Source organism: Manis javanica, chromosome 1 (assembly GCF_040802235.1).
Source record: "Manis javanica isolate MJ-LG chromosome 1, MJ_LKY, whole genome shotgun sequence".
Taxonomy (NCBI): Eukaryota; Metazoa; Chordata; class Mammalia; order Pholidota; family Manidae; genus Manis; species Manis javanica.
The window spans coordinates 18,648,253-18,792,431 of NC_133156.1; the positions used below are offsets into that span (position 1 = coordinate 18,648,253).

At 41.0% G+C, this 144,179-nt stretch overlaps 1 long non-coding RNA gene across 1 annotated transcript; it reads right to left on the reverse strand.

Moving 5' to 3' along the window:
- Window positions 1-3,759: 3,759 nt before the first annotated feature.
- On the reverse strand, window positions 3,760-112,830 carry LOC140844441 (uncharacterized). Its single transcript, XR_012122828.1, has 4 exons — window positions 112,701-112,830; window positions 107,969-108,161; window positions 104,612-104,695; window positions 3,760-4,083 (listed from the first exon to the last, which is right to left on the reverse strand). It is a non-coding gene; the product is annotated as an uncharacterized lncRNA (long non-coding RNA).
- Window positions 112,831-144,179: the final 31,349 nt, after the last annotated feature.

Here is a 144,179-nt window from a genome sequence, read left to right on the forward strand (position 1 = left end):
AACTGACATTAATCTAAATAGGTACTTAGAAGGAAAGAGTTTAAGCGTGATCCCCTCTTGCCCTCGGGCATCGTAATTGCATGCACAGACTTCTGCAGGAGCTGGCTTCCTGGGCTCCCCTCCACCCAGATCTGTTCCATCCTCAGCAGCAAGAGGGAGCCTTTAAAAACGCAGCTCTGCCCATGGGCCCTCGTAAAACCTTTCCATGACTTCCCTAGGATGCTTAGGTAAACTCCAGGGTCTTCGATGCTCCTGCAAGCTTCTACATGACCATTCCCTGCCTGCCTCTGTGCTCCAGCCACCCAGGTGCTGGCAGTTGCCTGCAAGTGCCAGGCACCCACCCGCCACGGAGCCTGTGCACACACTGCTCCTCTGCCCGGAAATCTCACCACACCCCTGCACCACACCCCAGATCTCAGCTTCCCCCTCCTGTCCTAATGCCATGAGATGATACAGGTCTCTGATACACACTCTGCTCTCCCAAAGGCCTGTGCGTTACCTTTACAGCATTATCACATTTTTGTCATTGCACATTGACCTACGTGTTTACGACCTGCCTTTCCCTCTGGCCTCTGAGACAGGAACTGTAACTGTCTTTGCTCCCCATTTTATCACCAGTCCCCACAGGGTATGGCAGACAGGTAGCATCTAGTAAAAATGTGTTGAGTCAATAACTGGGCTTTTCTAGGTAAATAGGTTAAATCCAATAGGCAAAAGGGCATGAGATACCCAAGCAAATACATCACACCAAACCAGATACAGCTGATTCCTACAGCTGCTACGCTCTCAAAACTTGCCGTAAACACCGTGTTAGTGATACTGAACCATCAGTCCTAAGGGAAATACAAAGTTAGGTTCCCAAGAGTCTCTGGTCGCACATTTTTCATCAACCCTTCAATTCATATCCGTGTTTTATGTATATTTAAGATGCTTTATTAAAAAGTTATAGTGGATTCATTAATGTTGACTCATGGACACTAACTCATGCCTGAATGAGGCTTATTAACTCATGTCTTCTCATCCCAGCATTCTTGAACTTAGCCACATTAGGCAACACTTCAGTATTATATTTGGGGGCTTTTTAAACATCAAAATCACCAATAGAAATCACAGAAATGCAGAAAACAGTGCACTGCCCAGACAATGAAGACCGCACTTGTCCACAGTCTGAGAGCCAGAGAACAACCTTGTTTGACCTCCACTGGGAATGTGCCCCTTTGACGACTCAACCCTCTGCAGGGGCATGATGGGTGTTGATTTCGGGGCTGCAAATAGGTTTTAGTGAGTAGGTGAATTTCAAGCAAATACAGGATATGTGAATGATGAGGACCCACTGCATTTGTTAAAAGGCTTCTTGCCTGCGTGGAGCATGTGTGTCTGAGTGGGCACACACATGCACAGAGCACAGAGGACAGAAAACAGTGCCTCCGTTACCCTCCGCAGTTCACAGCCCCCTACAGGAGTGTAACAAATGCTACATTACTGTGTCCAGCTGGAGGGGACTAAACCAGGAATGTTTTGTTCAGTTGAGTCAACCTCTTAATATGATTCTAGTTCATCCAGTTAGGGGACAACGCTATAATATTTGATTCCTACAAAGGATATGTAAGATGTGGAAGTATGCCAACAGATCCTGAGTTAACAGACGTCATCTTTGCAAGAATGTCAATGCTGTCTGATCATCACAAAATGTCTTAGAAATAAATGAATATATGATTCCTGGGCAGTTTCAAAGTAACAACCCCAACTCTGAATTCATCTGGTAAGTAGATAATCATGCTAATGGGTCACATGTAAATAACGCTTAAACTCAAAAGGCATTTTAATACCCAGACTCCTTAAGGAAATCCACGTGAGAATTTTCGTACCTACAGTGAAAATGGCGAGTTCTAGGCTTCTCGCCAATTTCATCTTGAGTGTGAAATTTCTGACTTGCAAAGCTGAAGTTCTTACAAGCACAATTTTTTTTCCAGTGGAGAACATTCTTTTTTTTCTCATGCACAAAACTACTACTTCGCTTTGCTTAAGAGTTATGGGAGAGCAGGATTTTCAGGCGTGAGGACGATCATCTCCAGCTCCACACCCCCTCCCCCTTGGCGGCTGCCCCCCATGGTCTACAAACTTCCCATCCCCTCAGAAATGTCAAGGCACATAATAAGGCAGGAAGCCAGGGCCACCCGCCATCGCCAGCCCAGGCTCTCTGAGCTGGAGAAATGGCCACCAGAGGAAGTGACGGCCCCGCTGCCAGCCCCCTTCCCCGGCCTCTCTCAGGCTCCCTCCCGTGGGTGGATCAGATGGTCTCCCCTCCAGAAGCCCTAGGGCTGCCCGCAAACCTGCTGCCTCAGCAACCTCTTAATGTCACGTTTATTTCTCAAAAACTTCAGGGAAGTTTTACCCATGCACCTGAGGAGGAACAGAGAAGAAACAGGTAGTGCAAGGGAGGTGATTTCCCATCATTCTTCCATCAAGGAATTGTTCTCCTCAACAGGAGGACAGGGGGAGTGTTCCTCGGGGGCACACAGCCTCTCCCGCACCTCGGAGAGCTTGGCCTGCACCCCGTGAAGTTTCAAAGTGCAGGAACTGCCCCCCACTCCCGCCGTTCTCCTCTGAGGAAGCCGCAAAGGCCTGTGAATGGGGCCTGATTCCCACACAGGAACCCAGCAAGCAGGGGTGGGTGGCGGACACCCTGACTGAGGCGGCCCCACAGCTCCTTCCTCTGCCACCCCAGGTTCGAGCCCGCAGGACAGAGGCAGGCTGCCTGTGAGTACCTGGGTCTGTCCTGGCCGATAGTGCTGCCTGGAGGGGCGAGGAGCTGTCTGCAGAAAAACTGTGGTCCTGGCCAGTGCCCCCGGGCTGAGGAGGGAACCACTGAGGTCACCCAGAATAGAGACTGAGCCAGTTTTAAGGGAATGCCAGGTGAGAGGCCCGACCTGGAACCTAAAAAGGAGCCCCAGATGTGCTCCATAGACAGAACTAGATATGTTCCTCTGGAGACCCAGAGGCTGAAGCCAGCCAGCAAAGTAAGACGTGCCTTACCCCATTAGGTCTGCCCCTTCCTCCCCCCAGCTCAGGAAACGGGTGCCCCTGAGACGGACTGGCCTGCCGGTGTGCCCTCTGCTCCCAGGCCGACTCAGGTCTCTGCCGGGAAAAGGCGCATGCCTGCGCATTTGTCAGGCATCTCGAGTTATACCTTGGACTGGACAGCCTTTGAAACTGAGACCAGGACTGCGACCCCAAGTCACCCTAAAGATGTGCATTTTAGTAAACAGACACCAGAATCCCCTAGTGTCTTCATCCAGCACCTGAGGAAGAAAACCTCCACTGGATAAAGTATAAAGCGATAGTGGGAGGCCAGGAAAGTTATGCTTGTCTCCAATATGGTTTGGAGACAGCTACCCTGTTACGTCCACACATGCAGAGTCAGACACAGCAGGAAGGATAAGGCGAGGCAGGAGACCAGCTCACCGAGTACCAGTCGGACGTCCAGGAAACTAATTTTAGAAGAGAACGTTCAGAAACTTTCAAATCTCTGTGTGCACCCAGACTCGTCTTAACTTACATGGCTGTCTTTCATCCTAAATGGCCCACAGGCAACTCTGTAGGCAGATGTTTAAGGGGAGCGTCCCTCACCTCGAACCTCTTTCTCTCCAGGGCTTCATACTCAGGTTCTTGCACTAGCTTTTGTTTAATATTTTCAGTAATACACAAACGGGAAAATACATGAAGAGCATTTTCCTGGGCACAAAATGTAGTTGTTATCATTGTTACAAGCTGGCCAAGGGAAGGAAGCCACATCACGCATCCATGCTCGCGGTCAGAGAGCTGCAGGGGGACCTCGGTGAGGGCGCGGCGTTCAGTCACAGCAGCCCACCCTGAGCGGCACTTCAGCACTGGACGTGGACTCTGTCTTCCACTGAGTTAGTGGACACCTGGGGCAAGCAGGTGGCAGGTGGGTCATGGGGTTGAAGAAAGGGTGTTGGCAGGACATGGCACCGGAAGACCTGTCTGAGACTTAGATGCATCCGTTGCAACCTTGAGGATGTGAGTAAACTGTTTACTCTCTTGAAGCTTCTGTTTTCTTTTCTGTAAAATGGGAACTCCAATCAGCTCTGTGTACCTCACCGAAGGGTGCAGAAGTAAATGTGGGTCCAGCGTCCACAGGCTGCGAGAGGACACCCCCCTCATTCCCTCAGCTCCCAGGCGTGTTTCTGGCTGGTGTCTCTCCCTGGGAGTCGCCCTCAGCCGTTCCCAGGTCTTTCTCCCCCAGGCCTGCCTGCAGCTCACTGATCCACACTGAAAATGTCTCCAGGGTCCGACTCTCATCTCTCCATCGTCCCCGCTTCCACCGTGAGCTGAGCCTCCGTTCTCTCCCGTCTACATTCTTGCAATGAAACTTTTTGATTGACCTCCCCCATTCTGCCCTTGACCCCCTACAGCCTGAATGATTTCTTGAAAACATGACTTAAGCCATGTCTTATATTGCTTCCCGCCTCCTTACATAAAAGCCGGAGCCCCTCACAATGGCTGCCAAGCCGCACACAATGTTCCACCGCTGCTCACCCGACCCAGGGGACCTTCTGAACTCGCCTCGAGATCTCCCACTCTCCCTCACATCACCCCCGCCACGCAGCCTGATTCCTCTTGCTCAGACATGCCAGGCACGCTCCCAGCCTGTGACCTTGGTCCCTGCGATTCCGTCTGTGTGGAATGCTCTTCGCCAACATGACGTACCCCCTCACTTCCCTCGAATCTTTCCGCATGTGACTCCAGATCAGTGGGTATCCTCTGGCTACCCTATCTAAAATGGCTAAATCCTGTTCTTTTTTCTCGCTTTATTTTCCTCCTTAACACTTATTTCCATCAACACACTGTAGATTCACTTTTATGTTTATCTCCTCCCAATAGAATATAAGCCCCATCACGGTACGAATTCTGCTTTGTTTTGTTCACTGCTATATCCTCGGCATCTAATACAGTGCTGGACACATAGGAAGTGCTCAATACATATTTACCGGTCAAATGAATAAATTAATAAAGGGTGAGGAGTTTCCCTAACAAACCATAATTAACAATTTTTTCTGTGAGTGAATGTTCAACAGAATTCAGATACTCTTGATCTAGATGTAGGTGAACACATACACAAAGTTAAGAATTTGGACACAGTATAGTGATAGGAAAGGAATATGAGAAAAATCTATAGGGTTAGGCAATGACAGCAATGCATCCTGAGAACAGACATCAACACAGAACTGCTTCATCTCATTTCTGTGAAACAGAAGCAAAGAATGACACATTTAAAGTATGTGAGATCTTTTTCTTCTTCAAAGAAAGTGGTGAGGAAAGTCTGTGAAAATGTCTAAGGGCAGATAGTACCATACAGTCTGTTATTTTTATTTTTCTCTACCCTTTTCCAAAGTACTAGGGTTTCTGAGCACCTAATCGTATCATTTTCCATAATGGACACTAAGCTTGCATGTCCTCGCCAAAAGACAATGTTGGAAACAAATCCTCTGTGTCCTGCAGTTCCCCTGGACTCTCTCTCCCTGCCCCATGTCCGGCTTCTCAGGATCTAGATCAGACTCCTCACCCCACTGACAAAAGGCTTTGCTGGGTCTGTTAACAGAATCATCTCCAGCTTTCGCTATTAGCCAACAATTTTTTGCCCCTCATTCCCTTGTCCTACCAAATGGCTGGAGTTCACATCGTTGGCAGTGGCTGGGAGGGGATGGATCTCCCGGCAACACCGGACAGGAAAACAAATGTAAACCAGAATCTCTTTGGTCTCGGTGGCACTCAGTCTCTCCTGCTTTGCCAAATCTCTCTGTTTGCTCGCCAGTCACTCTTTGAAAAGGGTGAGAGAGGACAATACAGAGAAAGAGTCACACTCACAACTTTCCAGGCATTCTAAGAAATGTGGCCGGCCCTTCAGGAGCCCTATTGAAGCTTTTGCATAAACTCCTGAGATCAATCTCCCTCTTGGCATGAGAGAAAGCAGCAATTCAGACGCTGTGAATAGGAGCACCACTGATTGTCCCCACAGATCATCTCTCAGAACCCACTGAGAGATGAGACTGCAGAGAGAGACTCAATGATTTGAATAATGAGAAACTTCAGGCCTGGGCATTGGAGGGTGTAGTGTGCTAGGGAAAAAGCAAAACATTCTGGTGCTAAAATGGAAGAAGGCAAGACAACGGGAAAGCATATTCAGTTGCCACCAAACAGGTACAGCCATGCAGTGTGGTCATTTTGCAGTCCTGGGAAGCCTTTTAGAGACTGTTTACTAGGAGAGCAAAGGGTGTGTATAAAACACTCACAGCAGGAGCAGAAGTTTTCAGGTTGGGGTCCTTCTCTACATTTTCTGAGAGCTTACAAAGGGTCTAGTCATTCTAAAGTTGGCAGATCTTCAATGGGAAAGCAACCCTGTCCCTCCTCCAGTCTCTGGGCATACAGATTACTTGGGTGCTATTTATGTTTTGATTGGCAAGTGTACACTGTCTAGACAAATAGAGAAACATATCTTGCAATGATGCTTCAAAGGAGCAGCTGTCTGGAAAGATGAATCAATGCCAGGATAGTTTAAGAACTAACCCAAACCCCAGGGACCACGGTAAACATTGACACGGAGGCAGGCACTTGGAAGGAGAGAGTTAATCTAGGAGTGCACAGATCACTAGAGATAGACAAGGTGGTACGTATTTCTTCGTATGTATTTTTCATTAAGAGATTATTCAACCCAGAATTATCTTTAAGGAATTATCTTGATTTCTATTATTTGTGTCTGTCATATTGTTTACAAAAATTAAGAAGAGCAAAAAAATAGGAGGAGAAACAATCACTTTACTTTCCCACCTTCTTAAATTCTTTAGCTTGGCAGTCAATGCCCCTAATGATTTTGCACTGTGCGCTTTCCTCCTCCACCCACTGCCACCCACCATCGTACAGACATTCTACCCGCTGAAATCTGGGTGCCCAGCATTCCTTAAACTTGCATAAAGCTTTGCTTATTCCCTTCCTCTGCTTTCTCACAACCCCACTGATCATTATTCAAATCCCAGTGCGACTGACATCTTCTTTCGAAAAGTCCTCTCAAATGTCTTCCTAAGCAGAATTTATTTCTGAACGTGTGGTCCTCTCGTATATTATCATAGCCCTCCTCCAGCATTCGCCGCGCTATGTAAGTGTACATTGTTTACGGGCTTTCTCTTCTATGCTGCTATGAAGTTTACCTGTGAGATGGTCCGCAAGCTCACTCATATACCCTTGGTCTCTCATTAAACGTTCGATGAAAGATCATGTCAAACAAAAAAGTCAGAATCTCTCTCTTTGCTCTCTCCTTTTTTCACTCTTTGTTTTACAGAAGAGAAAACTACAGCCCAGAGAGATTCAGAGTCCTGCCTTAGATAACATTCTCAGAGCTGAAAACAAAGAATTAAATGTAAAGACCCTTGTTGTGTCCATGAATATGTCTAATGTGAGGGCAACTATAGTGTATTTTTAATCACAGACAAGAATCAGGTATGGAGTGAGGAGGGACAACAGGTGGTATCAAGAATAAAGAAGCGGTGTCATCTGTTAAAATTCTGAAACTGTAGGTTAAACTCCAGGGAAAGCACCTCTATGCTTTGCAAAATGTATGGGACTCTAGCAAGGAGGATAGTCCTTCTAGATTTTCTTGCTCCAAGCTCTTCACACACACCCAAAGCTACAGACACTACAGACTCAAGAGTTGGCTGTGTTTGAATGGTACTGACGGCATCAGACGGAAGTCATGGAGTCAGTTTTCAGGAGCTGGGAGCGTCAAACTCAATGGTGGTTCCTGGGAGTGGGAGGTGGAGGTGGGGATTTTGACTTTCCTGTATTTCTGCATTCTAACCCATCAAGTCCATGGAATAACGGACATGCCATCATTAGCAAAGGGAAATCTTCATGTGAGAGAAAAGGAATTTTCTGATGTTAATGATTTGTGTAATTTCAGTGAGTGGGCGCCTCTTGGAGGAGTCTAATAACACTACGCTTATGTCTCTAATTGAATTAGCAAAATCAAAGACCAAGGCAGATGATCCCCCCTTGGGCACCATTCCCTCCACCTCCCAGGGCCTCAGACATTGCAGGGACGGGTGGGCAAGGAATTTTACTTTGGACTGGAAAGCATCCCTTGGTGAGTGACTTTCCAGAAGAGAAAGAATAATTTGATCATGATAACATCCACACCCGCATCAGTGTGTTGATAATGGACACAAGCCCTCCTGAAGCATGTGGCCGTGACCGCTGGGTCAATTCACAGAGCGGTCAAGATTCTCCAAGAGTGCTGTGGGGCAGGACGCTAATAGCATGCACAGGATAGAGGGTCAAAACGATGGTGGTTTAAGCAAGGGCGATGGCAGGAGGGGACGTGGAGCCTTGCTCTGCACAAGACAGGAAGGCTCAGTTTAGCTAAAGTGGCATATTTATTCCCTAATCATTATCGTCATCATCACCCTACACTAAGTGGTCATTATCAGGAGTCACAGCGTCAGGGCCACTTCACCACACGCACTCACACACACACTCACACACACACACACACACACACACACACACACACTCACACACAAATGGATTTAAACAATCTCCGACTCTGCTGTGCCTCAGCTCCTATTTATTTTTGAGGAGGTGAATTTGGAAGCAGTGGAAATACACATATTTAGTCCTGGCCAAGGAAAAAGGGATCACAACCGGAGTGAAAGGGTACACACAAGGAAAATGATCTACGCACACCAGAAAAGGGGGCTCTCAAAAGGAGGGGTCTCCTTTACCACATATAAAGTCCTAGGACCATCCACTCACTTTCACTTGAGCTTTTACAGATTCTGGATTCTGTTCCCTTTTCATTTTGCATCATTTACTGGAATGTCTCAGCCATTTCTACGACATCTTTACACTGACGATATCCTAATTACGGAGGCTTACGCTCATAATTCTAACGGCCTACCAGTATTGGATATTGGTATTCTCCAGACCCCTCAAATTCAGTACATGAAAAAGCAGATGGTCAAAATTGATAGTTCTGATCGAGAGAAAATTCCTTTTCTCTCAGATGAAGATTCCCCTTTGCCAATGATTGGGTGTCAATCATTCCATGGACTTAATGGGTTATGTAATTGTGTCCAATGACAAAAAATGTAGGGCGGTGTTTCTCAAACTTGCCGTGCCCACAAGCTACTACACTGGCACATATGGACCAATAATTTTTTCAGTTTGCAGTGATCCATCCCAAATTTAAGCAAAAATAAAACAATTCAAATAAATATTAAAAATATTCTTATATCAGGAAGAAGGATGATCTTGTTTCAAATTGTAACAGATTATTAAAAAGGAGTTTGCTGTTTCAGCTGAGGCCTCAAGACAATAGTTACCAGGATTCTTGCACTCCAAATGGAGGTGCTAAACTATTTATATGTTTATGAAGGCCAAGAAGGAGATCTGAGATTGAAAAGAAAATTTCTTTGGAAAATGATGTTGGAATGGCACTTCCTTTCTCTACCCTTAGAGGAAATGGAGAGATGTTCCACCTATCTCACCTCAAAGATAAACAAAAAAAGTCCAAGGAGATAATTTCTGGAGCTTGATGTGTGACTTAGAATTTGTGGGACAAGTTAACCTTGTGTCTGACTCACAGAAAAATACAAAGGAAGAAAGATAAGTGAAGTCAAGTGACAATTATGATGGATGAAATGAATACATGTCCAGTGAACAAGAATTTCAATGTTTTTAAAAATATTCCCAGGAGGACAAGAAATAAAATAACTGAAAAACAACAGGAAAAGTAAAACATTAAAGCATTCAAATAGGCAAGAAGATCAAATGACCAACAATCCATAGGAGTTAAAAACAAAACAAAACAAAACAAAACACTGTTAGGTGACCAGAAATTAGACCAAGTTACCCAACATGGATTTTAGAATATCAGTGATTCTTATTAAAGTAAAAAGCTGATAAGATGGTGAGTTTCACCGGATAACATAACCTATAAAAAGAATAAAATGGGCATTATGGAAATGAAAAATATAATTACTTAAATTTAAAATTGAGGATGCGTTAATAGATTAAACATGGTACAAGGAAGAATTAGTGAACTAAAATGGATCAGTAGAAAATATCGCGACTGACATCACAAAGATAAATAAAGAAGGGCAGAAGAAAAAAGATCAGAAGGAAAAGATGAGACACTGTGAGAAAAATATCTGACAAGTATGAGTTTCAGGAGGAGAGGGGAGAGGTGATGGGTCAGAAGCAATAGGTAAAGACAGAACTCACTGTGAATTTTGTATAACTGACAAATGACATAAAATGGTTGAGGCATAAAGATTCTAGAGGCTCAACCAATGTCAGGCAATATAAATACAAAGAAACCCACACCTACGTACATCGCAGTACAGCTGCTGAGAACTCAAGTTCATGAGACGAGGCTCATCACCTTCAGAGAGCAGAGCACTACTTTCAATTCAAACTACGCATTGTCCAGAAGACAGTGAAATGACATTTTTAAAGTGCTGAAAAAGAATCTTTCAACCTAGAATCCTACAGCTAGAGAAAATGGACTTCAAAAATGAGAGTGTAAAAAAATTCGCATTGCTCCTACGTCATGCCATCCATAAAAATCAGTCAAGTGGATGGCAAATTTCATGGAAATTTAAAAAAGAAGGGAAGAAGGGAAGGAAGAAAAGAGGAAAGAAAGCTAACTTCTAGAAATGAATTTATGAGAATATTTTCATAGGATTAAGGGTGGGCATATTTTCTTACACAGGACACAAAAGTCACTAGCTGTAACGAAAAGACTGAAAAATTAGATTTAATAAAATTGGGAACTTTTGTTCATCAAAAAACACCATTAAGAGAATAAGACAAGACCCAGACAAGGAGAAGATATTTGCAATCCGTGTGTGTGGCAAAGGGTTCATATCTATAAAGAACTCTTACGAAACAGTGAGAAAAAGCCCAAGAGCCCAACTTTTAAATAAGGCTCAGGAGACTAGTTCAAGTATTTCACAAAAGATGATATCCAAGTGGTCAGTAAGCACTTGAAAATGTAGTCAACATCACTTGTGATCAGGGAAATTGTAATTGGAACAATAAGATATGAGCACCAGAATGGCAAAAATGACAAAGAGAGAAAATATCAAGTGTCGCAATAAGGAACAACTAGAATCTTCACTGGTATATTTAAACAGTACATTTTATAATGAAGTTGGAAAACTGGGGGGATCTCTAATGCTCAACAAACACGTACTCTATTTCCCAGAAATTCTACTTTTAGGAGTGAAATCAACAGAAATGCACACCAAAAGCCAGGTAAGGAATGCTTATAGCAGCATTACTTTATAACAACCAAAACACAGAAAAGTCTGAATGTCCAAACTTCATTCACGCTGCTATTACAGACGGTTGTTGATGTGTTTGTTCCTGTCGCATCCCATTCCCATCCCCGTTGATCTCCAGTAAGTTAGGGACTTAATTCAAAACAAAGAGCTCTAGGACAAATTTATCAAAAGAGGTCTAAGTTGTCTAAATGAACTTATTACTTTGAATCTCAAGTTCAAATTTAAAAGTCCCTCAAAACACACATGTTCTCACTGACCAGCTGTTGAGTTTATGGTAATCTAATAGTGGGAATATTCTGGTGACACTGAAAGAGAAGCAGGGTTCTACATCACAAAAGAATTGATATGTATCCATGAACAGTTTACCCAGGAAATTTGGCCTTCCAGTGATAATTGCACAGTAGATAGCAGATATATTTACCAAGCATTTCTGCAATGAGCTTATAAATTATAGGAGATATGTTGTCAATCACCCAGTTCATCATAACAGACACAAGTCAATGAATATAGAAAAAAATGAACAATTAAATCACAGTATGTAAAGAAGTGGGGTTTTTTCCTTTATTTAGAAATATAATGCACCTGATAGTCTTTTGAAATAAGGTTTAATGCATTGATACATTATTAAGTACTGACAGGATGTTTAAAAATACTACTGAATAGCATTTCTCAAATAAAAGCTTCTCTTCCCACTTTACCTTTGCTCAACACCTGGCGGATGCAGAGCCTACAAAAAGGGTGGTTTTCACACCTCCTCTCTGCCTGCACAGTGCACTCAGAAGCATAGAAAGGGTCCCAAGTCACAAGGAATGCTAAAGCCCACAGTGGCTGACTGTGGAACTCAGACAAGTGCCTCCTATGTCCCCTGAAATTCTCAAAAGCATTTTTCAGCAATCACTCAAAAGGTAGTTCCTAATTCTCGCCAACCAGGAGGTGGGGTAAGTTGAGCATGTCTTTCATCAGTCCTCAAGGGCAAGGACCTTACTGCGAGCTTATCGGTGAGCCAGATGTGCACGTACAGGCTTCGCATTCACAGAAACGGTAAAGTCTCAACAGAGGGTAAAACCAGAGTTCAGGCACAGGGGAACCGAGGCCTTGGTGAGACCCCAGTGAATGCCACCCTGTTCAAACTTCCCTTCCTGTTTCCAGTTAGGGAACCTTGGGCAAGGAAGTTGACCTTCTGAAATGCCAGGGTTTCTCATGTGCCGAAAGGGGACAGAAATACTTGCCTCAAGAGGCTTTTGTGGAAATGAAATGAGGGCACTGCAAGGACGTACTTCACCTGGGAGGCCCTGGTACCCAGTAAAAGCTGAAGGACTATCAGGCTTACTGTCCTTATTTCTGTTCTGTTGTTGCAGGAAGGATTGGAATTCCTCACTTATCTCAGACACCTAAAGCTAATTTCTACACGAAAGCACAACAGCATTATCTGATCTCACTTGGGAAAGAAGTAGCCCTCCTTTCCTTCTACAGCTTCTGTGCTGGCGGATCAGCCCACTGTGAATTTGTTCTGGCCCTCTTGCTGCAAAATCCATGGGCTCAGAAATACCTTTTGAATTAAAACAACGACAATAAGAACAACAATTAACATGTGCCAAGGGCTTATAGGGGGCCAGGCGCCCACTGAAGGGCTTTACATGTCATCTCACAAGCACCCCATGATGAAGATACTTTTGTTACCCTGACATGACAAATCCATTAAAAGAATTCCACTTTGTTTATTCTCTCTACTGCAGAGACCAGGATCTACTGTTTGGCCTGCAAGAACACAAATCCCTCTTATATTGCTCTGATTACGGTGTACACAAGAGGGTGCCCAATGGTGACTCTGGGGGGTCAGCAAAGGCTTCAAAAGGCAGGAACGTGTGGACCTGGGCTTAAAGGATGAGGAAAGACTCGCCAGGCAGAGCAAAAGCACAAAATGTCAGAGCAGCATAAGGTGGCAGGGGCCTTCTGGGAACCGGAAACACTGCAGGGGCTGGACTGAGGGACTGACACGAGGTAGGAAGGCAGGCTCAGAGGTAGAGAGTCAGCCAGGGCCGCGGCGTGAATGCCCAGCATGCCCAATTGCAATATTTGCACTTCATGGTGCAGGGATGGTGCCAATGGGGAGCCTTGAAAGGAGTTTAGGTGCGTTTTGCATGATCCTTTCCCACACATTGCCTCTTACAAAGACCTCTGGGAGGTGGCATGGTGGCGTGGTGGCATGTACTACTGGGCACCAAGTCAGGACCCCCAAAAGACAGATTGCCTGAAGGATAAGAGGGACGTGTGAGAATTCAGCGGCAGCTGGGAAAGAGGCAGGGATTCTGCACGGAGGAGAGAGAGGGGGCAGGGCTTGGTGGCTGACCGCCTGTGGTCGGTGGCGAGGCCGGGAGAGGACAGTGCGATTCCCAGACTCAGTGACTGCATGGATGGATGACAGCACACAAAAGAGCACAGGACCGGAAATGAGATATTTTTTCTTTTTGGTAAATGAGGAAGAGAATGACTTTGGTATCGTGCATGTTGAGAGAGGAGTGATAATATCTTGCCAAATTCCTAATCACCAGGTTGGCAAATATTTAAAGATAAAAAAATATAATCACAAGTGACCGTAGGAGAGTGCGCAGAATGTTCATGGCTGGCACCTTGCCTTGGGTCAGACAGCCTCAGGTTTGAGTCCTGCTGCTGTCACCTACCAGCCACACAGGGCTGCGCAGAAGTGTGGGTTAAAATGCTAAATGTCTACACATTTTGACTATGAAATCTTGCCTCTGGGAATTTACCAGAAGGAAGTAAACAGAAGGGCTCAGGATGTGTTAACCAAGCAGCTTCCTGTAGCACTGTATACAGTAACAGAAAGTGGAATTCAGCGGTTTCAAAAATAAGAGAAGCCAGGGCACAGCTACAAAGTGGAATACAACACAGCCAGTAAGACGGCGCAGGGTTGTGTCTGTTTGCATGGAAAAACACCCACTTTTCTGAGGAACAGGCAGGTCACATGTGCCCCTGCCCAGATCAGTCCTGTCTCATCCACTGTCCCCACTGACCACTCTCTCCAAATGATGCTTCCTTGGCAAGCCTTCTCTGGCCCCACCTCCCACCACACCCAGCTTATATCCTTATTACTCATCATCTTCTCAGTCAGCACAAGCATCCACTTTCCCATCTGTTGAATAAAAACCTTGTGGTGACTGTGCAGACATTTTAATGAGATAGTCTGTGCTAAATGAAAAAATTCATATTAAATGAGATAATATGCAAATACATAAAAATGCCTGGTACAAAATAAGTACTTAATAATTGCCAGCTACATTTATTATTACTCTCTCTTCCTAACAACTCTGTGCTAGGCATTTGTTTTTTTAACCCACCTACCATCACTTTGAGATCTCTCAGACATCCCTCTCTCAAAAGTAGGCAAATAGTTGTGGTGGAAGATGATGAAATATATACCATTATTTAGGAAAGAGAGGTTATTTCTTAATGAAATACAGAAATAGGTTATGAAATCCCTTTCCACGATGAAGATATTATTTATCATACATACATATATATAATAAACATGTTAGTTGTTCATTAAAAATAAAATCAGTAGTGGAGTTTTCTCCTGCTTTAACATTTATGTTTGTCAATTCTTAACAAAGGATTTGGATAACATTAACTTGTGCTTTGAAATCAATCTTTAAACTACTGACTGTCCATAAAGGAAGAAATTCAAACAAATGTTCAGCAAGGTTGAACAATACGTCCCCATTCCCATACTTGATACAATTTTTATGGGGTCGCTGAGGGCTACACTAGTGAATACGTACATGGCTTCTGAAACAAATCCACATGGAACTGTCCCCTGTAATCTGCTATTTATGCAAGTTAAATATGTTAAGATTAAGGAACCAAAAAAATTCGAAAAATTCAAATATAATTGAAATAAAAACACATGCATGCACATTTATAAGTGCACAATGCTCCCACACACATAAACCAGGCCATCAAAAAAAATCTGACCAAATGCACAGGGTCCACCCCATGCTCTCACACACAGTGAACACAGCCAGCTCCTCAGACGACAAGAAGCTGAAACACTGCATTTGAAAGCAACATTTGGGAATCTGCATTTTTCAAACCAGTTACTAAAAATAGAATCCTTTCAGACATTCCTCCCTTCTGCCTACCTCTCAGTAGCCTTAGCGCCAGTTGTCTTCGGCTTCCAAGGGATGGGAGTCAGAGCTATGCCACAGCACAGGAGTCTATCAGCTAACCATTTACGGGGGGTGGCTGGCGTGGGGGAGGGGCAGGCGTGGAGCTCATTTTTTAGCAAGGATACAATCTTACCATGATAATTTTAATAAGAACATCCCTCTTTCTCATACTTGGGGGAAACTAGCTTTTCTATCTTAATTATGCTTCATATACATGTCCTCATATTATTTATTAAATATATTTTTTAGAATACCCACGTTTTCAGCATTTCTACATCACGTCTTTTTCACATAGAGAAGGTCTTGTCATTTTCAGCACAGAAAAGGAAAATGAAGTGGACTCCTGAAAGATGTTGGCCCAGAAAACAAGAAATGCTAGCAAGTCCAAAAATGAAGAGTAAAACAATAAAGTGATTCTGATCAACGTCCAAGAATCACACACACAAGCCTCATGTTCAGAGAAAGCAAATGTGGGGCTACCTGATATTCTACAGCAAAAAACAAAAGAGATCTGCCCTGTGATATTTATCACTCCTTCAAAAATTTTCTTCATTTTTCTTTTCTCAGGTCTTCGTTACATACAGACCAGAATTTTGAATAATTCAGACACATTCTTTTTCCTATATGTTTCTCTCTTATCTGTGACTCTCATATTTTTTGTGTATCTCTATTATCATGAGACGAAGGCCTAATTGTTCTCCCATAAAAAAAAATGACATGTTAATGAGAGTATGCTAAATATAAAAGTATGCGTCGGAAAAAATGTGCTTTTCGTGGAATTTGTGGAGTCGGAAGGGCAGGCCCTGTTAAGTCCAGAGGAGGAATTCTGGTTCTGGTCTGGGTTTAGGAGAGAGAAACATTTACAATTCCTTGGAAGCCATCAGCAGCCACTGTGCATGGCCAGAGGATGGCCACCTGCTCAGGCTGCAGCTGAAAATGCACCCTCTTGGCAGCATTTCTGCCACACTGTGACCATGGGACAGTCTGCACCCTTAATAGCGTGAAATCTGGGGAAGAATTGGCAGCCGAGTGGGTATCTAAGAAAGCCCATACTAATTTGAGAACAGGTTTTGTTAATAAACCAGAACATAAAGGTTTATCTTCCCCTTCCAAAATAAAAAATAACTGCAGTGGCAATAAAATGCCTTTGGTTAAACTCTGCTTGCATTGAAGTATTGCCCACAGCACCATATCTTTTATGCTGGTGGATAGCTATGCTTCAACCAACCCCTCAAGATCTTAAGCAACACACATTTAACAGTATGACACGTTAAAGGGAGTGGAAATTTCTTTTCTTCACACCAGATGGGAATAAGAAACGTGAGTGTGGTTCCCAATGAGACGCTATCTATAAATCCAGCATTTTTTCGTCCCGTTTCTGACTACAAAATTAGCAGATTCATCAGTTACACCTCCACCCATAAAATACACCTGCTGAGGAACGGGGTGGCTGAGGGAAGACTGATGCTGAGAATACACACGGAGGGGTGAAGTCAGCCCACAGCGAGCGTCATGGGGCTAGCAGAAGCGGCGACCCTAGGAGCCGGCTGCATTTGGGTGTCACTGTAAGATGCCAGGAGCATGCCAGGAGGTCCTGGGAACAGAGAAGGCATTGGAACCCGCCTGTTACCAGCTCCACAACACACAGGCCTTCCGGGGATCTGATTTCATATTTGTCTACATGCAAAGATATTCCCACATAATATTAAGGTGCTGTTCAAAATGGACTTGGAAATGTTTTCCTCTTATTAGGATGCTATTTTCGTAAGGGAAATAAGCAGTTTTTCACCTATTTCTTCTCTCTCTTCTTTTTCCCAGGTTCCAGTTCTAACCCACATCCACAATCTCTGTCCTCATGATGGTAACAATGACAAGTGATATTTGTCATGTGTTGACACTTTGAAGAGCGCCTCCAGCTTCATGACCTCACGTGCTCCACAGTACCCCAGGCAAGCTGGAGCAGAAATGGCTTAACGGCTTGGCCAGGAGCGGGGATGGAAAGGCAATATTCGGAATGGTTCCCCAGTGCTGCAGTGTTTTTCTCTCCATCTTATGCTACATTTGCCTTCCCAATGTTCCAGTGATATTAGCGAAGTAGGTAAAATGAGTGTCCAAGATTTTCTGGTTTTTGTATTCTTTGCCTTTTTTTCTTTTTGACAGAATACTTGAGGAACTTAAGAAAAATTAAAAAGACAGCTCCTTAGCCATGTCGTCTATTTGAGTTATATTAGGTGGGCATTGGGGCTACTTCAAGCATGGAACGTTTATTCTGATTTAACTGGTTTGGAAACATGAACAAATTAATTAATAACTACTTCAAAACCTAGAAGCTTAAGAAAACAATAAGCATTTATTAAACCTGGACAATTTCTCTGGATCAGGAATTTGGGACCCACTTAGCTGGGCCATTTGAATCGCATTAGTCACTTGATGAAACTGTAGTGAGATACCAGCCTGAACTACAGTTACCTAAGGATGACGGGAGCAGCTTCCTGGTTGGCCCACTCACAGGACCGGCGAGCTGGCGCTGGCTCTGTATTGGCAGGAGGCCTCAGTTGCTCTCCATGTGAGACTCTCCCAGGGCTGCTCAGGTGTCCTCATAAGCAGAGTGAATAACCCACACAAGCAGGTAGAAGCTACAAGGTCGTTTATGATCCAGCCTCCAAAACCATACACCACCAGCTCTGCTGGGTCCTATTTGTCGCACAGGCCAGCCTGGACTGCGCACGCAGTGAGGTGTGCAGGAATCAGTGGATCCGTCTCAGAGGCTGGATGATTACTGTGGACTTCCCTGAATGAGCCACTGGACTTTGTATGGCTCCGGAGAAGCCCACATGCCCTGGGGCTTGCACATCCTGGCAGACAGCTGGCATCGTGTTGGGACACAGTCTCTTTCAACGTACCTTCATGATTCTTTCCTCCTGGCGGCTGTCCCTGCAACACAAGGCCCCGGTGGGAACCACCTCGGACCTCCATGTGCCTGACTCCCTGACCACAGTCTGCTGGTTCGGAAGCAGGCGACTGATCCGAGAGCGGGGGTGGGGGGGGGGGGGAAGGCATGGAAAATACCACCCCCCACACTGCGATGGATTATTCCGAGTGGGACATGTCACTCGAACTAGATCTTTATAATCACCCCCTAAGACTCTGAACTGGAGACAGAAACAAACTTGTGGGCAGTCTCCCTTCCTCCGATGGTTGAGTATAAAATAAAGAACTTCTTCACGGGGAGGAGCTGGTCAGCAATGAGCAGAGCACGGGTCGGTGAGCAAGACGGCATGCCGAGCCCCTGCCCCAGGTGGGCCCGTCCCCTCCTAAAGGTCAGTCGGCCCCTCTGCCGCCCTTTGCGGTCTGTGAACCAATAAATTCCCCGTTATGTACAAACTAAAAAACTTGCAAAATGGTTCATACTACTACTCAGTTGAAGAAGCAAACATAAATTTTGTCTGATCCCAGTGGGGAGAAAATGTGCTTGACTTGCTCTAATTTGGGAAAATTGCCCAACCTCTCCTGTAGCTGCAAGCGTCCCCCCTAATGAGCCACCAGGTGCTCTTTCCACCTGATCGCTGCTCACCTGGACGCCAGTCACAGCTGAAGCCCCTGGACTGCGTACGTCATGACTTAGCCTCCCTTGCTGCGTTGCAGTGGGAACGCACTGAGCTCTGCCACATTCTCCCTGGCAGCTCCTGGGCCAGGGGGGTCTCCCTGCAGCCCCTGCCAGCACCCCCCAGGGTGAAAACAGAAAACTGTCCCCCTCAGCACCGCCCCCCCTTACCTAACTGTTCTGCCCTTTTAAGGCACATGCCCAACTTGGTCTCTTCTCTCCTTTCCACTACTGACCAGCGGGAAGAAGCGGTTTCTCTATCCCTCTTCAACCTGAGGCTTTCCTTACATAAAACTCTCAGATCTCTTCCCCAAGGCTGATTTCAAACCCATTAGGTTATGAAAATGGTGAGGAGTCATCTTCCTGCCCTCCAGGGACAATAACGGGAGGCCTTAAGGGAGCAAGGACTTGGAAGACCATTTAAATAGACACCCTCACTCTTCAAAAATTTAAACAGATACACTCACTATTTAAAAAAAGAAAACCTCTTTAAGCAAATCTGAGTTTCACAACAGAAGCCCAGGGTCCTAACTAATGTCAGCTGGTAGTGGTAAAAGGCCAAGGGACATTCATTCAGCCTCTCAACAATTAGTCAACAATTTATTGGGCATTTACTGAATCCAGGAACTCTGAGTATGACTTATCTCCCATTGTTGAGTTGCTCATGATCCACAAAGAAAAAAAAGAATATTCGTGCAAATGGTATAAATGAGAAAGAAAGTACAATGAATTGATATGTTTCCTAAGAGAAGGATGATTCAAAGCCCCCTCCCTGCCAGACAAGCAGGTGACTGATTCTGTCAGGGGAACCGAGGTCTCCTTCACTGTGCTGAGAAGAGGGCCGGGCCCTGCAGCCTGCCGAGCTATTCTTTCTCTGGTTGCTGAAACAATTCATTAAATCGAAATCTTTGAACAAGCTGCCTCATAAGCAGTGCCCAGAAAGGAGTTTGACTAAATAAACTTGCAATTGGAAAGTGTGGGCTGGAAAAATTACTTCTATCCAATACGAATAAAAATTAGCATGTAGAATTCAGTGCATTTTATTCTGCCCCTTACAAAACCTAAGGTGATTCCCTCTCCCAAATAATAACCACACGTTCATGCCATGACTCAAATTCCTTCTTAGAAATTGGCTGCCAGTTCAGCTACACTGGGGGGATTCTGAATGCTAAGGAGGGGCCTGGATTCTCCCTCTGGGCTGGAAGACAGTCCACTCTGGGGGCTGAAGGACAGCCATTAGCGTGAGCACGGAAAAACAACGAGCTGGCTTTTCTCTTCTGACTGCGTTTCCCGACACAGGCTGGCCAGACCCAGCAAATGTCTCAGTCACATCTTGTTACCAGATAAGCCCAGGTCAGCAGGCACGCTTAGGACACACTGATGACCAGAGGGAAATCTGTAAAGCTGGGCCCGGTTCTGTCCAATTGCCCAAGTCTCAAATTCCTTCAGTATCAAATGTTTAGGGACAGCTAATAATATTGCTTTACCAATAACTTTATATTGCTAGAGTGATTTAAAACCTTTCCAAAGGGATTGCTTTAGTTTCTAGGTCTTCTATAACAAACTGACATAGACTGAGGGACATGAGCGACAGAAATTAATTTTCCCGCAGTCCTAGAGGCTGGAAGTCCAAGATCAAGGAGTCACAGGGCTGCTTTCCTCAAAGGCCTCTCTCCTCTGCTCATGGATGGCCACCTTCCTCAGATGTCTTCCTAGGCTCATCTGCACGTCCCTTTGTGTGTACCTCTGGCTTAATCTCCCCTTCTTATAAGGAAACAGTCATATTGGATTAGGGCTCACTCATATGACCTCATTTTACCTTAATTACCTTTTTAAAGACCCTGTCCCAAGTACACTCATATTCTGAGGTACTGGCAGTTGGAACGTCAACATACAAATTTGGGAAGGAGGGGACACAGTTCAGCCTACGATAGGCATGATTTCATTTTATAGGCCAGGAGCCTAAAATTTAGAAAGAAAACTGCATCGCCAAGCTCACCCAGCCTTTAGGTGGTGCAGCTGTAATTGGATACCTGGGGCTCTGATTCCAAATGCTAATTCTCTATTCAGTAATCTGCTGCTGTGCCAATGACTAACTTGTGTTTCACTGCCCAGCACTGACGTATGGTCCATTACCTCACCGAGCCTCCTGAGGACAGTGTCACATAGTACCCGCGGAACCCATTCACCACCTTGTAGCGTCTCCACTTTGACAAGCCGGGGAGCAGGGGAGGGGGTTCTAGAACTCTCCAGCAGCTTACTCTACCCGCGACCTGTCCCCACTAGCTAGACCACAGCACTAGGGATACAACTAAGTCATTCGACCAAAGCGTGACTCTCAGAGGTACCCCCAAGCTTTGGCTGTAGCTCAGAAGCAAAGTGGTCCAAGGGAACCTGCTTCGGTTCAGCACCAATGTTGATCTGACTGATCTCCGCCAAACCCCGGGCACTCGCAAAATCCGAGAGCAGAACACAGGGCTCTAAGAGAGGGGCTGGCGGACGGGCGGGTGTTCCTGGGTCCTGTGCAGAGTCAGCCCCAAACCAAAGAATCTATTCCCATCATTCCAAAGAACCGAAGTGGCTTTTGTATTTTAAATGCCAAGAGAAGTACTTCGTTGGAGGGTTAATAACATGTAAATAAAAGCATTGTAACGCTTACTGACAGTTTGTTCTAAAACCAAACAAAGCAAAATGAAGTGTGTTGCTAGTGACTATGTGTCTGAGGCATGTGCAACTTTCTGTGTGTGTCTACACAGAAGGCAGGGGACTTAATTCGCGTGTCTGTCTGGTCCTAGTGTTAGTGAGGAAATAAATCTCTCTGAACTTCAGTTCTCTCACCTGTAACACACAGGTTGGACCACATGATCTAAAAAGTCCTGATGACGCTGAATTTTTTATGTCCAAATTCAACTTTTGTCTTCTTTTTTCAGCTTTGTCTTCACCAGCTCCTCAAAGATACAGTCGGGGCAAAATGCAAATGCTAAAATATCTAGTCCTTCCGAAGTCGATGTCGCCCTCCCATCTGGCCTGAATCTCCCATGTCACCCACCAGTCCTGACCCAGCCATGTGGGAGAAGAGATGAGATCCACTGGGAACAAGGGGGAACACAGCACATGCTTGACCAAAACGCCAGAGAGGAGGCAGCTGAACCGGAACCCACACAGGGAGCTGACGCCCCGTTTAGAAGGACATAAACCCAACTGGACCCAGAGGCAGCGACTTCCGGATCTGGATGCGCACGTTCGTGACCAGGGAAACACAAACAAGCGCGAGGTGGCTGGGAACCAAAGGCCCAGGAGCAGAAGCCCGGCCCAGAGGACCTGCCTGGGCAAAAAGAAAGAGGGTGCAGCCACAAGGGGGCACCACTGCCTTCTTTGCTTTTGCTTGGTTTCCACTGGGGAACCGGACCTTCCAAAGGTGGCTGCCAGAGTGTCTCCTGATCCTAAGCTTTTTTTAGAAATTTGGCACATCCCCATCCAGAGACAATTCGACCCCCTCTTTCCTTAAACTGGGCAGGCTGGGACCTACTGGTAACCAGTAGAATGCAGTAGAAAGGACGCTAAGGGATTTCTGAGATGAGGTCATAAACATTGGCAAGCCTTGCTCCTTGGGACACTGGCCTTAGAGCCCTGAGCCCCCATGTAAGCTGTCCCACTGCCCCCAAACCGCGATTCTGTGCCAGAGCCCAAACCAGCCCGTGTAAAAGGATCCCAAGGGGAGGCCTGGAGCTGCATCATGAGAGGGATGCCCAGCCCGGACTCCCCGGCTCCGACCGCCAACCACAGTCCGGCTGCAGTCTCATGAGAGATTCCAAGCCAGAGGCACCCAGCCGAGTCCTTCCTGAACTTTCCAACTCACGAAGTTAGCATTGCTGTTTGAGTCTCTCAGTTTGGGGGTGATTTACTATGTAGCATCGGAAAACATCCTGTGTTCCCCCACCTCCATCCCCAGTTATGCTTCCAAGCTGAGTTCTTAAAGTCAGGTCTACAAATTCAGTCCTTCGGTGTAAACATTAGACTGTATTCAGTGTAAACATTATACTATAAAGTGAGTCATCCAGAGAAGCTGATCACGGCGTCTTCGTGGCACTTTCTGCTCTCTTTATCACAGAATAAGCTAGTATGATGTTTTTTTCCTCCTATTTATATACAAATATCTTTAAGCACTGAGCTGTCCCAGTTTTTTTACATTTGCATCCTTATTATCCCAAGACAGTTCAAAATCCAAAACATGGAATGACATCAGTGATTTATTGGTCTCAAATCTCTCTCCTCCCAGCATCCACTGAACCAACAATATGGGACTGAGTTTTTCATTTGGAGGAGCTGTCTGGCTTTTATCTTTTCCTTTGTACTTTTCTTGGCCACTAAACAGCATTATTATTATCAGTTTGACATAGAAAGTCATTTTATTCATTAAGAAAATAAAATAATAATGGCTCATCTGTTTAGGAAAAATGTAGAGAGGTAAAAGAAACAGTCCATGTCATCATGGTCGAGGCAGGTAGTTGAGCTTGGAGGTGTTTATTGAATCTCTGTAGAGACAGATGTTCTTAAAAGCTTATTTTAAGATGGAGAAATTGTTGTGTATCTTAATTACTCTTAGGACAGTGACTGCATGTGTTTCCTGAGAGCGGAGGAAGTAGGTGCCAGGGTGCAAGGTGGCGACTCTTTCTGACATTCCTGGCCCCATGTTTAGTAAGTGCACCTGAAATAATGGGAAGGAAAACACCATAGCATTCAAACCTGTCCACATTAGCTCTTTACAACTCAGAGAAGTACAATCATGTAATGTAGTATTTTCAGCATCAAAAAATGCCTGGCCTCAAAAAATATCCATTACCCTTGAAACTGTTTGTGCTGTCACCACATGATGAATTCTCCAGAAAGCCTTGAATATATTGTTGAATCAGTGTTGATTTAAACAAAGATCGACCTCCCACATAGCCACCGTCTCAGAGTTGTTGCGAGAACTGAAAGAAGCTGGAAGGAAATGATCGAAATTCCTCCAAAAGAATTAATCCACTGTCTGCCCAAAATGCTCTGAAATGGAAAAATTCAGTCCCTCTTCCACAGAATGTGAAGTAATTTGGCCTACAATGACACATGAAAGGTATTGCTAAGAGAACAGTTTTTAATTTTTAGAATTCTTTTTATGTCTATCAAAAGCATCTTTCTACAACAAGAAAAAGGGCGAAGTCATGCCTTACACTGTTCAGCAGCTTTGTCCCTTGGCCTCAACATTTGGGGCTGGAGATACTATTCGTGGAATGAGGCCGAGGAAATGAGCCAAAATTACTTTCAGGCTTGCCAGAGCTTACACTCTTAATGCAAATTCAACAATTAGCAATGCCTCAGCTGTGAAAGCTGGAAAAAAATTTCCACACATCAGATGGTGAGAGAGGCTTATAGGGAAAATCACTTCCATTTTACTGTTGTCATCCTGTCGTCTCCTAACCCAACTCATAACCTTGAAAGCAGACATGGACTCTATGGGTTATACACTCACTAAGATGATTCCAGAAAGGTAACCTCCTTTTCATCCAAACTAGAATGATAAACTTATGAAAAAAAAAAACAAAACCCAAGTAGGAAAAAAGTTTTAGAATATAAGAAACAGACTGAATCACCAGCTTCAAGAGCAGTCTAGGTTAATGGATATCATTGAACACCAACATGACCCAACTACATGAAGACATTTATTAAGAATAAACAGCTCCAATGTGTCCTTGTCAACTTGAACTATATAGAAGGTGTTATTCTATAATAAGGTATTTTTGGTTCGTTTCTTGAGATGTTTGAAGCAGCCAGAAAACACAGATAGGATACACACCCTGGCACCGCTTACATCCCCAAGAACGCTCGGATGTCTTTGCCTTCATTTCCCCACCTTGGTCTTTTTCTGAAGAAAAGGAATTGTTGCAGCTGTGGATGCGTTTGTGAATATTGTCACCATTCCTATTGGCAAGAATTTACACTGACAAAGGATATGACAAGTTAGGAAAATAACCCTGCAATTGTAAGAGCTTTACATGCTAAACACAATTATTCATTCCTTGAGGGGTTTTCTCCCCAAATCTTTTCTTCCCATTTCCACTGTGAATCATTATAGATGTCACAAACTTTGTGGCCATTCCCAAACCTAAGAATCTCATTCCATTGCAACCTCTTCAATCAATTACACATTGTAACTAGTGTGGGAATAAATCCTGCTGCGTCCCTCAAACATCCCTTTGTGGTTTTGTCTCACTCCCTTCCATCAGAATACCCCCAGTTCCTATTAAACTCTATTCTTCTGAAAGAAAATTTTTAAAAATCTATGTTTTTAACTAGAAATGAACCCCCCCACACACAATTTTTTCCCATCAAACATCTATTCAATGTTTTATCTTAGTTTGGATTCTCCCCAAAGCCGAGTCAGAGAAAAAATTCAGGTACAAGTAACTCATCCGGGAAGCAGTCCCAGGAAGCGGAGTGTAGCTCTGGGGGAGGGAGGTGGGAAGGGAGTCAGGGAAGAGGTAAGGGCTGCCTAAGGAAGCAGCCCACCTCTGCGGCAACGGCGCCCCATCCGGCTGGGGACCTTTGGACGTTCTGCGTCCCACATTTCCGAATGTCCCATCAGGAACGCTAATCCATCAACTCATATGCCTCATTGTCTGAGGTCTACTTCTAAGACCTTTTAACTCCCAGAGCTTCTGGCCTGCACGCTGCACAGGCAGGGGGCCTCCCGTGGCCAGAGCACATCCTCTGGCAGCCAGACCCAGACGCCTGAGGGAGAAGGTCCTCACTGGGCCGGGCAACTGCCCACCACAGCTGCAGATGACCTTCAGAGAAGCCGAGGGGATGTGGGCAGGCCTCCCACAAAGGTGCCCGAATTCCCCACATGCCCAGCTCTACACACAACAGGCAGCTATTTACCAAATGAATACTCAAATATTCTCTCCGTTTTTTATGCTCTAACTGAATTATGATCCCTCGTATCTTTTCTGAGGTACAACCTTTAACCCAATCATTCATTTACACATCTTTTAATCTGTACAAAAAGCTTCCTGTCCCCAATCTGCAAACACTTATTTTGAACCCAATTATCTCAATGCTCTTCACTCTCATATGCACCGTCAAAGCAATTTGCTTCAAATGAGCAAATAGCTCCAGCTCACGGCCTTGCTTTTGAATCTCAGAAAAAGAAACTGGGATATCTTTCTCAACCATAAGGCTCTATCAAGTTTTTTTTTTCAGGAGTTTAAAAACTGTTTAATTATTTCAGATTCACATTATTATTTTCTACGTCTTCTATTTACATAAGTAATAATGCAACGTGCCTTTTATACATTAGCCTCTGACTCAATTAGCAAATTTAAAGGCAAGAAATTTCATCACAGCAAATTCTATTGGTTATTTATTTAAATCACAGTTGCCACTTTGGGAGAGATATTATATTCAAACCCATACAGAATTACTGAATGAATATTCGAATATCCTCTCCTCTCTTATGCTCTAAAAATATCAAACATGTGCCCAAATATGTGAGCTGTCTTCTAGAAACTCATTTTACTTTCCATATTAGATAGTACCTATAGATCTTTGTTTTTCCAACTATAGTGTCATCTTCTTCTAACCCAGGATGGTTTATTAGCCCCAGTTTTTGGACACTATACCACTTCTTCAAGCCTCAAAGGACTTCTCTACCTGACAGTCATTTTTTTTTCTATGTAACTATCATACCCAAGAATTTTGGGGTGGAAACATATATGTCAGAGATTCAGAGATGTCATTTCCCACCTTCTAGGATGGCTAAGTACATTTTCTTATGGATTGGAGAACTAGCCTTGAGGCTATTGATGGGATGCACTATAGCATCTCCTCTCCGACTCCTATTTGTAATGAGCCTGTTTCTGGATTGCTGGCAATAAAAAGGACATAATCCTTAAGTAGGTCTCGGAGCAGCTCCACTGATTTATGTGGCAGGACTCAATCTCATGTGAAGGTTTAACGAGACCTTCACGCAGTATAAAGATACAGAAGATAGCTCAGGAAAAGCAAAGGAATACGTTATACGAAGAACATACATCTGGAGTTTTTTTAACTGACATGGGTAAGCCTAATAGAGAATGAGGGAAAATAGGAATAATAACAAAAAAAGAGACTAGGGCTGCAGATATTGATCCATTATATACTTCCTGGTTATTGTCATAGCCTCCAAATGTTCCCCAAAAGGAAAGCCCGACATGGATAATTTACGTGCCTATTGAAAGTAATCTTCCAAGCATGAATGGTTGAAGGATTATAATTTCTTTCCCCCATCATCAGAGGTCTCCCAGAGGTCACACAAATAACCAGCATCCTGTCATCCCAAATACTACTAAGCCAATGTTGAGATACGAGCCTATTAAAATCTGGTTTAAAAAAGAATTTTATTCTGCCGATGATCCATTCATTAATTGCTGACTGCCTGTTAAAACCTTCAGTGCAAGACAAAGGGACCTTCAAATCCTTTCTCCGAGAATTAAAGCTTTCATTTAAGGAGTCCCGATGGGCAGTATTTTCAGTATTAAAGTTCGAATACTTTAACCACCACCAGATGAAAAGACTTTCACCCAGTTTTGTTGCACAATTGCCACCCAGGAGTTCTTCAATCCTGGCCAGACTGAGCATCAATTTAAATTAGATTTACTCATGGGACCCTTGACAATCACAATCAACACAAGATATTAGGAATTTAGGAAATGGGTCTATTAAATGACAATTAGAGCTGTCAGCCTTCCAGAGCTTATTTTCAGTTAATTTGATCTCTGCTAGACAGTCGTATTGACTGCTGTAAACAAAGAGGTCTGCTTGAAAACGCACGCTGTGGTCCTGAACTGCTTGCTTGAGCCCTGGTGATGGTGTTTCCTGTTCACAGTAAGGTGGCTTCAGCTGTTCTTCTGACACCATGACTTCAGAATTGCTTTCTATGCAACTGTGTAAGTCCTCTTGACAGTCTTAACATTTACCAAAGAAGAATTTAGCTGGGCCCTTTCAGAAAAGTCCACAGAGAGGTCCTGGGCTGTGATTGGCTTTTCCTTTCTGTATAAAGTCTTGTGAAACATCTTTAGAACTAGATATTCCCACCTGGCCTGTAGTAAATAATGCCTTTCACCTAAAATGTGCCTGAAATTAGCTATCAAAAGTCTTCGATTTTATCCATACCTTTGATGTAGTATGTTTACTTGCAGGGCTTTATCCTGAAGAAACAATCAGACATTTGGGCAAAGGTTATGAGCAAGCATGTTTGCAGCAGCATAAGACGTGGGCAAATGGTAAAGTGAGTTTGTTTTTGACCTTCCTTCCCCCTGGTTCTCATTAACTCTCCCCATATGCCAGACCACCTTTCTCTGCCTTGCAAACCTTCTCAGAGCTCCCTCCTCCCAGGCATTTACCTGGAGAGCTTTGCCCTTAGAGGGAAAAAAGAAGTTCCCAAGGCCAGGGTGCTCACCTGACCCTAATCTACTTGCTCACTTCCCCACGCAGTGATGTAACACTCACCCTAATGTGCAGACACGTGCTTGCGTGTGTGCTGGCAATGAGCCTCTGCTGTGCAAGAGGGTGACTGCTATGCACTTATGCCTGGGTGCAGGTGCGGATCCGTGGATGTAGAGAATAAAGCTTGGTGCAAGACCTTTTACCCCCAACTTTGCATTGTCATGACTTGGTCTCACCAAATCCAGAGAGAATTTGCCTGCAGCTGAAACCCTGCTGTGCTACAACCCTCCATGGGCCAAAAGTTTCCAAAACCTGAGCCTTCCTCCATCAAAGTCACGTGTACGTCTCCCACCCATACCCTTAGGCTTGTGCTCTCTGCTCTCTTCCAGGCTAGAAAATCAGATACACTTTTCATTCTGAGGTGTTAATGGATTGATGTTACCTTTTATTATGCAGTATTTTATATTTTAAAACAAGCCCTCAAAGACTATGCTGTCAACCAAAAATGGGGTTATAATTTCAAGCTCCACCCACATAAACCCAGTGGTTAGTATGGTTTAAAATCCTTTTTTATTTATCTTATATCCTATTGTATAATTTAAAATATATTTTCAACACATGTGCATGTGTGTGTATGTCTTAGTTTATTCACTATGTGTCACTGAAAATATATTCAAGATTATAAAAAGGGTGGGAAATAAGAAAAAGTGAAAGGAAGACTAAATTCATGCACATTCCCTACCATGCAGAAATGATGTCTTAAACATTTTATTGTATTTTTCCCAGTTGCAGGAATATGCATCAATATATTTTCTGGAGTCACGATGCAGTGTGGGTACAATTTTTGCACTTTTTTTCTCTTTGCACCTTTACTGAAAACTGTCAGAGCCGTTCTCCCCCAAAAGGGCCTTTAATGACACCACACGTTTTCTTTTCCAGTGTTGTCCCTGACCCTGCAGCAAATGCTTGCATTTACCTTGTATAATCCTTGTATAGTACATGGTAACAACAATCATTTTTACTGCCGATTAAATAAATAGACAAAGTACAGCCAAATGTTTCTTAAGGAAACAAGGTGGGGAGATCAAACCTTGTTAGTCAAACCAACTAGTCACTCTTTTTGAATAATGTTCACAGAGGACCTTAAAAGGAGAAAGAGATGGGGACATGGGGATGGGTGGGGAGAATTACGCATAACTCAGTTGATTTGAGTCTTTTATTTGTAAATAGCAGGTCACTTTGCTAATAGAGTTGAATTACATCTCCCCTTTCTGTAAATGTTGTTTTCTATTACATTTAAATATGTTATAAAGAGGTTTACTCTAAATAATTATTAATAGCCCTGCCTATTAATAATTGCTTATGAGGAATATCAGCTTTCCAATAACTAACAACACGATTATCTGCCCAGAGACGGGAAGGAACTAAATACACATTGTTGGATGACTGGCAGGTCTGCTGTCTTTTACGTGTGAGCACACAGCATAGTGAAACACGAGTGAAAAAGGGGCGCCTTTCCTGCCCCCACCAACTGCTACCTGCTTAGCAGCAAGTGGCATGCCCTGAGCTCCCCTGTAAAGCAGAACCTGCTTCTCAAAGGGGCTGCAGGGAGATGGGGGGAATGGGATTTACAGGAAGTCAGAACTTTCTTTCTGAAGCCTTGACAGTGACATCTCAGTGAGTCATAAATGGCCAGCATTATTCTTACTGATCTCCAACTAGGTGGATTCAGCCTTCTCATACAAACAGATGAAGGGGGTGATCCAATCAGAATAAAAAGTCAAAGGGAGTGAAATGGCTGAGAATATGCATTATCTCCATAAATGACCTGACAGATGTGTAACTCAGTAGAGTAAAATGAAAAGTATATTGTTTTCCATTTTCTATGTTGTCGAAAGAAATCCAAGAAATGGCAGAGAGTGTCCATTCCACTTTTTTACAGTATCTGAGCTCCTTTTCCTTGTTTCTCTAAGTTTTGTCTCCATGAAGAGTTCCCTGTCTCATGTGTTGCTGCCCATTTACCTAATAAAGTATTACTGCAGCGCTTTCATTATTCATCATTTTGTAGGATGAATTGTCCTCTTCAATTGTTGCAAAAATACGAACTAATATTTTACTGCAATAAAAATATATATTTTTAAATGATGCACACTGAAAATGCATGAAGAGATGCCCGAAATCCTTTTTAGAAATTCTGGGAAATGAGAGATTTGGAGGAATTCTTTGAATCACAAATGAAAGAAAGATCCATCATCTGCTGGTTAAAAGTTGGCATGCTTTAATAACGTAAGAAAGTTCACAGGCTTATGAGATGCATTCACTGACCATTTTAAAGGCGTGAAGTACGTTCAGGGTTGCCCTTTCCCAAGTGACTGAGGATTAAGTGGAGAAGAGCAAGCCTCTAATCGTGGCCTAAGGACTTCAAAGGGGGTCGTCTCTGGCTTCTCTCTTTCTGCACTGGTTCCCAGCAAGCAGTGTGCTGTGGATTTTTCAGTGTCTCTCAAGCAAGGACACCCATCAATCACATTCATGTTCACTGCGCTTTGTTTTTCTTTTCTGTGTAGAAACCAGGAGCTATGAGCCCTTATTCTGAACCACACAGCTGCAAAACTTGAAAGGCAAGATAAGAATTTGAACTGCCTTTATTAAGCATCCCTTTGGTCAGATTTCCATCTTCATCCTGATTCCACCTCAATCCTTTCTAACACGGCACCTTGCTTCCCACTTTGTGGGTTCAGGATAACTGGGTCTTTAGGTCAAACCCAGGCAACCGACCCCGCCAGCCGCTGGTCTAAGCATGTCATCCCATCACCTCGAGCAAAGTACTTCTGAGGTCAGGACTATGTTTCATGCACTTTTTATACCTGTGCTTGGTGTACAGGAGGCCTCAATAAGTGTTAGAAAGAAGCGAGGAAGGAGACAGGATCTAGATGTATAGAATAAGTAAGCACGTACTTCAGTCAGCGAATTTTTCAAACAGTATCTTTATTTACATAGCATACACTGGAGTCTTCTTTTCACCCAAGAAACAAATCTAAGAAAGTGCCAAGGACCGTAGATGACAAGGCTGATATGGGTAGAACAAAGACCAATAGTAACAAGGACAAACTTCAAGGCTCTTTATTCTCACCCCTAGATTATTCATATAATGCATGATCCCACTAACACTTTTTTTATTAAGACTTTACTTCTTAGAGCAGTTTTAGATCCACAGCAAAACTGGGCAGAAAGTAGAGAGATCGCCTGTCTACTCCCTGCCTCCCCCCATGCACACAGCCTCCCCCATTGTCAACCTCTGTTACCACAGTGGTACATTTGTCGTAGTTGATGAATCTACACTCACACGTCATGATCACCCCAAGTCTGTAGTTTGTACTATGCTTCATTCTTGGTGCTGCACATTCTATGAGTTTAAGCAAATGTATAAGGATGTGAATCCATCATTACGGTATCATACAGAATATTTCCATGGCCCTAAACATCCTGTGCTCTGCCGTCCCTCCTGCTGCCCACACCGACGCCTGGCAACCCCTGATCTTTGTACTGTCTCCACAGTGTTTTTCAGAATGTCATATGCTCGGAATCATACAGTAGACAGCCTCTCCCAAATGACATTTTTTTCACTTAGTAACATGCATTTCAGGTTCTGCCTCTCTTTTCATGACTCAATAGCTCATTTGTTTTTAGCACTGAAAAATATTCCATCAACGGGGTGCACCACAGTTTATTTATCCGTTCACTTGCCGAAGAACATCTTGGTTGTCTTCAAGCTTTGGCAGCTATGAAAACTATTATAAACATCTGTGCGCAGGATTTTATGTGCATATAAGTTTTCGATTCCCTGCGTAAATACTAAGTTGCACGATTGCTGGATCATTTGATAAGAGCGTGTTTAGTTTTCTAAGAAACAGCCAGACTGTCTTCCAAAGTGGCCCCACCATGTAGCATTCCCAGCAGCAATGAATGAGAATTCCTGTTGCTCCACAATCTCACCAGAATTTGATGCTGTCAGTGTTCTGGGTTCTGATCATTCCAATAAGTGTGAAGTAGTATCTCATTGTTGTCTGATTTGCATTTGTGGGTGAGATGTGATGTGGACCATCTTTTCGTATACTTATTTGTCACTGGAATGTCTTCTTTGGTGAGGTGTTTGGGAAGGTCTTCAGGCCACATTTTAATTGGGTGGTTTGCTTTCTTATTGTTAAGAGTTCTTTGTATATTTTGGATAAAAACCCTTTATCAGATGGTCTTTTGCAAATATCTTTGCTCAGTATGTGGTTTGTCTTCTCATCCTCTTGACATGGTCTTTCACAGAGAAGAAGTTTTTCATCTTAATGAAGTCCAGCTCATCAATTATTTGCTTCGTGGACTGTGCCTTTGGTGTCGTGATCTGAAAGGTCATCGCCTACTCAAAATCATCTAGGTTTTGCCCTATGTTATCTTCTAAAAGATTTATAGTTTCGCATGTTACATTTAAGTCCGTGATCCATTTTGAGTTAATTTTTGTGAAGGATGTAATGTCTATGTCTAGGCTCATTTCTGTGCATATGGATGTCCAGTTGTTCTAACACCATTGCTGAAAAAAGGACCTTTGCTCCTATATCAAGGATCATTTGATTATATTTCTGGGCTCTCTTTTCTGCTCCACTGAACTATTTGTCAGTTTGTTCTCCAATTCCACAGTCTCTTGATTACTGTAGTTTTAAGGTTGGTCTTGAAGTTGGGTAGTGTCAGGCCTCTAACTTTGTTCTTCAGTATTGCACTGGTTTATCTGGGTACTCTCTACATAAACTTTAGAATCAGTTTGTCAATATTCACAAGATAACTTGCTGGGATTTTGATGAGGTTTACATTGAACCTCGAGATCAGATTGGGAAGAACTTGATCTTGAATTGAGTCTTCCTATCCATGAAAATGGAATATCTCTCCATTTATTTAGCTCTTCTTTGGTTTCAGTCATCCACTAATATTTTTTTAGGTGCAAAAATATGAAGATATAACTCAGTGGATAAGAAACAGTATATTTGTATACTCCTGAAGTACCTCTCCATGGAATACTTTTTAATTTTTCAAAGGGGAAAATAGTTCCTTTATAGTAGCAGACACTACAGTAACCAAGCTGTTAAAGTTAATATCACCAAGAGTGAGACATATCAGCATTGTGTGTCCCCTGATATGATGTACTGAGGACACAATTAGCACTCTTAAGATATTCTTGCCAAAAATGCATACTCTGAATTTGATATGAGCAAAATTCAGACAACCTGAAGTTGAGGGAAATTTTACAAAATAACTGACTGGCATCCCTCCAAAGTCTCAAGATCATGAAAGATAAAGACAGAAATTGTTCCAAATTGGTGGAGACAAAGTTGGGACAATTAAATGCAAAGTGTGATCCTGGATTGGAACATAAATTAGAAAAAGGATAATAGTGGGATAATTAGAAAAATTTTGATAAGGTCTATCGATTAGTTAATAGTATCCTAGGTTAATATCCTGTTTTTGATCATTATACCAAGGTTATGTAAGATGTTAACATTTGGGAAAGCTGGCTGAAGAGTATTGGAATTCTTTGTACTATTTTGTTACTTTTGTTGGTAAATCTGGAATAATTTCAAATGAGCAGTGATAATTTTTTAATTAAAAATAATCTAAAGATATAAATATTGGATTTCAGTGCGTATCTATGAGCATTTGATCCATTTCTGAGAAAAAGGAAATAAAGATTACGTAATAGCTTGCATTTTCTTTAGATCAGTGGGTATTGTGAGTGTTTTGCATTTTAATTTAAGGAGGAATGAGATTCAGAGAGGCAGACAACAGTGAAAGACACACTAAGTTGGTATGGCCGCATCAGCAAAGCATTTCAAACAGAACCAGGTTTCATCCTGAAGCCACACCAAGGAGGCCATTGTTGTCACTGTCACAGCCACGGCTATGCCACCAGAATCAAAGCAGGCTTTTCCCTGATTGGTTGGGTTAGGCTGCTAATGAGGCAAAGGTCAGGGACTAGATCTGCTCTCAGGGCCTGTGAGTGTCACCGGCTCCTGGCATGTTGCTGATCACAAGAGAGCCAGGTGTTAAAGCTCCGACAGCTCACGGCCGGCTCTACTGTAGAGAAATAATTAAAACACATACCTCCCTGCGGTTCTCTATACATGTAATGGATATACTTGAATAGAACCCCTGTCACTTATGTAGGCTTCTAAAAATAACTGCACCAGGAAAGGGGCCCCTTATCAGATTCACCTTCCCCTGTTGAACCTACGGTTAGGATAGCGGGAAGGGTGGCATTAAATGGCCTCCTATGCAAGCCTCTGACACAGAAATTCTTGAAAGCCCTGTTACCGCTTTAACAGAAAAATGATAACTTTGCAGGCATGTGCTCTAGGTTAATATCACTTCGGCAGACACCAGCACACATGAAGAAGCTGTGCGCCTTCCTCCTGACAATTCGATATCCTTTGGTTCTCAGGTCCCAAAAATTAGTGAGAAGGGGCTTCTTTCAGCATGATTTTCCCCTGAATCTCATGTGTTTACTAGGAGAACTTCCCTAATAGGCTTAAGATTCCAAACTGAAAGGTGAGCACAAGATAGGACATTTTCAGTTCCAAATATCAGCACATTTTAGTGCCAAAAGCACTAAGGAATTAGAATAGGTTTAAACATATGATTCATTGTGGAATCATAAACAATCATAGCATTTTGAAAGCATATTTAGTTACAAGGTACAGTTAAAACAAAGTTAGCAGGCTTCATGCACTTACACATACAGTTAGAAGATTTAAATGAATACTGTGAAAAGTTATCCCCTTGAGATTCTTCAAATGTGAGGATTTGTAAACATAAAATGGCAGGTAACAGGGAGGGGTGTCTTACAGGGGATGGCGATGCTCCAGTCCCTCTGCTTTCTCCACTGAGCTGTGAATTTTCAGGTCCTCCCAGTACTTACTGGGACAAGGTGAGGCTTGGAAATGAGCAAACAAAACACACGCACATTTGTTTAAACCCCTCGTTCTTCCTGCTCTCAAGGTTCTCAGAAGATCTCAGGGAAATGAGCTGCTTCACTAGGTCAAGACCTGTCAGAAGTGCCTCATGATAACAGAAATAAAATAAAAACTAGAAATGCATTCTCCATCTAAAATTTGTGAAGCCCACCTGTGCTGAGTAAAATGAAGGACCGCTGCAGAAATCGGTGTTGGAAAAACCCACAACTGTGGAACAGAAGGGAAGTAAAATCCCTCAAGACTCCAGAACCACTGGGTGGTAAATATTCTTAAACCCAGGCTTATCAGACCAAGATGCCAGCCCCTATTATACTAAAATGGTCGTGTCATTTTTAGATGAAGCAATTCACATTCGACCACTCTATCTTGATCTATGTTTTCCCATGGGCAGACTTGACCTGACACCTCTCTGTTTCTTCTTATAGCCTTTTATGGTCCGAAGAACAGACTAATTCTGCATTTCTATCACCCAGTTCCTTTACCAGCTATACCAAACATAAGGAACAAATAGTCTGAATTATATTCCTTTCTGGAAGTAGTTACAAAAGTTCTTCTCACTACACATATATATTTTGCAAGGAGAGGTGGGAAAAAAAAATTATCTGTAACAAACTGAAATAAGATACAATGAAATAAGATACAAGATTACCGTGAAATAAGATACAACACTGCTGTCTCTGAGAAAAGCATAGAATATGTTAAAGGAAAAATTATTCATGGCACTCGTTAAAGAACAGTAAGAAGACCTTATTCAGGCCCATTGCAGTAGGTGTGGGATCGCGGCATGGGGTCTGCAGTAGGAGAGGGATTAGGGTCAACACACAATACAAGGAAAAGTAGGGATTTTATAAGCAAGGTGGGTAGTGGTATGGGAGGCAGGGGTCATGTGGCTGGAAAATTCCTATGAAAGGTAAAATAATTTTTGCTGAACTGACATAACAGGATTCTTGCTAAAGGCAGGCCAGTGTGCACAGATATTGCCTGGGGGGTAGATGTACACCATGGAGTACTTCAAATCTGATTGGATATAAGGAATTAGAAAAAAATTAGGCCTCCAAATGACTTTTGTGCCCAGAACAGGTGGAGAATTATAGTTCTTTTAAGGAATAGGGAAGCAAGCAAATAGCAAAGGTGGAGATTGGGTAAAGGCAGGGAAAACAAATGCAGGTTTCAGACTAGTAAACCTTAGCTGACTGAAAACAAAGAAAAGATAGGCAAAACAAGCGAAAAGAAATAAAAAGAAAATAAGCCTTCAAACAAGAGAAAGGACCCAAGAAGATCTTTAAAAGGATATGCCAATCACAGTCACATTGCTTCATATAACAAGCAATTATGTCTTCAAATTCAAATCCACAGGTTATGCTTGATAGACAGTTTTCAGATGGTCACAGTTAAATTAGAAGACTTCTGTGCATCTTAAGCAATTATACCAGATGTCCTTTCTTTTTTTTATAGAAAAAAAAGATCTGATTCCACTTTCTGCTCTGCCTGAGCTTTGTTAATTAAAATAAACAAATTTAACAAGGGTCTTTAGTAACATGCCCCATTATTAATATAAAAATCTTTACAGGAAGAGGGCACCCACTTTTTCAAGAGCCTGTAATCAAAGAAACATTATTCGGTTCACAGAAGGAGAGACTGAATGGTCATCAAGGCCTTGAGATCAACTGGCGCCTCCCCTTCCTGGTTAATCAGTCTAACACGGTTCACAGCAACTGCCTTTTCCCATTTCATTGTATTCCTTTTTCTTGGTACTTTTGTTTTAAAAGACACTCAAACTCAAATGCTCCCGGATTAGGTGACACCCAAGCAAGCCAGGATCCTCCCTCCTTCCTCAAAGCTGACTCCTTCCAATATCTCAGGTCAAAACTGATCAGTGAGGGACTGGATTGTCCAAAGACAATGGACAAGGTGGACACAGATGTCCCCTCCCAAGTGGCCACTGGGGTGTGAGATCCCCAAAGGCAAGGACTCCTGTTTGATTGAGTGCTACCTGTGTGGTCCCTCACAACAAAACGGTCCCTCAAAGTGCTTCTGCTGAATGAATTAGTAAAAGAAAACCAACCAAAGAAAGACTGTACAACAAAATGAAAAACCTCGTGTATGCCACAGATCCTCCAAGATCATTGCATCATTCATTTACTGGCCAACTACAGGCCACACAGGATGCCAGCCAGGCAGGCAGGCGCGTGAGAGAGAGAGAAACGCTCTAAACCTGTGTGCTCCAAAATACATTACATTAAAATCTTTGGTATCTTTGGTTTCATGTAAAATAGACCATGTATCATGCTGAGTCCTGTGCTGTCTGAAGCAGAGCATTGCACTGATGAGACATTGTAACACTAGGGGAAAATATGTCCTCAGCCCCGGGCAAATTACCTTTGAAGCTGAAATCAGTCAAAGGGAGAAATAAAGTGGGAGAAACCTGTTTATTGCGTACAAGCAGTTGTCCACTTCCGCTTACCTCTGTCTTTTGCAACCCGGCTACAAAAGGGGCCCCACCCAACCTCTCTTTTCCAGATATGCCCTTGCCCCCCCTTGTATTTACCTATTTATATGGAGATTAACAACTTCTCTCCACCCCTTAGAAACACTTATTGATATGGAGATGCACTAAGGCCAGGTGAAAGATTCTGTAAGTATTGCAATGTTACCCACAGGCACTCAAAAATCTTCACTGGCAAAGAACACTCCTGAAGGGAGCCACTGTCCTTTCCCAAGAATGACTGGCCCTTCCTGCCTTCCAGCTTTCTCCCTGCAATGGGGTGGGTAAAATTGTAATATTTCTGGAATATCTAGCCTGGCTTAGTGCATCTGCATATCAACAGGTGTTCCTCAGGGGTGGAGAATTTCATCTCACCATCCGTGGGCAATTACCTGGGCAACCGAGGGCTTATCTGAACCTGAGAGGTTAGGGGGAGGTCTTGCTTGCTTCTGCCAGAGCAGGAAAGAGAAGTGGCCCTGGACTGCAGTGTGTAAGCAATAAACGGGTTTTAAACTTTATTTCTCCCTTTGACTGATTTCGGTTTTAGAGGTATTTTGCCCTGGGATTTCCCCTCCCTGGAGTTACAATGGTTTTAATAAGATGGGGCTGAAAAAGTGAAAACAGAACTCCAGTGTTTCATACTCAGAAAGTAAAGGTGTTTCTTTGGAGAACATGTCTTCCAATACTCTCAGAACAAAATTCACATAAGCTAAAAATCAAATGGGTGTTGCTCACCTCTCTAATTCTCCCTCAAAAGTAAATCTCTGGGGACCAGGCTATGTAATTTAAGTGACATTAAATTTTTCAGCATGATCTCTTCTAACTTCAGGCTTGCCTTAAATCAAGATCCTCTCCAAACAAAACAAAACAACAACAACAATAAAATAGGAATGGATATAATCAGTAGATATCAAAACACATTCTTCAAGAAAAGTAATTAAGATACACTGGTAACAAATGCAGAATAATAAAATTAGGGTCATTTATCTTTGCTTGCCTTGTCTTTCTACATCCTGTTTCACAGATAGCAAAGCAGTCATGAACAGAATTCGGTTTGAATCCATTCCTACACATTTTTAGAATAATTTCAGTAATCACTGGGTGTAATATATGCTAATCTGGAGTTGAATACAGGTTCAGGTGTTATAATATGCTTGTTCTCAGCCTGAAGGAAAGGCATTAATTAGCCACAGTTCTGATTCCCAAAGCCAAAGTAGGTTATCTCACCTGTGTAGTGACCCATAAACCACCGGTTCTGCACATTTTCAAAATTCCCAAGGAGCCTCTAGAAATGGATATCATTATGAAGGCAATGACCCACAGCCATCTTCAGTGGTAAATTCTCTCCCTGGGATTTTTGCCAGCCTGGCAAAGAGATCAATACAACATTCAGATAGATTTATTTCCAATAGACAAATAGCTCACATATGGGGAAGTCACTTAATGCAACATTGAGCTTTCAGACTCCTCATATCCTTCCACTGCCTCGGATTGCATTTCTTGGGAACAGAACAGGCCTTTGGGGGAGTCTCAGAAGCCCTCGGATGCCCCTTCTGAGCCCCGCTCCACCTTTCACAGAGCCCTGCTTCACTCTCCTTGAAATCTCATCCTGTGAATAAATGCTAATCTATCCCTCTGAGGAGTGAGCCCAGCACTTGCAGAAAGCAGCATGCCTGGGAGGCCAAGATAAATGCCTGTTGAGTTCCTTCTCATTTCAAATGACTATCTATCTGGAGGTTTTTGGCAAGTGAAACAACCCAACTCAGGCTAATGCAGGCAGAAAAGAGATTTAATCAACACACACCAAGTAGCTCCCAGGATCAGAAAGATCAGAAGACCAGGCCTGGAAGACAGACAGGTGGAAAAGGTGTTCCCTTTCTTGACAGGAATGAACCATTATGACAACAGCAACAGGGGGATTGGAGAAACAGCCCACCACACACACACACACACACACACACGCACACACACGCCCCTGATAGACTGAGACTGGCCAGCTAAGGTGAGCTCTGGTACGTACACACACACACACACACCGATAGACTGAGACTGGTACGTACACACACACACACCATCCCCCCCCACCCCCAGATAGACCGAGACTGGCCAGCTAAGGTGAGCTCTGGTTCCTTCCTCTTGGCTGTGACCCCAAGCCATTCACAGCTGTGGCTCGGGTACCCATACCAGTCCCGGAAGAGCAGTGCAGTGACAGCATATACACCCAAGGGGAGGCGCAGGAGGGTGGTTCCATTGGCCTTCCATGACAAAAAGACATAATGACAGGAGTAGAATGAAAGCTGTCAAAGGCACCATAAAGTCCAAGATACAATGAACAAAGGCCGTTTATTCATGAACTTGCCCCAAGGGAGCCCAGCTCTGCCTTGGATTTTGTTTCAGCAGAGATTCAGGGGTGTTAGAAGAACAAGTTGTATTGAAGGAACAGCGCGAATGCCAGAGAGCATGTCTGATGGGCAAGCACTCTGCGAAGGCGGGAGTTTTGGAAGTGGGGAGATTTTCTAATTGGTCTTCAGGCACATGACAGTCCTGGCTAGCTGCACGGGGGGCAAGCATTCAGGCTGGGGTCATTTCAAAAGAGAAATCACTGGAGTTGAGGGTTAAGGAAGTTGAGGGGCTGCTTTTTATGGCAATGGTCCTATGACATGCTGACTGCTGGGACAGGCAGCCTCTCAAAGTCTAGGAGAGAAACTGAGTCAGGAACCAAGAAGTCCTCATGCGGTACAGACAGAAACTAGAGAAAGCAGGTGCGATGTGGTGCGGAGAATTGTTTTCCAGCAGCTTTCTGCCACCTCAGCTGTATTCCACTGGTCCAGCCACAGAATGAGCAGCTGCCCTCAGGGGGTATCTTAATCCTCGATGTCTTGCCTGGGTTTTCAGATATCACTAATGTAATATTCACACCCTTTGGGATTATGGGCTTCTGGTCAGCAGAACTACAGATGATCTTTTCATTGTATATTCCTCTAAGCAGACAGATTCCAAAAACTCTTTGACAGGTGGGTAAGAATGCTACACAAAATGTGTGTTATGAACTGAACATTTGTGTCCCCCCAGAGTGCATACCCTAACCTCCAATGGAATGGTATTAGGAGGTGGGGCTTTGGAGGTAATCAGGGTTAGATAAAGCCCTGGCTACAGAGCTCTCAAAATGGGACAGGCGCTCTTCTGAGAGGCATGAGACAGCTTGCTTCCCCTCTCTGCTCTGCCATTGGAGGACACAGGGAAAAGCCAATAGCCTGCCTCCTAGAAGAGGGTTTCTGCCAGAACTTGACCACGTGGCACCCTGGAATTCCATCTGCAGAATGGTGAGAAATACATTCTAATTGTTTATGAACTACCCAGTCTATGCTATTTTTTTTTTTTACAACCGCCTGAAGGGACAAAGACAACCTACTTGGGCTAACACATCACTAAAGCTACCATTAAAAGGATTCAAGACACTGGGCAGCCTCTGATACTGACCCAATCATACAAAATTATAGGATTGTTCTCCAAAGTGGCCAAGGGCACTAAAAAGTCTTTCAAGTTAATACTTCTGTGTGTGTGTTATGTACATGCGCATATGCACACTGGGATTGAGGGTCAAGGTTGGGATGGAGAAAGAAGAGAAAGAAAACAGAGAGCCTTTAAGAAAATAGCTGGGAAAAAGGCTGTGCTTTCTACATAGCCTGATGTAAATTTTATGTAAATACACACACTTGGCTATTATTTAGCTCTCACTAAAAACCAGGCGATGACCATTTCCTTTAACAACTCATTGGCTTTTTACCAAATTCCATTCACTCAATATTCTCATGCAAAATTTTCTCAAGTGCTTAGGACCTACCCCTCTGCTTAAGGGCCCCCTACGAGTACAAAAAATGAAAAAATAAATAAAAATATCAATCTGTCCACTTGTCTAAATTCACATTTAGAAAAGTCTGAATAAAATACTTAGCACAGTGAGAGTGATTGAATAAATGCAGAGTTTTAAGAAGACCAACAAAACGCCCTATGAATTCAGCAGGATTTAGTATGTAGTTGGAATGGCATGCATATATTTTTCTCTCTGATGTTTTCTTCAAATTCAGAAGAGAATGTTAAGTTTTCCAAATACATTTTCTTTTGCTTACTAGCAAAAGTTAGCTGGAGCAAAACAGCTTTTCATCTTCTTCCTTATTAAATTCATTATCTGTACACAAATTGTCCTTCTTTGGAGTTTTGGAATCGTTACTTTTTCCCTGTTGTTTTGCGATTCCTTTAGTGATGGAAAAGTGGGTTCAGATCCTCCCAAATGATACCCATCTCTATTCCACCTTACTTACTGGATTTCATTCAGGTTTCATCTTTCTATTTTTCCCCTTTATGAATTCAAAGTTACTCCTTCCTTTGTCATACTGATTTCCATTTTCTAAATACATCTCCAACTGCCAGTATTTCTTACCTATTCTATTCAAATGGAAAATCAAGTCCATGATTTTAAATGCAATAAAAAAATAGACATTTGCATTCTCATTTCAACCAGTATCATGACTGGGCATGTATTCCATCTGCACAGACAGCCATCCACAGCAGGGGGTCTGTGATCTACACCCCTGTGGGGACTCCAAGACGACAATTGTCTGGGGTACAAGCATTAGAGCAGCGGAGTGAAGTAGCTCCTAGTGAGAGGGCTCAGCCAGCTCCACCGCACGGGTAGGCAAAGACCCGTCAGCAGCTGCTGGTCTCGGCTTTTAGGTGCTGGGTGACTGGGAGTCAGACTACTGCAGTGGCTGGGTGCATCTCTTTTTCCATGGGTGGCCATGGAAGGAGGCTGCAAGTTAAGGGTACAGGGTAAAGCCTCTTAGTGTAAAGAGACAACAGGTGCTAACTTGCAGCCCCGGGTTGAGCACTTGGAGTAGGAATTACCCAGAATCAGCTGTGCCGATGACTTTTGATCATCAGAATACTAAAAGAATTACAGAATTTTAATGAAGAGGGTATTTGGAGCAATTCTGCCTCACAGTTCTTTCTTAATCTGAGGGAGATGATCTCTAAATTTCCACAGAGAAATGAAAGGAGGTTTATGGACCATTCAAATTGTATGTGAAATTTAGGGTGTGTGTGTGTGTGTGTGTGTGTGTGTGTGTGTGTGTGTGTGTGTGTGTGTGTGTGTGTGTGTGTGTGTGTGTGTGTGTGTGTGTGTGTGTGTGTGTGTGTGTGTGTGTGTGTATTTCTCTAAAAAGAAAACCTAGGGCTTTCTCACATTCTTCCACAGATCTGTCACAAGCAAACCAAATGTCACAGTTTTGATGGGAAAGTCACATTCATGCCCACGCCCTGGCATAATTAATAATGCCCCGTTTCACCCTGAAAAGTTCAGTTTAGTTGATAAATTATGTGGTCTCTCTACCATTGACCTAAAAAGACAAGAACCTCTGATTTGGTCCAACCCTTCACTTCCACGTAAAAATGATTATACTATTATTTTGTAAAGGAGGTGGTTAAGGCATGAAAATTTTTAACAGACAGATTTATTTGAATAAGTAAGGTATAGTTAAAGTAACACAGTGAGATACCCCCTCACACTTCTTGTAATGACCGATATCAAAGCAGGTGAGAGATAACAAGTGTGGGCAAGGATATGGAGAAAAGGGAACCCTTGTGCATTGCTGGTGAGAACGTAAATTGGTGCAGTCACTATGGAAAACAGTATGGAGGTTCCTCAAAAAACTAAAAATAGAAATACCATATGAAATAAAGAAATAGAAATACCAGAAATTCCACTTCTGAGTATATATATCTGAAGGAAATGAAATCTCTGTCTTGAAGAGATATCTGTACCCTCACGTGCACTGTGGCATATTCACAAAAGCCAAGCCATGGAAACAACCCAAGTCTGTCAACAGATGAATAGATAAAGATGTGATTTAGGTACATAGTAGAATATTATTCTCTCATAAAAAAAAGAAAATTCTGCCATTTGTGACAAAATGATTGAACATGAGGGCATTGTGCAAAGTGAAATAAGTCAGATAAGGACAAATACTGTATGAGTTCACTTATATGTGGAATCTAAAAAAAATGCCCACAAAACCAGAGTAGACTGGTGGTGTCCAAGGTGGGAAGAAATGGGTGAAGGTAGTCAAAGGATACAGACTTCCAATTACAACATGAATGTGTTCTGGGGATCTAATGCACACCATGGTGTGAGCAGTTAATAGTACCATAAGCAAGGTTGCTAAGAGAGTACATCTTAAAAGTTATCACCAAATGCACACATACACGCACACACACACACACACACACGCACACACACACACACACACACACAATGAAATGACTGGAGGTGATGGAGGTGTTAACTAGCCTTATCAAGGTAACCACTTCACAGTATAGACATATATCAACTCATCACATCATTCGTCTTAAACCTACACAATGTTGTATGTCAATTACATCTCAATAAAGCTAGAAAACAAAGTGACCGATTCTGAGAAATGATTACTTCCACTCAGAGAGTGCACTCTGAGTGACATTTCCTTGTGAGGAAATGTCAGGGATTGTTGTGGCTCTAATTATTAAGATAAAAGAGGAAACCTTACCTGTATTGCATCTTTGATGTTTTCTATCACTTTCTTTCTCAGGAAGATTATTGGAAAAGTAATTGGGTATCTGATCATGTCATGTCCCTGCTTCAAATATTTCACTTATTCTCCAGTGTTGGGAGTCAAGTTTAAATTCCTTACTTGAATACATAGACCCTCCGCTATCTGAACTCAGGCCATCTCTCCAGCTCCTTTTCTCACCATTCCTGACCTGAGCTCTTCCAGGGAGCCACTCCCAGTTCCGTGTTTGCGTCCCAGCCAGGCAGTGCCCTTCCACGCCTCTGTTGTTTGGACGGAAGTCCCTGCTCCTGAATGCCCTTTACTTCCCTTCAAGATTCACTTCAAGTGTCTCCTCCTCTGGGGAACTCTCCTTTACTTTGCAGTGAATGAAGCACTTCATTTTGAAATTAATATAGCACCTCTCATATAAAATCATCACACTCAATATTAGAACTGTTACTTGACTGTCTTGACTACTAGCCTATACATTTCTGGAGGAAATGCCCATTTTTATATTCTCAGCATCTAAGACAGTGCCTGACTTGTAGGAGCACTTAATTGGGTGTTGAAAAAAATAAATGTATACACTTTGACTAAACAAACAGATTAAGGGGAATGAGGGGAAATTGCAGGGGGGAGAACAGGAAGTAAGAAAGCTGTGAGAAAAGACCTGGATCCCTGAAGACATGAGAAGAAAGTGGGCGAATATTTATCCTAAGTAAGACAGGTTATAAGATAGGTTATTTTTTACATGTGAAACACATTATCACAATTATAAATTGACATAGTTAAAGAGATGAGCTAGAATCATATCAACCGAGCGTATTTAAACAGACACTTTTACCGTAACTGTGACTATACAAAGACTTCCTTAATACATTTTAAAGATGTTATCCCTAGAAATATTAAAAGATAAGATGAAAAACCATCTCAATCGTTTGGGTAGATTGGGTAGACATTTGCCTGGAGGAGAAATTGGAAATAAGGTCTCACACTGTAGAGTTGTAAATGTCAGCTAGTCTCCCTTCCTGAGTCAGGCGAGCAGAGTGGTAAGGAAAGTTCTACCGACTTGGGGTCTGACAGAGCTGGGCCCATGGTTTCATTAATTCTGACCTCTTACTGCTTTACTACTTACTAGCAATCTGGCTTTTATTATCATCAACATAATTGTTTGACATATAAGAAAGCCGCGGTCTAGAGAGATACAGTGACATACCCAGGATCACACAACCAGTTACTGGTCAAGCCTGGCCTAGAACTGGGTATTCAGATATGCACCCCACCACTCTCTCCATGAGAGAGGGGCTAGGGACTGAATGAGCCGAATATTCCTCGGATCTTACACAGCACGGTACACACAGTGAGAAACTGCCTTAGGGATTCAAAACTGGAATCATGTAACCTGTGACTTTTATTAATAAAGGGATTAAAGTTCCAAGTGTGTTAGTCTTAACTTTTTAATTACCAAAACAAGACACTTTTCTCGTGGCGGGCTATTTCCATCTGAAGCCCTCTTTTCAAGGCCAAACATCTTCAATGTTGCGTCTTTATTTAAAGTTGGAATGTTTTTTTTAAGGCAACTGAAAGTTAGACATTATGACCTCTAAAAGAAAACTTTGGTCTCCCAAAGTTTATTACCTGCAAGAAGCTTCTTATCTACTATTTAGAAAAAGGTGAGTGATGGAGCATTTCTGATTCCACCTGGATATTTGATGTCAAGCAGATAGAAGAAAGCTGTATGACAATCACTCGTACCCTCTGCTTAGCAGATGTGTGCGCGTTCTTAGACAGCTGGAGACCCAGAGCTAGGAGATTCCATGCTTAGTCTCTCTCTTTTGCTAAATATATTTGGAAATTGGTTCTCAGCCATCTTTCTAAATATCATTTTTACTTTTGATTTTTTTTCTTCCAGGACAAAATGTAGCTAGAATTTAGCTACAAGATGAAAGCTCAAGATTAGATATAAAAATCATAAAGATTCATGAAATCATCAGTCCATTTGTATTTATAAAGTTTATGTGCCTCTAGTATTTTAAAGATGATTATTTCACAGCAAGGGTGGTTGCTTCCCTCTTAGTAATCTTTGCCTTCTCAGATTTAATTCACAGTAACCTTTTTCTTCCCATGTTGCATGGATTTAGTCTTCTCCTCCAGTGTGATGGATATTTGAGCAAACCTAATGACTAGGTGATAACAAAATTTTTTTGCCCCTGTTATAAATAACAATGCCTCATTTCGGACTGAATATTAAGAATTAGCACTGTGCTTGGTGTATAAAATATCTTTTAAATGTCCACAATTGAATTAAAGCCTTATGTTCCATCATGAACCATGAAATTAATTGGTATAACCAGTGTTTTGCAACTTAGACCTTGAAAAATATAAAATGAAAAGATCGCAATTCAAAATTACTGAAAAGGGTCTTAACTAAAACTGGGCGTTTGTACTTCCCAAAGGTCTTTATTGCCGCAGTAACTCCATCAAAGGGTAAAACAAAAAACATGAGAACTCCGCCCACAGCCATGATTCTATATTCTATAAAAACTAATAAAAGAAATTTAGGCCAGGTAGAATTAATTTTAGGGACAGAGAAAGTCACAAACATTAACTTTCTTGCTTTCAAGTTTTGAAGGAAAGTTAAGATTGTGTGTACACATGGATATGTGTTTATATTTTGGGTTTCTGGTCCATTTGTTCAAGAACTCTCATGTCCCCCAAACCACAGGACATTACATAATGATCAAGCAGATTACTCCAAGATCTGAACTGATCTGAACACCTGCCCCTTCCTGCAGCGCCCGGCCCTTTCCCAATGACACTCCAGCTCTGTGACAAAAACAGCAATTATGATCCATCTCCTTGGTACCCAAGGGAGGTCTACAGATGCAGCATCTGTATCGCCTGGAGGGTGTTAGAAACACAGAATCTCAGACCCTACCCCAGACCTCCTGAAGCCAAAATTTTAATAAGATTCCAGGGAGTCAAAAGCGCATTAAGCTTTGGGAAGTACTGATTTATTTATTGGCTTAAATGTGTAAATTTCTTCCCCAGTTGCCTAAAATACTACCTAGGAAAAAATAGAGCAAGTTTGGGGAAAGAAAACTCTATGGCTCCTACTGTGTCCAACTTCAGACCTTACCTCGTGTAATCTTCACTAAAAACCCTGCAAGGTAGATTGACTTCCGTTTTTACAGGGGATGAACTCTGCACCTTGTTGAAGATTACACAGCTCATAAAAGTGGGAGCCAAGATCCGAAACAAGGTCAATGGGGCCCCAGCACTGCCCATCTCTTTCCCATTACAGCACACCACCCCTTATCTTACTCACTTTTTAATACTACTTAGAACTCGTAAATGTCTCCGTTATGGGCCTTAGGCTGAACTTTATCATCAAAATTCATTTATTAAACTCCCTTGGATTGTCACTTACGGTTTTACATTTTGTGTCGAAGGCTGCCCTATGTTGGTCCCATCCTCAATAGAGCAAGCCGAGCCATTTGTCACAGTGCCTAAGGTCCACTGATAGCATATCCTTTCCCCCTAGACTTCAGAATGCATTTTCATTAATTTGCAGATGCAAATACTCTCACAGTTTATTATAGATGAAATGGTCTCAAAATCATCCTGTCAAACATGGTGGTTAAAAATGACAGAGGAATCCTGCAAATGGTGTCCCACTAGCTACATCAGAAAGGATCGCCATTTGTTTCTTTGGAGGGGACATGTATGACATTGAAGAATGCCCATTCCCCACCTAGATATAAATTGTAATTCAGTCACCCACCCAGTTAAACTGTGCATCTGGTTTTCAGAAGTCTGTGGCACAGAATGAGGATTTCTGTTAGGGAGATCATAAAAATTTCTGGTGACAAGTCTCTATCTCGAATTTAAATCTCGGAGCCTCATCATTTTGTTTCTGAAAAAAATATGTCAGGTTTACTAGTGAGCAAACACAGATGGCAATCAGTCAAACCTGGTATACTCTTTATTCAAAATAATATACTCCATGGCAATGCTGCCAGACAGCTGCCTCTAGGGAGGCACCTCCCTGCACACCAGGTGAAACCTCAACCTGGACGGGGGAAGGTTCTTGACTCTGAATGAGAAAGAATTCTCAAATACGCCAGACGAGTGTAGGTAAGGAAGGGTCTCATTATAGCGAGAGTAGAAATGAGTGGCAGTGGCCTCGCAGGCAGCTGAGAGCAGGAAAATACAGAGGTGCAGAGAGAAAGTTTACTAAACATTTTCCTGGTAGAGGGCAGATTCCCATGCCAACTGTTAAAGCCAGGGTCGCTGGGCCTCCGTGTCTGCTTGGATCTGCACTGCGTTGGGGGCTACCCCCTGCCAACCCGGGATCTGGGAGGCTGCAGAGCAATGGATGGAGTGAGATTGTGTTCTGAGAACTTCCCCCAAAAAAGGGTATTTTTCAGGCAGGCTACTGCAGCTGCCTTTCCATCCGGGTCACCCAGGTGACAGGCCCTCGCAGGCCTAAATCTGAGCTCTCGGCAGCCCCTCCCTACTTATCAGGGGTGACATGGAGACTTTGAAATAGAATGAAATAGCAAAAAAGACAAAATACAGTTAAGTTGAGGAGTGAGAAAGCTTTACTTGAAGATACGCACTTAAAGAGAGAAAAAGTGCGGGTGTCCACAGAGAGGAGGCACGCTGTAAGGCTGGGGTTTCTGTCTTTTAAATATTTGGCAAAGGGCCAGGGAGTATAGACTGGTAAAGTGGTCTTAAAATGCTTATCTCTGGTGAGAGACATTAAGTCTCTTCTATTACCAGTCCTCCAGGTAATTCTGCAAAATTGATAACACAGGAAATTGGTCAGTTCCTCTCCAGGATAGCGGCTTCCCTCTGGGAACATAGCAATCAAGACCAGCTGCCTTGCCCCCCAAAGTGGGTTGAGTTATTGTCTGTTTGCTAAGGAATATGTTGGGAATCTTACTCCCTAACTTTCTGGTTTTTAAAATGGAGTCTGAGCTTTGAGATGGAGTCCTTCCTAGTCCTACTGTACCATTTCTATCTCAGCATTTTTCATCATAGGCAGGAAAAGTTAACTATGATGCTTGTCCCAGGTCCCCGCTCTACATCAGCAACAAATATGTGGTCACACAAAGATTTACCTTCTTTCTATAGACACTGATTACAAGAGGGAGCAGGTGATAAATTAACTAATTGTTTTGCCCTACAAGCCACCAACTATCACTGTCCCCCTTTACCAGTGGAAATAAGGTCATTACTGCCTTTCAACCTAATCAAATGCAGATAACCCAGAGCCATTTTAGAGACTTTCCTTTCTAAGGTCTATTCCTCTGGAACCATTTCTAGTAGTAATGTCTCTATCAGTTCAAAAAATATATTGATCAGTCTCCTAAATTGGGTTCTTACGCTATTCTATTCCTTTGCTCATGGACCTAACTCATATGGCTAGATAGAGGTTATTCCTGGACAACCTCTCATACCTTCTCCAGTGAGACCACATTTTGATTAAACCATTTAAAATTCCTCCATTTAGCTGTATTCAATAACATAATAAATGTATGTATCTCAAGGATCAATTTTGGAGTGATTTATTTTGCATTACATTTTCACCCAATATTCCACCTCGAGAAACTTGAAGTCAAATTGTTTCATTTATGAAATAAAACAGGAGTGTTTTGTTTTCAACTGTAATCCATATGCCTATAGATTAATTTCAGGGAGTAATATTAATAACAATTGAAATTTGTATGGAACGTTGCTATTTACAAAGTAATTTCATATGCCCTTTCCTATTAACAGTTTTAGATGTTTCAAAAATGCAAAAATGTGAGTCTTTTGAGAAATGCTTTCCACTTCAGTTCCCACATTTTAGACATCCAAATGAGTCTGAAAAGATAAAATATAGAGCCATTCCAGCCGAATGCTCACTTGGGTGCATGACAGCCTCTTTAATAAACAGATATTGCTGCAGAACAGTGAAGAGCTACAATTTTCCTGTTTATTCAAAGGAATACGGAATTCTACACTTGTTCTCATCCAAAGCGAATGCAGACAGAGGCTTGAGCACATGGAAGCGCTTCTTCATGCTCATTGGAAAAGTTGAGTCCATGATGAAAACTACTAGGTCAAGTCTCACACCAAGCAGAAAACTAACGGTTCCAAGAATATCTAGTTTAGCATCAAGTACAATGGATCTCTGTAAATTTTAAAGTTCCATATTTAACTTGGGATTTCTAAGAACTATGGAGAACCATCATGATTTTAGAATCACTTCTCCACTCATGGACAAGAGCAGATCTTAAATATACACATGGCGATAATAATGATCCCCATCTATTTGCCAATGTGTTGCATTTCAAAGGCAAGTATTAGCTTATTGAATGAACAATTTCAACTCTTCCCATAATCTCAAGAAAGGCTTGCCTTAAGATAGCAGAAGAGAAGTGCTGACTTGACAAAATAAATGGTCAAATGGCAGTCAAAGTCATTAATAGTGCTTTGATAGGAACATGATGGAAATTTGTGGAAAACCCAGGGATTCTGTTTCCTGATGCTGGGCTCAAAAATACTTCTGTCACAATTTGACCCAGGAATTCCACTCCTAGGAATTTACCATAAGACAACAGGATCCCAGATTCAAAAAGACAGATGCACCCCTATGTTTATCGCAGCCTATTTACAATAGCCAAGACATGTAAGCAACCTAAGTGTCCATCAGTAGATGAATGGATAAAGAAGATGTGGTACATATACACAATGGAATATTATTAAGGTCTAAAAAGAAAACAAATCCTACCATTTGCAACAACATGGATGGAGCTAGAGGGTATTATGCTCAGGGAAATAAGCAAGGCAGAGAAAGACAAGTATCAAAAACTGAAGGAACAAAACAGCAGCAGACTCACAGACTCCAAGAATGGACTAGTGGTTACCTAAGGGAAAGGGTTGGGGAGGGTGGGTGAGGAGGGAGAGATAAAGGGATTAAGGGGCATTATGATTAGCACACATAATATAGGCGGGGCACAGGGAAGGAAGTGTATAGCACAGAGAAGACAAGTAGTGACTCTATAGCATCTTACTACGCTGATGGACAGTGACTGCAATGGGGTATGTGATGGGGACTTGATAATGGGGGGAATCTAGTAACCACAATGCTGCTCATGTAAAACCTTCATAAGATTGTATATCAGTGATACCTTAATAAAAAAAAAATATTTCTGTCACAGAGGCTATTGGTGACAGCCCAGATGTGCTTCTCCGGGGAGGTCCACTCATCTGTGTGGGTGTTGGCTACTCTCACACCTCTTCCTGCTCCAGAGACTGCCTTTGAATGGGGAAAACCAACTTACCTGGAGATCCCTGGGGAGTAACAGCCACTGCAGAGACAGCCCACGGTCAATAAGAGCTAACTCAGGGAGTAACAGCCCAGCCCCTAACCTCTAACCAAAACAACCTTGGTAGTACAATTCAGGCTCCAGAGCTCCTTGTAGAATTAGGCTGAGGCTAGACTCCCCCTAGAGCCATATTTTGCCTACCTTCTTCTGCTCTGTTCCTTCCCCCTCACTTTCTTGAAGATGTCTCCCAAGATCATACCCTCAATAAATCACTGACATAAAAAACCTCATCTCAAACTTCTAAGGAAATCTATGATGAAATTACCTTATACTCTTAAATTATCATTGCTGATGACATAAAACTTGGCACTAAAATGTAACATGGCACAAACAAATAAATCAATGGAACAGAGTAGGGGGGCCAGAAATAGATCCACACTCCAGTAACCAAATGAACTTCAATAGCAGGATCAAAGCATTTCAATAGGGAAAAGAAAGTCTCTTCAAAAAATGTACTAGAACTACCAAATAGCAACATGGAAAAATAAATGGACCTTAACACTTATCTCATACCATATATAAAAATTAATCTGGGATGGATGACATACCTAAATATTAAAATTAAAGTGATAAAAGTTTTAGAAGAAATTTATGGCAATTTTATCTGAAAAACTATTAGAAAATAATAATCAGGTGTGGGAAAGGAAGGAAACACTAGGTGAAATAAGAATGGCATAATGTTAATAGTCGTTGAGCTGAGTGATAGGTAGTAGGGGTTCATAATACCATTCTGTTTATACATGTGCATGCATGTGTATAGACCATATATGGTAAGTAGATTTTCAGCAAAGGTGCCAAAGGGAATGAATAATCTTTTCAACAAGTAATAATGGAAAAACTAGATATCCATGTACAAAAATGAATGGCGATCCTTACATCATTCAAAACTGACTTCTAAGTGGTTCATAAACATAAGTATAAATCCAAAAGCTATAAAAATTCTAGAAGAAAATATAGGAGAAAATTTATGCAACTTCAGCACTGCAACATTTCTTAGACAGGACAGAAACAATATGAACCATAAAAATTTTTGATAAATTGGATCTTATCAAAATGGAAAGTTTTTTCTCTCCAAAACACACTGTTAACAAAATGACAAAAGGACCCAAGATGAGGACAAAATATTCTCAGTACCTATTTTCCAACAGAGGACATGAATCCAGAATATATAACAAACTTCATGATGCAAAGGTCAAAAACCCAATAAAATCACAAGTAAATGGTCTGAACAATTACATCACATAAAAAGGTACACAAATAACAGATAAAAACAAGAAAAGATATTCAGTATCACTGTCATCAGAGACGTGCAAATTAAACCAGGTAATATCAACATAGCCACAAGAATGGCTAATATTGAAAATGCCCAACAGTTCCAAGTGTAGGTAATGATATGGAGCAACTGGAACTCTCACACATTGCTAGTGAGAATATACAATAGTCTAAATATTTTGAGAAAATATTTTATAGTTTCTTATAAACCCAAACATATACTTACCATACAACTCAAATCTCCTATTTGCCCAGAAAAATAAAAACATATTGTTACATTTAATCCCGTGGAGCTTGGCAAGATCTATTGGAGGATATAGATAAGTAAAGAAACCATTTTTACAACATAATGCAATAAAAATAGGAAAAATAAAATGCTTATCTTTTAAGCAGCAAGGTAAACTCATTAGTGTAGTTCTGTTAGGCAGAAAAACAGACAGGAGTTGGTAAAGGGAGAATAAGGCCAGTAAAGCCCACTAAAAGGGACTCAAAGAGTTAGCCAGATAAAACCAGAGAGCCAGAAAGAACTCAGAGTTAATGAGTCAATTAGTTGAAGTTCCAAAGGCCGAGAGTGACATGGAATGTCTGGATATTCCCCAAGTAAAGAAAAGTATCTGACCACAGCCTACATCTTCATTGCATCAATTAGATCACGCCATTGTAAATAAAATCTACTCAGCCTACAAATAAGTCCCAGTTGATGCTTTAATTTAACCTAGATGCTGGTTTTTCCTCTTCCTCCAGCCTCTTAATCAAGTAACTTTGTAACTAGGGCAGGAGACAGACCCCAGAAGTATAAACAAGCCTATGTTGACACTGTATGTCAGGATCTGGACCAACACAGTCACCTAAATAACCCTATTTTTAAGACAAAGCTTCAAAGGAATTATGAATCACCTGTATTCATCATGCCTGATGCTGTTCTTACCCAAAAAAAAGCCCTATAAAACCTCAGGCCCCAAACCCTTAAGCCCACCTCCTCTCTGAGGTTGCCCACAGTTACCTTTCCTCGAGTGTGTCACCCTCTCTGTCCTACTTCAGATAAGTAAGGAGGGGCTTCTGAGAGCTCTCATCTGGGGCTTGCAAGTTCCTGTCGCCTGGGTGACCTGGACAAGACTGCAGCTATATGATCATGCCCCTTGGTAGCCTGCCTCAAAATCTCTTTTCTTTGCCTTTGGGAAGTTCTCAGGATGTAATCTTACTCCATTCAGTGCTCAGCATCTCCCCCAAATCCTGGGGTGTAGGGACTCAGTTCCCACACCGTGCAGACTCAAGTGGACACTGGTTGCCAGGTGACACTGGCTTTAGGAGTTGGCAAGGGAGTATGTCCTATGCCGAGCAGCAGTTCAATAAGCTTCCTTTTCTTTCCTCCGTTTTTCCTTCCTCTCTGGTTTATTCAAGTACACCTGCCTTTGTCTATCTAGACTCTGGCCGCATCCTCTCTTGGAGTATATTCAAATAAAACTTTCATTCTGCTCCACTGCTGTGCCTCTGCCCTTCAATTCTTTGTTGCATTTGGGACAAGAACTGAGGAAAATAAGCTCAACCACCCCAGCAGTTGCTATACAATGACAATTCTGTAAGGGGACCGGGACTAAAGGAAAAGGTCTGACTTCTTCAGGTGACTGAATTACAAAATGAATTAATTTTAATTTTGAATTCTGTTAATTTTACTAAAGTATTCTTAGTGTAACAAAGTCAAAGTACCTATAGATCAGTAAATAAATGTTCTAGTGGGTAGGATTCCCTATATAGTAATTATATTGTAATTTTAAAAACCTAATCCATTTGACAAATCTTTCTCAGGCTTTTCCTACTACTCAGTATAAAAGGCAATGTATTTATTGGTCTTAATTCTCTATATACTGAAAGTCTGATGTAGTTGTCAACCTAGCTGAACCTTAGAATCACCCCAGGAGCTTTAAAAATCTGAAGATATCTGGACCCCTCCCCAAACCAATTAAGCCCAAATCTCTGAGGGAAGGGGCCCATGATCTACTGCAAGAGCCATGGGTTGCTTTTTCAATTTTTACCTAGGTCTTTGTTGAGTCCTTTCCATTCAGGAAGATTGATATCCATAATTACTGTATTTTCATCTAGGGAGATAATTAAATTTACTGATGTAGACATTTCAAAAGTGATTAAATATAGGCCTTCTATTCATTTCTCCATGTTCTAAACGTGTGTGCTCTGAGGAGAGTGCATTTTAGATGACTTAATCACATGCGAGGCGACAACAGGGTGCCAGCCACAATTAAGAAGAGCAAAGTTAGTTATCTTTTCCAACCAGTATTTTCATCATTCCTCAACACACAGGAAAGACACCATATTCAGAGCGAATGGATCATGCATACAAACTAAAATAAACACCAGAGATCAGAGAGGAGCCCCCCAACAGGCTAAAGTGTGGCCCATCTGGCAAAAATGATTCTCCCAACCACTTCCTCCTTTGTCCTCCCCAAAATCCAGTGGACCAACTCACATTTCTATTTGAAAACTTAAGATTACTCAGAGGGGAGTTTATTCAAAGGGGTGAATAATGTCAACATTCCTCTTTGTGAGCCGCTTTCTCCCCATGCCTTGGTTTTTCGTCCGCAGGCTTGGTGAGCAGTACGCTGCCTGTCCCGTGCCCTGCTTCTGCAGACTGTTTTGGTGAATTTTCAGGGGTGTTCCTGCAGAAGGCAGGGAAAATAGCTACTTAACTTGCTTGATGCAGTTCTTAGTAGCACAGTAACATATGCATGTGGATGCCTAATAAGCCATGGAGTAAAATTAGCCTAATTCTGCTCAGATACCTTGTTTCATCAGCCTTTGGGGAGACAATGATAATTGGTGGAAATAGCTGGAGAATAATGCTTAATCATAGGAAATGAATGCAGAAAAATTACCCCAAATTGTCTTTGCCTAAGGTACATTTCTATCTGAGAAAAACAGCAAATTAAAGCAACCTCAAAGTCCTCCAAGCATTACATGCCAAAATGTTTGTATTTTTCCCCCTTCACTTCAATATAACTACTCTAGGCAGATATTTGACTCAAATTCTCAAATAGGTCAGTCTTTCCTCTGACCTTATCAAATAATTAATGTGAGATTTTTATAGGAACCTTCACGGCTTATTTTACTCATTAACATGAAATATAATTAAATGCACAGCAATGATGCTTAATTGCTCATTTCTCTCAAGTTTAGAGATAATCACTTTTTCTTATCTACATACAGACTGATATTGTTTTTGATACACTGACTTGCATAATGTTCAACAAAGTCATTAAAAACAAAAGGCAATAAACCAAGTTTTATCGAAAACAATGAAACTGTTTCAGCTGCTTGTGTTTAAATTAACCACCTTTTTGAAACTGAAAAGTATGATTAAATAAGAGGATGGTTATGAAGTGTGGGTGGTTAGATAATCAGAATTGCAGAGTAGTTACAATCTGTGCTTTTCTCATCCTGTACAGCCCTTTAAGGCTTGTCGAACCCAATTAAGGTGTCGACTAATGGAAAATTAGCTTCACAGAAAAACTTATACGCAAGGTAGGAAATTTTTTCCTGTATCCTTCGACAGTAGAGCAATATTAGAAGAGAAAACCCAAAGAGTATTAGCTGCAACACATTAAAAATTCTTTTTAATTTTCATGCTGTCATTTTGCACCAATGGTACCTTCTGAGGACTGTAATTCCCATTCCCACACAGCGTGGGTGTCAGATGTCAGCAGCCCCTGCCTGTGCTTCGTCCATCACCAGTGCTGTGGCTCTGGTCCTAAAGAGAACGAGGCCTGGATGGCTTGAATTGTTCTCACACTTAAGCAAGATCAATTCTTGCTCCTCCCTATTTCCTTTCTACATCATCTTTAGTAAAGTCATCTAGTGCAAAGACCAAGCCAAGGAAGAAGACAGACTGTTGAGCACCTGTTGCCGCATACCTCTAGGGTGAGAAACACAGAAGTAGGAGGCACACCTAGCAGACTGTTAATACTAGTGAGCTGGAGATGTAGAAAGTGAAATACATTCCAGGGAGCCACTGCCTCTGACAGAGAACTTGCAGCCGTGACAGCTGCGAAAATCATTTCAGAGGCACAAGCTGAAAATCAGCTCTGACCTCTCAAGAGCGAAGATCAGCATCTCCTTTTCTGCTACAGCTGGTTTAACGTAACACCCCAGGTAATATTTTCAGAGTTCTGTCCTTTTTTTATTTGGCTTTACACACCCTTTTGCCTTCGAGATATGAAATACGCTGGACTAACAATGGTGGCGTGAGAGGAGAGACAGAGGCTTCCTCCTAAAACTGGATACAATTAGAAAATTTAATTGGTGCAACTAATCCTGAGAGAGCAATAGGAAAGAGGGCGGTGTCAGACTGCACACACCTGAAGAGCAGACCTCACCGAACAGGGCACCAGTACCGCTCCCCTGCGACCCCCGACATTGCTCCAGGGGCTGAGCAGCTCCAGAGACTACAGCTTCTGGACACTAGAGGGCACCATATACAAACATGAAACGCCAAAGAAACCTGGTTCAGAGTAAAATTAATGTAACTCCAGAGAAAGGTTTAAATGACATGAACCTTATGACTCTTCTGAAATACGCTGGACTACCTGAAGCCTGGCTTTTCAAGGACTGCTTCTGAAGCTCTTTGTCTCTCTGCTGTATCTTGAAGTTTAAAAGCATACACACTTAGCTGCTGGCAGATGGCTATGGGGTGTTGTATTTGATACAGGAATTCCACTCCTAGGGAATTTACCCAAAGAATTTAATTTCTCAGATTCAAGAAGACATACACACCCCTATGTTTATTGCAGCACTATTTATAATAGCCAAGATATGGAAGCAACCTAAGTGCCCATCAGTAGATGAATGGATAAAGAAGATGTGGTCCTTATACACAATGGAATATTATTCAGCCATAAGAAGAAAACAAATCCTACCATTTGCAACAACATGGATGGAGCTGGAGGGTATTATGCTCAGTGAAATAAGCCAGGTGTATAAAGACAAGGGCCAAATGATTTCACTCATCTGTGGAGCATAACAGCAAAGCAAAACTGAAGGAACAAAACAGCAGCAGACTCACAGACTCCAAGAATGAACTAGCGGTTACCAAAGGGAAGGGATTGGGGAGGGTAGGTGGGGAGGGAGGGAGAAGGGGATTAAGGGATATTATGATTAGCACACATAATGTAGGTGGGTCACAGGGAAGACAGTATAGCACAGAGAAGACAAGTAGTGACTCTATATCATCTTACTACACTGATGGATAGTGACTGCAATGGGGTGGGGACTTGATAATATGGGTGAATGTTAAAACCACAATGTAGTTCATGTGAAACCTTCATAATAGTGTATATCAAAAATCCCTTAATAAAAAAAAGAAAAAAATAGCGTTTTCAGAGACACGTAAGCATCTCAAGGACATGTAGCACACCTAGAGAAGTACTGCCCCAGATAATCACCAGTGAACCAGCTGTCTAAGGGATGTAACTCCCCATGTGAACCTTACTAGGGGACAGAAAGGAATTTACCTTCTCAGCAGTCTACCTGTCAGCCACCTTTCTCACTAGCATTCTGATCTATGTGCCAGGCTGGAAGGAGATGGTGAGGGGAAAGGGGTTTTCCTCAGTTTTCTTAACTCTAGTAAAACTGTACCTTAGTTTCTCAATGTTAATGCATCGAAACACTTCACCTTGTAATGCTCAAATTCAATCTCACTTTCAAATTTCACTGGTTAGGATGGTAAGAACTATATTAAGCTGCATGTATATAGTTAGGGAGCCACTGAAGAAGTTAGAGGGATGGAGTGTGTACACTTACTGAGCACTTATGTATTCCCAGTTCTAAGGTTTGTGTTCAGTACTTTTCATAATATGCCATTAACTCCATAGATAAATCTTCTAATCCTCATCTTAGACATGGATAAATGGAAGGGCTAAGATACTACACAAGATTATCCTGGTACATAAGAAAGCTGGAATTTGAACCTTTTAACAGTCATAAGTAAAATAATAAACAGAAATTGATTATACTTAGATATCAAATTTTTGTTCTAAATACTGATGTGTGTTCTTCCTTTCTCACAGCAATTCTATAGGGTAGATACTATCATCAACTTCCCATTTATATTTGATTAAATAAAATATGCAAAATCACACAGCACTTAATTGATGGAGCTTGAATTTGGTTGAAGCCAGGCAGTCTGACTCCAGAATCCATGCTCTTAACTCCTACCTTCTACTCTTCAATTGGTCTTGCTTGTTTTCAAAGCTATTCTCCTGCCCTCTTATGCACTGTCTTTCTGGAATTCTTCAAGGAGAGACCTCATAGAGACACACTATTTCCAGGCTGCAGAGTGTGTACTAAGGCTACTCAGATACCATAAGATCATCTTGATAATAAAAACATACATAAATATTGCAGCAGTAAATATTTTGGAGTAAATATATTAAATATCTCTATGTTCTAAGGAACAAACTTCATAGACAAACCACTGTTAATTTTATAAAAGCACTAAAGATATAAAATGATTATAGAATGAGAGAATACTAGAACTGTAGAATTATAAAGGATCATAGTTATAAGTAGAAAGGACAGGTAGACTATGAACAGAGAGAATATTTGAATTTATCTTGAGCTTCAGGCTACCTTCACATCATCAAGCAGGAAAAATCCAAGGACTTGCGCCCAATCAGAATAATTTCAAGGAACTCTTACACTGCTTGTCCTGGAAGTACAGGTGAACCATTGGCCACTTTTTAAATATCTATTTGCTGCAAATCAAAACCACAATGAGAAACCACCTCACACCAGTAGAATGGACACTATCCAAAAGACAAAATATAACAAGTGCTGGCAAGGATATGGAACCCTATGCACTGTTGGTGAGAATATAGATTGGTGCAGCCACTATGGAAAGCAGAATGGAGGTTCCTCAAAAACTAAAAATAGAAATACCATATGACCCAGTAATTCCACTTCTAGGGATTTACCCTAAAAACAAACTTTCTGATTCAAAAAGATATATGTACCCTATGTTTATGGCCATGTTATTTATAATAGCCAAGATATGGAAGCAAACAAAGTGCCCATCAATAGAAGAACAGATAAAGAAGTGGTGGTACATTTACACAATGGAATATTATTAAGCCATAAAAAAGAAAGAAATCCTGCCATCTGTAACAGTATGGATGGACTTAGAGAATATTATGCTAAGTGAATCAGGCCAGGCAGAGGAAGGCAAATACCATATGATTTCACTTATTTGTGGAATTTAAACACAAAACAAAAAGAAAGAAATAGCAGTAGACTCACAGACACTGAGAAGTGACTGGTGGTACTGTGGGGGAGGGGCTGGGGTTAGTGGGAGAAGTAGATCTCAACCATAATATAAATTAGTCACAGGGGTGAAAGTACAGCATAGAGAACATAGTCAGTAGCTCTGTAGCATCTTTCTATGTTGACAGATAGTAACTATACTAGTTGGGGTGAGGATTTAAATTGGATATAACTGTCAAATCACAACATTGTATACTCGAAACCAATATAATGTTGTATATCAATTGTACATCAATAAGCAAAATTTTTAAAATTAAAAAATTAAAAATAAAAATATCCATTTGTTTCCTTACATTCTCTAATTCTGACCATCTATGACGCTGCCTAACCTTTTATTTTTTTAAAAAAGCATATTGTCATTCAGACAGAATTAGAAACTGCTTTTTCAGTAAAAAATTGTATCAATGCGTAATTCTTTTAAGAATATGACTGCAATTATTTTTTAAAGATATACTTAACATATTATACTTTGTTTTCATCTATATGGTTATTTATTTACCCAATTGCCAACTTTGATGGTGATTCGGCGTTCTGAACTCTTGCTGGATAAAACTCCATTTCCACTGATAATGATTTCCCTTAAATTATTTTACAGACATATGGATACAAAGATGAAGTTAGAAGTAATTCCTTTGATATTCTTTGACAATTTCAAAAAGGAAGAAATTTGGAGCCAGAATGCTTTTCAACTGAAAAGAAAAGGGCCGGTCCTGACTTCCTATGACATTTAAATGTTCTTCTTCTAACCCAAATCAGTCTGTCCTAGCCAGACAGAGACCTGACTTCAGAGTTGGTTCGGAGAGTTCATGCCCCACTACACTGATTGTAGTGCCATCCACACGCGGCCCTCAGAACCGCCTCCCCACTTCCTCTCACCGTCCTCGCCTCGTCCCTTGATCTTCTGGAGAGTTCAAGGTGTTCTGATCTCATGATCATTACCTACTGGTCATACAAATGTTCTATTCCTATTTAGAGAGAAAAGCTAGCAGTAGAATGCTCTCTCCAGTTCAACTAAGCCTAATAGGTTCAACAGTTTATTATAAACCATATCACCAAAAAATATATAGTAATGATTTTAAACAATTTATACTAATGCAATTAAAAACAGTGTATAATATTCCAGGCCAATCATTTTTTATTGGTTCTGTTTTAAGCTGAAAGACATGGCTGAGGAAGTAGGGGAAGGTTTAAAAAAGAAAAGAAAGAAAACAAAAGAAAAACTTACATGAAGCTGTAAAAACTAATCAACTTGGTGTGTCTGTCTTAGACAATCAGTGGTACATAAAATATCTGGCAGAATGAAGAAGAGAACTCAATATGCAGATCATATAGGGAATGTCGATTTCAAAATCAGAAAGCAAGTTCGGTTGTGTAATTAATTATCCACATGGCAGCAGCTGATAGGCCCAGAATAGAAAAGAGTTCAAAAGAACTAGGATAAACATGTAAGCGTTTATAAATAACATCCATCTGTTATTAGTTTTATCTCATAGATGGAGCACATCAACACGTGTTCCTCATGTCAGTTACTGTTTGTCCCAAAAATCTCTCTCTTGCCAAAGCACCTCGGAGCAGGGATTGAAGATAAAGAGGCAGACGGAGTATTCTTCAGTTCCCAGTTTGCACTATTTCTATATGACGGGGTGTTTTCTTTTCTTCCGCCTTCTGTCAGGCTTGATATGTTATTGTATCTCAAACCACAGTGCCAACACCAAAAAAATGAATGACAGATATAATGGGTCAGCGTCAAGCATTTTTCAGTCTGTGGTGGGACACTGCTGAGGGTGGCAGGGTGCAGGGCCTCGGGTGCTAGGAAACCGTGGAGCAGGTTAATAACAGCACCGCCTGCCACACAACCAGAGGATTCAGCAGCGGAAGAGGGGCCGCCATGGGACTCCAGACAGCTCACGGAATAGAGGTTGACAGAACACTGACCCAGGGGACTCTTCTCTAAATCAGGGTCCTGCCGTTAGCTTCTGCTAATTTGTGGGCCATGGGCGATTGAAATAGGATTAGTAGTGACGGTTTTCGGTGACACTGTTCAGAATACTTAGTACCTGTGCCAAAGTTAAAGACGGTAGATAAAAATATTTTTCTGTCTATCTTGAATTCAACAGATACTTAGGAGCAGCATGAGAAATCAGGAAGTGAGGAATCTTTCTTCAAGGATTTATAGTCTAGCTGGAGAGATGATCTAATGCTACATACAAATTACCCCAAATTCAGCAGCTATGCATGGATTGTTTCACAGCTGCTCTGGTCCAGGAAGCTGAGGGCAGCTGGGCTGGGGAATCTGGCTCGGAATACTGAGAAGGTTGCACAGAAACCATTCGCTAGAGTTTGATCTGCTAACAGGGGAGCTTCTTCCAAGTTCAATTGTACAGTTGTTGTCAGGCCTCCATTTGTCCCTGGTCGTTGACCAGAGACTGGTCATTACCCCACGACCCTCTCCAGGGGTGGGCTGAGGGGTCTCACGTTGCGGCTGTTGTTGGTCCCCTTGGGCAGAACAATCTCACAGAGAACATGCGGCCAGGATGAAGTCACCGTGTCTTTATAACCTAATATCAGAAATAACACACCACCACTTCGGCGGTACACTGCTGGTCATACAGGCCAACCCTGATAAAAGGTGGAAGAGACCTACACAAGTGTGTGAAAACCAGGGGTGGGAATCAGCGGGGACCATCCTGGGGGCTGCTTACCACAGGTACATCCTTACAAAAAGCTAATGTGCAAATTCAGTGAAGAATTCCAAATGAGTCATTCAGAAAACACATGGTTTACAAGACCATCACAGGAGGACTGGGCTAATCAGGAGAGGGTTACGGCGATGCCAGGGCTTCCAACAAGCCTTGAGGTGCAGGGAGAATTTAAACAGGCAAACAGAAGCTGGGAAGACATTCCGGTCAAGGGAGGCAGCCGGGCCAAGGAGAGGAGAACTTCTCTGCAAGACGTGCTAGAGAAGCCAGTAAGACCAGCTAAGTTTTCTTTGACAGCCTTCTGCTTTTGGAGCCAAATAGATTTTTCAAGAGCATAATACTGAGTTTTCCTGCCTAGACTTCTGATTTGTAACTATTTAACACCAGAAATTATAATCCACTGAATCTCATGAAAAAGCACATTACAGACAGACGTGTAGAAGGTACTTCTGAGATCATAAGTACCAACACCCAGAGTACCTGTAACACCAAGCAGGGAAAGCTCTGCTTCAAGTGTTTAATGCGCCCAATGCTTTTGGCCTGGCATAGCAGTATATGACCAGTAGCCAAAAGAAATTGTTAGTTTTCAAATAAAAAAAAATCTTGCAAAAAAATGGGATGAATGAAACTAATGAGTTTCAATGAGCTGTTTTCATCGTATCTATTACCTGAAGATTCATGCTTCATCCGTGAAATACTTTTCATCTCATTTAGCCCCCTAATTTACTCAGATGTTAAATAAACAAAGGGAAATGGTCTATCTCTGTTGGAATAATTTTTTTTCTTTGAGATCAATGTTTAATGGTAAGATGAGTGCCCAAGGCCTCTCCGTTGGTCCATCCCTTTGAGGATATGTGGGGCACTTCTGTGATTAGCCATCTGATAGCATAGATTTTGGTGGCTGAGTGGAGTGACTTGTCCCAACTCCAGAGTATTCACCAGATTGGCTAGTTCTGCCCTTCACTGGCTTTTTGTATGTGGGTAAAATACACATAACATAAACTTTACCATTGAACCACTTTTAAGCATACAGTTCAACAACATTAAGTACATTCACATTGTCAGCAACTACTACCAGCATCCAATTACAGAACTTTTTTCATTATCCCAAAGTGAAACTCTATAACTATTAAACAACTCTCCATATCCCCGTCTTCCAAGCCCCAAGTAAGCACAATTCTACTTTCTTTCTGTGTAGATTTTGACACTACCAGGTGCTTCATGTACGTGGAATCATATAAGAACTTGTCTTTATGTGTCTGGCAAAAATCCTATTCAAAGAAAGAATGCCTATGAACTTTCCAAATCTGAAGAGAGATTTGGACATCCAAGTTCATGAAACTCACAGGTCCCTCCAAAATTTCAAACCAAAACTATCTTCTTGGAGACACACTATGATAAAATTGTCTAAAATCAAAGATGAAGGGAGAATTTTTAAACTAGCAGAAGAAAAAACTCTTCACATATGAGGAAACCCTAATAAGGCTATCAGGGAGTTTTCAATAGAAATCTCACAGGCCAGGGGAGAATGGGATGATACATTCAAAGTTTTAAGAAAAAAAAAAAAAAAACTGCCAACCAAGAATACTTTACCCAGAAAAGCTGTGCTTCTTAAATGAAGGAGAGATAAAATCTTTCCCAAACAAACAAAAGCTGAGGGAGTTAATCACCACTAGATTTTGTCTACAAGAAATGCTACAAAAAAGGTAGTGATTTTACAGCATCTTACTATGTTGATGGACAGTGACTGTGAACGGGGATGTGGGGGGGACTTGATGAAGGGAGGAGCCTAGTAAACATAATGCCTTTCATGTAATTGTAGATTAATGATACCAAAATAAAAATTTAAAAGAAAAAAAAAAAGAAATGCTACAAAGAGTTCTTCAAGTGGAAAAGAAAGGACTTTAATTAGTAACATGAAAACATGGGAAACAAATAATCACATTGTACACTTGAAATATTTTATGATTTTGTCAATTATACTTCAGTAAAGCTGGAAAAAACAGACTTTCCTGGTTCTCCATGGCACCCTTATTCTCCCCCATAATAGTTACTTCATAGATAGTTTTCCTTTAACAAACATATCTTGAGCACTAATTAAACATCAGTCCCTATTGAAAGTATAGATATAGAGCATTTAAACAAAACAACTAAATTGTTAGGATTGCCTAATACTTGTTTGTGATTTTCCACAGTACTTGAAGTTCCAGGATGGCAGAAATATAATGTTTCCTATTTGCATCTCAGTCTCCAATGCCTGCACTGGGTTTAACACATAATAGGCTTTTAATAAGTATTTCTTCAATGAGTATTGTTGAATGACAGAAGCATATTATTTAGCAAATAATAGCATATAATGAAAAACTCCCATACTCAACTGAAAATGCTTTTCTTTAAATTATGCTATGGTCATAAATAAACCAGTAACTACTGAAAATATCTAAGGGTTCCTTCATAAGAAAAATTCAAACTAGTGTCACATAGACTTGGGTGCTACAACAAAGCACAAAAAAAAAGCCTGAGAAATAAAGCGAGAGAAAAATTCACTTTGTATCTTTCATTCTTTCCCCATTCTTAGAAATAAGTCTTGCAGCAGCCAGCACACAATTACAGAAAGACACCAAAAGAAAAACTTTCTTTGCATACAAATTACATGATACCACACAGTAATATTTTTTTATACCCAGCCCACATGACACCAAAGGCCAATGTTAACATAAAAAAGGTGCTTTGGGATTTGGGCAATTCATCCAGCAGGTTGCTGTGGTTTCTGCTCCCAGAGATGAAGATGGGAACTTCCTAGAAATCACCCAGTTAAAGTCCTTCCCCCTGGGAGCTTGTTTCCAAATGCCACTTGACAAAGTGGATCAGAGACTGTTACACACATGTCAGCTGGGCACACACTGAGGCTTGCCCGCACTTCCAGCATTTTTCACCTTAACTCTAGCTTTCACTTTCTGTTTTCCCTATTTCCATCCCACCATCGTTGCTTAATGGACCCCCTGTGAGCGATTCATGGAAATTTTTTAAACTAGGAGGAAAACTGATTACTAAGATTTATGAGGTTGCGTTGATGTTTTCACTTCTCAAGGAAAGAGACAATCCATCACAGTTTGAAAGGCTGGACAATCGAGTTCTGCCCGTGTTAATATGATATCATAAAGCTGTTTTCTTGAAGAATAACTGAGCCACCAACTTAAAGATGAGGCTGACTTGTTTGGGGCAGACATTTTGACCAAGAATATTTTAGAAGCCAGTTTTTGGTTGCCACTGAGTCCAGTTTTAGGTGGGAAAGGAACTCAATAGTGTGATTATTTTGACTCAATGTTACACAGCTTCTTAATAATTTCATTAGGGCCAGCATCCTCCTCCAGTCTCTACTGTGGGCCATCCAGGGCCTCACTCAGGAATGGCGGGCAGGCCTGCGACCACCAGGGAATCATCTTTCTCCCTTCCAAGCACACCTTGCTCTGAACACCTCTGGAATCAAGGTCAGAAGCCAGAGGTCTGTCCACCTGATGTTCAGCTTGCAAAGCCTGCAGTTTTCTTTCTCAGAGACTCCTTGCCCCTCTTGGCTTCTAGAGCTGGATTTTGGTGGCCAGATCTCACAATAGAAGGTGGAAGGTACTGTGGCAGCTGCCAGGGGATCGGGAAGAAGGACTGGTCCCTCTTCCTCCATGATCTGGGCCAGGGGTGAGGCCCACCTGCCCAAGGCGTTGGGGCCCACTCAGGGAGAGCCCCTGCTGGCCCCGTCCCTTGCGATGCCAGTCCCTCTCCTTGCCCAGGCTCAGAGCTCATAGGAAGAGACTAGCCAGGCCCTGCTTCCTGCTTAGCTGCCGCTCAGAAAGGCTGGACTCTACTGAGGTGTTCACCAGAGAAATAAAGCCCTGTTTGCAGGCACATGCACACACACACACACACACACACACACACACACACACACACACACACACACTGTTTCTTTTTTCTATCTTTAGCAGCCTTGCACGTTACAAATTTACTTCCTATTTATATTTAACACATCAAATTTGCCTGTTTCCCAAGCTACTTGCTTATTTACTATCTATACTTACAATAGCCTATACATTTTTCCTCTCTTGTAAGCCACCAGTTTGCTGTCTATGAATTTCATCTGTCCTGTTTGTTTTTCTGACTTTACAGAAGATTGATATCTTGAACATGCATATCACATGAAACACAGATACAGAAAACATATTACCCATGATATATACCAACAAAAATTATATAGAATTAAATGGTCCATGAATACTTGGATGGTGACTGAATTGTTATCCTATGTAGATCTCACCCTGTTTTCACAGCAACTAGCAGACATTTAGTTAGTGTATCTCTGCAGAACTGATATTTGCTGCCCACGCTTCTCTCTTCAATAACCTGGGCCATGTTAATGGAATTCAAGACACCAGCATCATATTTGGCTTTGAATTTTTTTACAGGTTCACCAAATAGTGCCCTGTGCTTGTCTTCAGCCAAGATCTGGTCATTTGGTTTAAGAGAACATTTATCAGGAAAACCCTTTGTCACTACAGCAGTGAGGTCAAGGGGAGGATTTTCCGGGGCAAAGTGAGCACTTTCACTATGAACATCGTGGCTTCGGCATCCTGCCCCGCACACAGTGCCCGCACCCATGCCCTGCCCTTATGAGAACTGCTCCTCTGCTCAAGCACGGAGCCATGGGGAAGGTGCCCTCACATGCTGAACACCTGCTGTGGGCTCGGTGCTGTTGTGCGACAGGTCGCCCACAGGGGCTGTCCACGGTATACTAGGGAAATGGGGAAGCAATAAATTACTATAACAAAGTGTTAACTGCTGAATCAAAGCTGAACCCTGCCCAAACTGGGAAGCTCAAATTCCGGCCATGTGAAATTTTGTCATTCATGGTAACATGGATGGGTCTAAATGGTATTATGCTAAGTGAAATAAATCAGACATATACCATATGATTTCCCTTATATGTACAATCTAAAAATCAAAACAAATGAACAAATAAAAAGAAATAGATTCGTAAACACAAGACAATAGTCTAGTCATTGCCACAGGGGTAGGGGGATGGGTGACAGAGGTAAAGGGGGTAAAGAGGTACAAACTCCCGATTATAAAATAAATTGCCGACAGAAGTAAAATTACAGCAGAAGGTATGTAGTCAATAATATTGTAATATCTTTGTATATTGATAGATGGTAACTCGACTTATTGTGGTGAGCATTTCTTAATGTGTACAATTGTTGAGTCACTACGTTGCACACCTGAAACCAAAATAACATAGTATGTGAACTATATTTCAACTAAAAATAAATAAATGCGATTTAATATCAAATAAAAATCTCATGGCCTGTTGGCATTAAAGGATTTTCAGTCTTTTGCAGAAGAAAAGGGATGCTGTAGGCAACCCCATATATGAATAAAAGATCTGGTTGCAGTACATAAAAAGAATAAGGGGAAAACAGTATGTATAAAATGAGGGGCTGCTCATCAATCTTATCTCTTATGCTTCTTTCAAAATTTTCCGATTCTGTGTATTATTCCATCTCAGTCAACTCTTAAATTGGAAAACAATCTGATAAGTAAATCCCTACTAAGATGCTACTGGCTTGTAGCCTAACACATTACCATACTGGAGAATTGGCTCACTAATAGGTTGCCCTTAGAAATAAAAGCCTTAACTCACTATTGTGAACCACTACTTTTAGATTATCAAGCATTGTATGAGTTTTATCTCTAAATCTGAATGCTCTGATTTATTCACATCAAAATTCTTGGGCATTCATCAATCCGTCCGGTTGATTCACTGGTCCCAGCCATATGCATTCAAAAACAAATCACTTACTAGACCAGTTTTTCATCTAAACACATTTAGATTAAACACAGACTTTACAACAAAAACAAAATGATCATTTTATGTGAAACTACTATCATCAAAAACTATGGTAACCATGGGAAAATAGGTTATATTTTTTAATGGCCTGAACTGTGTTTATGCTTTCTGTTTTTCTTTTTCAGAAGAAAACTCAGAACTCTGATAAGGTAACTTTTAAATAAATACCTTAATATATTTATATCCTTAACTAAATATATGTTCATATACCTCAAAACTAAGTATACCCTTTGCATTTGGTAAGATTTCCACCTTTAAACAGCAAAAGCCCAGAACATGTCAAGCAGTCTGTAATTCATGCTGCTAAGAAAAAATTTAATAAATACACTCAAGATGAAAGCAATGGAATAAAAAACATGTTTTGATTTACAGAGAAAAGTCTTCCAAGTACCACTCAGATTGGAAATTGCACTAGCAGATCACCCTAGGCCAGGGGTTATCTGGAAAGTCCCATCTAGAGTAAAGCAGAGAAAAGCTGTCTAATTTTGCTGCTAATATATCCTGCTTGGCCATCATACCTGGGCTAGGATTCTGGGAACTGAACTCACGGGTGAGGCGAGTGGGTCAGAGTCCTCAAAACAGGAACTTGGAGAACAAAGACAAGTTTCTAGGGAAGTCAGATTTTAAAAAGCCTAAATCAAGCATCAGACCAAAGACTTGGTCATAGAGGTGTGCACCTTGTGCAAGACGTTGAGATGACCCAGAATAGGGACCAGAAAGATGTGTTGGAGAAGGACCAGAACTCACTGAGTTGCCTCTAAGTGGGCCCATAACTTCACTGTAAGGAACAAAGAAAGGAAAGACTGAGAAGATTTCTCAGAAGAAGCCTTTTTAAACAGAAGTGGTGTGGATGCACTCTAAGAAAAAAGGTGTCCAAATGAAGATATGGGGTATGCACGAGTGGACAAAGGTTAGGAAGCCCCAAGAGAGTGAATATTAAATTGCTCCCAACTTCTGTTCAACAGATTTCTTTTCCCAAAGTACCAAATTATTTTGGTTTCACCCAACTTAATCCCAAACACAAAGCTTCAGCTCATTAAATAGCAACACCTAACACTCTCTAAGGCTAATTCAGATGGTCTCAAAACTTCAGCAAAGCCCCCTTATAATAGTTTCAAGCAAATTACACTTCAAAACTGCTTTGGGGGCTGTCTAGCAACAAATCTAATTGCATATATAAACTCTCTGCAAATCCTTAGTGAGGCAGACCTTCAAAGATAAAAGTTTTCCCCTTAAGAAAAATGTTTTAATGTATGATGCTGGAAATACCATCCAGAATATTCTATTAGACTATCTTGTTTTAACACACTCATACGTGTCAAAAATCAGTTTACCTCAGAAATTGCATATTCATCATCACTAATGCGTTAAAGATTTCTGTGTATACTCTCCCAGCCCCTTCATGTTGTAACATATTTTCCGACCTGTGAACTGGAGATGGTTTGTTTGGAAACTGTGAAGATCTCTTTATGGCATCGCCCATGGGCATATCTGCCTTGCTAGTTAGCACTACCGTCCTACCCAGGGCACTGAGTCTGATGGAAAGCCCTCCCACTGTCACTAATGCTAACCGATCACCCTGGGGTAGTGACTGGGCCTTCATTAATACCAAATACAGGTCAATGGAATGTTCTCCACCAGAAACAACAGTAAAGTAAAAGAACAATTTTACTATAGCTTTATCTAATTTCAGTGGTGACTAGTTCTTGGATGAAAACTTTGAGGATTAGGAATTTTTCCCTCCAGTCTACAAGCTTTCCCTCCAAACTACAAGATTTTGAGATCTGATGACAAATGATTAATACCCCATTAAGTAATGGGGCTGAATGTTCATTTCTATTCAATAAATACTAATTGATAACAGCATTTTTCTCCTCAGCTTATATTCACATCCAAAATATTTTTCATTTATTCTTTATCATTCACTTAAAAATGAGTATCAATTAGTTCATTTTTTCCTCACAGCTTCAAAAACATAAAAACCACTTTTGTGCAAAGCCTACTGCTTTTTTCTTTAAGTAAGCTTTAGACTCTAATATATTGGTTTTTCTGAAGCCTACATGCTGACCTGCGGATTTGTTCATTCTGCCTACAATCATTCAAGTATTTGCTTAGACAAACTGGAAGCTTCTCACTATGGTGTTTTCATTTATTGCCTCCATCTGTACTAAAGATTTATAAGATAATCTCACCCCTCCCATTTTGTCATGACTCGTGAAAAGCTCTAAATAATCCATTAGGGACAGGCAGCATTACATGCCTGAGTGATGGTCCAGTTTCAGAGCCAGTTCTGATATGCCAAATTCAGAAAACAAGATGTCAATCATCCTAGTGACATTTCAGAACTCCCCAATAAGTTACAAAATCTTCTACCTGGTAAACTGAACAAGGCACTTGTAAGACACTCATCAAAAAAAAAGGCTAGACTGTGAAGGGTCAGTCTGACCCCAAATAGACAGACCACTTCACTGTGGGGAAAATAACTGAGCTTAGTGAGCAAATTGGAGTTGGTACAATATTTCAGAGCCGTTCCATTCTGTAATGCGTCGAACACAGCCCAGGGTCACAAGGCTATAGCATCCTATACTGAAAAGCCAATGTGACCATCTCTACTATTCTCCAAGGCTGTGGCTAACCGAAGTCAGAAACACTCTTAAAAACCAAAATAAATATAAGCCAATTTCTACCTTTGGCATAGTGCTACCCTCTGCTGGGAATCATCCCTATCATGTGCTTTCCGACACATACTAAGACTGTACCTGCCGTCCTTTCTTATGAACTTCAAGATCAGCTATGAATTCCAACAGGACGTCATCTCCTCTATACAGTGCAAGCCGTTTGTGAATAATCACCATTTCCAACCCATTACTAAAAACAAAAATGTGTAATACTGGAACAAAATTGTAATGGTTGCAAAGATCTACGGCACAAACTGACCAAGACACTGACTGTGTCAGTTCCTTGAAAAATAGTGAGACAGGGTTCTTTGAAAATCAAGAATTATTTTGCCTTTCTTTTTGGTCACTGCTGTGTTTCTTCCCAGAGGCATAGGATTTCAGGACCGTGCAGTTGGTGGAAGTAAGGTATTATCATATTTCACAGAGAGGGCTCTGGAGGAAGATGTTTAGGTTTAAATCCTGGTTCCACCATTTCCTTCTGTAAGATTTGGGCAAGTGTATGTATGATCAAAAGCCTCTCCTGTGAAATGGGGATAAAAGACAACACACTCTTAAGTGTGTTGTACAAGTTGACAGAGGTCACAGAAAGTTGTTGGCTGGGGCACAGTCAGTGCTCAAAAAAATGGTGGTTGTTACAAGCAACAGCACTTCAATTGGACAGATAGGTGAACGCATGTTGCAAAGAGGGAATAATTGGTGCCCTCAGGCAAACAGCCCAGCTGATGTAAACATGACTGTCCTCTCCAACCTGTTCACCATTATTTATCTGTCTGAAAAGGCCATGAATATCAGAAATGCTCAGCCAAAAAAAAACACCAGCCCAACAGGGCTCATGCACCAGCCTGGTTACCCGGCCAAGCCAGTCAAGCCTTTCAGTTTTGGGTCTAATCTGCTAAAATTTACGACTTACATAGGCTTTCAAAAGGCATCCCATGGAAGTCCCTCCACCCATAGGAGTTACCTCTTTGCCTCTAAGTTTTGGAGATTTAAAACCATCTAAAAAAACCTGTCAGACTGATAATAATGATATATGTCTCATTTTCATCACAAATCACTGGCAGGTCGGCATCCTTATCTCCATTTTGTAGATTAAGAAAATAAGTGTCAGAATGCTGTAATAACTTGTCCGAATTACGTATCTAGCAAGTGGCAGGACCAGGACTCAAACCCAGCTCTCAGACTGCACTTCTGGTTTGATTTGACCATTATTTCAACAAAAAGATATGTTCAAGATCTTCCCTGGGTCAGGCATGTTTAGGTACTATGGGTACAAATGTCAATAATTCAGCACGACTCCCGTCAAATGATTATGATTTAATATAACCAACAGAAAAGGATACTCAAAATTCCTCTACTATGTTCCAAGTAACTTATAAAACATGCGGATTCCTGGGGCCCACCCCAGAGCTCTGATTCCCATAAGTCTGGGCTACAGGGCAGGAATTGGCACTTTTGACAAGTAATTCTCTCAGACCACCCCTGGAGAAAGGTTATAACAGAGCTAAGCCCAAGAATAGAAAGGAAGCCATCCAAGAAGGTGATTTCCAAACAGGTGCTGAAGGAGCAGTAGAGGTCACCTAAGCGGAAAGAGTAGGAATGAAGAGGGCACCATTCAGAGAGTAAAACCGAACTGACCAAACTTTTGAGAGTCAAAATTCTTTTGGAAAAATATGGCAGTTAAGTGTCACTAAATTAAAAGTGCGTTTAGCAGAAATAACTACGGAGGTAGACAGGGCCTGGACCTCTAGAGCCCGTGTGAACCAGGCCCAGAGCTGAAGAAGATACAGAAGGCCAGAGTGGCCCCAGGGGTCTTCTGCAGAGAGCAAGTGGCATCACCACGGGCTGCTGCCTCCCCAAGTCCAAGATGCTCAGATGGTGATCCGCAGAGAACTGTGCACGTTTACTCCTGAATAATTAGATTTCCCTTACAATGGTCTTTTTCTATTAAAACGTGTCTCTAAGGAGGATTTGAACCAAGCCTGCAAAGCACGTTGGTTTAAGAAGAAATGGTGAATCTTCACATTACATTTAAGTCAATCAAGTCACAAAGCTAAACAACCTGCAGCAAAAGCAGAAGCCAGTCAGCAGCCCTGACCTGCTGCCCTTCGCCTCGCCCAGTCCCTCAGCTTCTATGCTCTGCCTTGGCCAGGCTGAAGTTCTTCCCCCTCAGGGGTGCTGAGCAAGTGCGAAGCCATTACGCCAAAGGCCTTGACCTGCTCAGAGGCCTCCTTAGTCTAAACCACTGTTGATATTCACCAGGCTCCAGGAATGAGCCAGCCTCTTAATATGGCATCTTCTCCATTTCAGCCCTGGGGAATGACCTCCAAGCGAGGTCCACCTGCCGGCAAGGCTGGACCGCTCCGTCGGCAGGCTGAGCCATCTGTCCTGTCCCCGCCCCAGGCAGGCGAAGGCGGGAACTCCAGGGAGCAGAAGTCACCTCGTGGGTCCTGCTCCGGCGCCACACGGTGTCTCTCAGTAGGACCCTATGGCTTGCGCTTTCTTTTCCCTGGACAGTTCTTTCTCGAACGAGGCTTTCCCATTTCCTCTAAGATTGCCACCCCTGGTCCCCATACTCAGTGCCAAAAGTAACATCCAGTCATCATGAGGCCTCAAAACACCTCCGATGTTTGCACCCTCTCCATAATGGGGGTCAGGGAACCACGGAGTAGAACTTTGAATCCCTGGATTTTCAAGGCCCTTGGGGTGTCACATCCCATTTTATAGATAAAGTGAAATCTATTTCAGACTTTAGTTAGTAGGGACAGGCCTAGAACCCGATTTTCATGATTTTCTAGCAAATACTTGTATGTATGTATGTATGTATGTATGAGAGAGAGAGACCTATCCTCATGAAATGTCAGACTACTGAGGATAAAACAAGTACTTTAAAGCTTCCAGTTAAATGAAAAAACATGTTTTTTCAAAGGAAATAATAATCCGATAGACATCATAATTCTTGTTAGAAACACTGGCTTTCAACACCAGTAAACAGAACTACCAAGTAGGTGAGTAAAATCTACAATACTCTGGGAGAAAAGTTTTGAAATTAGATTTCTGTATCATTCAAGTGAGAAGACAACGTTTTAAAAATGTATATATTTGCAATAAAAAAGTTTATCAGCCATAACAAAGTAAAATTACTCCAAGACGCATTCCACCAAAAAAATTAAAAGTCCAAGAAAGACGTTAGTTTCATAATATAATGGAACTAAACCAGAAGTTCCATAAAGCAGAATCTAGATCATGACCTGCCGGCCATGCCGACCCTGAGGAGTCCGCTGGCCGTACATGGTACCCTGAGGATGTCGGAGGGCTCAGGGCAGGAAGGCCGCTCCTGGGTGGAGCTGGGTGGCTTTCCCACCTTGACGTCCTTTTCACAAAGGGCCTCCCATTCCACCTCTATGCAGGTCATGCACACAGTCCCACAGATGTCCTGATGAAGTTGAAGCCTTGGAATTTTGATGGTTCAAGCTTCCTTCACAGAAAACTTCAATAACAGTGGCTTAGATAATACAGGGGTTTTTTTTGTGTGTTTTTTTTCTCATGAAATAGAAAATTCTGAGGTTGGTAACTCCTAAAACTGGCCAGGACAGCAGCTGAAGGGACTCTAGGATGAGGAACTCTGCAGATGCCCAGTCTCCCTTCATGGGGCACGTCACAGCTCTTCATGTATCAGCTCAGGCAAAATGTGGAACGAGAGAAGGGCCAGAGGGCAGACGCCAGCTGGTTTGCTCTCTCTTTAAGGAACTGTGTCCAGATTCCTTCGACTCATTTCCACTTGAGCCACGTTGAGCAAACCTCTATCTGAAGCTCCCTTTAACTTCAACACCAGGAAATAGAGTTTTTTGACTGGGGGTAGTGGCATCCCAACAGAGCTAGAGTTCCACTAGCAAGAAAAACATTGTCTAAGTACCCCAATTTGAGTATGTATTCCTCTTTATACTAGACTATTTTTTTAGGACAGGTTTAGGTTTACAGAAAAATTGAGCAGAAAGTACAGTTCCAATGTACCCTTTCCTCCCCAACACACACACACACAGGCTCCCCTATTATTAACATCTCGCATTACTGTGATGCACTTGTTAAAACAGAAAACTTCACTGACAGTGCATTAGATAATACAGGTTTTTCTGTGTGCTTTTTTTCTCATGAAATAGGAAATCCTGAGGTTGCTAACTCAGTATTGACACACACTATTATTAAGTAAAGTTGAAGTTGACATTAGGGTTCACGCTCTGTGTTCTACAGTCCTATAGGTTTTGACAAATGTACGGTGTATGATGTCATTTACCTGCCACATTTTTAAAAAAATATATCAGGGCCCTCTCAAAAACAGAAGGGGCCCAGAGTTTTCTTGACCTCTCTCAGACTCTGCTAAGAAGGTCATCTTCAAAAACAAAGTGTTTTTATTTCAGCCAACAGTAGTAAGTTGGAGACCCTTTGGGTCCTGATGAGAAAGGCAAACACTTTGTGTAAAGAGCCAGGCGGTGAGTGTCTTCAGCTTAGCAGGCTGCATGTCTCTGTTTGCAACCACCCACCTGTGCCGTGGTAGGAAAAGAAGCCAGGGATGATACATAAAGGAATGAATGTGACTGTGTTTTAAAAAAAACTTGAGTTATGGATACTGCAGTCGGATTTTCTGTACATTTTTCACAGGTCATGAATTTATTTTCCAATTTTTTTTTTCACCTAAAAATGTAAAAACCATTCTTAGCCCACAGGCTGCACCAAAACAGACTGCAGGCCAGATTTTGCCTGTGGGTAATAGTTTGCTGACCTTTGATTGAGAAAAAGGCTAGACACAAAGCACTAAAGATTTGATTCTGGTTTTTCAGAACTTCAAAAGTAAGTTTTCTACACCTTTATGAAAAACTAGTCTTACCATAGTACCGACAGAAATCAAGACATTAAGAAGAGGTGGGCCTAAGGGTGGGCAAGAAACTTGAACTCACGACTCCATACTTAAACAGCATTTGAAGTTTGTTAAAATCTAAGAATAGTTATAGCTAGTACCTATTAAGCATTTTTTAATCCTTAGAACATGGGGCTACATAATCTGAAAAGAGAATGGCATCAGCGTAATGTGACTTACTGAACTGAGTGTGATCAAGTGTTGCAGAACACCTGAGAGGAACTTGGGGGGAGCTGGTTAATTAAAATGAGCAGGGAGATACTCCAGGAGGAGTCAGCATGGATCAGAAAGGACCCTAGACAGAGAGCAGACAGTGCAGTGAATGTGGGAGTGAAGCCAGCCCGTCAAGATCCCGAGTTCATGCCCTTTGCATAAGTATTCAGAGGTGGGATTGCTGGATTATATGGCATTTCTATTTTTCTTTTTTAAGGAACCTCCATGCCGTTTTCCATAATGGTTATGCCAGTTTATACTCTCACCAACAGTAAGCAAGGGTTCCCTTTTCTCCACATCCTCACCGACACTTGTTTTCTCTTTTTGACAATAGACACTCTTAACAGCTGTGAGGTGGTATCTCATTGTGGTTTTGAGTGACTAAAGAAGCGGTATACATATACATTAGAATAATAGTCACCCACAAGAAAGATGGGAATCCTGCCATTTATAACAACATAGATGGCCCTTGAGGACATGATGCTCAGTGAAATGTGACAGAGAAAGACAAATACTCTATGCTGTCATTTATAAGTGGAATCTAAAAAAACCCCAACTCACAGAAACAGAGAATAGAATGGTGACTAACAGAGGCCAAGGGGTGGAAGCGATGGGGAGACGTTGGTGAAGGGATACAAACTTCCAGTTATAAGATAAGTAAGTTCTGGGGATCTAAGGCCTAACACTGTGATTACAATTAATAGCACTGTTTCATTCACTTGCAAGTTGCTAAGAGAACACATCTTAAATGTTCTCACCAAAAAAAGAAATGGTAATTATGTGACATGGAAAAGGTGTTAACTCATGCTACCATGGTGATTATTTCACAATATATAAGTTTATCAGCACGCTGTACACCTAACACTTACATAGTGTGACATGTCAATTATATCTCAATAAAACTGGAGCTGGGGGCGGGGTTGGGGAGGGGAAGGATATAGGCAGCAGGAGACAGATAATCAGCCTCCATAGAGGCAGAGCAGATGTTAGAATAGCCATTGTCAACCTGCGGGCCTGTGAAGTGGGCAAGAACACAGCTAGAGGTCTGTAAATCTAGCAGAAGGCTCCTTGCAGACGGGCTGAAGGGCACCCCACACATCAGTACCTCCGCTTTTCAAATGTACCAGGGTCTACCGTGGACTGCGTACATCCATACTTACGTAAAAGTATTCGTAAATTCATTTTCAGTCTATTTTCTCAATAGGTACCAAAATATAACTCCTCCATATTGAGAAATAAACAGTTTTTTTTAATTGTTAAAATGAGATTCTTATACTTGACAAGTTAAGAACTACTGTGTTTAAAGTACTGGAGGTTCCATTCCCTGACTACAGAGTTTTAAACAAAAGAAAAAAAGGAGGCAGGGTGTATGGAGGAGCCCAGACACACAAGGGAAAACTAAAGACATTCTTCTAAGTAATACTTGGGTTAAAGCGAAATCACATACAATGTGCAATACGTTCCCTAAAAATGAAAATGAAAGCTACCTGTTAAAAACTTAAAGGACAATTTGTAGATTCCTCTAGGAAACAAAAATTGAAGTTGATTTTAAAACAAATGAAAAACTAGTTTTTAAATATACACAATATTGAAGAAGTTGATAAGTAGCCACATTCCAAAGGGATGATAATCGAGAAGGAAGATAATAGGAATAGATCTTACTTCCAGGAATAGGTCATTCTTGTCAGCTTTAAACTGTTCCAGACAATTCAAAGAGATAATTTTCCAACTTTTTTTCAAGATAACACTTTTTAGCATAATACAGATTCACAACTGGACAAGAACAAAACAATATTTAGAAAATCACAGAGTAATATGACTTATAAATGCAGTGCAAATATAGAGTACTTAAAGCACTAATAAATTAAATTCGTTATTCTATTAAATATAATATAATAATTAAGCAGTGCTTATGCCAGGATGTTTTAATATTAGAAAAAATCTATATGGACAAAATCCCATAGATCATTTTGAAAGATGACAAAAAAACATTTAATAAACTTCACCTCATTTTCATGATGGAAGAATTATATATTAATACTGATTAAGAAAATACAGGATAAGACAGCATCAATGAATTCAATAATGCTTTTAAAAGAATTTGATGTTCCTTCATCTTAATGGCTAATTTGATCACGGGTGACAGGCAAAAGCCTTTAGCAAACCACATGGTGAAACATTAGAAGGGTTCCTACTAAAGAAATAAGTTGTGTACCCCAGGTTGTGCTGGAGTTTTAAAAAAAGACTCCAACATCTCAATTCCTTACCACAACAGCAGTTTTTTGCTCAGACTGCATGACAATCACTTGTCAAAGTTGGCTTTGTCCGGCATCCTATTTTTTGGCTCCAAAACTCCACTTCCTTGGTCATCCAAATAACCAAAGCACAGAGGTATCTGTATGAAGATACTCAATGGAACACTGTTCCTAGTAACAAACTGTTGGAAATAATATCTATCATGAAGAGAACAGTTTTTAAAATTATGGTCAGTCCCTACCATGAAACAAGGAAGTTTATCCTTATGAATTGATGAGCTCTATGAATGCATCAGAAAATGTTCTGGAAGGATACACAGAAAACAAGAGAACTCATCTCTGAGCAGCTTGTGAAATAGGCGAGTGTGATGGAAATGCTATCTTTTCTATCTGCATTTCAATATTGATTAAATGTACTGTACAACAAGCATATATTACATTTTACTTGAAATTTAAAATGACAACTTTAAGTTTTCTATATCCATGCATTATTTTTTTATCTTCTTAATTTGAAGTATACTTCTGTATACTTACCCTGACTGCTTTAGCAAGTTCTTATGGGTTTTCTGCTCTACTGGTTATTACATAAAAGCTTGCAATGATGATGACATCTTGTCTTTGTAGATTACATTCTTTGTCATTATATTATAACCCTCTATATCTCATTTAATTCGTTGAGATTTGAAGTCTACTTTTTAGAAATTCATATTGTCACTCCAGTCACTGTGTTTGTGTTGCTGAGTATGTTTTTTTTCTTGCTTGATTGGCACTCTTTCCCACTCAGCCTGATGGTTCTCCTAGATATCATTCAGCCTTGATGTAAAAGGTATAATCTGAATCCAGAAACGGGATAGACTTAATGAAGCCTTGAAACAATAAATATGATTCAAATGGATTCTTTGAGGAATAAATGTTTAGCTAACCTTTATGTCTTCTTAAGCAAATAAGAAACAATTTCATGGAATTGTATGTACTTGTTATCCTAAAATTTAAAATAAATATACACAACCCATTCTTACATAATGTTGAATTTCTGTGCCAACCTATTTGCCAAGAAGGGAAAAGAGCTTTGCTAATACATGAGTATTTGTGTTCATAGTTGAAAGAACTGTCGATTTATAATTTTGACACAAGATTCTTTTCTATAGGACATGACTTACTAAGTTTTATGTGTGTGTTCCATGGTGTGATAAACCACATTTGTCATGGGAGCTTAAATCTTAACACCCAGTTTGTATCTCACTATAATGTCACCAAATTAGTGCAAATTAATTCTATTTCTTTAAAGGACTATATAGGTTTTCTGAAAATAGAACATACTTGTTATTTAAAGAAGTTTAAAATTTATGAAGAAATTTATTTTAAAGCAATTTTCTTCTAGTGTAAGTTAAAGTAACCTTAATCTGCCATGTCAGTAAGACTAATAGGATGAAAGCAATACTTTAGCAAGATTACCTTACAGGTTATTTTAGAGAAACTGCAAAGAATGGATGATGAAAATCAGAAAAAAGAAATCTGTAGTTAGATCTACACCTTTCACAGAGGGGCCCACATCTACTGCAGATGAGCTGAAAGAAGTTCAGTCAGTATGTATCACACTACCAAAAACCTCTGCTCCACCAAATCAAGGCGTTGTTACCATGTCTGAGTCTATCTCTAAGAACAAGATAAAATGATGAACTACCTCTCTCTCAAGGTCTAGGCACCATGAAAGACACTGGAATACAGGGACTGTGTCTAAACCCTACCCTCCTGAGCCTACAGTGCACTCTAGTTGCCTGTTATCCAGCTCTGTGCTGTCCCATATGGTACCATTAGTCACAGGTAGCTATTTAAATTTAAATAAACAAAATTTAAAATTCAGCCCATCTGTCATGCTAGCCCTATTTCAAGGGCTAAATAGCCAGGCGTGGCTAGTGACTACCTTCTTGGATGGTGCAGACAGGGACCATTTCCATCACTGCAGAAAGTTCTATTGGGCAGCCCTGCTCTAGGTGTCTTGTACAGATGACTTGGACTAGATTTTGGAAAGGATAAGTCATTATACATGGAGACAAAAGCAGTTGTCTGATGAAAGGAACTAGTCCTGAATGATAATTCTTCATGGAACTGAATGGCCCATAAACCTGAACCTTTACCTTGGAATATTATGTGGAAGAAAAATAAACTTATTTCCTGAGTATTTTGGGGTCTCTGATACAGCAAGTTTAAAACTAACTTTTCTTCTAGTTCTCATCCCTCTTACCCATATGCGCTTCCATTCCTTTCATCTTAATGAAAGCAGTCTGTGCCCTTTTATCTGCCCATCCTTCCATCCCAGAGGGTCGTCATCTGCGAAAGTAATTCACACTACGGTGTTAATGACTGAATTCCAATGGCTGGCATGTACTGTGTTAGCCTCCCTCAGAATCACTGGATTATTGAAGAGATCCCAGAAAGAGGGTGGGAAGGAATTTTTGATGGAGAAATTTTAAGCATTAGCAACACATTAGTGGAGAGTCGTGTTGGAGTCTGAAACTTTCTTGTCATTCCTCCATATACCCACGGATGACTCCCCTACATATATGGGCAGCATCCAAATTTAGGATTCAAGTGCAGGATCTATTTAGGAGGGAAAATAAAGGAAGAGGAAAATCCCTTCCTACGCTGTCTCTCTGTAAATTCTCAGAAATTCAATCCTGAAAGGAATAATCCGACCCTTTCTTAGCATTCCCATCCTGTGGCTGTAGAGGAGGCCACATACATTACACCCTTGGTAAATACAATGCAGGAATTTGGTTCCTGCAAGAATTTCAGGACTTCACAAAAGCACAGCAACTTACATACAAGGAACACCCAACATACATTTGTTTGGACTGTCCCCACAATGGGCCTTGCACCCTTGACTTAGTCCAGGCAGCCAGAAACCTCTTTTGTCTTGAGTCTTACAACATTACTTCTACTGCTCAACTCCCATCCTCATCCTCAGCCCCCAGTCCCCATCCTTGGACCCACCCAATGTATCATGGATGTGGCTCAAGTTTTATTTTTCTCCAGAAGGTTCCTCAGGCCCTGAGGTAAGTCTCACATTGATTGCATCTTCCGATGGCTGTTGGCCAGTATAACGTAACTGTGCACTACGATCTTAGTCAGAGCTGTTCATACCGTCATCACTTTGATTAGTGTTGTGCACTGCTATTAAGTATATTGAGTTGAACTGCCATTTAAAATGTCCTCAGGGAGATCACTTATGATTCAGCATTGATACAAAAAGCTATTGTACACAAAGAAAGAAACACAAACAGCAATGGGATATAAATTTGATCTTAGTAAAGCAAAAATTGGTCATTGGTGAATGATGAAAATTCTGTATTTTTTTGCAAAAACAATATCCAAGTGCTTTGTAGGAATGAAGAAAGAAAGATACCCATAAAATAAGTTCCTTACTATTTTATTTTGTTAGTGAGGTAGATGGAAAAGAATTGAGAGTCATACACAAGGAAAGGATATGAAGGCAGGAGAAACTGCCAGAACCATCAGAAGTGGGTGAAGGGAATCCCCAAGGAGAAGTTGGTGTGATTCCTGCATCCAGTGGGACTAGCATAAAAGCATCAAACACAATTTTGTCAGCTGCTCTCTACTGATTTTTAATGGGAACTACTTAATATACTTATAAGTGATTTAATTGAGAAAAATATGAAATTGGATTTAATCCAATAGGAAACCCTAGCATTCTTTCAGATGCTTTGAAATATATTACCAGTGCTCTGAAATCACGAAATCAGAGTCATGAGCTTCCATAACAAAAAGTGGCTTATCAGTGTGATGCTATGCAAAATTGCCAATGACCAAAAGTTTGGTTCCATATCTAATTGCAAGCCACAAAAATCTAAGTACGAGAAACTTCCCCTGAAAAAATAGGACATCCCCTGAAAAAGAAGCCCAACAGCTGAGCTGGTGGGGTGGGGGCTGAATTCCATCAGAGACTGAGAGGCATTATGTTAACCCATCGAGTGAGTTAGTTCTTGATGCTTTTGAGACAGGTGTCTAAGCAGTCCTAGCAAGAAAAGTAAGATGATGGCATCAGTCCTGGTGGTGGATTGGAAGAAAACCCCATAGAAAGTAGTGGAGCCTTCTTGGAAGGAGTATTGCCCCATCAAGGCTCTTGATGGCATATAGAGAATTTATAAATAAACACAGGCATTGATGGTCCTGAGTCAAAAGTCATTTAGAAGAGTCAGACCATGAATGGGAAGTTTTAAGGGTTCCTTTAACCCATTTCATTTACATTTTCCTTCTTCAAGGGGAGAGTGGTAGATGGTTTTTAAAAACCTTTATTAAATAAGTCTAAAAGAGCTCTTCAATATCCTTAAGTAGGAAATAAATTTTTAAAAAATTAGACAGTAGCAGAGTGCCATGGTTTAATTTGAAATGTTTCCTCTCTTAGTGGCATATACAAGATGATGGTGCATCTTAGAATCAGTGGCACCTCCCATTTGAGGAAATTCAAAGCATTGTTTTGTCTCTCTGCTTCTCTAGTTAGCTGGAGCAGTTTAGACAGCCCTAAGTACTTACAGTACGGATGACCATTTTTGCTGAAAATTGATCTCCAAAACTCTCAATCCTAATTTTGCTGAGGCCATCGGCTCCTCCAGGAACTGTGTAAGTCTGCTCTGAAGCAGGGCTGGGCGACCAAACCATGTGGGTTCTCCTTAAGGAATCAAGGAGAACAGGGCTATTTGGCGAGAAATTATCAAATAACCCTTTACATCTGTCACAAATACATCCAAGCAAAGGCGATGTTTCCCCACATTTAGTAAGCATTTTGGAGGACATTTACTATGTTCCAGAAACTACACTAGTTTGAAGGAACCCATTTGAAGGAAACCTACTTGTGCTGTGGCCTTGCTGCGTTGGCCCTAACTGACCCATTAGTCAACCTCACGGTGTTTCACCCAAGAGGTGTATTTCCGTAGTTTCATAATCTGTGTAGGAAATAGAATCATGCGAAGGCATAGTAACAAAATGCAGTCATTCTGTCCCCGAATGTCATGGCACTCACAGAAGCAGCCCGCTGACAGGCATGATAAGGATATTTTTAGCACGTCACCTTTTGAGAACATTTGTGATTGTTAATTATGACCATTTGGAGCTCACAGATGGCAGATGGAATTGTAGCATTCTGTTGTAGATAATGAGGGTGGTGATACAATGAATCATTGTGAAATCAAAGGACATAGCTGGTGCTCAGCACAGGGTATGGGTTCTGTATGACACACAGCACCTTGCTGGTTAATGGTGCTTTATGCTTGACTCTTAGTCACGGTCCCATCTGCCCCTCGGGTCTCCCTTTTCCCCGTCGCATTACCTCTCCACTGAAAACCTTCCGGGCTTCCTTTCTGCTGCCCACATCAGTCCCGAGTTCCTCAGTTTGGATTCCGAGGTTCCACAACCAGACATAATCTTGCCAACTGAAATTATTTTCCAAAGCCCCCAGCAGGCATCTTCCCTCCAGCTGGTGCCATCTTCACCCTGGTCCCTGTGCCCTCTGCTCACGGCCAGTTATCCTGCCACTGAGGCGCTCCCCACGTCGAATGCTTATTTTCCTTCTCTCTGCCCATCAAAACTCTGCCAGTGTTTCGAGATAGAGCTTAGATGTAAGGATCTCCATGAAGCACAGGTCGCCTTCCCCCATTATCACCTTTTTCTCCCCTGAATCCCAGTGTGGACATAGTAAGTGCTGCATCGTTTTACATTACGATGATGAAAATGTCATCATGCAGGTCTTAACCTCGGCAACAGGGCAGAGTCACAAGCCACAGAAAGCCTAGCAGGTTCTTCTCTGGCTTCCCTACCACGCTAAGTGAAGATGCAGGTGGGAGGAGGGAGAATGGATGGGTAATAAACTGCTGAGAGTCTCATTAATACAGAAATAATTTCCAGCAAAACACCCGGAAGATAACACAGGATCATTCGCTTAAAGTACAGGAAGCTGAATCTAGCAGAATGTCGGCTCTGCTCACGTGATAATCACTTAGTAATTCACCGTTCTATGAACTGTCAAGGACCTCGCCAAGCTACACGTCACAGGAACCTGAGGTTCCAGGGCTCAAATCTTCAGTTAAATATTTGGGCCTTTACCAGGCTGAGAAGGCTATACAACCAAATGAAGGCATCTACTTTTCAGGAACCATCAGCTCTTTGCTAAAATATTCAGGGCCCCATTTCACATAGACTCAAGTATTTGGGACAGTGTTTCAGTTACTGTTATGCACTTAACACTTTGTATTCCTACCACTGAGATGAATAATCACAGCATGCATATAATGAGATACAGAAAGTTATTGAAAGCAAGTTATTAGGAGATTTGATCAGCTACAAAATGATTTACATTTGGAAAACTTAAACTTAGAAAACAAAAGTTTGTGATGAACTAATATAAACATAAAGGGTGGGAAAAGCAAGAATCCAACTAGGGGAGATTCAGGAAACCCTATCAGTGAGAGGAAAGGTGACTTAACAAATTAGCTATAGCATCATATGCTACATTATGTCTTTATAGCTTATCTGTCTCAATGGCCCTAGTTTTGTTGGTATAGAAAAGACTTGAAACCCTATAGTTTCCTAGGGTATGTGTTCATTCTTATTGTGCTAAAGCCAACAGTCTCTCATTCTGAACCTGAAATAAGAACGTGTTCAATATACTGTGATGATCAAGGAGATGAAACCTCATTGGACAATTTAAGTTTGACAATCAAAGCAGCAAGGAAAGTCAGCGTAGTTCCTGGTCCCACAACTCCATTGCCCTAATGATCTCTAATACTTCAAATACACTCTTTCTCTTCTGTTTTCTACTTTTTCCTGTGCTGTTTCTGTTTTTTCCAAATGGTGTGGCTATCTTGAAACAGGAACTATTTGTCCTGTACTGCAATGTGTCCTCCAACGTCATTGCCTTCCTGAGAATTAGAAGTGTAAAATGCATGCCCGGTGGCTGATTGTTGGCTTGAGAGAAATTGATAAATTGTGTGTATAGGAAAAAGAAGAGAGATTTATCTATTGAAAATCTAATTACTTAGGAATGTTCTTATCCAGACTTTTACCCTAAGATACCAATTTATTTGAGAATTTGAGATTTTCCACCTCTGGGACTTCAGGTTATGAAGCAGATAACATTAGACTTCAAAGCAGGTAACATTTATTTTATTTATGTCATTAATCCTCTGACTCTTTGTTCCTCATATTGTAACTCCCTTTTTCCTCATATTAATTCTCTCTGTAACTATTCAGACAAATTTTGGTTGACCCTTTTCAACAGATGAGGACCTAAGTGCCAGGTGCTATACATGGCAGTGCTAAGGATACAAACTAGGAAACCACTGGTTTCCTAATATACAAAGTATCACGTAAGAGAGTCTTTGTGAGGTTGAATGGAGTTGGAACCGGTGTCACAAGAAGCTGACTTTGTGCAGAAGCATTTGATGAGGTGAAGACTAGTTCAAGTGCTACTGTTTCCCATTGTCTCCTGTTGGAACACTTTTTTTTTCCTGTATCACTCCAGTCATTCTTTGTAAGACAAAGGATTCTATAAATGGAATACAAGGTGTGTGAGTGCCATGTATAATTATGTCCTAACAGAGGTTTCCTTTCCTATATGATTTCTGATGATTGAGTGCCTGGGATGTGGTTTGTTTTCTAATTACAATCAATCATTTTCTCGTTGAAGTCATACTGGTAACACATCTCCACTGCTATTTTTGGGTCTATGACAAATCCTACATTCTGTACTAATTCAGAAATGTTTTCCATTAACAGCTCTCATCAAATAGCACTCTCATACTGTTTTAAAGAAGATACAAATAGTTTATGATCCCAAGGATTGGCTGCACTTCAAGCAGAAGGGAAATTGAGCCCATTATACCAATTAATCCATCAATGAGGGCTGTGGTGGGGGTAAATCTTATGCCTATGTGGAGAAGCCAATTGCTGCTCTTGGGCATTGACCTGCGTCCCCAAGATGTCTCCCTCATACAGTTAGTTATTCTTGAATTTCCTTCAATAAAAGACGGGATATTCTTTTCTTTTTATTTCTAAACTCATGTTAAAATGCAAATAGCTCTGGGAGAGGTAATACACAGATTTAAATTCACATCAAAGTGAAAATAACTAATATCAATTGGCATCAATTCCTTCCTGATAAGAGCTGTTCTGTTAGACAGCCGGCTGGAAGAATATGGATGAATACACTGTGGAGGGGAAAGGACAGAATCCTCTGGGAGGGGCTGGGGACACACACCACCTCGTTCACAGTTCACCTAGAATTGACACTGACTGGGAGGTCTGCAGGAGATTTTTCCAGTTTTCGATCTTGCAGCCCCTCCTTCTGTCTGTGAATTACTTGAGTTCTGGTGAGAAAGGACTGCAACTGACAGCCGAACTACACATGTAGTCAAATCTTTGTAGACACTGAAGTCTGTTGTACAAATACTTATGTTTAAATTAAATTAAGTCTCTCAGGTTCAATCCATAAGGGAAACTCAACCTGATTATCTTTTTGATAAATTGGAAGAGAAGAAACCAAGTCTCCTAAGATATATTCTTGAGTTCCCAGTAACAGAGTCAGGGCCCTTCAAGCTGTGGAGGGGCTGCAATATTTACTGGATGAATGAGTGAATGAGTGAGTGAGTGAGTGAGTGAGTGAGTGAGTGAGTGAGTGAGTGAGTCAGTGAAAGAACAAAGAAATTCAAGAGCATAAAGAAGAGTGGAGAACCTTGCAAGCAAGCTATCCGATTACAGTAAAATCACTTTTCATAAGTGACTCTTCAACAGCTATATTCTTTAAATTTACTAAAGGTCCTTCGTGTCCGACCCCTTCAGAGGGTAAGACACAGCACGAAGCTGGGTGTGCCTTGAAGGAGTGAAGCCAGCTGAATTCCAAAGTAGCATTTTTCAGCCTGTTTCCACTAATGGCACAAGGGCACCACAGACACCTGCCTGGGGTTTCTCTGCCTTCTTCATCGCACTGAGAAGGCCTGAGACTCATGAGGAATGAGCATGTGGTGGGATGAGACATTATTTGAAAAACATTTGTGCTTCCTTGTATTTTCTTTTGCCAGCTTGGAGAAGGTGTAAGAATCGCCATTATGTAGAACAAAAGGGTAACACCTCTCATTTCACAAAATATGCATGTGTGGGTTTCAATCAGAGGATTCCTGGCTGCACAGGTGGTGAACAATCCATATGACTTACCCTCGGATTTATCACATAAGGAATCAAGGTCATGCTCTTCACATAATGCAAAGCAGTTTTTGTCAGATAGAGTTTATTCTACACAGGAAGAATGATAGGAAATTTAATAGAATCATAGCCAGAATATCCAAGCAAAATAACTATTCTTGTCTGAATTATGCAGGATAAGAAATTTCTCCCCTTAAATAATGGCTCTACCAGGGCTATTTAAATAGCCCTATCAGTATTTCTAAGTGAGGTCTGATTTTAAGAATAAAGATAAAATACTTGAAAAAGAAGATTGCTTTTAAAATTACAAGGAAATACATAGTAACTAAAAACAATGAAATAAGATGCTGAAATCCACTTACATCACAGAAAAAAATGCTAACTGAAGATATGGATCTTTCAGTACTAAGTAATATAGAATTATTTTTGGTCCAAATTTACCTGAAGAATCTTTCTGCCATCACTTGAAAGATTTTCATGTAGTCAAAACCAATCTCTCACACTCCCTTGGACCATTTTGTTGATTTCTGACACCCCACATATGCAAAATCATTTACTCAAAGTGACTAGAGAAGTGGAAAAATTAGAGTTTCATGGTTTCCGAATTGGAATTTATACAGATTTTTACAGCTTTGCTTTTAAAGAAAGGAAAATGTTTTCTGCAGTTAAGAAATCACTCCAACAGATGGGCCTATCTCATCTATTTTTATTTCTAGTTGGCTTATGGGTGAATTACCCTGGACATAGTTATAAATTTGAAATTATAGGAACTGCTGAGGGGTGATTTTTTTTTTCTGACTATAAAATACAATGAGGACACAGCTGCAGTGTCTAGAAAGTAAGGGAAGCTAAGACCATAAAAATAATACTGTTTTCCTCTTCCCTGTTTTGGATGCAAACTTTGAAACAAGAGTAAGCTTCTCTGGTCCCCCATTATTCATAATGATTCATTTAGGGCCCAGAAGACTAATGAGCCGAGTCAACTACTTCAGTGTGAATGCAGCATTTTTGCTTAAGGAAAACTCCACCATTAAAGGTGGCCAAACATTCAGGAAAGCATAGTACAGGGCATCCCTTTTGCTTTTTCTGAGGTGAGTAGGGTGTGGAAGGAAGCAGAAACATGACAGGAATCACTGGTTGATCTAATTCCATTGAAGAGAGACCTTGGGGCAATTGGGAATCGCCTACTGGATATGAGTCAGCACTGACATTCTATCTGCTTAACTTCCCATGTATGTGCTTGTTGGGTTTGATATGTGCTTTGCCTTCTATGTGCTCAACCTGTAACTATCTACTTTGTATTCTCTCTTTGACCTAATTTTCATTAAGAGCTGACACTTCGGACATTATTCATTTCTTCTACCCACCCTTTCGTTATCTCTCAATCACCCCCCTATACAGTTGTATCAGGAGTAGGTTTCTGAATAGTCATTTTCAAAAAATATCAATCCTCTGCTGAAATCCTGTAAGAACAAATGCTCTAGAAACTACAGACGGAACTGAGGCTGTTGACCATGGCACAAGGCTCTTCTTGGTGTGGATTTTGCTACCTTTCCAGTTTCATCTTCCCTTGCTCCCTTTTTAGGTTCCAGCAATATTAAGAGGTGTAGAAATAGACCATTTATTGAGCACCAATTACATGAGAGATGAAAAGTTAAATACTTTATCTCATTTAACACTATAAGGTAGGTATTATTACCATTTTAAAGCTAGAAGTGGGGCTCTGAGATATTAAATAACTTTCAAATATATATAGTCAATAAGTAGGACTTAAGGGTCTTCTACAAAATCTCCTTGATGTCCCTTGAGTGCGCCACACGATCATGCAACGAGGCCTCTTCTCATTTGCTCCCGTCTGGCTGCACCACCTCCACTGCCTTGTTCCCCTTGTTCCCGGTGTAAATTCCTGCTCACTCTTTGAGACTTCCTCTCTGAAGTCTTCTCGGACCTGTCTCCCAAGTAACGGTCTTCTGCAGTTCTACCCCAGATGCACCCACATATACCCATTATTCCACTCATCATGGTGCCTTATAGTAATAATGTATCTATATGCATTAATATGTAAATATCTATCTCCTTACCTAGCTGTGACAGCCCTACATTAATCTTGAAACGAAAAAACAAGTACCCAATACCTGTTCATCAAATGAATAGATGAATGTATTTCCGAGAAACAGAGCAGCGTTCGTAGTGGGGCCATGGGCCGTCAAGAGTGTCTGCAAAGCAGGACAGCACACAAGCAGCTTTGACAGGTACTCTTGTGCGTGCTTTCTGGTGTCTCCTGCCTTCTTTCCTCACCAGATCCTACCAAGTTTGATTGCAAATTTTTTCTCAGCCCTTGGTTCTTGGTACATCCTCCTGCCTTTATTTAAAACTCCTGTCTGACACCAGATACCTGCAAAAAGATTCAAATGTTGGTTCTCCTTCCATTTTACTGCAGCTGGCTCAGGTGATCTCCCTACATCCATTCCAAATATCTTACTTCAGTCTCTTTCAGTGAACAAGTATTTATTATCTACCTAATATTTGCTAGGGATTACTAGGATGAAAAAAACCACAGACGAGGCCTGCGGTTTTCTGAAGCATATACTCTAGTGGTGAAAACAAGAAAAACATGTCATGAAATAAAAAAAAATAAATGCTCCAATTTCAGGTACACTTTCCTACTTGTATGAAATGATATGCATCCCTCCCTCTCCAGCATGAGCTGTGACTATGCTTGGGAAATACAAAGCAATTTAAACATTAGCTAAATCTATACAAATATATCTACTCTCATGTTTTATTTTACACCTCTATTAGTTTCCTGGAAAAACAAAATTAAACAAATAGATGGGGGAAAGAAAAAACACATAGTAAGATAACGGACTTAAACCTGACCATATCAATAATCAAATTAAATGTAAAAAGTCTAAATTCCCCCAGTTAAAGGCAGAGATTATCAGACTGGATAAAAAACAAGAACCAACTCTATGCTGCCAATAAAAAATGTACTTTAAACATCGAGATGCAAATAGGTTAAAGGTAAAACAACAGAAAAATAAATAGTATGCCAATTCTAATAAAAAAGAAAGCTAAAGCGATTATAGTAATATCAGTCAACATAGATTTATTGGAAATAAATAAGGTCATTCCTCAGTAACATAACCATCAATGTAATAAAATAATCCAAACATTTATGCACCTAATAAGAGAACTTCAAAATATATGTAGAAAAACTGATGGAAATGTAAGGAGAAATAGATAAATTCACAAATATAGTAAGATATTTCAATGCCTATCTGTCATAGGTCAGCATTACTCTGATAACAAAGTCTGACAAGAATATTAAGAGTAAACTACAGAGAAATCTCTCACCTGAATTTGCAAAAATTGTAAACAAAAGGTGAGCAAATTTTGAATCCAACAATTTAAGAATCACAACCTCTGATTAACTCTGCATAACAATGTAAAAAGTAAAACCATATAATTAACTCTATAGACTCAATTGTCCAATCTAACTCCTCTCACAGCAAAAAAAACTCTCAACAAATTAGTAATAGAATTCCTTCAACCCAATAAAAGATGTGCTTAGTTAACATTACCCTTAACAGTAAAAAAGTGATGCTTTCCCCCTAAAATTAGGGATGAAACAAGAATATCCACTGTCACCACTTCTGTTCAATAATGTACAGAGGTTCAAACCAGTGTAATATGACAAGAAAGATAATATGTTATTTAGATTAGAAAAGTAGAAGTAGAATCATCTTTATGTGAGGTGGGCGGAGCCAGGATGGCGGCGTGAGTAGAGCAGAGGAACTCTCCTCCCAAAACCACATAGAATTATGAAAATATAACAAAGACAACATCCTAAAATAGAGACCAGAGGACACAGGACAACATCCAGACCACATCCACACCTGCGAGAACCCAGCGTCTTGCGAAGGGGGTAAGATACAAGCCCCGGCCCGGCAGGACCTGAGCGCCTTTCCTCCCAGCTCCCAGTGGGTGGAAAGAAACGGGAGTGGTTTTTTTCCTTTTTTTTTGGTGAGTGTTTTTTGGAAGCCTTAAAGGGACAGGGAGCCTAATACCAGGGAAACAGGACAGTAAGGCCGGTGAGCGGGTGCCTGAGACTGGCGCCTGTGGACAAAGAAAATCACGAGTTTTTCCCTTCTTTTTTTTTTTGGCAAGTGCTTTTTGGAAGCCTTAAAGGGACAGGGACCCCAATACTAGGGAAACAGGGCAGCAAGACCAGTGAGCGGGTGCCTGAGACTGGCACCTGAGGACAAAGAAAATCATGCGTTTTTCCCTCTGTTTTTGGCGAGTGCTTTTTGGAAGCCTTAAGGGGACAGGGACCCCAATACAAGGGAAAAAAGGCAGCAAGACCGATGAGCAGGTGTCTGATACCGGCGCCAGAGGACAAAGAAAATCGTGCATTTATTCCTTTTTTTTTTTTCCTCTTTCGTTGTTGCTGTTGTTGTTTTGGTTTGGAGAGTGCTTTTTGGAAGTCTTAAAGGGGCAGGACAGGACACTTAGCCCAGAGGCAGGGAATCTGGGGATCTCTGGGGACTCTAACCCCCTGGGCAACAGGGAGCACAGAGGCCCATTACAGAGATAAATAGCCTCCCGGCCACTCCCCCTCCAATGGGGCTCCACCATTTTGGAGGAGCAGCCCCAGCCAGGCCAAGCCCACAGCAACAGCAGAGATAAACTCCATAGCAAACGGGCAGGTAGCAGAAGCCCTGTCTGCACAGCAGCCCAGCACAAGCCACTAGAGGTCGCTATTCTCCCAGGTGAGGAAGGCCACAAACCAACAAGAAGGGAAGCTCTTCCAGCTGTCACTCGTACCAGGTCTGCAAACTATCTCTATCACCATGAAAAGGCAAAACTACAGGCAGACAAAGATCACAGAGACAACACCTGAGAGGGAGACAGACCTAACCAGTCCTCCTGAAAAAGAATTCAAAATAAAAATCATGAACATGCTGACAGAGATGCAGAGAAAAAAATGCAAGAGCAATGGGATGAGATGCAGAGAAAAATGCAAGAGCAATGGGATGAAGTCCGGAGGGAGATCACAGATGTCAGGAAGGAGATCACAGCAGTTAAACAAACCCTGGAAGGATTTATAAGCAGAATGGATAAGATGCAAGAGGCCATTGAAGGAATAGAAACCAGAGAACAGGAACGTATGGAAGCTGACATAGAGAGAGATAAATGGATCTCCAGGAATGAAACAACACTAAGAGAACTATGTGACCAATCCAAAAGGAGTAATATTCGTATTATAGGGATACCAGAAGAAGAAGAAAGAGGAAAAGGGATAGAAAGTCTCTTTGAAGAAATAATTGCTGAAAATTTCCCCAAACTGGGGGAGGAAATAAACGAACAGACCACGGAAATACACAGAACCCCCAACAGAAAGGATCCAAGGAGGACAACAACAAGACACGAAATAATTAAAATGGCAAGGATCAAGGACAAGGAAAGAGTTTTCAAGGCAGCTAGAGAGAAAAAGGTCACCTATAAAGGAAAACCCATCAGGCTAACATCAGACTTCTCGACAGAAACCCTACAGGCCAGAAGAGAATGGCATGATATACTTAATGCAATGAAACAGAAGGGCCTTGAACCAAGGATACTGTATCCAGCATGACTATCATTTAAATATGATGGCGGGATTAAACAATTCCCAGACAAGCAAAAGCTGAGGGAATTTGCTTCCCACAAACCACCTCTACAGGGCATCTTACAGGGACTGATCTAGATGGGAGTACCCCTAAAAAGAGCACAGAAAAAAACACACAACATATGAAGAATGGAGGAGGAGGAATAAGAAGGGAGAGAAGAAAAGAATCTCCAGACAGTGTATATAACAGCTCAATAAGCGAGCTAAGTTAGGCAGTAAGATACGAAAGAGGCTAACCCTGAACCTTTGGTAACCACGAATCTAAAGCCTGCAATGGCAATAAGTACATATCTCTCAATAGTCACCCTAAATGTAAATGGACTTAATGCACCAATCAAAAGACACAGAGTAATAGAATGGATAAAAAAGCAAGACCCATCTATATGCTGCTTACAAGAAACTCACCTTAAACCCAAAAACAAGCACAGACTAAAAGTCAAAGGATGGAAAAACATATTTCAGGCAAACAACAGTGAGAAGAAAGCAGGGTTTGCAGCTAATATCAGACAAAATAGACTTCAAAACAAAGAAAGTAACAAGAGATAAAGAAGGACACTACATAATGATAAAGGGCTCAGTCCAACAAGAGGATATAACCATTCTAAATATATATGCACCCAACACAGGAGCACCAGCATATGTGAAGCAAATACTAACAGAACTAAAGAGGGAAATAGACTGCAATGCATTCATCTTAGGAGACTTCAACACACCACTCACCCCAAAGGATAGATCCACCGGGCAGAAAATAAGTAAGGACACACAGGCACTGAACAACACACTAGAACAGATTTACCTAATAGACATCTATAGAACTCTACATCCAAAAGCAACAGGATATACATTCTTCTCAAGTGCACATGGAACATTCTCCAGAATAGACCACATACTAGCCCACAAAAAGAGCCTCAGTAAATCCCAAAATATTGAAATTCTACCAACCAATTTTTCAGACCACAAAGGTATAAAACTAGAAATAAATTCTACAAAGAAAACAAAAAGGCTCTCAAACACATGGAGGCTTAACAACATGCTTCTAAATAATCAATGGATCAATGAACAAATCAAAATAGAGATGAAGGAATATATAGAAACAAATGACAACAACAATGCAAAGCCAGAGAACAGGAATGTATAGAAGCTGACATTGAGAGAGATAAAAGGATCTCCAGGAATGAAACAACTGTGGGATGCAGTGAAAGCAGCCTTAAGAGGAAAGTATATAGCGATCCAGGCACACTTGAAGAAGGAAAAAAAATCCCAAATGAATAGTCTAACATCACAACTATCGAAACTGGATAAAGAAGAACAAATGAGGCCTAAAGTCAGCAGAAGGAGGGACATAATAAAGATCAGAGAAGAAATAAACAAAATTGAGAAGAATAAAACAATAGCAAAAATCAACGAAACCAAGAGCTGGTTCTTTGAGAAAATAAACAAAATAGATAAGCCTCTAGCCAAACTTATTAAGAGAAAAAGAGAGTCAACACAAATCAACATAATCAGAAATGAGAATGGAAAAATCACGACAGACTCCACAGAAATAAAAAGAATTATTAAAGACTACTATGAAAACCTATATGCCAACAAGCTGGAAAACCTAGAAGAAATGGACACCTTCCTAGAAAAATACAACCTCCCAAGACTGACCAAGGAAGAAACACAAAAGTTAAACAAACCAATTACGAGCAAAGAAATTGAAACGGTAATCAAAAAACTACCCAAGAACAAAGCACCTGGGCCGGACGGATTTATCTCGGAATTTTATCAGACACACAGAGAAGACATAATACCCATTCTCCTCAAAGTGTTCCAAAAAATAGATGAGGAGTGAATACTCCCAAACTCATTCTATGAAGCCAATATCACCCTAATACCAAAATCAGTCAAAGACCCCACCAAAAAAGAAAATTACAGACCAATATCCCTGATTAATGTAGATGCAAAAATACTCAATAAAATATTAGCAAACAGAATTCAACAGTATATCAAAAGGATCATACACCATGACCAAGTGGGATTCATCCCAGGGATGCAAGGATGGTACAACATTCGAAAATCCATCAACATCATCCACCACATAAACAAAAAGAAAGACAAACACCACATGATCATCTCTATAGATGCTGAAAAAGCATTTGACAAAATTCAACATCCATTCATGATAAAAACTCTCAGCAAAATGGGAATAGAAGGCAAGTACCTCAACATAATAAAGGCCATATATGATAAACCCACAGCCAGCATTATACTGAACAGCGAGAAGCTGAAAGCTTTTCCTCTGAGATCGGGAACCGGACAGGAATGCCCACTCTCCCACTGTTATTCAACATAGTACTGGAGGTCCTAGCCACGGCAATCAGACAAAACAAAGAAATACAAGGAATCCAGATTGGTAAAGAAGAAGTTAAACTGTCACTATTTGCAGATGATATGATACTGTACATAAAAAACCCTAAAGACTCCACTCCAAAACTACTAGAACTGATATCGGAATACAGCAAAGTTGCAGGATACAAAATTAACACACAGAAATCTGTAGCTTTCCTATACACTAACAATGAACCAATAGAAAGAGAAATCAGGAAAACAATTCCATTCACGATTGCATCAAAAAGAATAAAATACCTAGGAATAAACCTAACCAAAGAAGTGAAAGACTTATACTCTGAAAACTACAAGTCACTCCTAAGAGAAATTAAAGGGGACACTAACAAATGGAAACTCATCCCATGCTCATGGCTAGGAAGAATTAATATCGCCAAAATGGCCATCCTGCCTAAAGCAATATACAGATTTGATGCAATCCCTATCAAATTACCAGCAACATTCTTCAATGAATTGGAACAAATAATTCAAAAATTCATAAGGAAACACCAAAGACCTCGAATAGCCAAAGCAATCCTGAGAAAGAAGAATAAAGTAGGGGGGATCTCACTCCCCAACTTCAAGCTCTACTACAAAGCCATAGTAATCAAGACAATTCGGTACTGGCACATGAACAGAGCCACAGACCAATGGAACAGACTAGAGAATCCAGACATTAACCCAGACATATATGGTCAATTAATATTTGATGAAGGAGCCATGGACATACAATGGCAAAATGACAGACTCTTCAACAGATGGTGCTGGCAAAACTGGACAGTTACATGTAGGAGAATGAAACTGGACCTTTGTCTAACCCCATATACAAAGGTAAACTCAAAATGGATCAAAGACCTGAATGTAAGTCATGAAACCATTAAACTCTTGGAAAAAAACATAGGCAAAAACCTCTTAGACATAAACATGAATGACCTCTTCTTGAACATATCTCCCCGAGCAAGGAAAACAACAGCAAAAATGAGCAAGTGGGACTACATTAAGCTGAAAAGTTTCTGTACAACGAAAGACACCATCAATAGAACAAAAAGAAACCCTACAGTATGGGAGAATATATTTGAAAATGACAGATCCGATAAAGGCTTGACGTCCAGAATATATAAAGAGCTCACACGCCTCAACAAACAAAAAACAAATAACCCAATTAAAAAATGGGCAGAGGAACTGAACAGACAGTTCTTGAAAAAAGAAATACAGATGGCCAACAGACACATGAAAGATGCTCCACATAGCTAATTATCAGAGAAATGCAAATTAAAACTACAATGAGGTATCACCTCACACCAGTAAGGATAGCTGCCATCCAAAAGACAAACAACAACAAATGTTGGCGAGGCTGTGGAGAAAGGGGAACCCTCCTACACTGCTGGTGGGAATGTAAATTAGTTCAACCATTGTGAAAAGCAGTATGGAGGTTCATCAAAATGCTCAAAACAGACCTACCATTTGACCCAGGAATTCCACTCCTAGGAATTAACCCTAAGAACGCAGCAATCAAGTTTGAGAAAGACAGATGCACCCCTATGTTTATCGCAGCACTATTTACAATAGCCAAGAATTGGAAGCAACCTAAATGTCCATCGGTAGATGAATGGATAAAGAAGATGTGGTACATATACACAATGGAATACTACTCAGCCATAAGAAGTGGAAAAATCCAACCATTTGCAGCAACATGGATGGAGCTGGAGAGTATTATGCTCAGTGAAATAAACCAAGCAGAGAAAGAGAAATACCAAATGATTTCACTCATCTGAGGAGTATAAGAACGAAGGAAAAACTGAAGGAACAAAACAGCAGCAGAATTACAGAACCCAAAAATGGACTAACAGGTACCAAAGGGAAAGGAACTGGGGAGGATGGGTGGGCAGGGGGGGATAAGGGGGGAAGAAGAAAGGGGGTATTAAGATTAGCATGCATGGTGGGGAGGGAGAAAGGGGAGGTTGGGCTGCACAACACAGAGAGGACAAGTAGTGATTCTACATTTTGCTAAGCTGATGGACAGTGACCGTAATGTGGTTTTTAGGGGGGACCTGATATAGGGGAAAGCATAGTAAACATAGTATTCTTCATGTAAGTGTAGATTAATGATTAAAAAAAAAAAAGCAGTTCCTGTGTGCTGACCTCCCAATGAGTTCTGCACAGTGGTATAGAGGGCATGTCAAAGTGTGGGCAAAGGGTCTGTTTGTTTCTATGCAGAAGATCAAGGCCTAGCTTGGCTACCCAGAAAATGAACTAAGATACGATATGAGGAGGAGCTTCCGGCATCAGCACTCTCTGGAGGACTCGTGCCGGGGGATAATCATCAAAAAGTCTCCACAGGGATCCGGACGATGCTGCGGTTGTGGCTGCGTCCACCCCACCGTTTCCTGGACTTGCCATTGGAATGAGGAGGGAGATGTCTAGGCTGGCATGTGCATACAGTGAGACAACGAATCTGACCGGATCTGTACTGTTGGAACTCAACCAGGAGTTGGGAGGGGTGCAAGTTGTAGCGCTCCAAAATCTTACGACTATAGACTATCTACGGTTAAAAGAACATATGGGATGTGAACAGATCCCAGAAATGGGCTGCTTTAATTTGTCTGATTTCTCTCAGACTGTTCAAGTACAGTTGGACAATATCCACCATATCATAGACTAATTTTCACAAATGCCTAGGGTGCCTAAATGGTTTTCTTGGCTTCACTGGAGATGGCTGGTAATTGTAGATTTGCTTTGTTTATGTCACCGTGTTCCTATTATGTTGATGTCTGTGCGCAAGTTAGTTAGTAGTTTAAAACCTATACATGCTGAAGGTACTCTACAAGAAGATATGTCAAAGAAATAATCAATCCTCCCATGTTTTCTTCCATATGCTACATCTGTAGCTTTTCTTCTTCCTTCCTAATTACAACCCTTGAATAGAATTCGTGCCTCATATCGAATTTCCCAAGTATCATAATTCCTCCAGGTGGTAAAGATACCTCGAGACAAGTGCTGGGCATAGAAGCCACAGGGCATAAATCTGCAAAGAAGTAAAAAGCTAACCTTTTCAAACAATATGGCTTCTCTCTCACTTATCAACTTTACATTTCCCTGTATGGCCCCGGAAGATGACTGGTTAGCCAGAGACGGGTAAGATTCCTCAAGGAACAACCTAAGACAGGCACAGTCACAGGGGGGCCATTAGATGAGAAATTGGGGAACAACAGTGGTGAAGCTTAGAACCTCACCCCCCCCCCCCCCCCGTGTTGAGAGAAATCTTCTGCATCCGGGGATGTTTTAATGCCCTTGTCTAGCTTGGATTAGCACATAGTCTACAGGCACACACCTGATCATCTATAATTGCTCTCTTACAGCACTAAACTATGTTTTCTACCTTTATCTTGCATCTACCTACCACTTCAGCAGTTTATTAAAAATAAAAATAATAATAATAATAAAGGGAGAAATGTGGGATCCACATATAAATCAAGTATAAAAATCAAATGAATATTCATATTTGACCTGATTGTTTATAGTTCATAATGCATGATCAAAACCGAAAGTTTCTGTGATGACTGCCCTTGTACTGTTCACCATGTAAGAACTTATTCACTATGTAAGAATTCGTTCACATGTAAGAACTTGTTCGTTATGCTTCAGAAGATTGGAGACTGAAGAGAACTACGCTTGAGATGGATTAATGACTGTGCATTGAGCATTGACCCCCCTATACAGAATTTTATTGTTGTTAACAACCATTTGATCAATAAATATGAGAGATGCCCTCTCAAAAAAAAAATATATATATATATATTTAAACTATCAAAAAAAATTATCTTTATGTGTAGATATCATAATCATCTGTATGAAAAAATAATATGGAAATGGAATCTCCTAAAACTACTGAATTTAGCAACATTGTAGGATACAAGATCAATATCCAAAAATCAATTGTATTTCTATAGTCTACCAACAAATAACCAGAACTTAACATTTTGAGATTATAATATCACTTATAATAGCAAAAATATAATATACTCATGAAATATGTGCAGTGCTTATATACTGGAAACTAAAAAGCATTGCTGGAAGAATTTAAAGAACACTTAAATAAACGGAGAGATGTACCTCATGCATAAATCAGAAGTTTCAATACTGTTAAGAGGTTACTTCTCCCCAAAATGAGCTGAAGATTTACCATAATCCTAATCAAAGTCTAAGCAAATTTTCAACTTTATTGAAATTGATGAGATCTTCTTAAATTCATATGAAAGTGTATAGGACCTAAAACAGCCAAAACAACTTTGAAAAAGAATAATCAAATTGGGAGACTAACACTATCTGATTTTAAGGCTTAAAATAAAGCTAAAATGACTGACATAAGCCCAGTGAAGCACTTACGCCATGACACAGTAATACAAGACATCCTCTTCGATTGAGATCTAACATCCTCAGTAGAGTAATATCTGAGATATTTTCCTCCTTACATTTTTTAAAGAATTTATCTTACACTTCCTGACAGAATGAGTCCAATTCTTGAGTGAGAGTGAAATAGAGGTGTAAGCTCTTTATCTATGTAAGGGAAGCAAAATGCAAACAATGTGACATCAGTTATCTGACAAGGATGATAACTTTCATTCTCCACACATATGTTTTCCAAGATGTACAAATAAAAAATAAATCAAGTATTAAAAACAACTACCTCAGAGGAGCTAATGAACACTAATGGAATTTCAGTTAGAAAGAATGTAATTAGCTTGCTTGGAATTTGGCTAGTCCAGCTAAATTAACACCATAGCTTTTTCCAAAATGTGCCAGGAGACCCATAAGATGAGGGAATACAATAGTGACTCATGACAAGTATAAATCACCTCAAGGAAAGGTCCTTTCAAGCCAGACACAACCCTTTATCTAATGCACATGACCAGTCACCAGCTACAGGTCACTGGAAAGAACAGTCCTCACTTCATTTACCACAAATTCCTTCCGCAATAAATCAGCAAAACTGTACTGAATATCTTTTGTGAAGGAAACCATATCTGTGCTGGAGGGCTGCTCACAAGGGTTGTTAAACTAAACCCAGCATTACTGTGAACCCTGCTTAAAAACCCTGACTTTAAACTATGTGTGCAGAAACTGTAACCCTTAGTATTTACATCAATCAGAATGCCTAAAAACCTCTGCTCTCTCGTTTTGTCCTACAAATTCGTGCTTTTTTAACCTACATACCAAACATAAACACTAGTAGTTTTTTTTTTAATTATCCATGGTTAGCTTAATAAAAGCTTTCCTATGACTGTCTGAATGCTGTCTTTGAGCCTCAAGCTTGGAAATCTTTTCATGCACCTATAAGTTAAGACTGAATTGGATACCGGCTTCAGTTCTGCATTTGACAAGCCTGCCTTTGACTCAAGAACCAGGGGTTTTTACCCTGGGGTTTTCCAGGTATCCACTAATCTTTGATAGTGTAAGGAAAACTTGGGATGTTTTCTATGAAGAGGATTGTTGTATAACAAATAATTCATCTGGTCTTTTGTCCTGGGTTCCTGACTCTGAGCTTTGAAAACTCAGAATTTCTTGGTAAGAGTGTCTGGTGACTTATGAGCCCTTATATGACGCCTGAGTTTATACTAAGGAGGTGATTCAGGATGAGGCTGTCCACCAGATGAACTAGCAACTGGCGGGAGGGTTGGGGCCTTGACCTGTGGGGATGTGAGGAGTGCCAGACATTGAGGGCAACCATGCAGCCATTGATTCAATCATGCACATATAATGGAACACCAATAAATGCTCTGGACACCAAGATTTAGGAGAGTTTCCAGGTTGTTGAGTCCACTGATACATGGATGTGGAAGAGATGATGCCTGCTGACTCCATGGGGAGAGGACAATACAAACTCCACACGTGAAACCCTCTCGGCCTTGCCTATTGAGTCTCTTCATTTGGCTGGTCCTCATTTACATCCTTCGTGATAACACTGTGGTTGTAAGTATGACACTTTCCTGAATTCTGTGAGTTGCTCTAGTGCATTATCAAAATCCCTGAATTTGCAGCCAGTTGGTCAGAAGTGCAAGTAACCTGGGGACTCCAAGCTTGCCATGGGCATCAGAAGTGAGGACAGGGTTGTGGGGGATGGTGCCCATAAGCCTGTGAAATGTGACCCTAACTCTGGGTGGTTAACATCAGAATTACACTGTGGTACACTAGGGATCCATATTTGTTATCAAATTTCCAAAAGGCTTGTAGGAAAAATGAATGTTCCTATGGCCAGGATCCTCACCTGACCCTAAATATGTGCCATAATTGGCCTACTGCATAGGTTAATGTTTCCACACCCATTGGCAATGAGCCGTTATTGTCACTGTTACTATATAAAGAGCTCCTGTCCAGTGCTCCGCTCAGAGGGAGATACAGATTGTGAAAGCCCCAGAGGAAGACAAGATTCTAGCACTCAACCTGCCACCATGAGAACAAAGTTGGTATAAACCCTCTTACTCCCAACATTCCATTGTTGTTATTCAGTCTCACTGAATCCAGGGTGAACTTGCCCAGGGGCAATCTCCCTCAGGTGAGAGGGCTCTTTGACCCAAATGCTAAAATTATGAACCACTGGGCAATACAGTTCTAAGCCAAGAGTTTCCCAAACGAAAAAAAAACTCTTAAAGAGAGAACTAAAAAAGCCACATTCACTATGAAGAATAGTCAGGTGGCTAGTAACAAAAAAATGGCTGTTTTTTTAATTGTCAGAAATACTTCAAGTGCTTAATAGCCAGAATAACTCCTAAATCTTTTCCTACTATATACTTTAAAAACCACACACATGCCTCAACACCCAAAAATCAAATAACCCAATTAAAAAATGGGCAGAGCATTTGAAGATACACCTCTCCAAAGAAGAAATTCAGATGGCCAACAGGCACATGAAAAGATGCTCCATATCACTAATCATCAGGGAAATGCATATAAAAACCACAATGAGATATCACCTCACACCAGTAAGGATGGCTACCATCCAAAAGACAAACAATAACAAATGCTAGCGAGGATGCGGAGAAAGGGGAACCCTCCTACACTAATGGTGGGAATGTAAACTAGTTCAACCATTGTGGAAAGCAGTACGGAGGTTCCTCAAAAAACTCAAAATAGAAATACCATTTGACGCAGGAATTCCACTCCTAGGAGTTTACCGAAAGAAAACAGGATCCCAAATTCAAAAAGATATATGTACTCCTATGTTTATCACAGCACTATTTACAATAGCCAAGAAATGGAAGCAACCTAAGTGTCCATGAATGGATAAAGTAGATGAATGGATAAAGAAGTGGTGGTACATATACACAATGGAATACTATTCAGCCATAAGAAAGAAACAAATCCTACCATTTGCAACAACATGGATGGAGCTAGAGGGTGTTATGCTCAGTGGAATAAGCCAGGCAGAGAAAGACAAGTACCAAATGATTTCACTCATCTGTGGAGTATAACAACGAAGCAAAACTGAAGGAACAAAACAGCAGCACAATCACAGACTCCAAGAAGGGAAAGGGGGTGGGGAGCGAGGGAAAAGGGGATTAAAGGGCCTTACAATTAGCACACATAATGTAGGAGAGGCGCGGAGAAGGCAAGCAGTGACTCTGTAGCATCTTACTATGCTGACGGAGAGTGACTATAATGGGGTGTGTGGTGGGGACTTGATAATATGGGTGAGTGCAGTAACCACAATGTTGCTCATGTGAAACCTTCATAAGATTATATATCAATGATACCTTATTAAAAAAAGGAATCTTAAAAACACACACACCAACACACACAAGTCGTTGAACACAAGGTTTCCCAGGACAGACATTTCAATACCTAACTCCAAATCCTCTTTACCCAACACATGCCCCACACCTGCTCCCCAGACTCCACCCCCTCACCTGCCCCCTTTCCAGGCTTCCCCATGAACCAGCTGTTCATGCCATCAATCCTGAAATCATCCTTGCCTTCTTTTTCCTCATACCCCACGTCTAAAACACCATCAAATCCTTCCAAATGAATGTAATAGTAGGCAATATCTCACCTTCTATTCCAGTGGCTCTCAAATTGTGGTTCATGAAGTACTGGGTGTCCCCAAGACATTTTCAGGGCATCTACAAAGTGTTATCTAAAGGGACAGTCCAATTAAGGGAAAAAACTTCATAATACTTAGACATTATTTGACTTTTTTACTGCATGACACTTGAAATGATGGTACAAAAACTATGGTGGATAAAACTTAGCATCTTAGGACATATCAAGGCAATGTCACAGAATTGGGTAGTGGTCTTATATTCTTCACTGTCACATGCTCACAGGGAGCCAGGAAATATGGGAGAGGGAGCCGGTTTCATTTAACAATGTCCTTAATGAAACAGTATCAATTTTTAACTTTCATTTTATTAAACATCAACCTTTGAGTGCACACCTTTGAATACTCAGGATGATAACATGGAAAACATACATAAAGCACTTTGTTCGACACTCAAATACCCTTGTCCAATTGTTTGTGCTACAAACTAAGTAAACGCTTTTCTCACCTAACACCATTTTCAGTTAAATGGTAAGTGATAAACAAATCCTCATCATTTATACTGGGTATTTGCAGGTATGTTCTTGAAAAGAACAAAGTAAGCCTGTCATTTCAAATAAAAGAAACCACAGAAATTGATGCCCATGATAAAACTGAAGATTTCATAGGGAAATAAGAAGTCTTCAAAACTCATATCCACCACTGTAGTTTTGAGAACTTCTCAAGAATTAACAAAATTATAATGATTTTGGTAGTGATTCCAGTAAATGTGATTTTTTTTGCATTATATAATAAAATGCATCAACATCTGGAAAATCTGCAAAATTCAGTAGACAGCATTTTCCAAATGACCACTTCATGATGTTACCAAATTAGGCATGAGAGTAGATGTATTCTCAGCAAGCGTCAGACCAATGAATTTTAATGTAATAGTACAAAAAGCTTAATGACTAAAACTATACTGCATATTGCAACTAATCTTAAGGACTATTACTTATAAATTTTGATGGACTACCAAAGAAAAATATCCACTATTATCTGAAAACTCCTTTCCTTCCAAATATTTTTTCTGTAAAGATATATTTTCTTCATAGACTCCAACCAACTTCAAAGAGCATATCGCAACAGATTGAATATAGTAGCTAATATGAAAATCCAACTGTCTTCTATGAAACCAGACATTAAAGAAATTTGCAAAACTCTGAAGCAATGCCAATCTTCTCCCTAATATTTCTCGTTTGGAAAACATGTTTATTTTTTTTGTAACAATATGATAACATATATTACTGCCATTTTTAGGTGAATTAATAAACTTATTTTTTAAGGCTCAGTTTTGGTTGCTAATGTGGTTAAGTATTGATATAATCCGCACAAACAAAAGCGGTTTTGGGGGTCCTCAATCAATTCTTAGGGGTAGGAATAGGTTCTAACACCAAAATGTTTGAGAAATACTGCTGTGCTGTTAGCACCCCATTCCGAGCCAACATCAGCCGTGAGTTTTGCACTAAAGGCTGACAGAGCCCCCTGCTCGTATCTTCTTTGCGTGGCGTTGCCAACCCACATCTACTGTGACGCTTTTTGAATTCAATCAGGTCATGTCACTCCTCACATCAAAACCCTGCTGAGGCCTCCTTCCAAAATCATTCGGAGGAAACAGCGAAGTTCTTAGTGGCCTGTCAACACACGGCACGCTCCTCACCCACAGCTGGCCATCCTCCCCTGTCCTCACCCTACTCCAACCGCACAGCCTCACACGTCCACAGGGACTCTGCCTGCCGCAGGTCTGCGTCCATGTTTCACCTCCCTGAGGTCTCCACAAACTCTGCCTTCTGGGACAGTTGGAAAACGTAATTCTCCCAGCCCCTGTCCTGCCGTGTGTTTCTCCACAAGTTTTATTACCATCTGATCTACTATATATTCTACTACTTTTCTTCAGTTTATTGTCTGTTTCCCTAGGCAGGAATGTTGCCTGTTTCCTGCCGTGTCCCCTGGTACATAAGAAGGACTCGATTTATATTTGTTGAAAGAGTGAATAAATGAATGAGTGGCAGGTGGAGGAATGAATGAGGTAGCATGAATATGGAGAAAGAAAAATGCCTCCAAAAGTTTTGAAGAATTATAATCTAATCAGAGATTCTTGTATGATTTTAAGGAGTAATCTTTTTCTTTTTACCGTGAATCAGGACTAGATAAAATTAGGAGGTAGGCAGTCAGGGCTGGGGTCTCTGGGAGGCACATACGTGTGCAGTCCTGTCTGATGACCAGCTCATCTTCTAGATGCTTCCTCGGCATCCAGTTTTCCATGGGTTTTACTCACAGCCTTGTCGATGTGTTTCCCAAGCAGTCATCTGCCACACGTCCACCGGCTTTAGCTTCTAGTCCTACTTCAGACTAGATACCAAATGCGGTCTGACAGTTCCAAGGTTAGGGGGGCCGAGGGGAGCCCCATGGTTCCACCACGCCCAGTCTGCTTCCAGGCTTCTGACTGCTGGCCTGCCATGCCTCGGAACCCCAGTAGACAGGTTGTAATACTTGCAGGTTGTATGTTTGGTAGGAAATGAGCCATCTGCCCTCCTGGGCTCCCTGGACGACCTCTGACTCCGACTCACCTATGGCATTATCTTGGGCTCTGCCACGCAAAGGCCATCTCATGTCTTAACAGTGGCCTTGTAAACAACCTTAACTGATTCAGGGGTAAAGGGAACAGGAGCCTTACACTGAACAAACCAAAAAAGTGGACAATTTCCAAACAGATATGAGGCTGGAATTGTCTTTAGGAAATAAAAACTTTTAACTTCCTCCGTGACTTCCTTTCTCTTTAAATCTGTATTTGCATCGGCTTCCTGATCACTATTTACACCAGGAAAAGTGTTTGGTTTATACTCTTCCAAATCACTCATGCCTTTTTTCTTAAGCAACTGACCCTTTCTCTCTAATATTGATGTGTTATGGATGAATCATTACTACTACTTTTCCAAAGCTAAAGAAAATTGATCAAAGCATTTTAAATGTAAAAATCCATATTGCAGCCATCGGACTTAGAGAGATGAAATGTCTATGCAAACTAAACAATTAGAAATGAGTTTACAAGAGGTCATCTAAAACCCTATTTGGCTATTCAGAGTTATTCCAAGGACTAATCTTTACAAAGAAGTTGAATCACATTCCAAAATGTCATATGTTGTCCTCATGTATATAGAAATTTAAGTAAATGAATGAATCAATTCTAAAAAATCCTTTATGCTGAATGGTATAAATATAAATAAAAATCATGAGATGAAGAGGACTGGATATTTTTAAAACACACACACTGAAGCTGTTACTTGAACAGAAATAGTGATGGCAAGGTAGAAGGGCACGCTGACTTACCCACTGACTGTCGAACTCGCCCATAGTTCAGACGATCTGCAGTCACCGGGGACCTGTTATCCACCCCACTGCTTCCCGGGAGGTTTACTGCTGCTCCGGTACCATCACCACTCCCACCTGGAGCTCTCTTCTGACCCCCCAAAGGGTTTATCACTCCAATTTTCCCAGAAACTCCAATCAGTCTGCATATTCTCTGGAAGCAATAGTTGGGAAAAGGGAGAATATTAGGAAGGAATGTAAGGCCGGGGAGCATTTTCAGGTGAGCTGACACCTCCTAGGGAGCTGCTGGCCATCGCAGGACTCTATCTGTACTCCTTTTCTTTATCATTGATCCACCAGCTTCACTACTTTTACTTGAGCACTGTTACGAAAAAGCGCGTTACTTTCCTAGTGTTGTTTGATCCTCACAAAAGTCCAAGGAGGTAGTAATGGATACACCCATTTTACACCACGTTCGGGATTCGGAAACATGCCTAAATCCCCAGCCTAGGAAATGGAGACTTAGTTCACAGAGCAAGTCCAGCGACCTGGAGATGACTTTCCTCCTCCTCGAGGCAGATAGTGCATCACACAGATGCTATGCATAATAGTCATTAGGAGTCATCTAAATATCTTGCTTCATTTGCTCCTGTCTCCTAGTCTGCCTGAGGGAAGAGAAAGAACAGCTGGGTTAATTCCTAGTCAGCCACGCCCAGGAGAGCTTTCAATAGGAGTCTAATTTTGTATGAAAATGCTACAAGATCGCTTACAGTGGAGACATCCCCAAAATGAATCCATCTAAAAGTGAACACATCAGCAAATGATATCCATATTTAAGGAAAGAGCGTCTTCTAAAGACACACCCTGAAATATGTCATTGCATTTCTTTGGAGTGTCTTCAGGAGGTGAAAATAGCTAAAGAAATTGGCCAGCTTTCCATATCACACAGTATTCCTAACCATCTGCTGCTTGTGCTTATGAAGACGGTGCTCGGTGCTTAAAATTCTCATCAAAGAAAATGTGAATAACCAGTTTACAACCTGCAAGAAAAAGGGAAAAGGATGCCTCCAGTTCAGATTTACAGCTAACACGTGTAGTTTGCCGGGTGGCTGTGCTTGTTTCTCGAAAGAACATAATTGCACACGCTCTCAAATAGCAAAACAAAAGGGGGAAATGCGTGTGGGAGGTGGGAGTGAGATGTTAGAATAATTTAATTACTGTCAGGTGGTGTTCAAGCTGCACTAGGGGAAAAAAAGCCTCAAACAAGATCTGTTACCCAGAAAACAGTTCGAGCTTCCATCTCCGTTCATTCTTAATGAACGATTCCAGAATTGTTCATGAATTTGACAAACTTTAGGCTGGTGTGGGAGTCAGCTGCTCTGAGCACAATGTAAATGAGGTTAAAGCCTCAAGTTCAATTAAGGCACTGAGGCCAATAACTTTCACTCTAGTGTATGACCACTAATCGCTTCTTCCGCACTGATGAGTCCTGGGGCTACTATTTATAAAAGCAACTCTGCTCTCCTATGCACAGCACGTGTGGCCCAAGGTCCAGAGAGAGACTTTGGAAATTAATCACCTATTTGTGTTCTTCTCCCACCTCATCTTACTGGGGTAATAAGGCTAGTGTAAGTGGCCACTAAATCTGGAAAGAGCCTTTAAAGGAAGAAAGAAAAAGAGACACATCTCCGTGTAGCCTAGTTAGGACTTAGGGCCTGTAACCTGTGTTAGCGGCCCGGGGCTGTGAGGATGGCACTGAAATGCTCCACGGGTAAAGCATGTGGCAGCCTGGGTCTGTGCCCTGGGCTGAAGAGGTGCAACGGAGTGAGAAGCTGGTCCCTAGGGCACCTCGGAAGCCCAGCACATTGTGAGAGCTCAGGGGCTGGGAGACGAGGCGTGCGGGACTCAGGAGGGGCCCCCTGTGCTGGAGGCACATGCAGCCACACGCCCCGTCCAGGCAGCATTCTGTGTCCTGGCAGCGGGTGGCGGCTGTGTCACTGTGGATATGCCAGTTCCATAACTGTCATGAGAGGCATAGTCCTCGCAATGCCGTGGAGGGCTCAAGAACTGACAGCCTCGTAACAGCAGGAGCCTGTCATGGAGAGACGTGACTGGTCACCCAGGACAGGCCTGCGCTATGGAAGCATGTAGGCCGATTCAAGCCATCTCTGGGCTGACAGCCATGCAGGATGGCTGAGCATCCTAACTCTGGAAGGTCCGGCTTGATGGGCTGCCCATCTCTCCCTTGCCCCTTCCATTGCCATCTCCAAGTCCCACACTCTAGCTTTGCCTCTGAACTTGAAGCCAGTTGGAAATTAGTAAATAATACACCTATTACCATTGGCTGGCAAATGTTGGCATTAACCATCAAAGTGCTGAAAGAATATAGCGTAACTAGTTAGAATACTGAGGTCTGTGTCTCTGAATGAATAGAAAATTACTACTGTCATCTTGACACACTGCAGGGTTAATTATACACTAATAAAAGTCAACAACTGTTAAACCATTACAGTTCCTGTAATCCAAATGGCAATTTTTGTTGGCAAATTATTGGATTAAAGATATCAGGGCCAGGAAATTAAGCTATGTGTGCCTTCTTCGACATAGCACAGGAAAGCATTGTTTACTTGGTATGGGCCCTGTTAGTCAGAGAGAAGCTCAGGCTGAGCCCAGTCCCTTGGTTACAAATACGTCATCAGCCACATTTAGTCCGGGAAATACAGGACTCTCAGGAAGTGTGCTTGATAATGAAGCACAATGAGCCAAAATTAACCAATAATCAGCATTGCTCTTCATCCTGAAATGACACGATCATACTTACAAGGTAGTCAGTGCTAGAGATCAGTTGGCTGGTGGACATACTGGGTCTCTTTCCGAGGTTTGTCACCAGCTCATGTGATTTTAAACCAACTAGATTTCAATGACTTCCCAGGTTTCAGCTTCTCTTTTTCAAAATCTCAGATACAGCCATCAGTGGTAGGATTCGCAAGTTGGTATGGATGGACCGTAAGTTCTTTAATGTTACAGACAATATCTTTTTCTTTGTATCTACTGAGCACAGTGCTTGGTGCCATAGGTATTCAATTAATGTTCACTAAACAATTAACAGTGAGGAAACTGAAAGGCAAATGATCCCTTTAGTCACCAGCTGATTGGACAGGCTTTCTTACCCCCAGCTGGCCCTGTTGGCACAGGGATGGGATGACCGGCCCAAGGTTGTTACAGAATCACGTGAAGAGCCTGGTGTGCGTGTCAGTTCCAGCCCCCAGAGCTGCGAGCCTGCCTGCACAGGACCAGCTCAGGAACACCCTCCTGTCCTGCCAATGCAGAGAGAAAAGCGGGGCCCACTTATTTCTGGCTGCTTGCTTTTGGCAGGCCCTGGCCGAATACCAGTGCTGACAGGGAGGAGACTGCTTTCATTCCTAGAAAATTCACAGGAGTTGTATGTCTTATGGTGGATGAGCCCAGCTAGACTTCTCTTTGTCCTGGAGCACACATGGCTGACAGAGCTACTGGAGGCACCAGTCCCCAAGAACAGTGGAATCCTGTTTCCATCCTCTAGTGATTTATAATTTAACACCTGACTGACTGCTTAGCATAAAGAAACTGTACTTGAGCATGGAGGGGGTTGCACCCTCAGTAAGTCTGTTAGGCTCTGGGGGGGGGGGTAGGGTTTGAGATTGGTCACTAGCTGTGTGACCTTGGACAAATCACTTAACCTCTCTGGGCCCTGGTTAGTATAACAATTCCCATCTCACTGCCTTCTTGTAAGACCAGATAAAACAGGTAGATGCCAAGAGGTTCTACAAGCCATAACACAATTTATACAAGTTATTCATTATACTTTTAAAGATGCTTTTTTCTCTATCTCTAGAAGATTGGGATCTAAACTGCAGAAAAATGTCCAATTTAAAAGCAGTAATTCAGAGAGATATAGCTGCAAATTGGGACTGAATTCCAGTGTCACCGAGTGACTGAAATACAGTCCTGGAATCAGCCAGGTCTCCAGAAATATCAGCGCACACTGGGAAGGTAATAATAATGGCTTTCTGCACAAGTCTGTTTGGAAAACTAAAGAATTCCACTCTCAGTTGTGGTGCCTCTGATATCAGAGTGATTCGTGACACCCAGAAACTGGCATTTGCACAATGTCCATCACTTTGTCTTTTTAAACATGAACACTATTATCTGTCACAGAGGCAAACTGTGCTTTTTATTTAAATCCCCAAAACTATCTCTAAAACTTTTTAGATGTGCGTGTGTGACCTTTCTGTTGGTAGAAACACATTAAAAGGCTGGGATGTCCCAAGTCGTGAGAGTAAGTGCAGAACGTTGGGCTGTCAATGAATTCACACCTTCCTATAAGCCTGTGTGCCTTCTCTGTAAAATAAGCACTTCTTCTGACACTTCTTGAATGGCCCAGTTCCTCTTGTCATTAAGAAGCAAATATTTTATGGATTTCAGTACTTTTCTATGCGGAATAATTGTGCGTTTTATGGAGGAATACGTACACTGCTACCATGTATCTGCTGGGTTTCTGGTGACTGACCCTTCCCCTGCACAGAGAACACTCACCTTCCTCTTTCTTGTCCTCTGTCCCTCCCTGTCCTTCCCCTTTGAGTCCTGGGGACCATTCTGTCGGCCCTTCCGACACTGGGCAAGGAACGCATCATTCCCCTCCTGCCCCTCAGCGTTTTGTGGCGTTGCATCTGCAGAACCACAGGGCGGAGGAATTTCGACCCCAAATACATGCCTGCTCCTGGAAAGATGGGGTAGCTTCCCTTCCTTTCCGCGCTGAGATGGAAGCGAGGCTGAGCCCAGGGAGGGTGCCGGTTGGTGTGAGGCTGGGTTCTGCGCCCGCTCCGCCCTCTGGTCTGTCTCCATGGAGACAGACGCGCAACAGAAAAATCACAACAGGTCAGGTGGGAGGGGGGCGGCCAGGCGCAGCAGCGGAGACGCTGAGAGTCAGCAGATGGGTGGGGGGGGGGGGGGAACAAGAGACACTCACCCGAGAGCCTTAATTGTTTGGGTGGGAGGATTGACCTTCTGGTTGATTTTTAAGAAATTTCTCGTCTCAAATTTTAATAAGAAAAAGGAAACGATGATTGTCCTTAGGTGAGTAAAACTCAAGCTTTAGCTGTTAATTTAATTACATATAATTTCCTCAGGGCTAGAATGTTCTGTAACCATTTCGGTGTTTATCATGGTAGATCTGCCCAATTTTCATTAAGCGGCCCAGTGAGAAAGTGGCTGATCATAAAAAACTGTTGCCTTCACTTGGCAAAATGCTCGCATCCCCACTTAAAGCCTACGTCAAGTTGCGCACATGATATGATCTATTAAGCTCTTGGCTTTTTTTCTCTTGCATCTCATTCATTTCGGAGAGTGATTTCTAACGATCACATTTCAGAAATTGTCAGAAGCATTTTTCTCCTTTCGTTGCTTGTCGCCCAGCGAGAAGAGTCTTGTAATGACACCACACGCTTCAACATGCCTTCTCATAATGAGTCTTCAGGGGGAAATTCAACTTATGAGAATTAAGAAACAGTCTGCTACTTCCCATAACTTCGAACCGCAGGAACATGGTTTTGCATGCACAATATCACGTGACTATAATGCCTGCAAGGGGGGTTGGTTACCTTCCACACGGATTATAAACCATCACTGCTAATCGATACAAGTGTAGTAGAACTTGCACTGGCCAATTTACATGCTTTAAAATAATCAATAGCATGCAATTTGCTACCATTTCTAAGAACTAAGGAATAGAAGTGAAGTGTAAAAGATCTCAGCTTTCTTTGCTTCTGAAAAATTCTATTATAGGCCACACGTCATAAAAAAAAGTTAATGTGCTCCATAGCGCAACTTTTAAAAGGCAGGCATCGGTACATTTTGTTACTTTCCACTGCCACTCAGGTTTAACTTCAGTGGTCATTAGGTTAGTTTGCAAAATAAAACAGTGAATAATAATTCATGTAGGAAAAGTAAGATAGTAAATGAGGGACCGTCTGTCCTTAGAGACCAGGAGTGACTTAACCACTTCGGACTTGAAAAGCAGGTGTGACAGCCAGTGTCACAGTAGCCAAAAGTGAAGTGAGGATGATGGTCTCAACCACATTCCCAAGGGGATGCTTTCTAAAGAAATGCCCTTTGGGTTTATGCCAGTGACACAACACATTTGTCGTGATATCTGCAGAACTGTTCCGTTACATTACCAAGAATCTTCGGAGACAGCACAAACCTGTGATATTTCAGACATTCCAAAAGACCTATTGATTCATTTTATTTTTGAAGTACTTTTAGCAACCAGGACATAAAAATAATCTAAATGTTTTGAGCTCAGTGTTAGACTTTAATTCATAATGATCAAAGTCAGTTCTTCTGTATGATTTGAGTCAAGTGAAAAAAATCTGCACACCCCAAATATGACATTTTTACCCACCTGAAAGCCTGCTATAGTCAATTGTAGATTTTGGCATTATTTAAAGAAGAACCTTATGTAACTTAAAATGCTATCATTAAGAAGTAATTACACTAGTAAAAAAATGCTTAGCTGAAAGCAGATCCTTGGGGAACACGGACCAGAGCAGATAAAGTAAGTAAAGAGAAATTAAGATTGAGATTCAGGGAGATTTATTTGGAATTTATTGAATTTGGCATTTATTGAATATGTATTATGTGCTTGGAACTGAGCACTTCCCAGCCATATGATATTTTTCAATCCTCACGTTAAATCTTCATTGCTACTGTATTACATAGTAGGTCACAGAGCCAATCAGAGCAGAGACTGGCTTCTAGCTACGCTGATGAGAAAACAGAGGTGGTGGGTGGGTGTGGATAGCCAGGGGAGTGGCAGGCTAGGTGTCAGAAGAAAAGCTCCAAAGGCGAATTTCACCGAAGGGATGGCTTAAGTGGGCATAACAGAATCCTAACATGACTCTACTTTATTTCATGATCATGTTTAAAACATTTGAAGAACAGGGTGAAGAATGATTCACATAGAGGAAATTGCATATACCCTTCAAAAAAACCAGGAAAATGCTATTGGGGGGTTATGGTAAAAATTAAGTGAGCTAGCGTTTATGAGTATGGTGAGTGTGTGTATGTAAGTGTGACATGTGAGTGTGTGCATGCATGCATGTGGAAGCATAACGTGCCCATGAATGAGTTGGTGTGTTTGTGTGCGTGTGGTAAAGCACATCTAATACACCATCGTTTTACGGTCCTCTATTCACTCACCTGGGAAAACAACCAATTCCCCTAAACTGCGCCCCTACTACGAGCTTCCCTTGGGAAAATGATCACATCTGTGCTCCGGGAGCTCTTTTTAAATTCAACATGAATACCAAAAAAAAAATGTCCTTTAAGTCTAACTTATTTGCTAAAAGTAAATTTTCCCCATTCTCCAGAGGTTAATTTGACACCTCTTCTTTGTTTTCTGACCCGCCAATATTCCCTCTAAGCCATTCTAACTTTTTAACTGCTGACCTCACCTCATATTTCACTGAGAAGCTAGAGACAATGATACAAGAATTCGCTCATCTTCCCCTTATCACCTCTACCCATGTCTGCACTCCAATGTCCTGCCTTTCTTCCTGTTACAATGGAAGAGGCGTCTGCCTTCCCAGCAAAGGCTAACGCTTTCGTACTCTGAATCGCATCCTCTCCACCCTTCTCAACGATTTCTGTGATCTCTCCTCAATTATTAGTGTTACTCTTTCTTTTTCCTCAGCACGCAGTGTTCCTGTGATCCTGCAGCCCTGCCCGAGAAGTGCTCACGTTCCTCTGCTCCACATCACAGCAAACTTAGGAAAGCAGGGGTCTACTAGTCATTGCCTCAATATTGTCATTTCCGGTTGTCCCTTTGACCCCTTCAAGAGGGCTTCTCTCCTCCCCTCCAACCCACCAGAATGGCTTATAAGCAACCATCAACAACTTCTGTAACGTGAAAGGAAACCTTTCCCTCTGACCTCATTTTACTCCCTCAGTAGCTGTCTATGGAGCTATCACTCTCTCCTATGTGAAATATTTTGATCTCATTATTTCCATGAAACCAATTCTTATGGTTTCCTACTACCTCATTGCCTATTCTTTCCAAGTTCCTTTGCTGGACATACCTTGATATGAACAGAAACAAAAACACAATATACCAAGACTTAGGGGACGCTGAGAAAGCAGTGCTCAGAGGGATATTAATAGGTGTAAACACCTTAGAAAAGAAGAAAGATCTCAAATCAACATCCTAACATTATAGAAATAAAAAGATTATAAAAGTATACTATGAAAAATTATATGTTAACAGAATAAGTTGGAAGAAATTGACCCATTTCTAGAAATTCACAAACTACCAAAATTTACTGAAGAAGAAATAGAAAACCTTAATGGACTTAAATAGACAGAAATAATATTAAGACTTAACTACAAAGAAATTCCAAGGATCAGTTGGATTCACTGACAAACTCTACAAACATTTGAAGAATTAATACCAATCCTTCACAAATTCTTTCAAAACATAGAAGAGATTCACTCTGATTCATTCTTTATGACCAGTATTATACTCTTACCAAACCAGAAAAAGACATCATCATAAAAGGAAATTACGTCCCAATGTCTTTTATGAATATAGATGCAAAAATCCCCCAAAAAATATTAGCAAAAGATATTCAGCAACATATAAAAGGATTTTACACCATTACCAAGTGGCATTTATTTCAGGAATGCAAAGTTGTTTCAAAATAGGCAAATCAATGTAATACACCATTTTTAATAATATAAAGGACAAAAACGTGATCATCTCAATAGATACAGAGAAAGCACTTCACAAAACCAAACACCTTCTCACAAAAAAAACTCTCAACTAGGGTTAGAAGTGAACCTCCTCAAACTGGTAAAAGACATCAGTGAAAAACCCACAGCTAAAATCACTCATAATGGTAAAAGACTGAGTGATTTCTCCCTAAAGTAGAATCATGACAAAGATGTCTGCTTTTGCTTCTTTCATTCCACATTATACAGGAGGTTCTTTCTAGGGCTGTTAGGCAAGAAAAACAAATAAAAGGCATCCAGGTTAGAAAGGAAGAAAGAAAACTGTTTAAATACTATTTGCATATAGCATAGTCTTGCATAGAGAAAATCCTAACAAATCTTCTAACGTACTGTTGAAACTAATAAATGACTTCAGCAAAGTGCAGGATACATGATCAGTACAGAAAAATCAGTTACTATATATGAACAATGAACAATTTGAAAATGAAATTAAACAATTACATTTATGATACCATGAAAAGAATCAAATCCATGGGAATAAGTTTAACAGAAGAAATCTAAGTCTTCTCTATTGAAATCTATAAAACATTCTTGATAGAAATTAAAGAAGATCTTAAAACATGGAAAAACATCTCACATTCATGACTGTAAGATCTACTATTGACATAATGTTAGTAATTACAAAATTGATCTTCAGATTCATTGCAATCCCCAGCAAAATCCCAACTGTCTTTTCTGTAGAAATTGCCAAGCTAATCTCAAAATTCATATGCTAACCCAAGGGACTTGGAATAACCAATCTTGAAAAAGAAGAACAAAGATGGAAGATTCATACGTCCAAATTTCAAAACTTATTGCAAAGCTACGGTCATCAAAAAAAATGTTGTATAGCATAAGAATAAATCTGTACAGCAATGCAATAGAATTGAGAGTCCAGAAATAAACTAAACTCATGTTTTTTGTCACCAATTGTACTTCTTCAAGGCTTCCAAGATAATTCTAGGGGGAAGGAATTGTCTTTCAATGGTGCTAGCACAACTGGATATCCACAGGTGCAATAATGAAGTTGAGCGATCTCACCTCCTATGCCCATTAACCCAAAATGGATAAAAAATCTAAATGTAAGAGCTAAAACTATAAAACTTTTAAAAGAAAACATTGTAATAAATATTTATGCCTTGGATTTGGCACTGGCTTCTTAAATATGACAGCAAAAACACAAATTTAAAAAAATAGAAAAATTAAAATTAATTGCAATTTAAAAAATAGATAAATTGAACTACATCAAAGTTAAACCCTAGGTACAGCAAGTGATACTATAAAGAAAGTGAAATTACAACCACAGACTGGGAGAAAATATTTGTAAACCATTTATCTGTTAAAGTGCTTATATCCAGAATATATAAAGAACTCTTACAACTGAACAATAAAAATATGAATAACATTTTTATATAGGCAAAAGATTTGAATAGACATTTCTCCAATGAAAATATAAAAATGGCCAATAAGCCTATAAAACAACGTTCAAGACCATTAATCATTAGCGAAATGCAAATCAAAGCCCCAAGGAGATGCGACTTCACACTCACTAGGATGATTATGATAATAATTTAAATCAAATAAAAACAGTATCAAGTGTTGGTGAAGATATGGAGAAACTGAAACCTTTATTCTTTGCTGGCAGAAACATGAAATAATAGCCACTTTGGAAAACAATCTGGTATTCCTCAAATTGTTACAAAGGAATATTATTAGACAATTAAAAGGATTGATGTACTGATACATGTTATACAGCAGAGATGAACTGTGAAAACAGTATATTAAGCAAAAGAAACCAGTCCCAAACAGCCACGTAAGTTATGGTTCCATTTATATTAAATATCTGGAATAGGCAAATCTATGGAGGTGGAAAGTATGTTAATGGTTCACAAAGGGCTGGGGTAGGGGAGCAGGTAGTAACTGCTAATGTGTGTGAGATTTTTAGGGGGAGTGTAAAATGTTCTAAAATTATATTCTGGTCAATGGTTGCACAGCTCTGTGAGTAAACTAAAAATCATTTAATTGTACATTTAAACGAGTAGATTTTATGGTATGTGAATTATAAAGATGTTTAAAAAAAATAACCTGGGAGCCAAATGGGACATATTTAAAAAGGGGAAAGATACAAGTTTTCAGGATCAAATGCAAAGGGAGAAACATGTGTCATTTAAACATATTTCATCTGTTGGAAGCAAGGACTATAAGAATACATTAATCTTAATTTGAAATACACTGGTAATTCTTACCCAGAAAATAATTCACAGATTTATCTGAGAGAGCTATGTATTGAGGGATCCCCTTCCTTCAAGGATTTGTATGTAGAATGAAAATGAATTCAAGTTATGTAAGCACTCGGACCTATGCACTGCATGTCTTAAGAGACATAAAGATTATATCATAGTAAAGATGCTCTCAAAAGTTGAGGGCAGGTCTGGTTGAGAATTACATCTGACTAGGTTTCCTCCAAACAGTGCTTCTAGCTTCCTGCCAAAATATATATAAAGATATACGGCTGCAGGCAAAATATAGATTTCCTAGTAAGATTTTTTTTTTTACTTACAAGGAATTTTTTTTGCTTTCAATACACTTTTTATCTTTTGGGGCAGCTTTAGGTTCACAGCAAAATGAAACAGAAGGTACAGAGATCATTATTCCTGCCCTCGCATATGCACAACCTCCCCCACTATGGGCAACCGGCACCTGTGTTACGATCTATAGCCAACGCCGATGCGTGGTCATTACCCGAAGCCCATCGTCAGAATTAGGGCTCACTCTTGGTGGTGTACACTCTCGGGGTTTGGACAAATGCACAGTGATGTGTATCCACAATTACAGTATCATACAGAGTAGGTTCACAGTCCTAACATTCTCTGGGCTCTGCCTGTTCCCCCCTCCCTCCCCGCAAGTCCTGGCACGTGCTCAAATCGCGTCTTCAGTTTTCCTTTCCAAGAACATCACAGGATTGTACGGAGTCTTTTCAGACAGGCTTCTTTAATTTAGCGATATGCTTCTAAGGTTCCTCCCTGCCTTTGTGCGGCCTGACGGCTCATTTCTTTTTAGCCCTGCATAGCCTTTCACTGAATGGCTGCACCACAGTGTATTTATCCATTCACCGACTGCACAGGTACCCTGTTACCACAGGCGATTATGAATGAAGCTGCTGTAAACATCCATGTGCAGATTTTTGTGTGGACGTTAAGTTTGCAATTCCTTGGGAAAACACCAAAGACATGATTGCCTGACGGTATCCCAAGAGTATGTTCAGCCTTCTAATGAAACTGCTAGAATTGTTTGAATATATTTTTAAAAGTAAGATTCAGACAGAAAAATAAGGCTGCCTAAGAAGGAAATGTCAGGATGGCCTAATATATCAATTCTAAACCATACTGTCAAATGATGAGGACTCAAATTCTAGAGAGTTCTAAGGGAAGGGGAGTTGCAACTTCAGACTTGTCTATGTGACTGCTGTGGGTCGTTCATGAACGTGAAAACCAAATATTCTCCAGGAGGTAAGACTCCCCAAGAATCTGTTGCACCGGTAACCTTTTAAAACTTTGGAAATGAACTTCCAATTGGATCAAGCAAAATTAAGAACTCAATCACAGAAAAATCATTGTGTAGGAGGACTGGTAGGAAATAATTTTCCCTGCCCTTCCTAATGAGAATTTGAACCCGCAGTGTAGGTCCCTCAGGGTTCTGAATGTCCCCGGTGACGCTCGCCATAGTTGCTGATGGATTCGTGTGTCTGCAGCTGCCGGATCAGGATGTGCCCCCACTGTTACCCTGGGTGGTCCCCGAGGGCAGGCAGTGTGTGCCCACCGACCCCTCCCACAGGGCGCTGCTCAGCATCCAAGCAGACTTCACTCACGTGTGAAGAAAAGAGCCCGCCCCTTGTACTGCTGCGTGGAGCACACCCTCGCCCAAATAGCATGTCTTTGTGACACACATTTCCTCTGTTAATTCCTCAAGGGCCAGGACTAAGCTTCGTGTGTCTCTGTGCCCTGAGAGCCTCTGCACAATCCCCTGCCACATCCTCCGTCTCACCTTGGCCCTGCCACACTAGACAGCCACAGGGCCACACTGGTACCTCTGTGCCTCCACCCCGCCTTCTCTGCTTCATGACCCCCGAGGCCTCCAGCCAGCGCCAGCCCCGTCTCCACGGCCCTCCAAACGCTCAGGCGGAACTCACGGCTCCCACAGCAACTGGCTGCCATTCTGAGATTACTGGCTCTTTGCCTTGCACCACCGTTACATGGTGGGCTTCTGAGGACACTGATCTTGACTTTTCCAGCCTTAGGTGCCATGTCACCTAACTCACAGTAACTGCTTATTCCATATTTGCTAAACAAACAAACCTACGAAAGGCACCTACCATGGGTAAGTAGTTGCTTATCTTTTCGGAAGAGTTTTGTTGGGCCATTTTGGAAATAGCAAAATAAAAGTGGACGCCATGGGTCCAGGCAGGGTGTGCACACAGTGAGAAGTGCCTCTGGATTCACCTGGGCTTGGATTCAGTGTGGAGGTGGGTTCCTTCCTCTCTGTCTCATAGGATGCAGTGTTCTCAAGGCTGGCAAACGAAGCTAATCTCAGGGTTTAACTCCATCATACTGAAATTCTTTTCTGCCTTTTGGTTATAATCATAATTTCACTGCTTTCAAGCTCTTCCCTCCAAACTGGAAGATGAAAGGAGGAAAATCCTTCAGTATCTCTTAAATGTTTCAATGTAATTAAAGTTAAAGTAAGAAATGTTCCTTATGAAAAAATCCTTTGTTCTATTGCACTAGACTAATTTCCTCTGTCATGCAAAAGTGCCATAATTTTTGGTATTTAGAGGACTCAAGTTCTAAGAGGAAGATTTAGTTAATCTTTTAAAGAGTCTCTAGTGTGTTTAAGTATACTTTCTTAGATGTAGACACTATCATTAGATTTGCTTGCTTTATAATTGGTCTCTTGAACTTATTTTTGCTGAGTTTTTTTTTTCTTTGCTCTTGAAAGAATAAGATCATCTAACGCCACCTGCCAACTGATGAGGGTTTCATGTACTGTAGTTATAAGTGGCACACCTGCTGAGAAAACCATTTGTGCATCAAAAGTGTGCAGCCTGCCCCAGAGAGAACAAGCAATTTTGGATGGACAGAGGGATGTGAACAAAATAAGAAGCAAATCTGACAGACCCGCAGATCAAAATATACTAAAAATTTGAAGTTATTGTTATACATTAACCTGGAAAACATGTCACAAAACTCAGTACTTTGATGCCATGAAGGCATCTTAGTGAAGCAGGCAGAGGCCAGGTATTACACAAACAGCTGCACCATGCTTGATAGCTTAACCAAAGCTGTTCTACAAAGCAGTCATCAAATCCTATTTTCTAAAATTTGAAAAGTTCCAGAAGCAGCCAAACATTGGCTCAAGGAGCTCTCAGGAGATACCATTTTTTTTACATGAAAAGGTGAAATATACCGGCTCTTGCTTCATATACAAGAAACAGAAACTTGAGAAATGAAAGTTCTGTTGTTGGTCAATCTCACCCAATTACTGTCACAGTTCTTAGTGATTTTAATTCCTCTTGTCCCTTACTGATTTGACCTTGGCAGACTAAAAGCGCTAGAATAGGAATCAGCAGGCATCAGTGGGGTCCCCATCTCACTGTGTGCTGCTCATTAGTAAGGTCCTTGCCCTTTGGGGGGGTTTCCATTTCTCTATTTATAATATTAACAGGTTGACTAAAGCTATTCCAACTTTGGTTTTGTGGCTACAGTTAATGCTATAAAAATGAGATACACTCATGATCTGGAAATAAGAACAAGACCAAAATTTAATAAATGTTGAGAGAAGATTTGACTTAAGAGACAAAAAAAATAACGTTCAATTCATCGTTTGTAATGTCACCATCTATAGATAAGATTGATGTCAAAGATACGAAAAGAATGGTAAAACTGAGCCAAGAAGGACAGATAAATTGCTGGCAGGAAGCCAACTCAACTTGACTGGTAGAGGCTGTCTTGAGCCTGGATATGGAAGGTTCTAAGGCCACGTCTGACTTCCGTGGGGAAGGACGCTGTGATTATTGTTAATGTCTACTGTGGCCTCAGAGAGAGAGAGAGGAGGGTATGCAAGAGATTTGCCATGTTATGAAATAATATTCTAATCAGGTGGAGTAGATATCTGTTATTTGTATCTGAAGATAGGTCTGAAGAATTAGGACAGCCTCTTTGCAGCTCTTTGGAGCTCATTGCAGCTCCATGCCCCCCGTTTGCATTCATCTCTGGGGAAGTCGTAGAAACTGCGGGAATGGATTGGGCACAGGGTTCCCCAGAATAAGTGCTGTGTTTCTCAGTCTCTCTTGCAGATAGAAGGGGCTGTTTAAGGGCTGACCCATGAGATATGAGTGGAAGTGATGTGAGCAACTTCCAGGTTATGTTCTGTGCCCCTTCCTTCTGGTTCCAAGGCAGACCAGGCAAAAAAAAAACGCACTGAAGGGAGCCAGCATCTGGTCACGCTGCAGTCACTATATCAGCTGTAAGCTGTTACACAAGCAAAGTTACATGTGACAGAAATAATCCTCTGTCTTGCTTAAGCCACTATAATTTCAGGTCTCTGTTAGAACATTCAACCTCATACCTCATCTAATAAAACAGCTACTCTGGGGTACGGGAATGTGCAAGGAAACAGAGCCTCCTTCTGGAAAACGTGATGTGATTCAGGAGGAAGTCATTTCCCTTGGGTGGCTATTTCCAAGAAGGCAGGAGGTGAAAGTGCTCGGGCAGCTACCAAACAGACTTTCTGAAAAAGGTTCGCTTCTTCCACTGGGTTACATGAGGTGGATTCAGCCACACACCTCTTTGTCAATAAAATTTTATTGGAACACAGCCATGTCATTTGCTTATGATCTATGGCTGCTTTCAGAGCTACAGGCAGCACAGTTGAGTAGCTCTGACACAGACCATACAATCCACAAAGCCTAACAGATTTACTATCTGGACCTTTACAGAAAAAAACTTGCTGACCCCTCTTAAAAGATGGCAGGCTTTGCACCATGGAAAATCCAACAATTGATTTCAGATTTCACTTTTTCTTAATTTCATATGGCAGTTTGGCACATCTCTATATTACGACCCAACATCCCCTGATTTCATTTTATTCAGATACAAAATTTTCTGTCAACTACTTAAAGCTTTTTAATTTCTCCTCACTTCTCTCCCTGGTAACTGCACTTGAGTGCCACTTCACCCAGGGCCATTTTGCACGAAAAGATGTTACGTCTTTGCAAAGGTTACTGCCGTACGGAGATAAGCAGAGACAGCCGGCGGAGCACGGCACACTGCCCTTCCTGTCGGTGCTGCTCATGCGCGGGTTCAGTGATTGATTCCCACGTGATCGTCTCACAAACAAGACCAAGTTCACTCTCCTGACCTCAAGCGTTACTTAGAAAGAGCGCCTTTCAGTTACTCTCAAAAAGGACCTTAAAAAGTAAAGAACACATTTATGCATTTATGTTAAATCCGAGAATAGTATGGGTCTATTTTAGCAGAAATTTTAGGAGATAAGCCAATCTACCTTCAAAGGTAAATTTAACTTGAACAGAATTTCCAACGGGAAGAAAAAACAGCAAAACCATTGAAGAACATGCAGCATTTACCTCAATAGCAGTCGATTAATCAAAGGGGAAAGTAAGCGATTGCATTTCTAGATTTAAGTTAAAACCCCATCTGTTAGAAATGGGCATCCAACTAACAGTGAAAAGTTTATAATTTTGGCTGTAAAATTACTGAGTTGTTAAATCCATCCTTTCAAAGTATTTTTAACATAAATCAGGAATCCTAAGCTGTTAAGAAATGATGAAGACTTTGCATGAAATAACTATAGATCAAAATTAAGAAAAGACAGAGAAACACAGTTGATCTATATGCAGAAATTCATACAGGAAAAAGAAGTCGTGCCTGTATTTTTTAATCAATCTTTAAAGCAAATTCATTTTATATACGCATTATCTGGAACATGCCTGTCTTAGTATCTGTGAGCTTTCAGAATATAATAAAAAAAAATGTTCAGAAAATGCAACCTTGTTGGAAGTATGAAATGTTTTAGAATGATCTATAGTTAATGTATATATTTAGAACATATACTCATATATTATTATCTCCTGGAGCTGTGCTATCTAATATGCTATCCACTACCTATTAGGCAGAAGAATAGACATGAACAGGGTAGAGAGAATAAAACCACTAAATGGGACTCAGATAGTTAACCAGGTAAAACCAGTGAGCCAGAAAGCACTCACAGAGCTAATTAGTTAATTAGTTGAAGTTCCAAAAGCCAGGAGCAACTTGGAATGTATCGATATTCTCCAGATAAAGAAAAGTGTCCAAGAGCCGCCCACGAACCCCAACATAACCACATGCAGTTGCAAGCGCTACTAAGAACGTGAAATGTGGCTAGTCCAAATGTAAATAGCATAAAAACACACTGAATATTGAAGACTTAGTATGATAAAAAAGAATATAAAATATCTCCATAGTTTATGTACCAAAATGATAATACATCAGATATACTGGATTAAATAAAATATACTATTAAAATGAATGTATCCTTTTTGAGCTTTTCAAAGGCAATTATTAGAAGATTTTTAGTTATATATGAGGCTTGAGTTGCATCTATACCTGGACAGTGTCCATCTTGAGTGTCTCAGGGTCCTTTCTTTCTTGGAGACAATTACCAGCTTTGAGGGTCTGAGAAAACCTCCCATCCCAAGACTGGTAATCAGTAGATGGAAACTGTGTGCTGGACGTTTCAATGAGATTTAAAAATCATTCTGTCTGGCCCCCAAATATAGATTTTACTCTCAACAGTCTGATAAGAAATACAGAAATAGAACGTCCAAATTCTATTGTGCTTGCTTTTTGCATTTTTAATTTCATTGATTCCAAACAGATTTTGTATGTGTGCAGAATGAGATGCCGTGTAAGTTGGGAGGGAAACAGATGGTCAAAAATAGAGTCAACAAGAGAACGGCGCCATTGAGATACAATAACTACTTGGGATGACATTTGACCAAAAATAACCCCTTTTAAAGAACCACAACTTAGCACCTTACATTATTTCTTTAGATGTAAACTTTCTCTAGTGATGCACTTACAGAATCAGTCTAGGATACGCTTGGTATAGAAACAGATGGAGAAAAGGCTTCTATAGAGAAACACTCTTTGCTTACTAAGATTCTTCATTGATATGCTTTCCACAGATAATATGTTTAGGATATGAATTCTAAAACATCATATTACAAAGTACTGTTGTTGTTTCTTTTTTACGGTAACAGTCCTAAAATACTGACTTAATTTCCTGACCATCTAATTTTACCTTAATGAACTCTTCTAGCCCGTGCATCACTATTCTTGCAAATTCTTCAGCCTAACAGAACAGAAGACGACAGTTAACAGCAGGGGCGTGTGGCTGACAGCGCCCGCTTGCCTGCAGCCCTGCTGCTTTGAACGACTTACTCAGGAGAGAGATCTCTGACCCGGAAGAAAGGCATTGCCCCCGAAGGCCCACTTGAAAGTCATCTCTCACTGCTCTTTGGATGCCCAGCCTTGCCAAGAATAAAAGTGCTGTGTCACTCACTCCACTGGTCCTTTGTCCCTAAACGATGAAAAATCCTTGTTTTTACTTCTAAGGATGTCAGGGAAGGAAGAGAGAGAAAAGTAATTTCAGTGCCCAGAAGGAGAAATGCCTGTGTGATCATTTCCGAACAACATCAGTTGCTGCTGAGGTCAACAGGAAGGCAGGAAATTGGATTCCTCTGTGTTTCTAATTCACAGGTGAAGAGATATTTCACTTGTCAAAAATAATAATAATAATAATACATACTTTAATTTTATTTAATTTCATGAGAGACCACAGGCCAAAATGAGCTGTATTAAGTGTTCAGAGCATGTTGTCATTCCTCCACCGGATCACCATCGTGGGAAACACACCCTGCTTCCCACCTCCGACTCAGCCAACCTGCAAGGGGATCTCCCAGCCCCGTCCAGTGCACTGCTGCACGGGGCCTTTCACATGCGGCATACGGAGGTGAGAGGTGACATGCATAAAAGTTTTTATGCTTGGATTAATGGAAGTGAGAAGAGTTTGTGCAGGGGTTTTAGGGACAAAGAAAGTCGGGGGAGAAAAAAAAGTGAACTTATCATCTATTCCCAGGCAGCCCCTGGAATTAGGTCTAACATTCCTCAGAAAGGGATGGGAATGCCTTGATGAGGAAATTTATGAGACTAGATACAGGCTTGAGAGTCCGTGGGACGGACTGCAGCTCCACCAGAGTCCAAGGGTTTGCCCAGGGGCTAAAATGTGGTCACGCAAGCTGGATGCTGGCCCTGGGACTTTCCATGGTAGCTGAGGAAGTGCGCACACATGTGAAAAGCACCACATTTACCGATTTCCTCTACCAGTATCATGGTCTTGCCTTCAATTTCTTCCTCATTTTCCCGCCATGCAGTCTTAACAACCACAGTGTCAACATCATACCTTTTTTAAAGCTGTTTGTAAGAACACAGTTGGGGACTGCGAATGGGTGGGAGTCACTGCTTCCGTCACAATGTCTGTGCCGCAGTGATGAGCGACAGGGTAGAGATGGACACCAGCAGGGAAGTGCTATGCCCACTGCCCCAGGACCACAAAGTTCTCAGTGGGTGCCAGCTGTGGGCAAGGCATCCAGGTGGATTGCTGGGCTGGCCAGATAGGCAGAGATTAGAGGTCCTGATTGAGGGCACAAGTGGGACAAAGCTTAGGAGACTTTGGGGAGGGGCTGAGATCAACCAACGGGCTCGTGCAGCCGCCTCATTCATACGCAGAGCCTGGGAAGTCCTGCATATGCTCAGACCACATGCACCTTTTCTACCAGAGAATGAAGCAGGAGACAACAAGATATGAAATTAGAATCCCCAATCCCAGGAGTGATGTCATCATTACAATTTGGGACAAGTAGGACAGTGAATGGAATTGATTCCATGTTTGGGACTGGAATTTTTCATTTGAATATTTATTTCACTATTTATCTCCTATTAGTAGATGTGTTCATGAACATAATAGTAACATTTTTGAAAAACTGCACTGTATTTTAAATTCTTTAGGTAATATCATATTGGAAAAAAATTTGCAATAATAATACCCCTCATTAAAATATCACCCATTAAATGCATTTATTTTGTACAATTGGATTTTTACATCCCATTTTTGTGAAATGAAATAGAATTTATATTAAATTCATCAGTTTTATCAGATGCTTACTATAAGTCATGACTTGAGTAGGTCTAGGGGTCCAGAGGTGAAATAAAATATCATCCTTATTCTCAAAAAGGCCAAGGATTATCAGAGAAGATAGTTGTGATGGCATGTGGGAAAAAAATCAGCATTAAGGAGAAGGTAATTAATTCAGCACTGGTGGGGAGAAGTCTAAAGCATTATGACTTTGAAGCTGGATAGTAAAGGATGATTAAAAATATGCCAGGTAATTAAGGGAGGGAGGGGTACTACAAAATACAAAGAACATGAACCGAGGGGAAACAGGATGAAAGATACAAAGGACCCCTCTATGTCATTAGTGTAGCTTCCTATGAATCTACACTTATTTAAACATTTAAAAATGTTAATATGCTAAAGCTCGTGTGTATGAATATGCATGGTATTTAGGGAAAATGGCAATAATCCTGAGTAAAGGACTAGGATGTGAGGACGTTGGACAGAAGTCAGGAATCAGCTTATATTGCAAGGTACAAATCTAGCCACACATGGAGGAACCCTGGAGGTGTGAAAATGGAGAGAAGATAAAAGACTTAAGAGAGATTTCTAAGGTACAAGTAAAAGTTTTTGCTGATTCTAATGAAGGGAGGGAAGAGGTAAAGAGAATTTTAAGATCGGGGTGGACATTCATGCTGTTAATCCTTAGAGACCAACCAAAGAAGTTCTAATAGTGAAAGATGATGAGTTCAACTTGAGGCTATTGAAACTGAATTTCAACACCCACATGCAACACAGAATTAGAATTCATGAACAAGGTCTTCGAATGTGCATTTCTTATATTATTCGAGAATATTCAATTCTGCTACAGAGGACAAAGAAAACAGGAGGAACTGAACTTTATAATTTATAGTTAGTATAAATTACAAGAAATAGGCAAAACTCATAGGCTATATGTACATAATGAGTAAGCAAATAATCTGTGAAACACATATACAATTCATGTGATATGTTAAATATAGACAGTTAGTAACCTGTAAGACACGCCTACAATTGATAATAGAATAAATAAAAAGCATGATGCAACAAACAAGAGTGCTGTTTAAAGAAAATAATGAAAAGACTAAGTCATTCCACCTCTGGGGTGATAAATATGTCTCCCCCAATTCAGTCACTGATTGATGACATCCAGTATAATCTTGTTCTGGCCCCATGTGTAATTTACCCAAGAAATGCACATAAGACCTATTTGGCAGGCTAACTGACAAGCTACAGCTATGTCCTGATGCTCTTGGCCCTGAGTGTCTCCAGCAGAAACAAATGTATATCATTGGCCCAGGACCTCTGCTGTCAGTGAACCCCTTACCCAAACCTCTGCTCTCAACCGCATAGGCACACCGTTAGCAGGGAGGTCTATGGCAGCAGAGAAACAAAGAGGTAGAGATATGTGAGCCTTGTGAATCCCAGGTCTCAGGTATTGCGGTCTATCCATCTGCTTGAATCTTAATACAAGAATGTTAACTTACTCCATCTCTTGATGGGGTTGTTGCACATATTAAATTGATGGAATAAATGATGTGATTTGAGTATCGTAATTTGGTCTGTGAACCTTCCTGCTCTGAGACTTCCGAGACGGTATGCTTCACAATTCCTCAGAACACTCAAGGTAATTCCCGTATGATAGGTCCGAACTAGAGGATTATAATCATTCAGGTAGTTAAGATAATCCAACTAGACCACAGTTATCTTGGTTTAACAAAATCATCTTTTTGGTGCAAGCAAGCTTTCAACAAATGTAAAACCCCGTAAGACAAAATCAAGCCCTCACTTTTGAAAAAGTAGAAATACCTCTTTTATATCTATTTCTGAAAGTTTAGTGGAAGCCCTTTGAGGGGAAAAAAACATGCTCCATTTATCTTTGAATCTCCATACCTAGCTAATTACCAGCTAAGTGCGGATGCTTAATGGGTATTTTTGCTGGATTCAAGAATACATTGCAGTGCATTTTCTTAACTCAGATATATACATACTGATATTTATATGTTGACTCTGAAAAAGCTCATCAGTGGAATTAATAAGCAATGTCATTAATTGTGTGCATGAGACCATTTATCTAGATAGAGATTCTCATGGGAAAATATTGAATTCCTTCTGGGCAGGTCTGTCAGAATGAAAATGACTTGAATGACACAGCCATTTGAGACTCCTGGGCCAGTGACCCTCAGAGAGGTTTTCAACAGATTATGACAAAGATCCCCAATCCTCTACTTATTGTCCAAGTAAGTTAGGAAGCAGAATCTGAGACTGTGGGCACGTGGAAAAGTAATTACGTGTCACACGGCTTGTTTGCTGAGCACAGTGGGGCAGCGTCAGGGCAAGCCGAACTCCAGGAGGCGTAAAAAAGGGAGAGGAAAGAAATGAAAATCCTTTGTTAAATCAAAGACATCTTAGATAAATCATGGTCCATTCATACAACAGAATGTTTTGCAGTTGTTGAAAAAGAAATGAAAAGCAATTTATGAACAATATGAACAATCTGCCAGATATACTGTTAAGCAAAAGAAAAAAAATTGCATGTTCATATTTTGCATTAAAAAATAAGATGTAGACAATTACTTGTTTGGATAAGATTTTGTCTAAGGACCATATTACATTGATTATAGAGGGTGACTCAAGATAGGAAAGCTGGGAATTATGAGATGCAATAGAAAGGAGACTTGTTTTTTGCTTGGGTGTATTTTTTACATTTTTCTAACTTCATATGAGTAACATTTTCCAAAAAATAAAGATTTTTTCCTAAAATGATCTTGCATTGAAAATATGGAAAATTCAATACAGCAGATTTTTCATTTAAGACTTGCTAAAACTCCCAAAATAGGATAAAAGACTGTAGTTTCTAATTATGCTGTACATGCGGTATAAAGTATACATAATTTTTTTTTTTTTTTTGAGAGGGCATCTCTCATATTTATTGATCAAATGGTTGTTAACAACAATAAAATTCAGTATAGGGGGGTCAATGCTCAATGTACAATCATTAATCCATCTCAAGCCTAATTCTCGTCAGTCTCCAATCTTCTGAAGCATAACGAACAAGTTCTTACATGGTGAACGAATTCTTACAGAGTGAATAAATTCTTACATGGTGAACAGTACAGGGCAGTCATCACAGAAACTTTCGGTTTTGATCATGCAATATGACCTATAAACCATCAGGTCAAATATGAATATTCATTTGATTTTTGTACTTGATTTATATGTTGATCCCACATTTCTCCTATTATTATTATTATTTTTATTTTTAATAAAATGCTGAAGTGGTAGGTAGATGCAAGATAAAGGTAGAAAACATAGTTTAGTGCTGTAAGAAGGCAAATATAGATGATCAGATGATCAGGTGTGTGCCTATGGACTAAGTATTAATCCAGGCTAGACAAGGGCAGCAAGACATCCACGGATGCAGAAGATTTCTCTCAAAGCAGGGGGGGTGAGGTTCTGAGCCTCACCTCTGTTGATCCCCAAATTCTCACCTGATGGCCCCCCCATAATTTTTTTAATATGTTACAAGAAGCCATTAACTCACCAAGTAAGCCCTGTGCAATTCTAGTTTCCATTTAATTTCACAAATTTCACAAGTTAAAATCTTTCTTCAAAATAGGAGACAGAACTCAGCAGATGAAGTTAAGTCTCACATTATGAATTTGATTCTTCAGAAACAAGACTGAATAAAAAAATGGAGGGTATACATCTTGGTTTTCTCATTATGAAATAGAAACACGAGTAACTAGTCTGATAATACATTTAAAACCCACAATAAATTGGAGTTGTAACTAGAACAGTTTAAAGGCCAAATGAAGATATGTTGGTTATGCATATTTACATACAGGAAAGATAAGTTGATTGTCTTATTTAAGTAAAACTATAAATGTCTAATGATGCTTGGCAATGGCTATTATCCTCCTATCACAGCTTGGCAGACATCTCTCCCAAATATTTATGATTACCCCTTTAAATCGGAAATGGCTCATCTCCCAGTGTAGTCACAATTACTGTTTCCAATGGCTTTGGTAAACAAAATAACCAAATTATTGTTCAAATTTCTTACACAGTTGTAAAATTCAATTCATCCAAAATGGCTTTTTTTATGTAGGTTTGTTTAAAAATAAAAAAGACAAGGAGGTATAGTATATATCTACCTCCAAGTAATGAAGGACTAAGATCATGAAGAAAATAAGTATCCACAGAGGGAAGGGACAGAATTCAGTCTTCCCAAGGACTGATTAAAGGACTAACTTTAAAACAATTCATCCTGATTTGGTTAAAGTGACCAGGTAATCACTTGTAGTCCATTTTTTTCTGTCTTTGTAAACACAGGCATGACATCATTTATCTGGAGCTTTAGTTGAAGAATCATGTTGGTGTCTCAAACATTCTAAAGAGGTTTATATTTAAGTGGCTGGTCCTTGAAAATCAGGATACACCAGACTAAATCACCTTTGGGTATACATGCTGTCAGCCTGCAATTATCTGACTGATGCTCTAGTTATGCCTGTAACACAAACTAATTACTTTGTAAATGAGCAGCCACGGTTGTTTGATGAACACCCAGACCTATTATTCCACCAGGCAGGAAAAAGCAGGTGGATCTATGAAGGGGCTGAAGATGCACAATCGGGCAAGACCGTCGAGGGTGGCCCCAAGCACAGCAGAGTCAGTCATTCAGGAACAATTACCCCGCAAACCCACCCCTCTTCCAGGGCCCCTCTGATGGCCATCCTCAGGCAGGCCCACCACCACGAGGGCAGGGAATCACTGCTGCTTCTCCAGGTGGCTCCGTACCTGTCAATGACCTGCCCAGAGGAGAGAGAGAGAGAGTGAGAGTGTGTGTGTGTGTGTGTGTGTGTGTGTGTGTGTGTGTGTGTGTGAGGGGTGGGGGGTTCAGGGGGAGGCAGAGGCAGAATGGCTGTGCACACCTAAAAGTGGAAGGGAAAGGACAGGAGGGGCTGGGGAGAAGGTCACAAAGACACCTGCAGAAGCCTGACCTGCAGTCCGTGACTCAGAAGGGGGGAGAGACAGGATGATTGTCAAATACTATTATTTCTGATCCAGCTTATTTTCAGTCTGCTGAATCCACAATCGGAGCAAACAAACTGTGAAATCTGTTCAGGTTAACAATGAAATGGTGTCACAAACACATGCTTTTAGAAAAAGGAGCAAGAACAAAGAATCCAGAAATCCCGTCAAGCCCTCTGGAGCCCGAAGAGGAATAAAAGAACACGTACCCTTGGGACGAGGAAAATCGTGTACAACCATTCTTATTTCATCTAATACCCCCTCACAGCGGTTACCTTTTATTGCATTTTATTTAGTCATTAATCACTCATTTAATGAGTGTTTATCCTAGAAGGTGTACCTTTAATGGGACAAAGGCATTGCTCTAAGCTGGGGATGGAATAACAAGCATGCAGTAGGCACAGGCCTTCCTCTCTGGATGGAGACACTGACGGAAGGCTGCAGGGGGGGACTGCATGCTGCCATCTTCAGAGGAGACCAAGTCAAGACGCCAGCCTACAAGGTGCAGGCACCCACTACACCAAGCAGGTGAGTTGCTGCTCCTTCATTAGAGAAGACAGTGAGAGTTCAAGGGTAAGCTACATTCCCAGAGTGAACGTGGAAGGTGGAAGTTGTGTGGCAGAAGTCCCTGTTTCCCAGCAGGAACTCGCGAGCCCTAATTCACCTTAATACAGGCTCCTCACCGCTCACATCCATCTTCCACAAACCTGGAGCCCGAAGTCCCTAAAACATGCCAGGTGGTTTCACTCCTTGCTTGGAGCTTCATTCATGTTGTGGTTCCCTTTCTCTAAATTCATGCTTCCCATTTCTGGATTTGTCTTCCCCAGCTGGTGAGATCGTGTTCGTCTTTGAGATCACCTAGGATATTCTCTTCTTTGAGAGTCTTTCTCCAACTCTCCATTCCCACAGGAAAATAAATTCCTGGCACTATCATTTGCTTTGAGACCTTGAGCAATTGAGCCTCACTTTATGTATCTATAAAGCCGGGCTAGTATGAGGATTAAAGCATGTGGTAATGCCTGGTTGATAACTGATGTTTAATAAATGTTAGTTTCCTTTCTCCATTCTGAGATGAAAACTAAATTAATTCCCTATCGTTTTGTTCAATAATCCTAGGACCAGGCATATTTTCCTGTGCCTATATTAAAAAATAATGAGACAAGCAAAAATAACTTAGCTGTTTTCTCCAGGAAATGTTTGTTTCTGGAAGATGCGACTGTGAGTCAGCTCAAAGAGTTTACATATCAAGACAGTGTCTGCTTATCACAATTCATTTCAATACCCTTGCCTCACTGTGCCTCCCGATCCAAAACTTTTATGTCATAAACTCTGCACCCTGGTCGTTTAGTTCTGCCTAATAAACTTAACTTTGCTGAATCAACAGATCTTTTCAGAGAATTGAGAGTTGACACCTCTTTGCCTTAATTGTAATTCAGAGGCACTTTGCTTAAACTTCTATAAAGCACTACGCCATCACTTTCTTACTGGTAATCACCTGATTATCTGCCTTCCTCTATAAAGGGGTAAGCTGCGAGAAAATGAGATCATGTCTTTTCACCTTTGCAGCTCATTATCAGAGTTTGCCGATAGTTAAGCCAGAAAAAGAAAAACATAGTGCATGTTTCCATGAATGAATGAATGAATGAATGCATGAATGAATGAATACGCAGTCATCCCGAGGCTGCAAATCCACTGACCTAGGGGTGTCACTCCCAGGCAGTCTGGCTCCTCACCAGACACTTGGCAATATCTGGGCACAAAGCGCACTACTGGCCCCTGGTGGGTACAGGCCTAGGATGCACTAACCCTCCTGCAGCGCACAAGACACCCCCACAGCCAGGAAGTAGCCAGCCCCAAACGTCATTAGCGCCAAGGCTGAAAGATCCTGGCCCAGGCTGGTACACAGGAGCCATGGTAGTACCCTCTGCATCCCGCCCTGGTCTCAGCTCACCTGGAACCCGGCAGGTCAGCTGACGCCCTGTCCCGCCCTCATCAGGTTCAGCCAGCGGGAGACACCAGCACGGGATCAGCACGGAAGGGCGACAGGGACCGGTACCCACTTACCCCAGCTCCTCCCCTGCCAGGCCACGGTGGGCAGAGGCTGATTTGTCATAAGTTCCCCTACGAAAGCCACCCCTCCTCCCAGAGGGCCTCTCCCCTAGCTGTCGCTCCCTTCCCTGTGCCCACTGCAGACCTCAGTGGCATGCTGGCAGCTCCTCCTGGTAATCAGGTCCCAATTACATGTGCCCCGATTACTCTGTTTGAGGGTCCCGTCCATCTCATGGGAATCCTGATGGGAACATCTACTGTGGGGCACCACGTAAAGGTGGCTGGGCACCTGCCACAGGACTTGGGAACTTGAACATAACTGCATAACAGAGTGTCAGGGCTCCTTGGCAAGGAGAGCCTGGTCTATGGAAAAGCCATTTTCATTGTACCTGCTGGGAAGTAACCGGACCCTAACAACAGACACCAAAGAGTGCATTTTAAAGGAGTTTCTGAGAAAAAAAATTGTTTCACTTCTGAGCCTCAATAAAGCCGTTTTAGGGCAGTAAAGGCCATCGTACTTAAGCAGAAACCACGTCGTCAAACATTTGAAAACCTCTGCAGTAGTCTCTGTGGCATACTGGAATTATGAAGAGCTAAGCAGCTAAGAAATAAAATATTTGATCTCTTCATCAATTCACAAATTACTGAAATTCATGACCATGTCAGCAGAAAACCAACAGAAAGCAAACTTTTCTCATAGGCAGAAAGAGCCTGAGATTTGCCCTGCTTTTAATTTAATTTAATATATATTGTGACACTTAGTGAGGCTCTTCTGTATAACTAATTTTCAGAACAAGAGAAGGGGCTTGAAATTGGAAAGAACAGCCTAACATTTTTACTGGTATATGGAGCTAACAAGTCCAGGTATAAATCTCGGGGCTGTCGAGCCTGGAAAGGGGAGACTTACATAATGGAGTTCGCAAAAGGGGGAACTAGAGGTCCTCATGCAGATGCAAGTTGATTAAAATGAGCACTTCATGAAATTGCTTTCTTTTTTTTTTTTTAGATGAGAAGTGATTCTAAGTGGGACACAGCTATAAAAGTAACAAGTCCTCATTTTCCAGTCTACACCAAGTTCTTTCCATGTGTGACCTTATTTGGTACTTTAACCTAAGATTATAATAAGCAAAGAACTTTTAAAATTGTTTTTCCTGTTGCTTGTTGTCATTGTTAGGAAAAACTGCCAAGATTATAGAAGAATGAGTAACTATCATGGGAGAAAGAGAAGCGAATCCCAAAATTAGGACTTTGAAAAGTTATCTAGCTTTGGACAAACTGCTTAACTTTCTTGGCTGTGGATTTATCTTTAGGTTTAGCTCTACAGTTGATGAGATGATTAAGTAAACGCACACTCACCGATCATCTGTTATGGGGTCTGGCCCGTGCTCATGAGAAACAACTGGGTAGCAGTTACTATCTAGTCAGTGTCCGTTGAGTGGCACTGAATTTGGTGGCAGTGTTGTTATTCAATTCAGCAAACTTTGATTGCTCACCTATGATGCACTCGTGCTACCCAGGGGCCTGCAAGGAGTTTCTAATTGTGTAAGTACACAAATAACATAGGTCAATTTGATTCGAAAAGAGAGAGAAGAGGTGAAGATCAAGCAGGAATTTTAATTGAAATTGAAATTCCCCTTGGATTGCTGATTCATGTCCATTACGGCCACAGCACTGGAGAAGCTGTGACCTGATGCTTCTGAGAAAATCATCCTGAAAGATGTGAAGGGTCTGTCTTAGGACTACTTTGTTCCATTGGTATTTCTGAGAGAATATAGTCCTCTGAGATGTCTTCTTCACATTATCAAGCTAATTGGCGCACTCCCCTCCCAACTGCCAATTACCCCTGGGTCTCTTCTGTCACGGGCAGGCCTCTCTGTGTTGCTGACTCACTGTCATCATTAGAAGTACCTTCTGCCTATCACTGACATTTCTCAGAGACACACAAATTGGACTGAAGCACTCGCAATTAATATTTCCACTCTGCTCTGCGTGACGTACACAATATTATAAGTGGTACTTTAAGTGCAGAGATGAAATTAAATTCTGGGAAAAGATGGGGATTTTGAGACCCAAGTCGGTGACAGGTGCACTTTACTTCCAGACAGGCTTCAAAAGAGAGGAAAAGACTAAGGCATAATGTCGTTTAAGGTATTTTTAAAAATCACCCCTTTGTTTTACTCCCAAAAGAGCTTAAGACTGGAAGTAGAATAGCATCCACGACATTGTATCATTTTAAAAGTTCCTAAAAGAACACGATGGTGATAATTTTGTCATTTAAATGCTTTTATCATTTAAAATTAGTCAACTATCATTTATGATGCAAAAATCACATTATTTATGTGAGCTCCAAATCTACTGGCTACAGTCAAATCCAAACCTCACAAAACCTCTTTAGAACCATACAGTGGTTGTCATGCATGGTTACGGCATTGTATGTAACCACACAATGAATGGTTCGATGATGGTAAGAAATGCAAAATCTCAAAAGGCATTCATGCCCAGCCCTTGCTGTTAAGAGTTCCCCTCTGTGTCCTATTCTCCTAAGTTTCCAGAATTTATCAGGGTCTGGAACACAATAGAGAATCCTTCCTCTCCCCCTTCCCCAACATTGACACCTCACCCCTTTCATCTCCTTACTCAACTGTCACTTCCATGGGTGTTTTCTTGCTTGACTTTCCTAAAAATACTAAGGCTCCCCACTCTCCCTTCTTGTCTGATTCTTCCTAGCACTTTCCATCATTTAACACACTACAACACATTTTCAATAACCTTATAATTAACTTATAATAACCTTTGTCTCCATCTAATGTGTAAACACATCTTGCTTATAATCTAATCTACTTCCCCTTACCAGAATGTAAGGACCATCCCATTTTTGTGTTTTGTTCATTGCTAGAGCTCCAGAGTCTAGTGCAGTGCCCAGAACATAATAAATGTCAAATATTTTTGCTGAATGAATGAAAGAGATAGTCCCCTTCTGAATCTGGAAGTCTACATGTCCTTGCAAGTTCCCTGGGTCAACTGCAAGGGCATCTTATATTAAGAAAAGTAACAAAACCTTGGAAATAAGAGAAAAGATGGCTGCTTGCCTTGATTCAGTGTCATATTGAATCATTGTCTGATAGAAGCATGCAGGAATTCTTCAATTCTTCAGGAGAATATGTTTATTTGTCATACTGTTTACTATTTTTAAGGTCCGGACTTCATACAGTTATATGGTAACTATCAGATTTTCGTCTGACAGACATTGAATGATTTCTGTGCAGAAAAAAAAACACCAAATATTATACTTTTTTTGCACTGTCAGACATCAACTGGTTTTGTATGTAATCCACCAATCTTCTTTTCTTCATTATTTTTCAATACACTGTACCTCGAATGCATTTTTGAACAAGCTTTATCACTCTGTTGGGACCCTCACCAATGAATTAAATCTATCCTTAACATGTGCTTATTCTATATGTGTATGAAAATCATATTTTATCATTTTAAAGATAATATTTTGACAGTCTGGGGGCTGTACCACCAAGATACCCACATGAATGATGGGAATCAGCAAAGAAGCAGAGAATCTGGTTTGTTTGTATTTTCATTTGTTTGTCAGATTATTTGTAAGCTCGGATCAATTCTCAAATGTACCCACTAGAAAGGGGAACAACTGAGATCTGGGCAATTCACCTTTTGTGATTCCGAGTACTTTTGTCTCTACGGCTGATGTAGTGCTGAGAGTCAAGTCCAGGTGTCTGTAATGCAGAAAACCCTTTTCCTCTTATGTGAATGAGAAATATTTAACTACACCTTCATGTATTAATGAAACAGATTATAAAGCCTCATACAGGAGCTCTGTTCTGATCATGTTTGAGATAATAATAAGCCTTTATTAGGCTTATTACCAGAATTCTAATCCAGAACTACCAGAATCCTGGAAAATAAACTAAACTTCAAATAGAATGTGCAATCACGCATTCCCCAAATCCATAAACCCTCAGCCAGCTCAGAAGCAGTTTTATATAAAAACCCAAGTTCATGTCATCAAAGTGAATCCTTAGACATATGGGACTTGTCTCATCAGTCCGCTTTAAAAGCAGTTGTGGATCTTCTCTCTGATTTTTTCTGTGTCGAATATAATTCAAGAAAACAATGTCACAGTAGGTTTCTGTTTTCCCATGAACAGACTATTTAATCGGAATTCCCCCAAATTCTTACACTGGTTTACTGCTCAGGTAAATAAAAACTCTTATACTGGTTTACCGATTGGATCAGACAAGCCAACACATTTCTACATAAAGTTTTGGGTAATAAAAAATATAAAATTATGTATCCAATTAAGCAGAATTATAATTTTGATAATTTTTGTATCAACAATGATTGTGTTCTATAGTACCTCAGCTTACATATAATTTTCAAGATCTTTAGTTAGCACTAAGAATTTAAGACATTTTCAGCTAATTGATGAATAATCTTTGGATATCTGGATAAATTCTAATAAGACAGTACTGTGACATTAGTCAGCAAGCATAGATACACACACACATAGATATGGAGATACATGTAAACATGGATAATGTACATAGATACAGATATCTTTGCTTCTTACTGTAATAAGCGCGATGTGGCTCTACCTTAAAGTCATGTGAAGCAGGATTTCTCCACAAAGGTTCTACTAGCATTTTAGACCGGATAATTCTTTGTTGTGGGGGGCTGTCCCGTGCCTCAGAGGAAGTCTCCGTCCCTGCCCTCTCCCTACTAGACGCCATGTGCCCGGCTCCTCCTCTCCCATCATGACAATCAAACATGTCCCCAAACATTGACATATACCCAATGGAGGAAAACTTGAGAGCTGCTGTATTAAGGCCGGTGTTCACTTTTGTAGTCTAAGCAATGTGATAAACGATCCATGTGATCATTGGGAGTCATCAGGTTTCCCAACTTTCTAAAATGCTCAACTATGACAGATCCACTCCCCATCCCCCATGCTTTGTCTCTATAGAGTAGAAGTTAGTTACTTGAATTAAAAGCTAAAATTAATATAGGTGATTAAGACTCTAGTAGGACCAAGAGTGGCAGAGAAATACCACTGTATAAAAAGAAAATAGAATATTTATTAAGAAAAAAGGAGAGGATTTTTGTCCTAAACTTAAGTATCTTGTTCCAGAATGGAAGTGAAGATAGTGAGTGTTCAAACTTGGATGGATATATAACATTGTATTAGGGATGCAGAAAATGATTTTGTTGCATTGTAATAAATACAAATAATAAAGTTTATAATAAATACAAATAATGAAGCTACAGTAGGCAATGACATGTGTTCAAAATTTGGCAAAATTGGCTCAGTTTTGATGAGAAATTCACGTATTAAAAAAAGAAAGAATTCTGTTAATCCATTAGAGCCAAATAGCATTTCCATACAGAATTAGAATTGAGTCTTCTTTCCATTAAAATTATCTTGGAATATTTGGTCTGCTCTTAACAAGGAGTAGGAAAGGTTATTATTTATCATGTATGTAATCTGCTTTGATATCAGAGATCACATATTTTACCAGAATAATTTTCTGTGCTGTGATTGATTTAGCAATGTCCTTGATTATTTTTTAAGAATCCTCACCGAAAGAGCTAAAATCGTGATAACTTCTTCTGCGTTCATTTTAATATATTCTATTGTCACTTTGATTAATAAGTAGTCTAGCTAAAACTATTCATGTACTCGGGTATCTATGATTCTGTTTTATTAAAACCATATTTCCTCTAACTTCTGATTTTTGTATTTTCCAGATCAGATTATAAAACCAAGAAAAAAATTTCAAGGTGCTTTTTTTTGAGGTATAATTGACATACAATACTATATTCTTTTCAGATATACAGCATAGTGATTTGACATTGGTATATACTTTGGGAAATGGTCACCTCAAAAAGCCTAGTTACTATCTGTCTACAAAGTTAATAGAGTGCTACTATTTTCCCCATGCTGTATATTATATGCATATGACTAATTTATTTTATAACTGGAAGTTTGTACCTCTTAATCCCCTTTACCAATTTTATGTCCCCCAACCCCCTCCCCCTCTGGCAACCACCAATATATTTTCTGTATCTGTGAGTCTGGATTTTGCTTCGTTTTGTTTTGTTTTTTAGATTCCAGATGTAAGTGAAATCACAACAATGCTTGTCTTTTCTCTGTCTGATTTATTTCCCTTAGGGTAACACCTTCAAGGCCCATCCACAACGCTGCAGATGGTAAGATTTCTTTTTTTATGGCAGACTAGTATTACCTTGTGTATATATATAATGTCTTCCTCATCCATTCATCCATCAATGGACACTTAGGTTGTTTCCACATCTAGCTACTGTAAATAATGCTGCAATTGAACACAGCAGTTCATGTGTCTTTTTAAATCAGTGTTTTCATTTTCTTCAGATAGATACACAGTAGTGGAATTGCTGGATCATATAGAGGCTGTATTTTTAATTTTTTTAAAGAACCTCCATACTGTTTTCCATAGTGGCTGCACCAGTTGACATTCCCACCAACAGCACATTAGGGTTCCCTTTCCCCCACATCCTCACCAACACTTGCTATTTCTTGTCTTTTTGATAATTAAAAGCATTCTGACAGGTGTGAAGTGATATCTAATTGTGGTTTTGATTTGCATTTCCCTGATGACTAGTGATGCTGAACAGCTTTTCATGTGCCTGTTGGCCATCTGTCTGTCCTCGGTGGAAAAACATCTATTCAGATCCTCTGCCCATTTTTAAAACAGGTTGTTTATTTTTTGGCTATTAAATTTTATGAGTACTTTATATATTCTGGATATCAACCCCTTATCAGATGTATATTTTGCCCATATCTTCTTCCATTCAGTAGGTTGGCTTTGCAGCTTCCAGTGGACACCTACAGCTCTTGATTTATGGTGACTTCTCCCGTGTCTAGAACACATCACTCCAATCTCTGCTTCTAACATCCCATCACATTCTTTTCTCTTATATCGTAAAACCCTTTTAACTCTATTGGGTTCACTTGGATATTACAGAATAATCTCCCATTTCAAGATCCTTAATTTTATCATGTCTAGGAAGTACCTTTTTTCACGTAAGGTAGCACATTCATAGGTTCCAGGAATTATGGCATGAAGAACTTAGGTGGCCCCATATTCAGCCTACCACAACTTATAATAAAAGGAGTGCCATCAATAATCAGGCTTTCTGATAAACTCCCTATTTCCTAAGTAGCTCCAAATCATTACAGAAGCTACAAGGAGAAGTTATTAAATGGGATAAGCCCAGCCTCCCTTAGGTTCATTTGTACAAGCAAAACACTATTAATATAAATATGCTTCTAGATTGTACACTTTTACAAGGCAGATTAAATGACGTTGACGATTTGTCACTGCTTTTGCTATTCCCAATGTGCTCTTACGTCCAGAGGAAACATTGGCCAAATTCTCATGGGACAATTATGTATTATACCCCAACAGAGGATTTTACTCTTCTTTATTCTGTTTATTGGTGACTGAAATAAATTAGCCACATGCATTCAGTCTTATCATCAACAGGTGGTTTCTGCTTTTCCCTTTCCTTTGTCTGAAGACTTAAGTAAAGACTCAAGATGGAAATTAAATCCGACAGAAGGAGTCTCAGAGCATTGTGGAAAGAACTGAACAGAACAGAGAAAACTGAAGGGTGCATCATGGAAGTACTGATACTTTAAGACACACATTCACAGGTACAGACTTTGGTGAAGTTTAACTCCAGAGTACTGAGTCAACTGTGACAGGGCACTAGCCCTAAATCAGGAAATCCAGGAAGATTTTGAGCTTCGAAGCAGATGACTTTCAAGAAAGTGATTCTGGTAATCCAAGATCCAGTGGAACAAAACGTAAGTAAAAGTAGCACGGGCTGAACTAATGAATACAGGAACCAGTAAGATTTTTCGGTTTAATCTTTGGAATAACAGATGCTATTGAAAATGCCACCTGGGATTCCTTATGAAACTTGTAGGTAGAAGTTAATTCCCTGGCCTTATACTTGCTCAGCACATGTTAAGTCTAGATTTGCTAACCGTCCTCAGACAGACTCATTTCTTTAATTAAGACGTCCCACTGAACCTAAGTGATCGGGCCAAAGCACAAAATGATACCCTCCTTTTTGGAGGATAAAAAGTAATCCTTAGGTACTATTAATGATGACACTTGGAAACCCCTTTGTTGGGGCTATTTTAAAAGGTAAGATCATAAACCTCATACAAATATAAAATGAACATATATCAAAGCTTTTATTTAATGTATTCATTAATGATAGAACCACCAACATATTTCAAAATGTCAAAGGGAAATTCGAAGAATAAATGTCTACACATAAGTAGACCAAAAAATGTTGAAGAATCACAAGTGATAGGCGCGGCTGCATTTATTTTCCTCGGTCCTTGTCGCCGCCACAACAAACAATTGATGGGCAGAGACACAGCCGCGAAACAAAGTAAAAGCTTTAGTTAAAGTTACACGCTTAGAAAAGTGTGGGTGTCCTCAGAGAGGGGGTGCCATGAAAGGTTGGGGGTCCCACCTTTCAAGGATTTTTTAAAGGGTCAGGTGCTATAAACCTGTCAGGTTGCCTCAAGATGACACCATGTCCCCTCTCCTCTATTATCAGTCCTCCAAGTAATTCTGCAAAATTAATTTACCACAAGACGTCTACTGGTCTGTTGTTTCCCAGGAGAACAGTTTCCCTTTGGGAATCAAGGCTGCCTGTCCCGCCGCCACAAGGGGGGCTGAGTTATTGTCTGGCTAGAGAACATGCTAGGAATCTTACTTCCTAACTTCCTGGCTTTTAAAACAGAATCTTAGCTTTAAGATGGAATCTTTCCTGGTGTTCCTACACTGTTACTATCTGGGCTTTTTTTCATCTTAGGCAGGAAAAGTTAGCCGTGATGCTTGTCTCCTGCCCAGGTTGCAAATTGCTTAATTGGGGCTAGAGCAGGGGTGAAAAAAAAAAAAAGCGTATAGGTTAAGTTAAAGAATAAGCTGGTCCTTTAAGCAGGCTACAGGAAATCTTACAACGGCATGATCTAATTGACACAATG